The following is a 144,179-nucleotide window of genomic DNA, read 5'->3' as shown; positions in this document are numbered from 1 at the left end:
TCCAATATGTTATTCTATTTTACATTGTAAGTCGATGCCATTTATCTTTCAATATTTATTTAATATATGTATATATGTTTTAATGCTTGTAAGACTATTCTTTGACACATTTTCTCTTCCTTTGAAATGCTTATAGGACAGATCATGGACAATGCAATTGGGATCAAGAAGAAGGTACAGATATGTTGTAGGACAGCTGCATTTGAAGTGTACATTTAACCTACATAGCAGTCAATACAAACTGAAATCTGTTAGCATACAAATGTGTGCAAATTATCTTCTCAGAAAATTAATCAAGTCTATGGAATAGATATAGACAAAAAGAGAATAAGGACAAGCATAGGTAGAGAGGCGAGGGGTGAGGACATCATCCTGCTATTTTGGCAGTCCAGATCTCTGAGAGGAACTACAGATCTCTGTGAGGAACTATAGACCTCTAGGAGGAACTATAGACCTCTAGGAGGAACTATAGACCTCTAGGAGGAACTATAGACCTCTAGGAGGAACTATAGACCTCTAGGAGGAACTATAGATCTCTAGGAGGAACTATAGATCTCTAGGAGGAACTATAGATCTCTGTGAGGAACTATAGATCCCTAGGAGGAACTATAGATCCCTAGGAGGAACTATAGATCCCTAGGAGGAACTATAGATCCCTAGGAGGAACTATAGATCTCTAGGAGGAACTATAGATCTCTAGGAGGAACTATAGATCTCTGTGAGGAACTATAGATCTCTAGGAGGAACTATAGATCTCTAGGAGGAACTATAGATCTCTAGGAGGAACTATAGATCTCTGTGAGGAACTATAGATCTCTGTGAGGAACTATAGACCTCTAGGAGGAACTATAGACCTCTAGGAGGAACTATAGACCTCTAGGAGGAACTATTGATCTCTAGGAGGAACTATTGATCTCTAGGAGGAACTATTGATCTCTGTGAGGAACTATAGATCTCTAGGAGGAACTATAGATCTCTAGGAGGAACTATAGATCTCTAGGAGGAACTATAGATCTCTAGGAGGAACTATAGATCTCTAGGAGGAACTATAGATCTCTAGGAGGAACTATAGATCTCTGTGAGGAACTATAGATCTCTGTGAGGAACTATAGATCTTTGTGAGGAACTATAGATCTCTAGGAGGAACTATAGATCTCTGAGAGGAACTATAGATCTCTAGGAGGAACTATAGATCTCTAGGAGGAACTATAGATCTCTATGTTACTATCCAAACATCAGATTATGACTCAGTCACACAACTCTCATACCACAGTCACACAACTCTCATACCACAGCCACACAACTCTCATATCACAGTCACACAACTCTCATATCACAGTCACACAACTCTCATATCACAGTCACACAATGCTATTCCCAAACATACCTAATCAATTAGTTGTTTTTCAACAATATTTTAACCTGCAGGAATATTTTCACATTTCTATCTCATGGTTAGTTCCTAGGATAATGCAACTCATACATTTACATCTTTCAATACTTCTAAAATAGGGTCCAGGTTTAAAACAATTACAGGTTTAAAATTATTACAGGTGCACCTTACTATCTTGTACTATATCATAAATGGTCTTAACTAGTAAACACAGATTCTAGTTGTCATCTCGTTCACACAGATTCTAGATATTTAACGCTAAATGACCGATCCCAGGGCATACCTGGCAGCACATTTAAAATCATTGGAATTCACCACTTCTGAGGGTCACACAGACACTTTTCAAAATGAGGTTCTTCTTCCAATAGAGTTTAACCAGGTACCGTGTTTCACACAGAACCCACAGTCACCCTGGCCCCTCACCCCTACAGACCAGTCCCCACTGTGATCAATTCAGTGTCAGGATGGCTCTAGGTCGCCCGCAACCGACCAATGATAGGTGTCTTTCAGATCAGATGACTGGGCCCTGTTTACACCTCCAAGGTGTCCCCTCTACACAGGAAAACACACTCAGGGCCTACTGACTGGGCCCTGTTTACACCTCCACACAGCAATACACACTCAGAGCCTTCGAGGCTTTTCTAAAAACTCCACTTTGCGTGTTTCACTCACCTCTTTTTTTAAACTACGTTCGAAATGTGGTATCCACTCGGCTCGCTGCCTCTCAGATCAAAGGTGGGTCCATTTGTTCTGTTCCCGAAGTGTGGTCTCCCTGAGATCCTACGTTAGAGGGATCCCTGGTGCACCATTTACCCAGGTCGTCAGGAGCGGTCACCAAGTGAAGATTCACATCCCCATCGCCAAATGTGGTGAATTTCTTTAATATTAATTGAGACAAACTTATCACACAAGTCAGAGTTATTCTTAAACTAAATCTTTATTCACTTATCTGCTGTAAAAACAGTGCTCTTTGTGTAGAGACCAGGGGTCTGGCCCTGGGGTCATCTCTCCCTGGTACCAGTCTCTTTAGGTTTTATCACCCAAAACAGATTGTAAATCTCCTGTCAGTGTTTTCTCCCAGAGGCCCATCCTCAGTAGAACACAGACACAATAGTTCTAAGAACCCTCTATTCTGTTGCATAAAACAACCATTTGATGCAATAAAAGAATTATAACATAATCTTGCAGTTTTGCTCTCACAGTGTCCACTGAAAATCGACTAGTAACAACAACTGGGACATAAAAGACACCCACCATGAGATCCACTAAATCTGCCCAAGAAGAGGCAAACAAAAGAAAAACCCACACCAAACTTAAAGACAGGAAGCAAACCAAAAAGGTGGAGCAACTAAAGGTGTTGACTCACCACATCTATCAAGACAACTGGAACACTGGGCCAGACACTCTTAAATAGAACCTGGACCAGCTCAGGTGAAACACCTTCCCACTAACGAGATGGACAAGCCAGCACAGGTGTAACACATACTGACTAACGAGGTGACACCAATCAGTGCGTCCTACGTGCTAACGAGCTAGACGGGCTAACGAGCTAGACGGGCTAACGAGCTAGACGTGCTAACGAGCTAGACGTGCTAACGAGCTAGACGGGCTAACGAGCTAGACGTGCTAACGAGCTAGACGTGCTAACGAGCTAAAGTCCAACCTCAAAACATAAATGGAAAAACCAAAGCATGTAACACCTTAAGACAACAAATATATCCTATATTTTTGTTGGACAAGTTTGCTCACCACCAACAGAAAACAACTTCCATTTCACATTATAATCAACTACAATGATTCACCTTCACCAATATAAACATGATGTCTACTGGCTATCAACAATTAAAAACAATTAAAAAACACGTATTTCTAAATAATAATATACAATAGTATTATTTGTTTCTCCTTTTTCTTTCTATAGAATCCTAAAACTCACTAGCTTCTAGAACTCAAGTCTTCCTAAAACTCACTAGCTTCTAGAACTCTCCTCTTTCTAAATCCCACTAGCTTCTAGAACTCTCGTCTCCTTGGAATGAGCCCAAACAAAACTCATCTCCAATACAGAAAAACATGCAGTCAAAATAAATAAAGATCCATGGCAACGCACTGGCTAAACGCAAAACACAAATCTTATATCGATTTGGGGGGGAAACCAGGTTGAATCTGCTCTTCAAACTAACACAACAAAACAAAAAACACATGGAAATGGAGATATATTTTACCTCACTGGTTAGAGGACAACCTACGGAAGTCAGTCAGCTACATTTTGGAGTGATGCATTTAAATTTAGGGGTCGCTAAACAAATGAACACAACACTTATGTCATAACTCTTAGATATCATGCTAAAATCATTTGTGCAAGAGGAGGGAGATGATGTTGCACGTCCTGTTAAAACTAACAGCTCAAAAACCACACGGAATCTGGGAATAATGTGTACATCACTGGTTAGAGGACAATTTATAGAAAACAGCTAGCTACATTTTGATTCAAGTGCGTCACCAACGTGGTATGTGTAACACAACTCTTTTTTGTTAAATCTCATAAATAGTACTCTTTCAATTCAGAGCTTGTATTTTTCCATGAGGCTGATATCCATATCATGCTGAAATCAATAGAACAGGGTGCAAACGTTTAGGGTTCTACAATGTGACACTATTAAAATATTCCTACTACAATGTTAAAACATTCTACATTGTGACATATCATTGATATCATGTAACAACCCCTTCATGTATTTTCTGATGTTTGATCAGATGTCTTATCGGAGAATGTTCACAGCTATAAGGCTTCTCTCCTGTGTGTGTTCTCTGGTGTGATACCAGATGGACACAGCTATAAGGTTTCTCTCCTGTGTGTATTCTCTGGTGTAGTCAGAGAGCCAGATGCAGCAAAACTCTTCCCACATTGACCACAGCTATAAGATTTCTCTCCTGTGTGTGTTCTCTGGTGTAGAGCCAGAGAGCGAGATGTAGTAAAACTCTTCCCACATTGATCACAGCTATAAGATGTATCTCCTGTGAGTGTTCTTTGGTGTGATTTCAGGCTGCCTGACTGAGTAAAACTCCTCCCTCATTGACCACAGCTATAAGGTTTCTCTCCTGTGTGTGTTCTTTGGTGTGATTTCAGGCTGCCTGACTGAGTAAAACTGTTCCCACATTGATAACAGCTAAAAGGTTTCTCTCCTGTGTGTGTTCTCTGGTGTACAGTCAGATCTCTAGATGTATTAAAACTTTTCACACATTGATCACAGCAATAAGATTTCTCTCCTGTGTGTGTTCTCTGGTGTGATAACAGTTGGTCAGATCGACCAAAACTCATCCCACATTGAACACAGCTATAAGGTTTCTCTCCTGTGTGTATTCTCTGGTGTAGAGTCAGAGAGCTACATGTAGCAAAACTCTTCCCACATTGACCACAGCTATAAGGTTTCTCACCTGTGTGTATTCTCTGGTGTAGAGTCAGAGAGCCAGATGCAGCAAAACTCTTCCCACATTGACCACAGCTATAAGGTTTCTCTCCTGTGTGTATTCTCTGGTGTAGAGTCAGAGAGCCAGATGCAGCAAAACTCTTCCCACATTGACCACAGCTATAAGGTTTCTCTCCTGTGTGTATTCTCTGGTGTGATATCAGGCTGCCTGACTGAGTAAAACTCCTCCCACATTGACCACAGCTATAAGGTTTCGCTCCTGTGTGCGTTCTCTGGTGCATTGTTAGATGGCTAGATTGACTAAAACTCTTCCCACATTGACCACAGATATAAGATTTCTCTCCTGTGTGTGTTCTCTGATGAATTTTAATGCCTGCTGGGGAGGTGAATCTCTTCCCACAGTCAGAGCAGCAGTGAGTTCTCTTCACTGTGGATCTCTGCAGGTGTTTATTGAGGTGTTCTGATCTGGAGAGACTCTCCTCTGCCTCTTCAGCATCACAAGGTTGTTCAGGCTCCCCAGAGGATCCACGATAGTTAAGTACCTCTCCTGTGTGAACAACAAAGTCAGACAGATGATTAAAGGCCCACAACAGCGGTAATCCACTGTAAAAGGTGATGCCAACAGCGTAGCCATGATGTTGTACAACAATTGACGTCTGTAATGAATGTTAAAATTATTTGACAATTGTCTTAAAATGACTTCTTTTCACATTAGTAGTAACATCGATGATTGTAGGCTATAAATAAGATATTCATGTTGTTGAAATCCTAAGCAGTGTGCCAGACGACTTTTGGTCTCCAATATAGGCCCCTTTCTGTGTTTGCTAAAATTGCGGCACGAGGGCAATTTGATTGCAGAAACTTCTCCCTGCTAATGAGGAAACCGAAAGTTATGGATGTACTATATCTGCCTGGAGCAAAAATGGTGAGCAAAGATTTTAGTTTTTCACAATGTATTCTGAATGTGAATGGGGGAAAACTCAGGGGAGTAACCTCCATTTCCAGGTTGCTGATGAGTTCATTTCACACTACTTTGGATTATAATTGTAAGGCTCGTTTGAATGTCCTGCTTAATATAATGTTTGTGTCATCATCGCAAATCAACTGCTTTATACTTTTTAAAAAACACTTCAACCAGTAAAATGTTTTTTGGCTAGCTTTTCCATCAGCCTGACAATGAGGATTTGTACACTAAGTGTTGGCCAAATTGGCACAAAACTTCACCTAACAATAACATAGACCTACTGTAGGACCCCTAACTTCACCTCACAACAACATAGACCTACTGTAGGACCCATAACTTCACCTCACAACAACATAGACCTACTGTAGGACCCCTAACTTCACCTCACAATAACATAGACCTACTGTAGGACCCATAACTTCACCTCACAACAACATAGACCTACTGTAGGACCCATAACTTCACCTCACAACAACATAGACCTACTGTAGGACCCATAACTTCACCTCACAATAACATAGACCTACTGTAGGACCCATAACTTCACCTCACAATAACATAGACCTACTGTAGGACTCATAACTTCACCTCACAATAACACAGACCTACTGTAGGACCCATAACTTCACCTTACAACAGACCTACTGTAGGACCCATAACTTAACTGGTTACACATATAGAAGTAGGACTAGTCTACCTGGTTACACATATAGAAGTAGGACTAGTCTACCTGGTTACACATATAGAAGTAGGACTAGTCTACCTGGTTACACATATAGAAGTAGGACTAGTCTACCTGGTTACACATATAGAAGTAGGACTAGTCTACCTGGTTACACATATAGAAGTAGGACTAGTCTACCTGGCCTGCACACAAATGTTGGCCTATAAATGTGCCCATTTGGGGATGTCTGATAGTATTTCTGATTGTCTTAATGCACCACCACTAATGAGTTGGAGCTTCTCAAAGTAATTTTTCTTCACCTCAAACAGCAAGTAAACAAAGTCTAATCAAAATCAATTGCAAATGAGAATAGTTATTACAAGTATTTGAAAAATATTTCCAGCTCTCGTCCTTTCGATAACCACTTGGAACGAAAGGGAAAAATGTAATTCTCTGATCCTGTGGAAATGTCATAAAATACCTGATTACTTCTTATCCTTTGCACAAATAGCCTACAGCTGTGCCTGTCCAGAACTCACTGGCGCAGGAAACCGAGGGCCCAGAATATTTTATACGTTTCAAGTTCGTTGTAGACATGCCATGTGAATTATAGGATATTTATTTGCAATGTTGTTATTTGTTGGCTTTATGTAGGCAATTTTTTACATAGTTGGCAATGAAAGTTACTTTTAGATTTGTATAATTTTCATTTAGATTTAGATAGAATGTAGATTAATCACAGACAATGATTTTGAGATACTATTATGAATGAAATTAACCTGTTCCAGTAAAATGTGCATATTAAAATCATAACTGGCACCAGATCAGTAGAAATGGTCAGATAAATTTGCACTCCAAACGTAGGTTGCTGACTGCTTGTGTAGCCTATTACCAGCAACGTCAGAATGTATGAAGGCCAGCAGGAGGAGGTGGTTCAGGAAGAGTTTCTTCTCTTCTGGTTGGGCTATATTGATGTAATGGCATGCAAATAAATTGGCTGAATATTATACAATGACTTATCAACAGCTCTAATAATTTTCCTCCACAGGAAATCTACACTGGCAGTTATAGAATATACTATATATCCTAGAAACCTGGTTAAACTATCATTATGACATCATGGATGAATTCTAGAATATACTATATATCCTAGAAACCTGGTTAAACTACCATTATGACATCATGGATGAATTCTAGAATATACTATATAGCCTAGAAACCTGGTTAAACTATCATTATGACATCATGGATGAATTCTAGAATATATTATATAGCCTAGAAACCTGGTTAAACTATCATTATGACATCATGGATGAATTCTAGAATATACTATATAGCCTAGAAACCTGGTTAAACTATCATTATGACATCATGGATGAATTCTAGAATATACTATATAGCCTAGAAACCTGGTTAAACTATCATTATGACATCATGGATGAATTCTAGATTATAGGGGATAGCCTGAAGGTTGCTACAATAGCTTTCTCTATGAATTTGAGAGTGATTACATTTCTCCATCCCCCATCCCTCAGCTGTTTACCAAACCAAGTCTCTGAGCAGCCATTTTGTTGCTGTTTAAAAAACCCACACAGCAATCAATCAACCAAATCTGCAGTTCAAACACTGTTTTGGTAATAAGATGATGGGGTTGGAGAAATGTAACTACTTTCAAACTCATAGACAGACCTATGGATGCAAGGACTGACCATCCATGATATCAACATTATAGTTTTAACCATGTTGATACAGTGTTGATTTACATTGTTTCTAGACGTTGGAGTAAAAAAAGCTTATTTGTGGTTCTGATGGGGAACAACAGTTGAACTAAGCTCATGAGACATGTGTTATATTCTTCAAGAATCAATGGCTATAAATAACTAATATAAAAGTCACAATATGGATGTAGCTATTGCAGATTTCCCCTTTAACACCACACATCAGTTCAACAACTGCAGAGTTTGTGCCTCTGTATTTAAGACAGTACTTACTAGTGTTAATCAGGGAACGGTTTCTCAAAACCATCTTATGGCTAAGTTCACCGTTAGAACCATTGGACGCCTTAAGATGCGTTTGGGAAACTGGACCCAGATATCCAGTTTCCTCCTTTATCGATGTAACAGTCATCTCCCCCTCTTCCTCTTTCACTCCATAAACGGCATCCTCCTCTCCTTTTACTGTAACATCCTCCTCCTCTTTCACTCTGAACGCGTCTTTTTCTTCTTTCACAGTAACGGCCTCACCCTCTACTTCTTGTTTTACTGTGATGTTCTCTTCTTTAGCGGGAGAGTAGCTCAGTGGCCGCATGGTTGTGAACGTTAGCTAGCTAGGTTAATGCTAACTTAACCAGCCCGCTAGCTGAATAATAACAACAACACCGTAAATATGAAATTAAATCGGATAACTAACTAGACGACAGAAGTGGGTTTAAAACACAGTGGCTAATATACATTAACGCGTCTAAAGAGCTTTATCGGTTCGGCTATTTTGTCTAGCGAGCTACCGTGGTGTCTGATTAACTGTTGCTGCTGTTGAAAGAAGAGTTCCGTCCACTAGATTATACGTCACACCAACAGCATTGCGTTAAATTCCCAGACCGCCATCTGCTGACTGGAGTGGGTAACGCAGTTGAGTAAAATGTTTATTTTGTCAGACAAAAAGTTAAAGGGTAGGAATAAGGGACATCGCTGGTCCTAAAATATTCATTAGCCTAAATATTCATTAGCCCCCCCTAAATAAATCAATATCAGTCAATATATTTTTTCTGTGATTTATTTTTTTCGTCAACCGTTCCATCTCATCTTAAACTTCCTATCAGGCCGGCACTAGGACCAGGGGAGGCTGCTGCTGCACTAGTGACTGTTTGACTTTCTTCAGTAAAGATGGCAGACAGAAATACTAGGAGAGAGGGGTACCCCTACACAGAACTGAACTGGATCAAAGATGGCGGACAGAAATACTAGGAGAGAGGGGTACCCCTACACAGAACTGAACTGGATCAAAGATGGCGGACAGAAATACTAGGAGAGAGGGGTACCCCTGCACAGAACTGAACTGGATCAAAGATGGCGGACAGAAATACTAGGAGAGAGGGGTACCCCTACACAGAACTGATCTGGATCAAAGATGGCGGACAGAAATACTAGGAGAGAGGGGTACCCCTACACAGAACTGATCTGGATCAAAGATGGCGGGCAGAAATACTAGGAGAGAGGGGTGCCCCTACACAGGACTGAACTGGATCAAAGATGGCGGACCGAAATACTAGGAGAGAGGGGTACCCCTACACAGAACTGAACTGGATCAAAGATGGCGGACAGAAATACTAGGAGAGAGGGGTACCCCTACACAGAACTGATCTGGATAAAAGATGGCGGACAGAAATACTAGGAGAGAGGGGTACCCCTACACAGAACTGAACTGGATCAAAGATGGCAGACAGAAATACTAGGAGAGAGGTACCCCTACACAGAACTGAACTGGATCAAAGATGGCGGACAGAAATACTAGGAGAGAGGGGTACCCCTACACAGAACTGAACTGGATCAAAGATGGCGGACAGAAACACTAGGAGAGAGGGGTACCCCTACACAGAACTGAACTGGATCAAAGATGGCGGACAGAAATACTAGGATGGAAGCAAATGTAAGGGATTATAACGTCATAACGAATCATGCAAAAACATGTACAGTTGACAGGAATGTTAGTTAATGTAGAGACAAACGATTATGCATTTTTTTATCGTAAAGTTCATTTACGAAAATCGCGATTTAGCAAGCTAGCTGACTAGCTAACATTAGCCAGCTAGCTGACTAGCTAACATTAGCCAGCTAGCTGACTAGCTAACATTAGCCAGCTAGCTGACTAGCTAACATTAGCCAGCTAGCTGACTAGATAACATTAGCCAGCTAGCTGACTAGATAACATTAGCCAGCTAGCTGACTAGCTAACATTAGCCAGCTAGCTGACTAGCTAACATTAGCCAGCTAGCTGACTAGCTAACATTAGCCAGCTAGCTGACTAGATAACATTAGCCAGCTAGCTGTCTAGCTAACATTAGCCAGCTAGCTGACTAGCTAACATTAACCAGCTAGCTGGCTAGCTTTATGGGTGTTGTGACATGAGTATGAAATTGTCATTCTGGTTGTTTTAGGGACTCCTGAAACAACCAGCAAACCAGGCTGTCGTTTTGTGAAACAGTGGATGTATAGAATCTAGCTAGCTGAAGAATTTACTGCAAATTGAATGTACAATTGTGTAAGCTTGCCTTGCTGATATTTGCCATGCAGATAGATTAAATAACGTAGCTAGCTATGTTCTTGCATATTGTGCAGTGGATGATTATAATACCTGTATGCCTATGGACGTGTAGCTAGCTATCTAGCCGATCTGTGTATGGACCCAAACGTTTGCTATACATATTAGTTCAGAACCTATGAACCTCAGCTATCATAGCCAGTTGTATCAACTTCAAAACAGCCTGAATGACATTAATGAAGCCTATGGATTGAGTAGAATATTGTAGAATATCATGTTGTGCCAAGGATGCAAGTCGTATATACATGTAGTTATTACCATGCATGAGATCCCCACATTGTAGCCTGTACATTTAATATATTCACTGATCATGTACTCTACCTTGGCAAATAAAGGTGCAGTTTAGGTATGAATGTCTTCGAGATTATTTTTCAGTCATATCCAATACCAGGAGTATCAAATTCCAGTCTTTGAATGACGCTGTGTCTGCATGTATGTATTACAATTATACACTTCAACAGTGTTTACCAATCTTGGTCCTGGGACATCAATGGTTACAAATTGTAACTAATAGACTAGAAACAGGATTTAACTAGTTAATTCAAATATACATAAATATAATGTTAAAAAACAGAACACTACACTTCCTATGCATCATGTAAATACTCTAACACTGGTTCATCTCAACATCTAATGTCCTTCATCTGCATTGATCTGATAAACACAGGATAGGTGGAGTATTTCATCACATTAGACTTCATGTCAACCAGTAGAGAATGTGAAACGCTTTATTGAAAAGCTCATTATCCAAGAGTTATAAATACAAGTCTAATCTGTACTTCAATGCACATCTGTTGTGCATTATAAAAACAGAGGAAGAAAGAGGAGGTGGTGAGAGAGGTGTAAAAGACAGAAAGGGAAAGAGGTAAGCACATAGGAGCAGGGAAAGCAGCACATGATTAATGAAACACAGTGCTACATAAATATTCTCTCAGTTCATCACAATTACATAATAGTGTCTCTCGTCGGCCCAAAGGTTCTTAAAAGCAGGTGAGGTGGTGATGACGGGACTGGGGGTTGGCATCCTCTCACATCAAAACATATCTGCAGACGAGAGACAGATGGAGAGAGAGAGCATGTTTAAGCCTTGTGTTTTTAGTTTTTATTCTAACATTGTTAGTCATCAATCAGGAGGTGAAACGCAAAACTGACCTGGGATCATTAACTCTGGGACGACTGCATCTCTATCTGTATTTCAATGTAAAGCATCTCTTTAATAATACTTCCTGTTGAGCTGACCAAGTGACCTCTCACCTCTGATCATGCTGAGCCCTCTATGTAGCCAGTTCAGATGCAGGAGGGGTTCACCGACACAGCTGATATAACCTAGAGGATTTAGGGAGAAGGGGAGAGAGGGATGAAGTGAAGGAGAGAGACTGTTATTGAGAAAATAAGGTAGTTAAAGCGACAGTGTTCAACAGTAATCTGTGTGTGGCCTCACCTGGTGTCCACACCACACTAAGTGGCTGCAGAGGACTTTATGCTGAAAAACATGAACGGACACACGAGGACAAACAATACAGCGTAGTTATAGAAATAACAAAGTGTCTTACTATTCTCCATGGTTGGCCCTCTTGTCTATTCTTTGAAGGTGGAAGGAGCCACAGTTATACACCTGAGCCTGTTTACTGCACAACACAATCCATCAATCAGATTGATACATGAGTGTGTAGGTGTGGGTTATAGGGTGTCTAATTGTTCTACAATTTTTTCAATATGGGTTATTTAAAATAGCCTGTTTTGTTTTTGTACAGACATCATACCCTTACCTAAACAGCACCCTCACCTGAGAAGTAGAAATCAAAGGGAGAGAAACTGTGAATTTAATAAATGTAGTTGACATAGCTAAGTAAATGGAAGAATACTCTTATTGCAATGTGAACGGCTCTTAAAAGAGCATTTGGTTGTGCATAGTGTAGTCTATGGTGTTGCCAGGAAAACAGCACCCTCTTTGAAGAAGTAGGAGGTGAAGATCTCTTGCACACGGATTGCCTCTCTTGCTGAGTTGTTGAACCCCATCCTTGAAACATCCTGCAGAGCAGCAGACTCCTCCTCTGGCACACGGCGGTGAGCTGCTGATCCCCTTCTGGTCCTCGTGTCCATCCTCATGAAGTTACGCAGGACACAGGTAGCCTTCACACACCTGAATTCCTCCAGGAGGCAGTCCCAGATGGCCCTGGTCACCCAACCTTGCAGTGCCCTACACGGTAACTGTAGGCAATCGTTATGAAGGAATCTCCAGTTACAAGGTATCTGTAGGAATATGGAAGACAATGTAATTATTAGACTGTTACATCACCAGGTCATTGTGGATTACTAAAGTATAATATCCCTGATAACAAATCATGATAACATTGGATTGATAAATGCATGGGCACACATATGTACATGTGTAGCATGTGACAATAACAGGATCATATCAAGGATAGCATCACAAATGAATACATAAATACCACTTGAAGCTTGATGATGAGTTGATCATTTGAATCAGCTGTGCAGTGTGAAGGCAAAAACAACAATGTGCCCCTCTGAGTCCCCAGGACTGAGAACCACTGCTCTTCATTGGGACCTCTTCATATGTAGACTGGCTTTCATAGAGCTCTTTATCTGAGGACAGAAAACCTCACAAGAAACAGACTTCATTATAGTCAAATTACACCACACTGAATATTATGTTACTATTATCTCCGTCCTCACTTCTAGGGACAGGAACTACACAAAAGTACCTGCCCTATCCTTTCACCCTCCTCCATGGCTGTTCTACATTTGGAGTTTGTTTTTTACAGTGATAAATAGATAGCTGGTCTGATGTGAAGGAGGAGGTTGATCATCAGGAGTCAGATGTGAAGGAGGAGGTTGATCATCAGGAGTCAGATGTGAAGGAGGAGGTTGATCATCAGTGAACCTCTAGGATTGTGGCTGGGCTGGTGTTTACACTTCCAGCTTGGTCATATATTTTGATACATTGAATGTTGATATTGTGAACCTATGTTATATATTTGCACCTCCTGTTTCAGGAAGTGATGTCACTAAGTACTGCCCCAATATATACAGTGCTGTCGGAAAGTATTCAGACCCCTTCACTTTTTACACATTTTGTTACATTATTCAAACATTTATGAGGAAAACATTGATTTAATCCATCTACACACAATACCCCATAATGACTTCACAATACCCCATAATGACATCACAATACCCCATAATGACAAAGCAAAAACCGTTTTTTAGAAATGTTTGCAAATGTAACAAAAACAACAACTGAAATATCACATTTACATACAGTACCAGTCAAAAGTTTATACACATCTACTCATTCAATGGTTTTTCTTTATTTTGACTATTTTCTACATTGTAGAATAACATTGAAGACATCAAAACTATGAAATAACACATGGAATCATGTAGTAACCAAAAAAGTGTTAAACAAATCAAAATATATTTTATAATTGAGATTCTTCAAAGCAGTCACCCTTTGCCTTGATGACAGCTTTGCACACTCTTGGCATTATCTCAACCAGCTTCATGAGGTAGTCACCTGGAATTCGTTTCAATTAACAGGTGTGCCTTGTTAAATGTTCATTTGTGGAATTTCTTTCCTTCTTAATGCGTTTGAGCCAATCAGTTGTGTTGGGACAAGGTATGGGTGGCTCTCATGAGGATTGCCACAGGAAAGGAAGACCCAGAGTTACCTCTGCTGCAGAAGATACATTCATTAGAGTTAACTGCACCTCAGATTGCAGTCCAAATAAATGCTTCACAGAGTTCAAGTAACAGACACATCTCAACATCAACTGTTCAGAGACTGCATGAATCAGGCCTTCATGGTTGAATTGCTGCATTGCAAAAACACTGTTTACAAAAGCTTTGTTAAAGAACAAGAAAGCCAGCACACTGTCTACAAAAATGTGCTTTTCTTTCAAAAACAAGGACATTTCTAAGTGACCCCAAACTTTTTAACGGTGGTATACATCTACATGATGTATTGTTACACCATGTAGGAGCAGTATAGACCCAGTCTGTTCATTATATACATCTACATGATGTATTGTTACACCATGTAGGAGCAATATAGACCTAGTCTGTTCATTATATACATCTACATGATGTATTGTTACACCATGTAGGAGCAGTATAGACCTAGTCTGTTCATTATATACATCTACATGATATATTGTTACACCATGTAGGAGCAGTATAGACATAGTCTGTTCATTATATACATCTACATGATGTATTGTTACACCATGTAGGAGCAGTATAGACCTAGTCTGTTCATTATATACATCTACATGATGTATTGTTACACCATGTAGGAGCAGTATAGACCTAGTCTGTTCATTATATACATCTACATGATGTATTGTTACACCATGTAGGAGCAGTATAGACCTAGTCTGTTCATTATATACATCTACATGATGTATTGTTACACCATGTAGCAGCAGTATAGACCTAGTCTGTTCATTATATACATCTACATGATGTATTGTTACACCATGTAGGAGCAGTATAGACCTAGTCTGTTCATTATATACATCTACATGATGTATTGTTACACCATGTAGGAGCAGTATAGACCTAGACTGTTCATTATATACATCTACATGATGTATTGTTACTCCATGTAGGAGCAGTATAGACCTACAGTAGCTGGCTACTTATTTAGATGTTGTTTGACTGAATGAAACTGCCTTAAATGTGCTGTAGTAAACATGTTTTATTCGCACTAATCAATCAACACATTCAGGTCTTTGTATGTCTAAATATAATAGTATTATTTAATTATTAAACCCATGTAAAATACTCTTTGTCTGAAAATAAAATGTGATCCTCAACTGCGTTTCCCTCCAGTCAGCAGACGGCGATGTGCGTCTTTCAGGCGATGCTGCAGCGTGACGTATAATCTAGTGGACGGTTCTTCATAAACAGCTCGTCAACCACCTCGGTAGCTTGCTAGCCAACATAGCCGAAAGATTCAACCTATTTATACGCTTTCGGTCTATATTACCTACTGTGTTTTAGACACACTTCTGTCGTATCTACTTGTTAACCTATTTAATTTAATATTACGTTATTTTGTATTAGTCAGCTATAGTAGCTGGCTGGTTAAGTTAGCATTAGCCTAGCCGCTAATGATAGCTAGCTAGCTAACATCCCCGAACATGAGCTCCCTAAACTACTCCCCTCCTGTTAAAGAAGAGGAGGTCTGCTGGACGGAGAAAGAAGCTCTGGGGCTGAACATTGTCGTGAAAGAGGAGAATGAAGAGGAGGATGTCACAGTTAAACAAGAAGTAGAGGGTGAGGCTGTTATAGTGAAAGAAGAAGAGAAACACGTTTCAGTTAAACAAGAGGAAGACGAGGATGATGCTGTTTTTGGAGTGAAGAAGGAAGGAGAGATTACTGTCACATTGGAAGATGAAGAGGAGGAGACAGGAGATCTGATTAACACCAGTAAGTACCACCTTCAATTAGTTTTTAACTTTGGATATTCGGAGTTGGCTCGTCAATACCTCTTCAACGGAGGGCCCTGGGATGATGACTGATATGTCTAGAATCAGACGACGTAGAGAACAAGCTACCCCTTGTTTTCTCCGTTCCGTTTCCAAAAAGTGACTTAACATATATATTTGAGAAGGGTCTATCTGCTGACCGCAGACTGGGGGCCACGGCATGTAGTGATTTTAATGTAGTGATGTTTTACTACACACCGTGACCCCCAATAGAGCCATGTGAGAGTTGGGTTGGCTACACCAAAGATTATGGATATACTGACAAGATGTCTCTCCGTCCTAACAAGGGGAGTCGTTGTCCACAAAGCTGCACTGTGGGTTGTCTATCTCCCACCTATCCTGTCTTTGGATTGGTGGATACATCTTATTATTGTAATCTATTGTTTATATTCTATGAGGGTTGTTGACGTCAACCGCCTGTATTCAATGGAGAGAGATGCTAAGCTACTAGCATGAATATGCATAGCGATCTGGAGACAACTCCTATAGTGTTTTATCAAAGTTGGCGGTATGACACGTGTCCACGTAACAACTTAATCATTACGAAACTTCTGTTAGATCAAGTTAACCTCACGTAGCAAATATGCCATTCATTATGTTGTTGACCAAATTCAACACTTTCCTCATTGGGTTGATAATTGTTTCCACTTGGATACAACCTACTGTAACCTACTGGCATGACCTAGAGATATACAACCTACTGTAACCTACTGGCATGACCTAGAGAGTTACAACCTACTGTAACCTACTGGTATGACCTAGAGAGTTACAACCTACTGTAACCTACCTGCATGACCTAGAGAGATACAACCTACTGTAACCTACTGGCTTGACCTAGAGAGATACAACCTACTGTAACCTACTGGCATTACCTAGAGAGTTACAACCTACTGTAACCTACTGGCATGACCTAGAGAGTTACAACCTACTGTAACCTACTGGCATGACCTAGAGAGTTACAACCTACTGTAACCTACTGGCATGACCTAGAGAGTTACAACCTACTGTAACCTACTGGCATGACCTAGAGAGTTACAACCTACTGTAACCTACTGGCATGACCTAGAGAGTTACAACCTACTGTAACCTACTGGCATGACCTAGAGAGATACAACCTACTGTAACCTACTGGCATGTCCTAGAGAGTTACAACCTACTGTAGCCTACTGGCATGACCTAGAGAGGTACAACCTACTGTAACCTACTGGCATGACCTAGAGAGATACAACCTACTGTAACCTACTGGCATGACCTAGAGAGATACAACCTACTGTAACCTACTGGCATGACCTACAGAGATACAACCACTGGTATGCAAGCATTTCTATGCATGCAACAACAACCAAAGTGCTTCTTCATTCATTACTCTGGTAAAGACAGTTATGCCGTGCTCCACGTTGGATCCAACATCCCTACTTAGCTCATAATGTGTAGAGAACTGTTTCTTGGTGGATAGGCTATTGTACAACACACAGAGCTATTTTCCTTTATTCAGGACATTTAGAATGACAACACATTACAGAGTAGCCTAGTGGGATTATTCACAAAATTATCTGGTTATGAAATGTCATGACAAAGACATTTTAGTTTCCTTGTTTCACCTGAAATATTAAATATATAGTCCTAGGTCTATGTTCTTATTAGGTGAAGTTATGGGTCCAACAGTAGGTCTATGTTGTTGTTAGGTGAAGTTATGGGCCAATTTGTTAAACACTTAGTGTACAAACCCTCATTGTCAGGCTGATGGCAAAGCTAGCCAAATAACATTTTACTGGTAGAAGTGTTTTTTAAGTATAAAGCAGTTGATTTGCAACAATAAAACAAACATTTTATTAAGCAGGACATTCAAACGAGCCTTACAATTATAATCCAAAGTAGTGTGAAATGCACTCATAAGCAACTTGTAAATGTAGGCTATTTTTGCTATCAGCCTATGAGAACTCCCCTGAGTTTTCCCCCACGGTGGTGAATTAGTGAATAGACACAGAACTTAATGTGAGTTTCCTTGAGTAGCACTCCTGATCTTGTGCTGTAATATTCAGAATACATTGTGAAAAACTAAAATCGTCGCTCACCATTTTTTCTCCGGGCAGAGAGAAAAAACTACATCCATAACTAGTGGTTTCCTCATTACCAGATATACTACATCCATAACTAGTGGTTTCCTCATTACCAGATATACTACATCCATAACTAGTGGTTTCCTCATGACCAGATATACTACATCCATAACTATTGGTTTCCTCATTACCAGATATACTACATCCATAACTAGTGGTTTCCTCATTACCAGATATACTACATCCATAACTAGTGGTTTCCTCATTACCAGATATACTACATCCATAACTAGTGGTTTCCTCATTACCAGATACACTACATCCATAACTAGTGGTTTCCTCATTACCAGATGTACTACATCCATAACTAGTGGTTTCCTCATTAGCAGGGAGATTGCAACCAAATTGAGTGTACATCGCCCTCGTGCTGCAATTTTAGCAAACACAGAAAGGGGCCTATATTGGAGACCAAAAGCCGTCTGGCACGCTGCTTAGGAGAGAAATATTAATAACTTTCTTCTAGCCTACATTCATCGATGTTGCTACTAATGTGAAAACAAGATAATATGACTATTGTTGCTCACTTGACTGTCTTAAACCTGTTGAGGACAGACGTTCTGCTAGCGGAACACCTAGCCAACAGCCAATGGAATCGCATGGCGCGAAATACAAAAACAACAAAAATACCACCATTAAATTTTCTCAAACAATCAACTATTTTACACCATTTTAAAGATACACTTCTCCTTGATGTAACCACATTGTCTGATTTCAAAAGGCTTTACAGTGAAAGCAAAACATTAGATTATGTTAGGAGAGTACATAGACAATAATAATCACACAGCCATTTTCCAAGGAAGGACATGTGTCAATAAAACCCAAAACACAGCGAAATTAAGCACTAACCTTTGACTATCTTCATCAGATGACACTCCTAGGACTTTATGTTATACAATACATGTATGTTTTGTTCGATAAAGTTCATATTTATATCGAAAAACAGCATTTTATATTGGCGCGTGATGTTCAGAAAATGTATTTCCCACCAAAAACTTCTGGTGAATTTACAAAAATACTCATCATAAACGTTGACAAAATACATAACAATTATTTTAAGAATTACAGATAGACTACTCCTTTATGCAACCGCTGTGTCAGATTTTAAAATAGCTTTACAGAGAAAGCACATTTTTCAATATTCTGAGTGCATAGCTCGCCATCACAGCGAGCTATTCAGACACCCGCCAAGTTCAGGGCAACCTAAACTCAGAATTAGTATTAGAAATATTGTATTACCTTTGCTGATCTTCGTCAGAATGCACTCCCAGGACTGCTACTTCCACAAGAAATGTTGTTTTTGTTCGAAATAATCCATTTTTATGTCCAAATACCTCCGTTATGTTCGTGCGTTCAGGTCACTATCCAAAGGCTAACGCGCGAGTGCAATTCGAGACACAAAAAGTCAAAATGTTCCATTACTGTACTTAGAAGCATGTCAAACGCTGTTTAAAATCAATCTTTATGGTATTTTTAAGGTAGAAATGTGATAATATTCAAACCGGACAATAGCATATTCATTCAACGAGAAAAAGAAGGAACAGCGTGCTCGCGTGACGGCGCATATCCAATCCCTTTGTTGCCAGGCAGGCCACTCAGTAACTGAGCTCCTATAATCTGCCCAGTGACAGGAGAAGGCTCAAACCACTTTCTGACAGCCAATGGAAGCCTTAGAAAGTGCAACGTAACCCCACAGATACTGTAGTTTCTAAATGTACTAGAAAGAACTACATTTCTCAAATCCTCCACTTCCTGGTTGACTTTTTCTCAGGTTTTTGCCTGCCATATGAGTTCTGTTATACTCAGACACCATTCAAACTTCAGAGTGTTTTCTATCGAAATCTACTAATAATATGCATATTCTAGTTTCTGGGCAAGAGTAGTAACCAGTTTAAATCGGATACGTTTTTTTCATCCGGCCATGAAAACACTGCCCCCTATCCACAACAGGTTTTAAGACAATTGTCAAATAATTTTAACATTCATTAAAGACTTCAGTTGTTCTACAGCATCGTGGGTACGCTCTGGGTATCACCTTTTGCAGTGGATTTCTGTTGTTGTGGGCCTTTAATCATCTGTCTGACTTTGTTGTTCACACAGGAGAGAGACGTGACTATCGTGGATCCTCTGGGGAGCCTCAACAACATCATGATGCTGACGAGGCAGAGAAGAGTCTCTCCACATCAGAACACCTCAAGAAACACCAGCGGAGACCCACAGGGAAGAAATCTCACCGCTGCTCTGACTGTGGGAAGAGATTCACCTCCTCAGCAGGCATTAAAATTCATCAGAGAATCCACACAGGAGAGAAATCATATAGCTGTGATCTATGTGGGAAGAGTTTTACTACATCTAGTCATCTGGCTGTACACCAGAGAACACACACAGGAGAGAAACCTTTTAGCTGTAATCAGTGTGGGAAGAGATACTCTGATACTCTGATAAAAGAAATCTGATTACACATCAGAAAATACATTGTCAGAACAGAAATGACAAGATGATGCTATAATGCAGTTATTGCATCAGAATTGGGGGTTGTTAGATGGGTTCTTAGAACTCTCATCTGTGTGTTTAACAGGAGATTTAACACAGTGGATTTTTTTTACAAAAAGTGAAAAACAAAAGACTTGTTAAACTTATCGCGTTGGACTTGAATCAACAGGACGTGCAACCTCATCTCCCTCCTGTCACACAATTGATTTTAGCGATGAGTGATGACAAATAAGTGTTGCGTTCCTTTGTTTAGGGACCCCTACATTTAAAGAGTTGTGTAATATATAATAAATATATCTCCCATTTCCATGTGTTTTTTAGTTGTGTTAGTTTCAACATCACGTACAACCTGATTGGTGCTTGTTTTATAAGGTGCTTAAAAAAATACAAGTAATATGATTATTGTGGCAGATGTTTGTGTGTATATAGCACATTTTATGTTTTCAATATATCACAAACTGTTTTTGCATATTGGTTATTGATTTGGACACGTTAAAACTGTGTTTGACATTGGGGATATCCCATCCTAGCAACATGTCATTGAAAATAAGACAATCAAATATTTCATATTTACATGTAACATTTGGTAATGAAAATTATTCATGCAACCAACTGACAATTTTTGGGTAGAATAATATTGACATTGCTGCCCTGATTTTAGAATATCAGGAGTCATTCTCAGATGTGCCAACCCAAATGTACTAGAGCATGACATTGGGGACTGGGCCCCGATCCAACAACATGCCTATCTAGTGAACCCTGAAAAGAGAGAGAAGCTCTGCAGTGAGGTGGAAAGTTACTACGGATATTGCAGGAGTTTCCTCTTGAAATCAGACATGTCTGTGGTGAGGACAGCTTGGTTGCTGATTGTCTCAAGGGTGGGCAGTCAAAAAGTTTTGTGTTTTCCTTTTTTGGACGACTTGGTTCCTGATTGGGGTGATGAGAGTTCTAGAAGCTAGTGAGTTTAAAAAAAATAAGGTTGTAGAAAAATATATATTTAGAAATATGTTTTTTCCTGTTTTTAATTGTTGACAGTCAGTAGACACCATGTTTATATTGTAGGAGGTGAAGCATTGTAGTTGATTATAATGTCAAATCGAAGCTTTCTGTTGGTGGTGAGCAAACTTGTCCAACAAAAATTCTCTTAAGGTGTTACTGTCTTTGTTTTTCCCATTTATGTTTTGAGTTTGGACTTTAGCACGTCTAGCTCGTTAGCCCGTCTAGCTCGTTAGCCCGTCTAGCTCGTTAGCACATCTAGCTCGTTAGCACGTCTAGCCCGTTAGCACGTCTAGCTCGTTAGCCCGTCTAGCTCGTTAGCCCGTCTAGCTCGTTAGCACGTCTAACAATATTGACAGTATTGATTTAAATAATTCATTGTTTATTTACTGGCACCACAAATGTGAATTAATATTTACAAAACAATTTACCAAACAAAACACATTACAAAATTGCAACATTTCTGCAGACATGTCAGACCATAATAAATAATACATTTACTTTGTTTAGTGCTTTTCATGACAGTTACAAAATAAGGATGTACAATAAAAACATTAAAAATGAATCACAGGTCAACTAACAACATTGTAGACTTGATGCTAAATACAGATGTTTCAGCTTTAGTGTGTATATCGTATCCACTTAGTTATGTTAGGAAGTTTTCCATCTTTATGACCGGCCCTGGTAACTTCACCCCAACTTCTCTGATCCCCAGAACACAGTCACTTCACCCCAACTCCTCTGATCCCCAGAACACAGGAACTTCACCCCAACTTCTCTGATCCCCAGAACACAGTAACTTAACAACATAAGTGTTTATGACATTTTGGGGAAATTGAAGGGAAAATAAAAAATACAGTCGTAGCAGAGCCCCAAGTCCCATGGGGACGTCCTCGAGGGTCTGGATGTTCTCCCCATCAAAGTTAATTAGTTAGTTAGTTAACGAAGCTAAAGTTAGCTAGTTCATTATCACAAAAGTGAGAACTGCTCTAGATTGGAAACTTACATTAATGAGTGTAAAGCCATATTGGCTTTATGAAAACGATATACAATATATGGGAAAGAATATAGTTGAGGAAATAATCCAAACCTAGTTGTGCCTAGTTAGGACATAACGTTAACTAGCTAGCTAACGGTACTGTACTGTAGCTCATACAACGCCGACGGTCAAACCCGGCTTTCTAATATTTACCTTCATTAACTATAGTAACGTTATGGAAGATATTCACAGAAAACCATCATTGTCTTCGTTATTCATTATTAGTATGTTATATTATTATAATAAATGATTTCGAGACATATTCAGAGCCAAACATCAACCCAACTTAACCTTTTTAACTGTTGTCGCATCCAAACTTGTCACCATCGTTTTCAGTTGTAATTGCGAAGTTCCCGGAAGAAGTCCAGCAACAACGGAGGTTCCTCGATGAACCCACCTTCTAACAAGTTCTTTGAAGAACCTTTTGGGGCTGTTTTTCATTGACCAAGAACCCTACGGTTCTTAGGGGATCTGAGAACAACTCCAGTTGAACCCTTCATTTTTAGAGTGTAGTCGGCTCTATTTACTCTCAGATTCAAACATCAGCTGCTGCTGCTCCAATACAGTATGAGGTGAGACGGTGAACTGATGTTGAACCGGGCAGTCAGCTGCTTCTGCTCCAATACAGTATGAGGTGAGACGGTGAACTGATGTTGAACCGAGCAGTCAGCTGCTGCTGCTCCAATATAGTATGAGGTGAGACGGTGAACTGATGTTGAACTGGGCAGTCAGCTGCTGCTGCTCTAATACAGTATGAGGTGAGACGGTGAACTGATGTTGAACTGGGCAGTCAGCTGCTGCTGCTCCAATACAGTATGAGGTGAGACGGTGAACTGAAATATATTACGCTATTGTTATCATATAGAAACATCATGGAATATTATACATCATATTAAATATATTACTGTATTGTTATCATATAGAAACATCATGGAATATTGTACATTATATTAAATATATTACTGTATTGTTATCATATAGAAACATCATGGAATATTGTACATCATATTAAATATATTACTGTATTGTTATCATATAGAAACATCATGGAATATTGTACATCATATTAGCATCAACATACATTATTGTTTCATTCAATTTCACATAAATAAGGATATTTCATATTTTCAAGTTCAGAAGTCAGAACCCATCACCTGCTTTGTAAAAGAGACAGAAGAATGCACAATGGTCAATGCTATCTGGGATCCTTGGGACATCCCTACCCTAAACCCTAACCTTAACCCCTACCTTAACCCTTTTAAATGTCAACTTCACCAGGCTAGGGACATCCCAAGTATGTATCTCTACCTGAAAATACATGATCTAAGTGATTGATAGTTGGTATTCAGCAGTCATAAAGCCTTATTTACTTTAATGAACTACTAAAATAGTGATTTTGTCAGACAGCAACTCTACACTTTATTGACTGACTGATCCATTCATCCTTCCATCCCTCCTCAGCCTTCCTCTCTTCTGAAGACCCAGTGAGGGTGGAGCTCAGTCAGAGAGCTGTTGAGGGACTGGTTAGGAAGAACACTTCTACAGCCAGAGAGGTGAGAGGTCACACATGGTTTGGATGGTAAATATTTATGTCCCCTTAGTGGTTCATCGCGTCAGCAAAAGGGAATATGTTCCATCATCCATGTTTATTTACATTAGTGCAAATTGTCCACTGATATGGGTGTAATTTCTCATCCCTTTTGGCTGTGTGAATGTTAATCCTGGTCGATATGCAGCTTGGAGTGATCAGATGACAGAAGTCACATTTAGGTGCCAGGTGTAACTGAGGCCATAGATGCTCCATATCCATTACTTTGAGTGTTTTATATAATATGACTAAATGTGTTTCTTTCTATGTTGCAGGGGCAGTCAAGAAATGGAACAGCAAGGCCACAGAACATGACATAAGCAGAGCTGTGGGAGACCACCTCAAGCCCCTGGTAGAGCCGGGGGTGGTGTTTACCACTCCACCACGCCTTCAGCAGGCTGGAAAAGTGGGATTGATCTATTTGATCCATTTGTTTGTTTCAGTTCTCAGTAGTTGAATCCTCTGATGTATTGTTGAGTTCAACATTTTTCATTTTCAACAAATGAACTGGTTGGTTGAAAAGTGATAAACATGCACTATATTGACAGTAGAAGATATACTGAATTTATACTGTTTTTCATACTAAGAACGACCAATATGTGTTGCTTTTGCACATATTTGTTAATTGGTTTTGCAAGTCTGTTGATTGGTCGATCATTAGGTTAATTTGTTTTGCAATATGTTCAAATCAAGCTTTATTTATACAGCACATTTCAGACATGGATGCAACTAAATGGCTTCACAGGGGAGAAAAACAATGAAAATAAACAAATATTTAGTACACAACAAAACATAAGAGGATAAAAAAGTAAATTAACAACTTAAAGACTTATGGGCACCTTAAAGAAATTCCATTGATTAAAATATTAATTGGGTGCAATATCCAACCCAAAATATAAGCTTGTTTTTTTAGGAGGGGCTCTGAAAGACACTATGGGGGTGTCCACTGAAAGTTGACTAGTAACAACAACTGGGACCTAAAAGACACCCACCATGAGACCCACTAAATCTGCCCAAGAAGAGGCAAACAAAAGAAAAACCCACACCAAACTTAAAGACAGGAAACAAACCAAAAAGGTGGAGCAACTAAAGGTGTTGACTCTCCACATGTATCAAGACAACTGGAGCACTGGGCCAGACACTCTTAAATAGAACCTGGACCAGCTCAGGTGAAACACCTTCCCACTAACGAGATGGACAAGCCAGCACAGGTGTAACACATACTGACTAACGAGGTGACACCAATCAGTGCGTCCTACGTGCTAACAAGCTAGACGTGCTAACGAGCTAGACGGGCTAACGAGCTAGACGTGCTAACGAGCTAGACGAGCTAACGGAGCTAGACGTGCTAACGAGCTAGACGTGCTAACGAGCTAGACGAGCTAACGGAGCTAGACGTGCTAACGAGCTAGACGGGCTAACGAGCTAGACAAGCTAACGGAGCTAGACGTGCTAACGAGCTAGACGTGCTAACGAGCTAGACGGGCTAACGAGCTAGACGTGCTAACGGAGCTAGACGGGCTAACGAGCTAGACGTGCTAACGAGCTAGATGCTAGAGCTAAAGTCCAACCTCAAAACATAAATGGAAAAACCAAAGCATGTAACACCTTAAGACAACAAATATATCCTATATTTTTGTTGGACAAGTTTGCTCACCACCAACAGAAAACAACTTCCATTTCTCATTATAATCAACTACAATGATTCACCTTCACCAATATAAACATGGTGTCTACTGGCTGTCAACAATTAAAAACAAGAAAAAACACGTATTTCTAAATAATAATATACTATCTTATTAGTTCTCCTTTTTCTTTCTAGAATCAAAAAACTAATTTTGAAATTATAATCAACTACAATGCTTCACCTTACACAATATGAACATGGTGTCTACTGGCTGTCAACAATTAAAAACAAATAAAAAAATGTTTTCCCCACTAGCTTCTAAATAATAATATACAATCAAAATATTTTTGTATCCTTTTTCTTACTATAGAATCCTAAAACTCACTAGCTTCTAGAACTCTCATCTTCCTAAAACTCACTAGCTTCTAGAACTCTCGTCTTCCTAAAACTCACTAGCTTCTAGAACTCTCATCCCCTTGGAACGAGCCCAAACAAAACTCATCTCTAATACGGAAAAACGTGCAGTTATAATAAATTGTGATCCACTGGCTAAACGCAAAACACAAACATTTTGACTGCCCACCCTTGAGACAATCAGCAACCAAGTTGTCCTTACCACGGACATGTCTGATTTCAAGAGGAAACTCCTGCAATATCCGTAGTAACTTTCCACCTCACTGCAGAGCTTCTCTCTCTTTTCAGGGTTCACTAGATAGGCATGTTGTTGGATCGGGCCCAGTCCCCAATGTCATGCTCTAGTACATTTGGGTTGGCACATCTGAGAATGAACCCTGATATTCTAAAATCAGGGCAACAAAGTCAATATCATTTTACCCAAAAATGGTCAGCTGGTTGCATAAATAATTATGATTATTAAATGTTACATAAATTGTAAATATCAAAAGCAAATGTACACCCCTTTGTTAATATGTATTGGCAATAATTCACTTAATGGTGAGGTATTGATTAATAACAAATGTGCTATATACACAAACATCTGCCACAATAATCATATTACTTGTATTTTTTTTAAACAAGCACCTTATAAACTGCACAAGCACCAGAAACGCTGTTGTTTTGACAAGTAGCAATAAATCACTGATATCGATTAGGGGGGAAATCAGGTTGTACATGCTGTTGAAACTAACACAACTAAAAAAACACATGGAAATGGGAGATATATTTTACCTCACTGGTTAGAGGACAACCTGCAGAAGACAGTCAGCTACATTTTGGAGAGATGCATTTAAATTTAGGGGTCGCTAAACAAAGGAACGCAACACTAATTTGTCATAACTCATCAATATCATGTTGAAATCAATTGTATGAGAGGAGGGAGATGAGGTTACATGTCCTGTTAAAACTAACAGCTCAAAAACCACACGGAATCTGGGAGTAAGGTGTACATCCCTGGTCAGAGGACAATTTGTAGAAAACAGCTAGCTACATTTTGAAGTGTTGCATTTTGATTCCAGTGCGTCACCAACGTGGTAAGTGTAACACAACAATTTTTGTGTTAGTCACTTTTTGTTAAATCTCATAAATAGTACTCATCCATAGTACTCATTGCCAACACAACTCAACACAACTTTCAATTCAGAGCCTGGGTTTTTCCCCTGATGCTAACATCCATATCATTTTGAAATCAATTGATAAAGAGGCAAACATTTTGGCTTCTACATTGTGACATTATTAAAATACTCCTAGTACAATGTTAAAACATTCTACATTTTGACATTAATTCATTGATATCATGAAACTCCTTCATGTATTTTCTGATATTTGATCTGAGATCTTTTATATGATTCTCTCTGGTCACAGCTAAGAGGTTTCTCTCCTGTGTGTGTTCTCTGGTGTTGTACCAGGCTGTTTGACTGAGTAAAACTCTTCCTCACATGGATTAGAGCTATACAATTTCTATTCTGTGTGTGTTCTCTGGTGTACTGTCAGAAGGCTACATGTAACAAAATTCTTCCCACATTGATCACAGCTACAATACTTCTCTCCTGTGTGTGTTCTCTGGTGTACTGTCAGATCACCAGATTGAACAAAACTCTTCCCACATTGATTACAGCTATAGGATTTCTCTCCTGTGTGTGTTCTCTGGTGTGATATCAGGTTGCTTAGCTGAGTAAAACTCTTCCCACATTGATCACAGCTATATGGTTTCTCTCCTGTGTGTGTTCTCTGGTGTGATATCAGGCTGGTTGAATGACCAAAACTCTTCCCACATTGATCACAGCTAAAAGGTTTCTCTCCTGTGTGTGTTCTCTGGTGTATCTTCAGATGGCTATATTGAACAAAACTCTTCCCACATTGATCACAGCCATAAGGTTTCTCTCCTGTGTGTGTTCTCTGATGAATTTTAATGCCTGATGAGGTGAATCTCTTCCCACAGTCAGAGCAGGAGTGAGTTCTCTTCCCTGTGGGTTTCTGCAGGTGTTTCTTGAGGTGTTCTGATCTGGAGAGACTCTTCTCTGCCTTGTCAGCATCATGAGGTTGTTGAGGCTCCCCAGAGGTTCCACGATAGTCCCATCTCTCTCCTGTGTGAACAACAAAGTCAGACAGATGGTTAAAGGCCCACAACAGTGGAAATCCACTGTAAAAGGGGATGCCAACAGCGTAGCCATGATGTTGTAAAACAATTGACGTCTAATGAATGTTAAAATTATTTGACAATTGTCTTAAAATGAGCAACAATAGTCATATTTAGTCTTGTTTTCACATTAGTAGTGAAATCGATGATTGCAGGCTGTAAATAAGTTAAAGTTGTTGAAACTCTAAGCAGTGTGCCAGACGACGTTTGGTCTCCAATATAGGCCCCTTTCTGTATTTGCTAAAATTGCGGCATGAGGGCGATGCACATGCAATTTGGTTGTAGAAACACCTCCCCACTAATGAGGAAACCACTAGTTATGGATGTAGTATATCTGGTAATGAGTAAACCACTAGTTATGGATGTAGTATATCTGGTAATGAGGAAACCACTAGTTATGGATGTAGTATATCTACTAATGAGGAAACTACTAGTTATGGATGTAGTATATCTGGTAATGAGGTTACCACTAGTTATGGATGTAGTATATCTGGTAATGAGGAAACCACTAGTTATGGATGTAGTATATCTGGTAATGAGGAAACCACTAGTTATGGATGTAGTATATCTGCTAATGAGGAAACCACTAGTTATGGATGTAGTATATCTGCCTGGAGCAAAAATGGTGAGCAAAGATTTTAGTTTTTCACAATGTATTCTGAATGTAAACTCAGGGGAGTAACCTCCATTTCCAGGTTGCTTATGAGTGCATTTCAAACTACTTTGGATTATAATTGTAAGGCTCGTTTGAATGTCCTGCTTAATATAATGTTTGTGTCGTCATCGCAAATTCAACCACTTTGTACTTAAAAAACACTTCAACCAGTAAAATGCTCTTTGGCTTTTCCATCAGCCTGACAATGAGGGTTTGTACACTGTTTGCCAAATTGGCCCATAACTTCACCTAACAACAAACATACCTATGTAATGAACGAAGAAGCACTTTGGTTGTTGTTGCATGACATACATAGTGTCCTCTAGGACCCATAACAATAACATAGACCTACTGTAGGACCCATAAAATCACCTAACAATAACATACACCTACTGTAGGACCCATAACTTCACCTAACAATAACATAGACCTACTGTAGGACCCATAACATCACCTAACAATAACATACACCTACTGTAGGACCCAAAACTTCACCTAACAATAACATAGACCTACTGTAGGACCCATAACTTCACCTAACAACAACATACACCTACTGTAGAACCCATAACTTCACCTAACAATAACATAGACCTACTGTAGGACCCATAACTTCACCTAACAACAAATATAGGAAAATATCTCTGTGTGTTGTACAATAGCCTATCCATCAAGGAACAGTTCTCTACACATTATGAGCTAAGTATCTCTGTGTCCAAACAGACTAACAGGACCCTACAGTAAATCAAGCAGACAATAACACTTTATAAACATCAATTTGTTAGGAATTTTGGATCCAACGTGGAGCACGGCATAACTGTCTTTACCAGAGTAATGAATGAAGAAGCACTTTGGTTGTTGTTGCATGTCGTGATGTTTGTCATGTGACTGTCATTCAGAAAATGATTTCCTGGATCAGCTGATGATAGTTGAACATGTGACTAACTAAACAGCTACAGTATTAAGAATTATGTGTAATTATTGAAGAACCACATTAATGACAGTATCCATTTGGGTGTTGTCAATAAAGTTAAGGTGACTCTCGGTTAGAACCATTGGATTTAGCAAACTCTGAAATGATTTAGGATTTCTGTGCCCATGAAAACTATTTTCCCAGCGTAACATAAGGAGACACTAAATGTTACGTAGGTAGAGAGCATTTCAGAGATCTGAATACAAAAAACTGTCCTAACAGGACAATAACCTAAACCACAAGGCCAAATCTACACTGGAGGAACTTACCAAGATGACATTGAATGTTCCTGAGTGGCCTAGTTACAGTTTGGACTTAAATCGTCTTGAAAGTCTATGGCAAGACTTGAAAATGGCTTTCTAGCAATGATCAACAACCAACTTGACAGAACAGGAAGGATTTTAAAAAGAATAATGAATATTCACATGAAGATCAGTCGCCTATTGGATGACATCACGACTTCCCATCAAGCCAACTCCTTGAAGGCCTTACTATGACATCACTCACTCCTTCTAGTTTGCAGTTGTCTAAAAAAAACACTATTTTGCTCAAAATATTTATTTGTTTCCCTTTAGTGTGTTTATAATTTACTGTATTTATATCCCTTTTCAACAGGAAAGGACATCATGAACAATTCCGACAGTACAAAAACACATTTGAGTGTAGAAAACCCTTTTAAAAATCACACATTAGTTCAACAACTGCAGAGTTTGTGTCCCTGTTTTATAAGATAGTACTCACTGTATTTACTGGTGTTAATCAGATCAATGTCCCTGTTTTATTAGATAGTACTCACTGTATTTACTGGTGTTAATCAGATCAATGTCCCTGTTTTATTAGATAGTACTCACTGTATTTACTGGTGTTAATCAGATCAATGTCCCTATTTTATAAGATAGTACTCACTGTATTTACTGGTGTTAATCAGATCAATGTCCCTGTTTTATTAGATAGTACTCACTGTATTTACTGGTGTTAATCAGATCAATGTCCCTGTTTTATTAGATAGTACTCACTGTATTTACTGGTGTTAATCAGTTCTCCAGTCTTCTCTTCTTCGTCCACCTCTAATGTGACAGTAATCTCCCCTCTCTTCATCCTTCAATCCAAAAACGTCTTCATCTTCTTTCACTTCATCCTCGGCATCTTCCTCCTTTTCTTTCACAGTAACATCCTCCTTTTTCACTCTGAAGGCGTCTTTCTCTGCTTTCTCAGCTTCACCCTCTACTTGTATTGTAACAGCCTCCTCTTTAACAGGAGGAGAGTAGTTTAGTGAACTCATGGTCGGGGTTAATAGCTAGTTAGCATTAGCGACTAGACTAGTGCTAACTTAACCAGCCAGCTAGTTGACTTACAACGTAAATATGAAATTAAATGGGGTAGCTAGTTGTTTACACATAAGTATGTTTAAATCATAGTAGCAAATAAACCACGAAATTGTCTAAAGAACTTGAATGTTCCGACTTTGTCGGCTAGCGAGCTACCGAGGTGGCTGCAGTTGTTGAAGAAGCGTTCCGTCCACTAGATTATACGTCACACTAGAAACATCGCCTGAAAGACACATATCGCCATCTGCTGTCTGGAGGGAGGAAACGCAGTTGAGGAGGGAAAACTTTTTTTTTTCATTGAATTATAATATTATAAAGCAGTTTAGGGAAACGTTTTTTCTCTCCATTAAATATGAATATTATATCAACACGTCCAAATGTAACAGTGTAGGTTCCGTCCCTCTCTTCGCCCCAACCCGGGCTCGAACCAGGGAACCTTGCACACATCAACAACTGACACCCCACTAAGCATCGTTACCCATCGCGCCACAAAAGACGCGGTCCTTGCAGCGCAAGGGGAAACCCTACTTCAAGTCTCAGAGCGAGTGACGTCACCGATTGAAACGCTATTAGCGCCCACCACCGCTAACTAACTAGCCTTTTCACATCGGTTACACAAAGAGCAACAAGTGTTGTTTGATTAGTTCAGATTTTTTATGAGAATTTAAAACAAACTCTACATCTACTCCACATCTGTATTTCTGATTCAGTCAAATAACTAGATATCAAAATAAGCACCTAGTTATTGATACCCTTGATAAAGATGAGCAAAAATGACTGTATAAAATAAATAATTAAATTAAACTTTACCCACTACCAGGATATTTTAGCCCAAAACCTCTCTGCTAGGAGGCTGAAACTTGGCCAAAAGTGGATCTTCCAGCAAGACACATCAACATCCACGAAGAAATGGTCAATTGGGCACAAAAGCAACATTTTCAATGGCTTTCTCAGACTTCGGACTTGAACTCCATTGGAAACCTGTGGTTTGAATTGAACAGGGCAGTCCATAAGCGCTGAATAAATACATCAAGGACCTGTAGAGATTCTGTATGGAGGAATAAGATCCCACCCAATGTGTTCTCAAATCTCGTAAAACATTTGAGTGTCGTTATCCTCCCAAGGGGAGGGTGTTGGAGTATTGAAAACATGGGTATAATTCAGACCCCTACCTTTTGAGAATTACATGTTAAACTATATCTCTTTCTCTGAGCAATTGTATTAGTATAAAATAATAGAATTTCCTTTTATTTTTTACATACAATATAGCTCAATTCTTTATTTTATAGAGTCGTTTATCTCATCTTTATCAACAATTTGTCCCCCACTGACCTCTGGTGTAACAATACATCATGTAGATGTATATAATGAACAGACTAGGTCTATACTGCTGCTACATGGTGTAACAATACATCATGTAGATGTATATAATGAACAGACTAGGTCTATACTGCTCCTACATGGTGTAACAATACATCATGTAGATGTATATAATGAACAGACTACGTCTATACTGCTCCTACATGGTGTAACAATACATCATGTAGATGTATATAATGAACAGACTACGTCTATACTGCTCCTACATGGTGTAACAATACATCATGTAGATGTATATAATGAACAGACTAGGTCTATACTGCTCCTACATGGTGTAACAATACATCATGTAGATGTATACTACCGCTCAAACGTTTTGGGTCACTTAGAAATGTCCTTGTTTTTTAAAGAAAAGCAAAAAATTTTGTAAACAATGTGCTGGCCTTCTTGTTCTTTAACAAAGCTTTTGTAAACAGTGTTTTTGCATGCAGCAATTCAACCATGAAGGCCTGATTCACGCAGTCTCTGAACAGTTGATGTTGAGGTGTGTCTGTTACTTGAACTCTGTGAAGCATTTATTTGGGCTGCAATCTGAGGTGCAGTTAACTCTAATGAACATATCTTCTGCAGCAGAGGTAACTCTGGGTCTTCCTTTCCTGTGGCAATCCTCATGAGAGCCACACATACCTTGTCACAAGACAACTGATTGGCTCAAACGCATTAAGAAGGAAAGAAATTCCACAAATGTACATTTAACAAGGCACAGCTATTAATTGAAATGAATTCCAGGTGACTACCTCATGAAGCTGGTTGAGAGAATGCCAAGAGTGTGCAAAGCTGTCATCAAGGCAAAGGGTGACTGCTTTGAAATATCTCAAATATAAAATATATTGTAGTAACCATTTTTTGTAAATAGTAAAAATAAAAACCCTTGAATGAGTAGGTGTGTCCAAACTTTTGACTGGTACTGTATGTAAATGTGATATTTCAGTTGTTGTTGTTTTTTTACATCTGAAACATTTATAAAAACCTGTTTTTACTTTGTCATTATGGGGTATTGTGTTGTCATTATGGGGTATTGTGTGTAGATTGAGGGTAAAATATTGATTTAATTCATTTTAGAATAACGTAGCAAAATGTGGAAAAAGTGAAGGGGACTGAAAACTTTTCAAATGCACTGTATATATAGTGGCAGTACTCAGTGACATCACTTCCTGAAACAGGAGGTACATAAATATAACATAGGTTCACAATATCAACATTCAATGTATCAAAATATATGACCAAGCTGGAAGTGTAAACACCAGCCCAGCCACAATCCTAGAGGTTCACTGATGATCAACCTCCTCCTTCACATCTGACTCCTGATGATCAACCTCCTCCTTCACATCTGACTCCTGGTGATCAACCTCCTCCTTCACATCTGACTCCTGGAGATCAACCTCCTCCTTCACATCTGACTCCTGGTGATCAACCTCCCCCTTCACATCTGACTCCTGATGATCAACCTCCTCCTTCACATCTGACTCCTGATGATCAACCTCCTCCTTCACATCTGACTCCAGTGATCAATCCAGAGCGTCTTCTTTTTTGGGGGAATCCCGATGGACGACGTCATCCAATAGGCCGTCATCACCACCACCGCCCACAAGTTAACTGTCATTCAGGTTATCAATAGGAAGAGCATTAGCAATATGTCCTGTCTGGTAACTTGTCTCGTTCAATGGATTTACATTGGCAGGTGCACAAGGAGAAACCCCTTTTTTTAACTCAGTTGATCCTAAACTGCGGAAAAACTTTTGGAAGTCTTTATCAAAGTCTGTGGCCTGTGATGTTGGGACAGATGATAGTCCCTTATTATACAAGAGACAAAATCCCCTAATTCTACAGCACAACGGCAGAGTCATGTCTTCAGTGTAAAACTAACAATGACTCAATAATCCTTCTAGGAATGTTATGACGTTATAAAGTTATGGGAGGAGTTAGAAAGTTGGCTGTCAGAAGGAGTACAATGTAAACTTACTTTTAATCCGTCTGTCTGCATATTTCAAGACATGACATATGAGGGTGCAGTGAGATACTCGATGGTTTTCTCGTCAATCATCTTAAGTACTGTACTTAAAAACTGTCAACCAATCTTCTGTTGTTAACGCAATAGAAAGGTAAACCACTTTATTATCTAAAAATGTAAAGTTCTGGGCGACAGAGAGAAATGAAATGGTGCAGTTTGAGGCCATGTGGCGGAGAGTGATGCGCTGGAGATGGAGGTGTGTTCTAGTGGGTCTGGGCAGGTGTGATGTAGTTAATGGAGATGGAGGTGTGTTCTAGTGGGTCTGGACAGGTGTGATGTAGTTAATGGAGATGGAGGTGTGTTCTAGTGGGTCTGGGCAGGTGTGATGTAGTTAATGGAGATGGAGGTGTGTTCTAGAGGGTCTGGGTAGGTGTGATGTAGTTAATGGAGATGGAGGTGTGTTCTAGTGGGTCTGGGTAGGTGTGATGTAGTTAATGGAGATGGGGGTGTGTTCTAGTGGGTCTGGGTAGGTGTGATGTAGTTAATGGAGATGGAGGTGTGTTCTAGTGGGTCTGGGCAGGTGTGATGTAGTTAATGGAGATCGAGGTGTGTTCTAGTGGGTCTGGACAGGTGTGATGTAGTTAATAGAGATGGAGGTGTGTTCTAGTGGGTCTGGGCAGGTGTGATGTAGTTAATGGAGATGGAGGTGTGTTCTAGTGGGTCTGGGAAGGTGTGATGTAGTTAATGTTTGTATGATGTTGTCATTTGTATGTTTTGTATTGTTTATAAAATATAAAATAAAATATTTTTAAGTCCCAATGCAAAGTAACACCTCACTGCTCTATTTTTGGAGTTATTACATAAAACCAATCAGAATTCAGAAGAATGACAAAGTCAGGTGTGATGTAATATGGAGGACCAGCCAATTCCCTATGATGTAAACTACAACAGAAATACCTTCAAATGTAGAACTTCATACTAAACCAATCGTTTGCACTATAACACAACCGCACAGTATATGAAAGCATGAGGTGTGGCTAATGTTGACAAGCTGGAGCTAGCTACAGAGCTAGCATAAAAACTCTGTAGCACATAGTGGGTAGTTTAGAAGTTATCCGGAAATAAATTAAGAAATATGTAATAACGCAAAAACATAACTGTTTGTACTTATAGGAAACAAGATCATGAATACAACTCAGTTACTAAGTCTTTAACCACACTGTGTTGTTACACTGGTGAGTAAAAACTCATGCTTCCTACCCTTTAACTTGTTGTCTGAAGATAAAATGTACATTTTACTGAACTGCGTCCAGTCAGCAGATGGACTAGATGCCTCTTAGGCCGCCCATTGTGACTCCGTCAAGAATTCAGCAGAGCAAGTTTGTATGAAGGTCTGGTTATTAAATGGGTACATAGTTCAATAGTAATATCCTCTAAAACGCTCTGGTGACAAACTTTACTGCCCTGTTTCTAATTGTCCACATGGCTGGGAGAACCTATTCAAGTAAGTAAGTAAATAGATTTTGAAAATGTTAAAAAAAACGATGTATTATTAGCTAACTAGCTACAGTGCAGGCTAACTCAAATGAGCTGCTAATTGGCTAGCTAGTTATCTAACCAACTTCAAATACTGTATAGGTAGATAGCTAAGTTAATTAAATATCACCAGCTACCTATCTAACTTCATATTAGCTAGCTATCTTGATGTATTTATCACTGTAAAAAACAAACTCCAAATGCATTTGTAGGTAGCTAGCTAACAGCCATGGAGGAGGGTGAAAGGATAGCAGCCCCAACTGTCAGTGAGAGAGGAGGCTATTCTGGATAGGGCAGGTACTTTTGTGGTGTAGTTCCTGTCCCTAGAAGTGAGGACGGAGATAATAGTAACATAATATTCAGTGTGGTGTAATTTGACTATAATGAAGTCTGTTTCTTGTGAGGTTTTCTGTCCTCAGATAAAGAGCTCTATGAAAGCCAGTCTACATATGAAGAGGTCCCAATGAAGAGCAGTGGTTCTCAGTCCTGGGGACTCAGAGGGGCACATTGTGGTTTTTGCCTTCACACTGCACAGCTGATTCAAATGATCAACTCATCATCAAGCTTCAAGTGGTATTTATGTATTCATTTGTGATGCCCTCCTTGATATGATCCTGTTATTGTCACATGCTACACATGTACATATGTGTGCCCATGCATCTATCAATCCAATGTTATCATGATTTGTTATCAGGGATATTATACTTTAGTAATCCACAAAGACCTGGTGATGTAACAGTCTAATAATTACATTGTCTTCCATATTCCTACAGAGACCTTGTAACTGGAGATTTCTTCAAAACGATTGCCTACAGTTAGTTACCTTGTAGGGCACTGCAAGGTTGGGTGACCAGGGTCATCTGGGACTGCCTCCTGGAGGAATTCAGGTGTGTGAAGGCTACCTGTGTCCTGCGTAACTTCATGAGGATGGACACGAGGACCAGGAGGGGATCTGCAGCTCGCCGCCGTGTGCCAGAGGAGGAGACTGCTGCTCTGCAGGATGTTTCAAGGATGGGGTCCAACAATGCAGCAAGAGAGGCAATCCGTGTGCAGGAGATCTTCACCTCCTACTTCTTCAAAGAGGGTGCTGTTCCCTGGCAACACCATAGACGTCACTATGCACAACCAAAAGCTCTTTTAAGAGCCATTCACATTGCAATAAGAGTATTCTTCCATTTACTGAGCTATGTCAACTGCAGTTATTCAATTCCCAGTTTCTCTCCCTTTGATTTCTACTTCTCAGGTGAGGGTGCAGTTTAGGTAAGGGTGTGTGATGTCTGTACAAAAACAAAACAGGCTATTTTAAATCACCCATATTGAAAAAATGTAGAACAATTAGACACCCTATAACTCACACCTTCACACTCATTTATCTATCTGATTGATGGATTGTGTTGTGCAGTAAACAGGCTCAGGTGTATAACTGTGGCTCCTTCCACCTTCAAAGAACAGGCAAGAGGGCCAACCATGGAGAATAGTAAGACACTTCATTATTTCTATAACTACGCTATATTGTTTATCCTTGTGTGTCCGTTCATGTTTTTCAGCATAAAGTCCTTTGCAGCCACTTAGTGTGGTGTGGACACCAGGTGAGGCCACACACAGATTCCTGTTGAACACTGTCGCTTTAACTACCTTATTTTCTCAATAACAGTCTCTCTCCTTCACTTCATCCCTCTCTCCTCTTCTCCCTAAATCCTCTAGGTTATATCAGCTGTGTTGGTGAACCCCTCCTGCATCTGAACTGGCTACATAGAGGGCACAGCATGATCAGAGGTGAGAGGTCACTTGGTCAGGTCAACAGGAAGTATTATTAAAGAGATGCTTTACATTGAAATACAGACAGAGATGCAGTAGTCCCAGAGTTAATGATCCCAGGTCAGTTTATATTATACAGGAAGTATTATTAAAGAGATGCTTTACATTGAAATACAGATAGAGATGCAGTAGTCCCAGAGTTAATGATCCCAGGTCAGTTTATATTATACAGGAAGTATTATTAAAGAGATGTTTTACATTGAAATACAGATGGAGATGCAGTAGTCCCAGAGTTAATGATCCCGGGTCAGTTTATATTATACAGGAAGTATTATTAAAGAGATGCTTTACATTGAAATACAGATAGAGATGCAGTAGTCCCAGAGTTAATGATCCCAGGTCAGTTTATATTATACAGGAAGTATTATTAAAGAGATGCTTTACGTTGAAATACAGATAGAAATGCAGTCGTCCCAGAATTAATGATCCAAGGTCAGTTTTGCATTTCACCTCCTGATTGATGACTAACAATGTTAGAATAAAAAATAAAAACACAAGGTTTAAACATGCTCTCTCTCTCCATCTGTCTCTCGTCTGCAGGTATGTTTTGATGTGAGAGGAGGCCAACCCCCAGTCCCATCATCGCCACCTCACCTGCTTTTAAGAGCCTTTGGGCCGACGAGAGACACTATTATGTAATTGTGATGAACTGAGAGAATATTTATGTAGCACTGTGATTCATTAATCATGTGCTGCCTTCCATGCTCCTATGTGCTTACCTCTTTCCCTTTCTGTCTTTTACACCTCTCTCACCACCTCCTCTTTCTTCCTCTGTTTTTATAATGCACAACAGATGTGCATTGAAGGACAGATTGAACTTGTATTCATAACACTTGTATAATGAGCTTTTCAATAAAGCGTTTCACATTCTCTACTGGTTGAAATGAAGTGTAATGTGATGAAATACTCCACCTATCCTGTGTTTATCAGATCAATGCAGATGAAGGACATTAGATGTTGAGATGAACCAGTGTTAGAGTATTTACATGATGCATAGGAAGTGTAGTGTTCTGTTTTTAACATTATATTTCTGTATATATGAATTAACTAGTTAAATCCTGTTTCTAGTCTATTAGTTACAATGTGTAACCGTTGATGTCCCAGGACCAAGATTGGTTAACACTGTTGAAGTGTATAATTGGAATACATACGTGCAGACACAGCGTCATTCAAAGATGGGAATTTGATACTCCTGGTATTGGATATGACTGAAAAATAATCTTAAAGACATTCATACCTAAACTGCACCTTTATTTGCCAAGGTAGAGTACATGATCAGTGAATATATTAAAATGTACAGGCTACAATGTGGGGATCTCATGCATGGTAATAACTACATGTATATACGACTTGCATCCTTGGCACAACATGATATTATATTCTACTCAATCCATAGGCTTCATTAATGTCATTCAGGCTGTTTTGAAGTTGATACAACTGGCTATGATAGCTGAGGTTCATATGTTCTGAACTAATATGTATACCAAACGTTTGGGTCCATACACAGATCGGCTAGATAGCTAGCTACACATCCATAGACATACAGGTATTATAATCATCCACTGCACAATAAGCAAGAACATAGCTAGCTACGTTATTTCATCTATCTGCATGGCAAATATCAGCAAGGCAAGCTTACAAAATTGTACATTCAATTTGCAGTGAATTCTTCAGCTAGCTAGATTCTATACATCCACTGTTTCACAAAACGACAGCCTGGTTTGCTGGTTGTTTCAGGAGTCCCTAAAACAACCAGAATGACAATTTCATACTCATGTCACAACACCCATAAAGCTAGCCAGCTAGCTGGTTAATGTTAGCTAGTCAGCTAGCTGGCTAAAGTTAGCTAGTCAGCTAGTTGGTTAATGTTAGCTAGTCAGCTAGCTGGCTAATGTTAGCTAGTCGATTAGCTGGCTAATGTTATCTAGTCAGCTAGCTGGCTAATGTTAGCTAGTCAGCTAGCTGGTTAATGTTAGCTAGTCAGCTAGCTGGTTAATGTTAGCTAGTCAGCTAGCTGGTTAATGTTAGCTAGTCAGGTAGCTGGTTAATGTTAGCTAGTCAATAAAGCGTTTCGCAATTTTCGTAAATGAACTTTACGATAAAAAAAATGCATAATCGTTTGTCTCTACATTAACTAACATGTACATGTTTTTGCATGATTCGTTATGACGTTATAATCCCTTACATTTGCTTCCATCCTAGTATTTCTGTCCGCCATCTTTGATCCAGTTCAGTTCTGTGTAGGGGTACCCCTCTCTCCTAGTGTTTCTGTCCGCCATCTTTGATCCAGTTCAGTTCTGTGTAGGGGTACCCCTCTCTCCTAGTATTTCTGTCCACCATCTTTGATCCAGATCAGTTCTGTGTAGGGGTACCCCTCTCTCCTAGTATTTCTGTCCGCCATCTTTGCTCCAGTTCAGTTCTGTGTAGGGGTACCCCTCTCTCCTAGTATTTCTGTCCTCCATCTTTGATCCAGTTCAGTTCTTTGTAGGCGTACCCCTCTCTCCTAGTGTTTCTGTCCTCCATCTTTGCTGAAGAAAGTCTAACAGTCACTAGTGCAGCAGCAGCCTCCCCCGGTCCTAGTGCCGCCCAGTAAGAAGTTTAAGATGCGATGGAACGGTTGATGAAAAAAAATAAATCACAGAAAAAATATATTGACTGATATTGATTTATTTAGGGGGGGGCTAATGAATATTTTAGGACCAGCGTTGTCCCTTATTCCTACCCTTTAACTTTTTGTCTGACAATAAAATAAACATTTTACTCAACTGCGTTACCCACTCCAGTCAGCAGATGGCGGTCTGGGAATTTAAGGTAATGCTGTTGGTGTGACGTATAATCTAGTGGACGGAACTCTTCTTTCAACAGCAGTAACAGTTATTCAGCCACCTCGGTAGCTTGCTAGACAAAATAGCCGAACCGATAAAGCTCTTTAGACGCGTTAGTGTATATTAGACACTGTGTTTTAAACCCACTACTGTCGTCTAGTTAGTTATCCGATTTAATTTCATATTTACGGTGTTGTTGTTATTATTCAGCTAGTGGGCTGGTTAAGTTAGCATTAGCCTAGCTAGCTAACATCTCCGAACATGAGTTCACTAAGCTACTCTCCTCCTGCTAAAGAAGAGGTCTGCTGGACGGAGAAAGAAGCTCTCGTCAAAGACGAGGAGGAGGATGTTACAATACAAAAACAAGTAGAGGAGGTTACAGTGAAAGAAGAAGAGAAAGACGTTTCAGTTAAACAAGAGGAAGACGCGTTCAGAGTGAAGGAGGAGGAAGATGTTACAGTAAAAGAAGAGGAGGATGCTGTTTTTGGAGTGAAAGAGGAGGAGGGGGAGATGACTGTCACATCGAAAAAGGAAGAAGAGGAGGTAACTGGATATCTGGGCCCGGTTTTCCAAACGCATCTTAAGGCGTCCAATGGTTCTAACGGTGAACTTTGCCGTAAGATGGTTTTGAGAAACCGTTCCCTGATTAACACTAGTAAGTACTGTCTTAAAGACAGAGGCACAAACTCTGCAGTTGAACTGATGTGTGGTGTTAAAGGGGAAATCTGCAATTGCTACATTCATATTGTGACTTTTAAATTATTTATTTATAACCATTGATTGTTGAAGAATATAACACATGCCTCATGAGCTTAGTTCAACTGTTGTACCCCATCAGAACCCCAAATAAGCTTTTTTTTACTCCAATGTTTAGAAACAATGTAAATCAACACTGTATAGCCTCAACATGGTTATAACTATAATGTTGATATCATGGATGGTCGGTCCTTGCATCCAAAGGTCTGTCTATGAATTAGAGACCAGTTACATTTCTCCAGACCCATCCATCATCTTATTACCAAAACAGTGTTTTAACTGCAGATTGGTTGATTTATTGTTTTTTTTAAACAGCAACAAAATGGCTGCCCAGAGACTTGGCGTAACAGTTATAAGGTGTTGGCTTGACAGTTGCTGGACCCAGGTTTGAGTCCAGCTCAGGTTTGAGTCCAACCCCTTGAATTCACTACGCTATGAATACAAGGACTGGCCATCCATGATGTCATAATGATAGTTTAACCAGGTTTCTAGGCTATATAGTATATTCTAGAATTCATCTATGATGTCATAATGATAGTTTAACCAGGTTTCTAGGCTATATAGTATATTCTAGAATTCATCCATGATGTCATAATGATAGTTTAACCAGGTTTCTAGGCTATATAGTATATTCTAGAATTCATCTATGATGTCATAATGATAGTTTAACCAGGTTTCTAGGCTATATAGTATATTCTAGAATTCATCTATGATGTCATAATGATAGTTTAACCAGGTTTCTGGGCTATATAGTGTATTCTATAACTCATCTATGATGTCATAATGATAGTTTAACCAGGTTTCTAGGATATATAGTATATTCTAGAATTCATCCATAATGTCATAATGATTGTTTAACCAGGTTTCTAGGCGGGGGGATATATATATATATATATATATATATATATATATATATATATATATATGTATGTATGTATGTATATATATATGTGTATATATATATATATATATATATATATATATATATATATATATATATATATATATATATATATATATATATATATATATATATATATATATATTAGTATATTCTATAACTGCCAGTGAAGGTTTCCGGGCCATTAATCAGGAATTAACCATTAATCACGTTATTAGAGCTGTTGATAAAAATTGGCTGAATATTACACAATGACTTTTCATGCCATTACATTAAATTCATAGAGAAAGCTATTGTAGAAACCGTAACTCAACACCTAGCGACCTCGTCAAGAAGTTCAGACATCTTGGTGTAACAGTTATAAGGTGTTGGCTTGACAGTCACTGGACCCAGATTTGAGTTCAGCTCAGGGCAACCCCCTGAATTCACTGCACTATGAATACAAAGACTGGCCATCCATGATGTCATAATGATAGTTTAACCAGGTTTCTAGGCTATATAGTATATTCTAGAATTCATCCATGATGTCATAATGATAGTTTAACCAGGTTTCTAGCATATATAGTATATTCTAGAATTCATCCATGATGTCATAATGATAGTTTAACCATGTTTCTAGGCTAGATAGTGTATTCTAGAATTCATCCATGATGTCATAATGATTAGTTTAACCAGGTTTCTAGGCTATATAGTATATTCTAGAATTCATCCATGATGTCATAATGATAGTTTAACCAGATTTCTAGGATATATAGTATATTCTATAACTGCCAGTGTAGATTTCCTGTGGAGGCACATTGTTAGAGCTGTTGATAAGTCATTGTATAATATTCAGCCAATTTTTTTTTTCATGCCATTACATTAAAGGCAAGACATACCTAGATTCAATTACATTCATGAATTGGTTTGAAACCTTCGTTTTAAACCCTTCTCAAAGTTGGTGCCTTGACGGATTTGTAAAAAACGATTTGTCATAAAACACTTTTTTATTTATTTAAATGTAACCTTTATTTAACTAGGCAAGTCAGTTTTAAGAACAAATTCTTATTTACAATGATGGCCTACCCCGGACGACGCTGGGCCAATTGTGCGCCGCCCTATGGGACTCCCAATCACGGCCGGTTGTGATACAGCCTGGATTTGAACCAGGGCGCCTCAAGCATGCAGTGTCTTAGACCGCTGCGCCACTCGGGAGCCCCAAAATCATGTTCTAGTGCTGTCCCCAACTAAAATAAATCTTGGTCAACCAAGAGTCATCTGTTCTTTCTACCAATCGCCCCATGTGTTTTAATAAAATCAACTATATGTACGTAACTTTTTTGATTAAATAATTAAGACACACAAGTTACTTGAGGGAGCCAGTCATCAATATAACCTGACCAGAAGAAGAAAAAACTCTAACCGACTGCCGTTTTGCTCCTGACGTTTTCAGTAATAGACTACACCAGCGGTCATCAAACTTTTTCCAGTTGCAGTGCCAATGTATCTTAACCATTTCTAACAATCTGTGTGCCAGTTATGATTTTCATATGCACATTTTTGTGGAAGAGTTTCATTTAATTTATAATATAGTATCTCAAAATCATTGTCTGATTAACCTATATTCTATCTAAATGAAAGTTATACAAATCTACAAGTAACTATTATTGCCAACTATGTAAAAATAGCCTTCATAAAGCCAACAAATAAAAACATTGCAGCCTGCAGGTAGAAAATATCCTGATAAAAATAAATATCCTAGAAATCACCTATAAATCAGATCAGAGTTTCCCGCTCAAGTGAGTTCGGGACAGACACAGCTGTCGGCTATTTGTGCAAAGGATAAGAAGTAATCAGGTATTTTGACATTTCCACTGAATCAGAGCATTACATTTTTCCCTTTCATGCCGAGTGGAAATATTTTACGAAAATACTTTGAGGAACTATTGTCGTACGCAATTGATTTTGATTAGACTTTGTTTACTTGCTGTTTGAGGTGAAGAAAAAAATAAATTGAGAAGCTCCACAGCTCATTAGTGGTGGTGCATTAAGACAATCAGAAATACTATCAGACATCCCCAAATGGGCACATTTATAGACCTACATTTGCACACAGGCCAGGTAGACTAGTCCTACTTCTATATGTGTAACCAGGTAGACTAGTCCTACTTCTATATGTGTAACCAGGTAGACTAGTCCTACTTCTATATGTGTAACCAGGTAGACTAGTCCTACTTCTATATGTGTAACCAGGTAGACTAGTCCTACTTCTATATGTGTAACCAGGTAGACTAGTCCTACTTCTATATGTGTAACCAGGTAGACTAGTCCTACTTCTATATGTGTAACCAGGTAGACTAGTCCTACTTCTATATGTGTAACCAGGTAGACTAGTCCTACTTCTATATGTGTAACCAGGTAGACTAGTCCTACTTCTATATGTGTAACCAGGTAGACTAGTCCTACTTCTATATGTGTAATCAGGTAGACTAGTCCTACTTCTATATGGGTAACCAGGTAGACTAGTCCTACTTCTATATGGGTAACCAGGTAGACTAGTCCTACTTCTATTTGGGTAACCAGGTAGACTAGTCCTAGTTCTATATGGGTAACCAGGTAGAGTAGTCCTACTTCTATATGTGTAAGCAGGTAGACTAGTCCTACTTCTATATGTGTAACCAGGTAGACTAGTCCTACTTCTATATGGGTAACCAGGTAGACTAGTCCTACTTCTATATGTGTAACCAGGTAGACTAGTCCTACTTCTATATGTGTAACCAGGTAGACTAGTCCTACTTCTATATGGGTAACCAGGTAGACTAGTCCTACTTCTATATGGGTAATCAGGTAGACTAGTCCTACTTCTATATGTGTAACCAGGTAGACTAGTCCTACTTCTATATGCGTAACCAGGTAGACTAGTCCTACTTCTATATGTGTAACCAGGTAGACTAGTCCTACTTCTATATGGGTAACCAGGTAGACTAGTCCTACTTCTATATGGGTAACCAGGTAGACTAATCCTACTTCTATATGGGTAACCAGGTAGACTAGTCCTACTTCTATATGGGTAACCAGGTAGACTAGTCCTACTTCTATATGTGTAATCAGGTAGACTAGTCCTACTTCTATATGTGTAACCAGGTAGACTAGTCCTACTTCTATATGTGTAACCAGGTAGACTAGTCCTACTTCTATATGTGTAACCAGGTAGACTAGTCCTACTTCTATATGGGTAACCAGGTAGACTAGTCCTACTTCTATATGTGTAACCAGGTAGACTAGTCCTACTTCTATATGTGTAACCAGGTAGACTAGTCCTACTTATATATGTGTAACCAGGTAGACTAGTCCTACTTCTGTATGGGTAATAAGGTGTGCGTCCTTACTCAACATTGACAGGAGTGTTTCAAACAAAAGACAATTAATAAATTGACAACAATCTTGCGGGGTCAGGTCTGGGTGGTCTGCCAGGGGCCGTTTCATTTAGTATCCGTTTGGGTAAGTTGGGGAATGATTTTATTTCCCCATAGTATGTTGTACCGAAGTTGACCGACTGAAAGGGAGTGTAACTTTATGACTATAATTACTGTTCCCTGAAGGAGGGAAACGAGGTACAACACCTTCCTGGGTCGGTGAAGAGCGGTATTACATTTAAGGAATAAATCCAAGCCTCACTCTCATCACCTGTGGAAGGCGGGGCTTCCAGCGAGGCGTGGATTTGATAGTATGTTGTACCTAGTTTCCCTCCTGTTTCATATATTGCTGTTCACTGAACCCTATGATCACTTGGCTACATAGCTGATGCCTGCTGGACTGTTCATTAATCACGGTACTCCATTTTGTTTGTTTTGGTTATCTGTCGGCCCCAGCCTCGAATTCAGGCCCTGTGTGTATTTAACTGACCCTCTCTGCCCATACATCGCCATTTTACCAGTTGTTGTTGTCTTAGCTGATGAACTGTTGTTGTCTTACCTGTTATTGTCTTAGCTAGCTCTCCCAATCAACACCTGTGATTGCTTTATGCCTCCCTTTATGTCTCTCTAATGGCAATATGCCTTTTATACTGTTGTTTAGGGTAGTTATCATTGTTTTAGTTTACTGTGGAGCCCCTAGTCCCACTCAACATGCCTCAGAGAACTCTTTTGTCCCACCTCCCACACATGCGGTGATCTCACCTAGCATAACTAGTGCCTCCAGAGATGCAACCTCTCTTATCATCACTCAATGCCTAGGTTTACCTCCACTGTACCCGCACCCTACCATACCCTTGTCTGTACGTTATCCCTTGAATCTATCCTACCACCCCCAGAAATCTGCTCCTTTTATTCTCTGTTCACAACGCACTAGATGACCAGTTCTGATAGCCTTTAGCCGTACCCTCATCCTACTCCTCTGTTCCTCGGGTGATGTAGAGGTTAACCCAGGCCCTGTGTCCCCAGGCGCTCTCATTTGTTGACTTCTGTAACCGTAAAAGCCTTGGTTTCATGCATGTTAACATCAGAAGCCTCCTCCCTAAGTTTGTTTTACTCACTGCTTCAGCACACTCCGCCAACCTTGATGTCTTTGCCGTGTCTGAATCCTGGCTTTGGTAGGCCACCAAAAATTCTGAAATTTCCAACTACAACATTTTCAGTCAAGATAGAACTGCCAAAGGGGGAGGAGTTACAATCTACTGCAGAGATAGCCTGCATAGTTCTGTCATACTTTCCAGGTCTATGCCCAAACAGTTCGAGCTTCTAATTTAAAAAAATCATCTCTCCAGAAATGTCTCTCACTATTGCCGCCTGTTACAGCCCCCCCCCCCCCCCAGCTCCCAGCTGTGCCCTGGACACCATAGATGGGGGGCAATCAATTCATATATCTTCAGAGTTCATTCTGTTAGGTGACCTAAACTGGGATATGCTTAACACCCCGGCCGTTCTACAATCCAAGCTAGATGCCCTCAAATTATCAAGGAACCCACCAGGTACAACCCTAAATCCGTAAACATGGGCACCCTCATAGATATTATCCTGACCAACTTGCCCTCCAAATACACCTCTGCTGTTTTCAATCAGGATCTCAGCGATCACTGCCTCATTGCCTGCATCCGTTATGGGTCCGCGGTCAAACTACCACCCCTCATCACTGTCAAATGCTCCCTAAAACACTTCTGCAAGCAGGCCTTTCTAATCGACCTGGCCTGGGTCTCCTGGAAGGATATTGACCTCATCCCGTCAGTAGAGGATGCCTGGTTGTTCTGTAATTATAATTTCCTCACCACCTTAAATAAGCATGACCCTTTCAAAAAATGTAGAACTAAGAACAGATAAAGCCCTTGGTTCACTCCAGACCTGACTGCCCTCGACCAGCACAAAAATATCCTGTGGCGTACTGCACTAACAGCTCCCCACCCCCCAAGCAGCTTCTCCTTCACCCAAATCCAGATAGCTGATGTTCTGAAAGAGTTGCAAAACTTGGACCCGTACAAATCAGCTGGGCTTGACAATCTGGACCCTCTCTTTCTAAAATTATCCGCCGCCATTGTGGCATCCCCTATTACTAGTCTGTTCAACCTCTCTTTCGTATCTTCCGAGATTCCTAAAGATTGGAACGCTTCCGCGGTCATCCCCCTTTTCAAAGGGGGTGACACTCTAGACCCAAACTGTAACAGACCTATATCCATCCTGCCCTGCCTTTCTAAAGTATTCGAAAGTCAAGTTAACAAACAGGTCACTGACCATTTTTTGAATCCCACTGTACCTTCTCCGCTGTGCAATCTGGTTTCCGAGCTGGTCACGGGTGCACCTCAGCCACGCTCAAGGTACTAAACGTATCATAACCGCCATCAATAAATGACAGTACTGTGCAGCCGTCTTAATCAACCTGGCCAAGGCTTTCGACTCTGTCAATCACCATATTCTTATTGGAAGACTCAATAGCCTTGGTTTCTCAAATGACTGACTCGCCTGGTTCACCAACTACTTCTTAGATAGAGTTCAATGTGTCAAATCGGAGGGCCTGTTGTCCGGACCTCTGGCAGTCTCTGTGGAGCTACCACAGGGTTAAATTCTCGGACTGACTCTGACCTCTGAAAATACTAAAGATGTTGCTCTTGCTGCGGGTGATTCCTTGATCCACTTCTATGCAGACGACACAATCCTGTATACATCTGGCCCTTCTTTGGACACTGTGTTAACAAACCTCCAAACGAGCTTCAATGCCATACAACACTCCATCCGTGGCCTCCAACTGCTCTTAAACGCTAGTATAAGTAAATGTATGCTCTTCAACCGATCGCTGCCCGCACCCGCCCGTCCAGCATCACTACTCTGGACGGTACTGACTTAGAATATGTGGACAACTATAAATACCTAGGTATCTGGTTAGACTGAACTCTCCTTCCAGACTCACATTAAACATCTCCAATCCAAAATTACATCTAGAATCGGCTTCCTATTTCACAAACAAAGCCTCCTTCACTCACGCTGCCAAACACCCTCGTAAAACTGACTATCCTACCGATCCTTGACTTCGGCGATGTCATTTTCAAAATAGCCTGCAACACTCTACTCATCAAACTGGATGCAGTCTATCACAGTGCCATCCGTTTTGTCACCAAAGCCCCATATACCACCCACCACTGCGACCTGTATGCTCTCGTCGGCTGGCCCTCGCTACATATTCGTCGCCAAACCCACTGGCTCCAGGTCATCTAAGTCTTTGCTAGGCCGCCTTCACTCAGCTCACTAGTCACCATAGCAACACCCACACACAGCACGCGCTCCAGGAGGTATATCTCACTGGTCATCCCCAAAGCCAACACCTACATTGGCCGCCTTTCCTTCCAGTTCTCTGCTGCCAATCACTGGAACGAATTGCAAAATCGCTGAAGTTGGAGACTTATATCTCCCTCACTAACTTTAAGCATCAGCTATCTGAGCAGCTTACCAATTGCTGCAGCTGTACACAGCCCATCTGTAAATAGCCCATCCAACTGCCTACCTCATCCACATGTTTTTATTTACTTTTCTTGCTCACACCAGTATTTCTAACTATGTGTTTCTAACTATGTGTCGCACTGCTTTGCTTTATCTTGGCCAGGTCGCAGTTGTAAATGAGAACTTGTTCTCAACTGGCCGCCTGGTTAGATAAAGGTGAATAATAGTCACATGTTCAACTATCATTTGCTGATCCAGGAAATCATTTTCTGAATGCCAGTCAAATGACAAACATCACGACATTTGTGAGGTTTGGGTACTACAGTAGGTCTATGTTATTGTTAGGTGAAGTTATGGGCCAATTTGGCAAACACTTAGTGTACAATCCCCTCATTGTCAGGCTGATGGAAAAGCTAGCCAAAGAACATTTTACTGTTTGAAGTGTTTTTTAAGTATAAAGCGGTTGATTTGCGATGATGACACAACCATTATATTAAGCAGGACATTCAAACGAGCCTTACAATTATAATCCAAAGTAGTGTGAAATGAACTCATAAGCAACCTGGAAATGGAGGTTACTCCCCTGAGTTTTCCCCCATTCACATTCAGAATACATTGTGAAAAACTAAAATCTTTGCTCACCATTTTTGCTCCAGCCAGATATAGTACATCCATAACTAGTGGTTTCCTCATTAGCAGATATACTACATCCATAACTAGTGGTTTCCTCATTACCAGATATACTACATCCATAACTAGCGGTTTCCTCATTACCAGATATACTACATCCATAACTAGTGGTTTCCTCATTACCAGATATACTACATCCATAACTAGTGGTTTCCTCATTACCAGATATACTACATCCATAACTAGTGGTTTCCTCATTACCAGATATACTACATCCATAACTAGTGGTTTCCTCATTACTAGATATACTACATCCATAACTAGTGGTTTCCTCATTAGCAGATATACTACATCCATAACTAGTGGTTTCCTCATTACCAGAAATACTACATCCATAACTAGTGGTTTCCTCATTACCAGATATACTACATCCATAACTAGTGGTTTCCTCATTAGCAGATATACTACATCCATAACTAGTGGTTTCCTCATTAGCAGATATACTACATCCATAACTAGTGGTTTCCTCATTACCAGATATACTACATCCATAACTAGTGGTTTCCTCATTAGCAGATATACTACATCCATAACTAGTGGTTTCCTCATTACCAGATATACTACATCCATAACTAGTGGTTTCCTCATTACCAGATATACTACATCCATAACTAGTGGTTTCCTCATTACCAGATATACTACATCCATAACTAGTGGTTTCCTCATTACCAGATATACTACATCCATAACTCGTGGTTTCCTCATTACCAGATATACTACATCCATAACTAGTGGTTTCCTCATTACCAGATATACTACATCCATAACTAGCGGTTTCCTCATTACCAGATATACTACATCCATAACTAGTGGTTTCCTCATTACCAGATATACTACATCCATAACTAGCGGTTTCCTCATTACCAGATATACTACATCCATAACTAGTGGTTTCCTCATTACCAGATATACTACATCCATAACTAGCGGTTTCCTCATTACCAGATATACTACATCCATAACTAGTGGTTTCCTCATTACCAGATATACTACATCCATAACTAGTGGTTTCCTCATTACCAGATATACTACATCCATAACTAGTGGTTTCCTCATTACCAGATATACTACATCCATAACTAGTGGTTTCCTCATTACCAGATATACTACATCCATAACTAGTGGTTTCCTCATTACCAGATATAGTACATCCATAACTATCGGTTTCCTCATTAGCAGATATACTACATCCATAACTAGTGGTTTCCTCATTACCAGATAAACTACATCCATAACTAGTGGTTTCCTCATTACCAGATATACTACATCCATAACTAGTGGTTTCCTCATTAGCAGATATACTACATCCATAACTAGTGGTTTCCTCATTACCAGATATACTACATCCATAACTAGTGGTTTCCTCATTACCAGATATACTACATCCATAACTAGTGGTTTCCTCATTACCAGATATACTACATCCATAACTAGTGGTTTCCTCATTAGCAGATATACTACATCCATAACTAGTGGTTTCCTCATTACCAGATATACTACATCCATAACTAGCGGTTTCCTCATTACCAGATATACTACATCCATAACTATCGGTTTCCTCATTAGCAGATATACTACATCCATAACTAGTGGTTTCCTCATTACCAGATATACTACATCCATAACTAGTGGTTTCCTCATTACCAGATATACTACATCCATAACTAGTGGTTTCCTCATTACCAGATATACTACATCCATAACTAGTGGTTTCCTCATTAGCAGATATACTACATCCATAACTATCGGTTTCCTCATTACCAGATATACTACATCCATAACTAGTGGTTTCCTCATTACCAGATATAGTACATCCATAACTAGCGGTTTCCTCATTACCAGATATACTACATCCATAACTAGTGGTTTCCTCATTAGCAGATATACTACATCCATAACTAGTGGTTTCCTCATTAGCAGATATACTACATCCATAACTAGTGGTTTCCTCATTACCAGATATACTACATCCATAACTAGTGGTTTCCTCATTACCAGATATACTACATCCATAACTAGGGGTTTCCTCATTACCAGATATACTACATCCATAACTAGTGGTTTCCTCAATACCAGATATACTACATCCATAACTAGTGGTTTCCTCATTACCAGATATACTACATCCATAACTAGCGGTTTCCTCATTACCAGATATACTACATCCATAACTAGTGGTTTCCTCATTAGCAGATATACTACATCCATAACTAGTGGTTTCCTCATTACCAGATATACTACATCCATAACTAGTGGTTTCCTCATTACCAGATATAGTACATCCATAACTAGTGGTTTCCTCATTACCAGATATACTACATCCATAACTAGTGGTTTCCTCATTACCAGATATACTACATCCATAACTAGTGGTTTCCTCATTACCAGATATACTACATCCATAACTAGTGGTTTCCTCATTACCAGATATACTACATCCATAACTAGTGGTTTCCTCATTACCAGATATACTACATCCATAACTAGTGGTTTCCTCATTACCAGATATACTACATCCATAACTAGTGGTTTCCTCATTACCAGATATACTACATCCATAACTATCGGTTTTCTCATTACCAGATATACTACATCCATAACTAGTGGTTTCCTCATTACCAGATATACTACATCCATAACTAGTGGTTTCCTCATTAGCAGATATACTACATCCATAACTAGAGATTTCCTCATTACCAGATATACTACATCCATAACTATCGGTTTTCTCGTTACCAGATATACTACATCCATAACTAGTGGTTTCCTCATTACCTGATATACTACATCCATAACTAGTGGTTTCCTCATTACCAGATATACTACATCCATAACTAGTGGTTTCCTCATTACCAGATATACTACATCCGTAACTAGTGGTTTCCTCATTACCAGATATACTACATCCGTAACTAGTGGTTTCCTCATTACCAGATATACTACATCCATAACTAGTGGTTTCCTCATTACCAGATATACTACATCCATAACTAGTGGTTTCCTCATTACCAGATATACTACATCCATAACTAGTGGTTTCCTCATTACCAGATATACTACATCCATAACTAGCGGTTTCCTCATTACCAGATATACTACATCCATAACTAGTGGTTTCCTCATTACCAGATATACTACATCCATAACTATCGGTTTCCTCATTAGCAGGGAGGAGTTTCTGCAACCATATTGTGTGTGCTTTGCCCTCGTGCTGCAATTTTAGCAAACACAGAAAAAGGCCTTTATTGGAGACCAAAAGTCGTCTGGCACACTTTTTAGGATTTTAACAACTTGAATAACTTATTTCTAGCCTACATTCATCGATGTTACTTCTGTGAAAACAAGACTAAATCTGACTATTGTTGCTATCTTGACTGTCTTAATTTTCAAATTTAACAGACGTCAATAGTTGTACAGCTTCATGGGTATGCTCTGGTCATCACCCTTTACCTCAAATAAACAGTGGATTTCCACTGTTGTGGGCCTTTAACCATCTGTCTGACTTTGTTGTTCACACAGGAGAAAGACGGGACTATCGTGGATCCTCTGGGGAGCCTCAACAACCTCATGATGCTGAAGAGGCAGAGAAGAGTCTCTCCAGATCAGAACTACTCAAGAAACACCAGCAGAGACCCACAGGGAAGAAATCTCACTGCTGCTCTGACTGTGGGAAAAGATTCAACTCTTCATCAAACCTTAAAATACATCAAAGAATTCACACAGGAGAGAAACCTTACGGCTGTGATCAATGTGGGAAGAGTTTTACTACATCTAGCAATCTAACTATACACCAGAGAACACACACAGGAGAGAAACTATATAGCTGTGATCAATGTGGGAAGAGTTTTACTACATCTAGCTATCTAACAATACACCAGAGAACACACACAGGAGAGAAACCTTACGGCTGTGATCAATGTGGGAAGAGATTTATTGTGCTACAAACCCTGAAATCACACCAGAGAACACACACTGGAGAGAAACCTTATAGCTGTGATCAATGTGGGAAGAGTTTTACTTCATCTAGCTGTCTAACTATACACCAGAGAACACACACAGGAGAGAAACCTTATGGCTGTGATCAATGTGGGAAGAGTTTTATTGGCCTACAAACCCTGAAATCACACCAGAGAATACACACTGGAGAGAAACCTTTTAGCTGTGATCAATGTGGGAAGAGTTTTACTACATCTAGCTGTCTAACTAAACACCAGAGAACACACACTGGAGAGAAACCTTATAGCTGTGATCAATGTGGGAAGAGTTTATCTCACCCAAGCAGCCTGATAGTACACCAGCGGACACACACAAGAGAGAAATCTTATAGCTGTGATCAATGTGGTAAGAGTTTTTCTACATCTTGCTATCTAACTATTCACCAGAGAACACACACAGGAGAGAAACCTCATGGCTGTGATCAATGTGGGAAGAGATACTCTGATAAAAGATCTCTGATTAAACATCAGAAAATACATGAAGGAGTTGTTTCATGATATCGATGAAATAATGTCAGAATGTAGAATGTTTTAACATTGTAGTAGCAGTATTTTAATGATGTCACAATGTAGAATGTTTTAACATTGTAGTAGGAGTATTTTAGTGATGTCACAATGTAGAACCCTAAACGTTTGTCCCCTGTTCTATTGATTTCAACATGATATGGATATTAGCCTCAGGGGGGAAAATCCAGGCTCTGAAATGGAAGAGTACTATTTATGAGAGTACTATTTATGAGATTTAATAAAACTTGAATCAAAATGCAACACTTCAAAATGTTTAGGTTTTCAATATATCGCCAACTGTTTCTGCTTATTGGTTATTGATTTGGACACGTTAAAACTGTTTTGACATTGCACTATTCTCATTTAGCAAAATGTCATTGAAAAGACGTTGAAAATAAGACTATGCCCGATGTCCAATATATGTTCGGTTGTTGAAAGTGAAAGTTGAAAAGATGTCTTTTCTGGTCGTTTTTTCAATGACTTTAAAACAACTTCATTTCAACGTACTTGCAGCCTATACACATGGACACAGTATAATAAATTGGTCTATAATCAATTTTATTAACAATCCTACATCACTCCAGTATTTCTTTACAACATTAAAATGCTAATTGTCTTTATTCCACTACTGAAGAAGCATGACTCAAATCACCTCATATTTAAAAATAAGTAAAACATTTTTTTTAAATGAAATGTATGTATTCACTACTGTAAGTCGCTCTGGATAAGAGCGTCTGCTAAATGACTAAAATGTAAAATGTAAAAAATTTAAAACATTCAGCCTGACAAAATCAGATTTTTTTTATTATTTCATGCCGCACCATTAGGTTCATTATTGTCAATATGTATTAACAAAGGGGTGTTCATTTGGTTTTGATATTTCATATTTACAATTCATGTAATACTTATTCATGCAACCAACTGACAATTTTTGGGTACAATTATATTGACATTGTTATCCTGCTTTTAGAATATCAGGGTTCATTCTCAGATGTGCCAACCCAAATGTACTAGAGCATGACATTGGGGACTGGGCCCCGATCCAACAACATGCCTATCTAGTGAACTCTGAAAAGAGAGAGAAGCTCTGACATGTCCGTGGTAAGGACAACTTGGATTCTTGGTTTGTCTCAAAGGTGGGCAGTCAAAAAGATTTGTGTTTTGCGTTTAGCCAGTGCGTTGCCATGGATCACAATTTATTTTGACACGTTTTTCCGTGTTGGAGACGAGTTTTATCTCTTATTATCACGTGACTAATACAATTTGATTTGAGTTTATTTTTGGGTTCCTTCCAAGGGGACGAGAGTTCTAGAAGCTAGTGAGTTTTAGGATTCTATAGAAAGAAAAAGGAGAAAAAAATAATACGATTGTATATTATTATTTAAATGCGTGTTTTTAATTGTTGACAGACAGTAGACACCATGTTTATATTGGTGAAGGTGAAGCATTGTAGTTGATTATAATGTGAAATGGAAGTTGTTTTCTGTTGGTGGTGAGCAAACTTGTCCAACAAAATATAGGATATATTTGTTTCTTAAGGGGGAAGGTGTTACAGGCTTTGGTTTTTCCATTTATGTTTTGAGGTTGGACTTTAGCACGTCTAGCTCGTTAGCCCGTCTAGCTCGTTAGCCCGTCTAGCTCGTTAGCACGTCTAGCCCGTCAGCACGTCTAGCCCGTTAGCACGTCTAGCTCGTTAGCACGTCTAGCTCGTTAGCCCGTCTAGCTCGTTAGCACGTAGGACGCACTGATTGGTGTCACCTCGTTAGTCAGTATGTGTTACACCTGTGCTGGCTTGTCCATCTCGTTAGTGGGAATGTGTTTCACCTGAGCTGGTCCAGGTTCTATTTAAGAGTGTCTGGTCCAGTGCTCCAGTTGTCTTGATACATGTGGAGAGTCAACACCTTTAGTTGCTCCACCTTTTTGGTTTGCTTCCTGTCTTTAAGTTTGGTGTGGGTTTTTCTTTTGTTTGCCTCTTCTTGGGCAGATTTAGTGGGTCTCATGGTGGGTGTCTTTTAGGTCCCAGTTGTTGTTACTAGTCAACTTTCAGTGGACACCCCCATAGTGTCTTTCAGAGCCCCTCCTAAAAAACAAGCTTATATTTTGGGTTGGATTCTGCATCCAATTAACAGGTTGTAAATGAGAACTCTCAACTTGCCTCATTAGTTTTTTTATCCTTTTATGTTTGTACTAAGTTGTTTATTTTAATTGTTTTTTCCTGTGAAGCATCATGTCTGAAATGTGCTGGATAAATAAAGCTTAATTTGATTTGAACATATTGCAAACAAATGAACCCAATGACTGACCAATCAACAGAGTCTTGCTAAACCAATGAACAAATATGTGTAAAAGCAAAACATTTCTTGGTCCATCTTAATATGAAAAACTTTTTGTATCTGCTATTTGTATTTTCAGCTAAGTCCCCTCCTGTTTCCTGATTTAATTAAGAGGTGATGACCACTCCACTAGCAAAAATATATTTTCCAGCCTGCTGAAGGTGTGGTGGAGTGGTAAACACCACCCCCGGCTCTCCCAGGGGCTTGAGGTGGTCTCCCACAGCTCTGATTATGTCATGTTCTGTGGCCTTGATGTTCCATTTATTGACTGTCCCTGCAACACAGAAACACATTTAGTCATATTATATAAAACACTCAAAGTAATGAATATGGAGCATCTATGGCCTCAGTTACAACTGGCACCTAAATGTGACTTCTGTCATCTGATCACTCCAAGCTGCATTAGGTCTGGATGAACAAAAGTCACAATGTGCTGCATTAGGTTTAGATCTGCCAGGATGGGCATTGTGCTCAGTTGGTAGTGCATGGTGTTTGCAACGCCAGGGTTGTGGGTTCGATTCCCACGGGGGACAAGTATGGGGAAGAAAAAAATAATGTATGAAATGTATGCATTTATTACTGTAAGTCACTCTGGATAAGAGCGTCTGCTTAAATGTAAAAAAAAATGTGTTCGGAATTTGAGTCAGACTACCGAATATGCATAAGCTATGTAAAGTGATGGAGTAAATAAGTGGGGAAAAGTACATTATACACAAATTACCTTCATAATATCAAAGAACAAATATGTGTGTCTGAGGGAAAATTATCTTTCATACAGCCAAAAGGGGTGAGAAATTACACCAATATCAGTGGACAATTTGCACTAATGTAAATAAACATAGATGATGGAACATATTCCCTTTTGCTGACGTGATGAACCGCTAAGGGGACATAAATATTTACCATCTAAACCATGTGTGACCTCTCACCTCTCTGGCTGTAGAAGTGTTCTTCCTAACCAGTCCCTCAACAGCTCTCTGACTGAGCGCCACCCTCACTGGGTCTTCAGAGGAGAGGAAGGCTGAGGAGGGATGGAAGGATGAATGGATCAGTCAGTCAATAAAGTGTAGAGCTGCTGTCTATGCTGTCTGACAAAAACACTATTTTAGTAGTTCATTAAAGTAATTAAGGCTTTATGACTGCTGAATACCAATGATCAATCATTTAGATCATGTATTTTCAGGTAGAGATACATCCTTGGGACATCCCTAGCCCATTGAAGTTGACATTTAAAATGGTTAAGGTAGGGGTTAAGGTTAGGGTTTAGGGTAGAGATGTCCCAAGGATCCCAGATAGCATTGACCATTGTGCATTCTTCTGTCTCTTTTACATAGCAGGTGATGGGTTCTGAACTTGAAAATATTAAATATCCTTATTATGTGAAATTGAATGAAACAATAATGTATGTTGATGCTAATATGATGTACAATATTCCATGATGTTTCTATATGATAACAATACAGTAATATATTTAATATGATGTACAATATTCCATGATGTTTCTATATGATAACAATACAGTAATATATTTAATATGATGTACAATATTCCATGATGTTTCTATATGATAACAATACAGTAATATATTTAATATGATGTACAATATTCCATGATGTTTCTATATGATAACAATACAGTAATATATTTAATATTTCATATACTATTTAACAGTTTCACTAATTCATTGTAATTAACTTAATCATTATGACACACCCCTCACTATTGCCATTGGTTGCACTAATTGCACTGTTTGTCTACATAACCTGGTACAAGTATTGATGACATCACCCTGAAGAAGAAACAGTGATGCTGAAACGTTGGTAAATACCCAATAAATTACTGGGAGTTTATATATGGAGTGTATATTCTTTATGTTTATAGTTTATTCGCCGTTAGTCAGCACATCCACACAAACTATTCTTCTGGGTGTGAGCCAGCTCGTGTTTTTAAAGGTAAGTAACAACACAACTGATCACCAACAACGAGGAGACAGCCTATAGGGAGGAGGCCAGAGACCTGGCCGTGTGGTGCCAGGATAACAACCTCTCCCTCAACGTGATCAAGACAAAGGAGATGATTGTGGACTACAGGAAAAGAAGACAGAACACGCAACCATTCTCATCGACGGGGCTGTAGTGGAGCAGGTTGAGAGCTTCAAGTTCCTTGGTGTCCACATCACTAACAAACTAAGATGGTCTAAGCACACCAAGACAGTCGTGAAGAGGGCACCACAAAACCTATTCCCCCTCAGGAGACAGAAAAGATTTAGCATGGGTCCTCAGATCCTCAAAAGGTTCTACAGCTGCACCATCGAGAGCATCCTGACTGGTTACATCCCTGCCTGGTATGGCAACTGCTCTGCCGCCGACCACAAGGCACTACAGAGGGTAGTGCGTACAGCCTAGTACATCACTGGGGCCAAGATTCCTGCCATCCAGGACCTCTATACCAGGCCGTGTCAGAGGAAGCCCCCCCCCCCCCCACACTCTCTGTTATCATCTATGCATAGTCACTTTAATAACTCTACCTACATGTACATATTACCTCAATTACCTCGACTAACCGGTGCCCCCACACATTGACTCTGTACTGGTACCCCCTGTATATAGTCTCCACATTGACTCTGTACCGGTACCCCCTGTATATAGCCTCCACATTGACTCTGTACCGGTACCCCCTGTATATAGCCTCCACATTGACTCTGTACCGGTACCCCCTGTATATAGCCTCCACATTGACTCTGTACCGGTACCCCCTGTATATAGCCTCCACATTGACTCTGTACCGGTACCCCCTGTATATAGCCTCCACATTGACTCTGTACCGGTACCCCCTGTATATAGCCTCCACATTGACTCTGTACCGGTACCCCCTGTATATAGTCTCCAAATTGACTCTGTACTGGTACCCCTGTATATAGTCTCCACATTGACTCTGTACCGGTACCCCCTGTATATAGCCTCCACATTGACTCTGTACCGGTACCCCCTGTATATAGTCTCCACATTGACTCTGTACCGGTACCCCCTGTATATAGTCTCCACATTGACTCTGTACCGGTACCCCCTGTATATAGTCTCCACATTGACTCTGTACCGGTACCCCCTGTATATAGTCTAGCTATTGTTATTTAACTTCTGCTCTTTCATTCTTGTTCCTTTTATTTAGCATTCTTATTTGTACTTTTTTAAACTGCATTGTTGGTTAGGGGCTTGTAAGTAAGCATTTCACTGTAAGGTCAAATTCAATTTGATTTGATTTGATAGACTCATAGTACAGAATGAATGGCTGACTGCCCAGTTCAACATCAGTTCACCGTCTCACCTCATACTGTATTGGAGCAGCAGCAGCTGACTGCCCGGTTCAACGTCAGTTCACCGTCTCACCACATACTGTATTGGAGCAGCGGCAGCTGACTGCCCAGTTCAACATCAGTTCACCGTCTCACCTCATACTGTATTGGAGCAGCAGCAGCTGACTGCCCAGTTCAACATCAGTTCACCGTCTCACCTCATACGGTATTGGAGCAGCAGCAGCTGACTGCCCAGTTCAACATCAGTTCACCGTCTCACCTCCTACTGTATTGGAGCAGCAGCAGCTGACTTGATCGTTGATGCTAATCATCATGTTTGAATCTGAGAGTAAATAGAGCCGACTACACTCTAAAAATGAAGGGTTCAACTGGAGTTGTTCTCAGATCCCCTAAGAACCGTAGGGTTCTTGGTCAATGAAAAACAGCCCCAAAAGGTTCTTCAAAGAACTTGTTGGGAAGGTGGGTTCATCGAGGAACCTCCGTTGTTGCTGGACTTCTTCCGGGAACTTCGCAATTACAACTGAAAACGATGGTGACAAGTTTGGATGCGACAACAGTTAAAAAGGTTAAGTTGGGTTGATGTTTGGCTCAGAATATGTCTCGAAATAATTTATTATAATAATATAACATACTAATAATGAATAACGAAGACAATGATGGTTTTCTGTGAATATCTTCCATAACGTTACTATAGTTAATGAACGTAAATATTAGAAAGCCGGGTTTGACCGTCGGCGTTGTATGAGCTACAGTACAGTACCGTTAGCTAGCTAGTTAACGTTATGTCCTAACTAGGCACAACTAGGTTTGGATTATTTCTTCAACTTTATTATTTCCCATATATTGTATATCGTTTCCATAAAGCCAACATAGCTTTACACTCATTAACGTACGTTTCCAATCTAGAGCAGTTCTCACTTTTGTGATAATGAACTAGCTAACGTTAGCTTCGTTAACTAACTAACTACCTAACTAACTACCTAACTAACTAACCAGCTAACTAACTAACTAACTAAGGACGGTGACCTGTCCAGACGATATGTTACAACGAACTGAATCGTCAATGGAGGTCTTCCTCTTTATATAGCCTGCTACAGCATGCAATACTATTAACTCCCAAGGGGGCATAACGTTACATGGACAATACTATCCCATTTTGGAAACGTTACATGTACAATACTATCCCATTTTGGAAACGTTACATGTACAATACTATCCCATTTTGGAAACGTTACATGTACAATACTATCCCATTTTGGTAACATTACATGTACAATACTATCCCATTTTGGAAACGTTAGGGCTGTATGGCATTACTGTTACTGTATGGCAGTACTGTATTGGCTAGTGCTTTCTCCAATATGTTCTTCCATTTTACATTATATTATTTGTCGATGCCATTTATCTTTCAATATTTATTTAATATATATATATTAATGCTTGTAAGACTATTCTTTGACACATTTTCTCTTCCTTTGAAATTGTTATAGGACAGAACATGGACAATGCAATTGGGATCAAGAAGAAGGTAAAGATATGTTGTAGGACAGCTGCATTTGAAGTGTACATTTAACCTACATAGCAGTCAATACAAACATAGAACATCACACAAAACAAACACTCCCTGCCACGCCCTGACCAAACTACAATAACAAATAACCCCTTTTACTGGTCAGGACGTGACAGCACCCTCCCCCCCAAAGGTGCAGACCCCGAAATGCACCTCAAACAAAAAAAAACCACAGAAACAACCCCAAACTTAACCTGTTATGGCTAGGGGGCAGTATTTTCACGGCTGGATAAAAAACGTACCCGATTTAATCTGATTATTAGTCCTGCCCAGAAACTGGAATATGCATATAATTATTAGCTTTGGAGAGAAAACACTCCAAAGTTTCTGAAACTGTTTGAATGGTGTCTGTGAGTATAACAGAACTCCTATGGCAGGCAAAAACCTGAGATGCTTCTGTTCAGGAAGTACCCTGTCTGAACATTTCTTGCCCTTCTTTATTATCTCTATCGTTTACAAAGGATCTCTGCTCTTACGTGACAATTCACACGTCTCCAATGAGGTCTCATAGCCCGGGAAAAACAGGAATGACGTAATTCAAAGCCCTGGCTGAAGCACAGGAAGGCAAAAGCTAAGTGGTCACTCAATGGTCTAAGCCTTAGGCGCGTGACACGCCCCGCCCCCGGCTTTCGGTTTTTTCCTCAGTTTACAGACAGGCAGATTCCCGGTCGGAATATTATCGCTTCTCTACGAGATAAATTGCATAAATATTGGTTTTAAACAGCGGTTGACATGCTTCGAAGTACGGTAATGGAATATTTAGAAATTTTTTGTCATATTTTGCGTCATGCTCGTGGCCGAGATTTAGCGTTGGGATAGTGTCTAGAACGCACGAACAAAACGTCGCTGTTTGGATATAACGATGGATTATTTGGGACCAAACCTACATTTGTTATTGAAGTAGAAGTCCTGGCAGTGTATTCTGATGAAGAACAAGCAAGGTAAGAACATTTTTCTTATAGGAAATGTGATTTTGGTGAAGGCTAAACTTGCAGGGTGTCTAAATAGCTAGCCCTGTAACGCCGGGCTATGTACTTACATTATTGCAAAATGTGCTTCATCCGAAAAGCTATTTTAAAATCGGACATATCGAGTGCATAGAGGAGTTCTGTATCTATAATTCTTAAAATAATTGTTATGCTTTTTGTGAACGTTTATCGTGAGTAATTTAGTAAAATCACCGGAAGTGTTCGGTGGGAATGCTAGTTCTGAACGTCACATGCTAATGTAAAAAGCTGTTTTTTGATATAAATATGAACTTGATTGAACAGACATGCATGTATTGTATAACACAATGTCCTAGGTGTGTCATCTGATGAAGATCATCAAAGGTTAGTGCTGCATTTAGATATGGTTTGGGTTTATGTGACATGATATGCTAGCTTGAAAAATGGCTGTGTGATTATTTCTGGCTGGGTACTCTGCTGACATAATCTAAGGTTTTGCTTTCGCTGTAAAGCCTTTTTGAAATCGGACAGTTTGGTTAGATAAAGGAGAGTCTTGTCTTTAAATAGCTGTAAAATAGTCATATGTTTGAAAAGTGTAAGTTTTCGGATTTAGAGGAGAGGTGGCTCTGGGCATAGCTCCCGTTCCGTAGACTCTAGGCTGGGGAGCGTCGCTGGAGACTCCTGGCTGGGGAGCGTCGCTGCAGACACCTGGCTGGGGAGCATCTCTGCCGGCTCCGGACTGTAGGCCGTCTCTGCCGGCTCCGGACTGTAGGCCGTCTCTGCCGGCTCCGGACTGTAGGCCGTCTCTGCCGGCTCCGGACTGTAGGCCGTCTCTGCCGGCTCCGGACTGTAGGCCGTCTCTGCCGGCTCCGGACTGTAGGCCGTCTCTGCCGGCTCCGGACTGTAGGCCGTCTCTGCAGGCTCCGGACTGTAGGCCGTCTCTGCAGGCTCCGGACTGTAAACTGTCGCCGGAAGCTCCGGGCGGGGAACTGTCACCGGAAGCTCCGAACGGGGAACTATCACCGGAAGCTCCGGACGGGGAACTGTCGCCGGAAGCTCTGGACGGGGAACTGTCGCCGGAAGCTCTGGACGGGGAATGCGCACTGGAGGCCTGATGCGTGGGGCTGGCTTTGGAGGCGCCAGACTAGTGCAAGGAGCAGGAACAGAACATACTGGACTGGGCAGGTGCACTGGAGGCCTGATGCGTGGGACTGGCTTTGGAGGCGCCAGACTAGTGACACGCACCTCAGGGCTAGTGCGAGGAGCAGGAACAGGACGTACTGGGCTATGGAGGCGTACCAGAGATCTGGAGCTCAGGGCTGGCACACACCGTCCTGGCTGGATGGTCACTTTTGCCCGGCACGGGCGGAGCGCTGGCACAGGGCGAACTGGGCTGTGCTGGGGAATGATGGCTGCCGTGCGTAGAGCAGGCGCAGGGTAGGCAGAACCTAGGAGACGCATTGGTGGCCAGATGTGCTGCGCCAGCGCACTTCTCCCTGGCTGAGTGCCAACTCTAGCACGGCAATGCTGAGGAGCCCGTATCGACCGCACCGGGCAATAGCTGCGCACTGGCGACACAGTGCGTAACTCAGCATAACAGGGTGCCTGCTTGATCCGTCGCGCCCCATAATAAGCACGAGGAGTTGGCTCAGGTCTTCAACCTGACTTACCCCAACTCCCCGTGTGCCCCCCCCCCCCCATTTTTTTGGGGGGCTGCCTCTCAGGCTCCTGTAGCTCCCTTAATTTGTCCTCCCAGAATCATCGTTCCTCCTTCCATGTCTATCCTTCTCCCCGGTGCTTCAGTCCACGCTGCTTGGTCTTCTTGTGGTGGGTGGTTCTGTAACGGCCGTCGAAGGGAGTAGACCAAGGCGCAGCTGGTTGAGTGCTCATATTTAAATATTTATTCGAACATTTTAAACAAAACAAGAAAAACGACAGCCAAACAGTACTGTCAGGTACACTAAACACTAAACAGAAAATAATCACAGGTTTAAAATAATTACAGGTTTATTAAAACAGTACGGTGCACCTGTAATTATCTTATACTATATCATAAATGGTCTTAACTAGTAAACACAGATTCTAGTTTTCATCCAGTTCACAAAGATAGCTGACTCAGCCTCAGAGCCTCCTGACTGGGCCCTGTTTACACCTCCACACAGGAATAGACACCCAGATTCTACTGACTGGGCCCTGTTTACACCTCCACACAGGAATAGACACCCAGATTCTGACTGGGCCCTGTTTACACCTCCACACAGGAATAGACACCCAGATTCTACTGACTGGGCCCTGTTTACACCTCCACACAGGAATACACACTCAGAGCCTACGAGGCTTTTCTAAAAACTCCACTTTGCGTGTTTCGCTCACCTCTTTCTTTTTTTTAAACTAGGTTTGAGATGTGGTATCCACTCAGCTCGCTGCCTCTCAGATCAAAGGTGGGTCCATTTGCTCCGTTTCCGACGTGCTGTCTCCCTGAGATCCCAAGTTTGAGGGATCCCTCGTGCACCATTTACCCAGGTCATCAGGAGCCAGGTAATTTACCCAGGTCGTCAGTCACCAAGTGAAGATTCACATCCCCATCACCAAATGTGGTGGTTCATTTCTTTAACCTGTCTGGGAACGTGGGACGCTTGCGTCCCACCCTAGTCAACAGCCAGTGGAATCGCATTGCGCGAAATACAAATATATGCTATAACTTCAATTTCTCAAACATATGACTATTTTACACCATTTTATAGATACACCTCTCCTGAATCGAACCACATTGTCCGATTTCAGAAAGGCTTTACAGCAAAAGCAAAACATTAGATTATGTTAAGAGAGTACCCTGGCAAAAAAAATCACACTGCCATTTTCAAAGCAACTAGCATGCATCACAAATACCCAAAACACAGCTAAATGCAGCACTAACCTTTGACAATCTTCATCAGATGACACTCCTAGAACATCATGTTACACAATAGATGCATTTTTTGTTCGAAAAAGTTCATTTATATATAAAAACAGCATTTTACATCGGCGTGTGACGTTCAGAAAATATTTTCCCTCAGATGCTTCCGGTGAATGAGAGCTTCAATTTACAAAATTACTATTCGAAAACATTGTTAAAATGTAATATTGTCATTCAAAGAATTATAGATTAACATCTCGTGAATGCAACCGCATTGCCAGATTTAAAAATAATTTTACTGGGAAATCACACTTTGCAATAAATGACGTGGTATGCTCAGAAAAATAGGCTAGGCAATACATGTTAGCGCCATCTTGGAGCCATCTAAAATCAAATATACTATTGTAAATATTCCCTTACCTTTGATTATCTTCATCAGAAGGCACTTCCAGGCATCCCAGGTCCACAACAAATGTAGTTTTGTTCGAAAAAGTTAATAATTTATATCCCAATAGTTCCTTCTTCTTAGCGCGTTCCGAAGGCTACTCATAATGTACTGAAGCGCGCGGGACTTGTCGTCATGAATGTGCAAAAAATATATATTTACATTCGTTCAAACATGTCAAACGTTGTATAACATAAATCTTTAGGGCCTTTTTCAACCAGAGCTTCAATAATATTCAAGGCGGACGATTGCATTGTCTTACTAAACGTTTCGGAACAAAAGGGTTCCCATGGGCGCCCGCGTCATAGTAGTAATGGACCAACTTCCCAAGCCTCTCTTTGGGTCAGTTTCTTCCATAGAAGACTCAAACCACTTTGTAAAGACTGTTGACATCTAGTGGAAGCCTTAGGAAGTGCAAAATGATTAATAAGTCCCTGTGTGTTTCAATGGCAAAGGCTTGAAAGTGATTCCACACATCAGATTTCCACTTCCTGTTCCACACCATTCAAACAGTTTTAGAAACTTTTGAGTGTTTTCTATCCAAATCTACTAATTATATGCATATTCTAGTTACTGTGCAGGAGTATTAACCAGATTAAATCGGGTACGTTTTTTATCCGGCCGTGCAAATACTGCCCCCTATCCCCAACAGGTTTTAATATCAATTGAGGAGACAAACTTATCACACAAGTCAGAGTTATTCTTAAACTAAATCTTTATTCACTTATATAGGAGCAGGTCAATACAACGTACACATATAAAGTGAATCAATTGAGTGCCCTACGATAATGATGGCTGGTGGACCCACGGGACAAAAGTACAAAGGTATTTTACAGCCAAGATGCACCCCTTTCAACCTACATGACCAACAACAGATGTATAGAACGGGTCACAAGGTTAAGATTTGTATGAAATATACTTATTATTCTCAGCAGACAGCATCTGCTGTAAAAACAGTACTCTTTGTGTAGAGACCAGGGTCTGGCCCTGGGGTCATCTCTCCCTGGTACCATATAGAACAGAAACATTAACTCATGCTCTGGAATGCAGTCTCTTTAGGTTTTATCACCCAAAACACATTGTAAATCTCCTGTCAGTGTTGTTTTATACCAGAGGCCCATCCTCAGTAGAACACAGACACTATAGTTATAAGAACCCTCTATTCTGTTGCATAAAACAACCGTTTGATGCAATAAAAGTATTATAACATAATCTTGCAGTTTTGCTCTCAGTGTCCACTGGAAGTTGACTAGTAACAACAACTGGGACATAAAAGACACCCACCATGAGACCCACTAATTCTGCCCAAGAAAAGGCAAACAAAAGAAAAACCCACACCAAACTTAACGATAGGTAGCAAACCAAAAAGGTGGAGCAACTAAAGGTGTTGACTCTCCACATCTATCAAGACAACTGGAGCACTGGGCCAGACACTCTTAAATAGAACCTGGACCAGCTCAGGTGAAACACCTTCCCACTAACGAGATGGACAAGCCAGCACAGGTGTAACACATACTGACTAACGAGGTGACACCAATCAGTGCGTCCTACATGCTAACGAGCTAGACGTGCTAACGAGCTATACATGTTAACGAGCTATACATGCTAAAATCCAAACCTCAAAACATAAATGGAAAAACCAAAGACTGTAACACCTTAAGAGAATGCTTACCACCAACAGAAAACAACTTATATTTCATATTATAATCAACTACAATGCTTCACCTTCACCAATATAAACATGTTGTCTACTGGCTGTCAACAATTAAAAAATAATGTTTTTCCCCACTAGCTTCTAGAACTCTCGTCCCCTTGGAACAAAATTAATCTTCAGGAAGGAACGCAACACTTATTTGTCATCACTCATCGATATCATGTTGAAATCAATTGCGTGAGAGGAGGGAGATGAGGTTGAACGTCCTGTTAAAACTAACAGCTAAAAACCACACAGAATCTGGGAATAATGTGTACATCACTGGTTAGAGGACAACTTGTAGAAAACAGCTAGCTACATTTTGAAGTGTTGCATTTTGATTCAAGTGGGTCACCAACATGGTAAGTGTAACTCAGCTCTTTTTGTGTTAGTTACTGTTTGTTAATTCACATAAATAGTACTCTTTCATTTCAGAGCCTGGATTTTCCCCCTGAGGCTAATATCCATATCATGTTGAAATCAATAGAACAGGGGACAAACGTTTAGGGTTCTACATTGTGACATCATTAAAATACTCCTACTACAATGTTAAAACATTCTACATTGTGACATTAATTCATTGATATCATGAAACAACTCCATGTATTTTCTGATGTTTAGTCAGAGATCTTTTATCAGAGTATCTCTTCCCACATTGAGTACAGCTATAAGGATTCTGTCCTGTGTGTATTCTCTGATGTGATTTCAGGGTTTGTAGCCGAATAAAACTCTTCCCACATTGATCACAGCCATAAGGTTTCTCTCCTGTGTGTGTTCTCTGGTGTATAGTTAGATAGCTAGATGTAGTAAAACTCTTCCCACATTGATCACAGCCATAAGGTTTCTCTCCAGCGTGTATTCTCTGATGTGATTTCAGGGTTTGTAGCCGAATAAAACTCTTCCCACATTGATCACAGCTATAAGGATTCTGTCCTGTGTGTATTCTCTGATGTGATTTCAGGGTTTGTAGCCGAATAAAACTCTTCCCACATTGATCACAGCCATAAGGTTTCTCTCCTGTGTGTGTTCTCTGGTGTATAGTTAGATAGCTAGATGTAGTAAAACTCTTCCCACATTGATCACAGCCATAAGATTTCTCTCCAGTGTGTGTTCTCTGGTGCATAGTTAGATAGCTAGATGTAGTAAAACTCTTCCCACATTGATCACATCCATAAGCTTTCTCTCCAGTGTGTATTCTCTGATGTAATTTCAGGGTTTGTAGCCGAATAAAACTCTTCCCACATTGATCACAGCCATAAGGTTTCTCTCCTGTGTGTGTTCTCTGGTGTATAGTTAGATAGCTAGATGTAGTAAAACTCTTCCCACATTGATCACAGCCATAAGGTTTCTCTCCAGTGTGTGTTCTCTGGTGCATAGTTAGATAGCTAGATGTAGTAAAACTCTTCCCACATTGATCACAGCCATAAGGTTTCTCTCCAGTGTGTATTCTCTGATGTGATTTCAGGGTTGGTTGCCAAATAAAACTCTTCCCACATTGACTACAGCCAAAAGGTTTCTCTTCAGTGTGAATTCTTTGATGTATTTTAAGTTTTACTGAAGAGGTGAATCTTTTCCCACTGTCAGAGCAGGAGTTAGATTTCTTCCCTGTGGGTCTCTGCAGGTGTTTCTTGAGGAGTTCTGATCTGGAGTGACTCTTCTCTGCCTCTTCAGCATCATGAGGTTGTTGAGGCTCCCCAGAGGATCCACGATAGTTAAGTATCTCTCCTGTGTGAATGACAAAGTCAGACAGATGGTTAAAGGCCCACAACAGCAGAAATCCATTGTTTATTTCAGGTAAAATGTGATGCCCAGAGCATACCCATGAAGTTGTACAACAATTGACGTCTGTTAAATTATTTGACAATTAACCTGTTGCATCTAGACGTTCCGCTAGCGGAACGCCTCGCCAATATCCAATGGAAGGGCGTGGCGCGAAATACAAAAACCTCAAAAATGCAATAATTTCAATTTTTCAAACATACGACTATTTTACACCATTTTAAAGATAAGACTCTCGTTAATCTAACCACATTGTCCGATTTCAAAAAGGCTTTACAGCGAAAGCAAAACATTAGATTATGTTAGGAGAGTATATAGCCAAAAATAATCACACAGCCATTTTCCAAGCAAGCATATATGTCACAAAAACCCAAAACACAGCTAAATGAAGCACTAACCTTTGATGATCTTCATCAGATGACACTCCTAGGACATTATGTTATACAATACATGCATGTTTTGTTCAATCAAGTTCATATTTATATAAAAAACAGCTTTTTACATTGGTGTGTGATGTTCTGAAAATGTATTCCCACCGAAAACTTCCGGTGAATGTGCACATCAATTTACTAAATTACTCATCATAAACGTTGACAAAATACATAACAATTATTTTAAGAATTATAGATACAGAACTCCTTTATGCAATCGCTATGTCAGATTTTAAAATAGCTTTTCGGCGAAAGCACATTTTGCAATATTTTGAGTACATAGCCCAGCTATCACGGCTAGCTAATTTGACACCAGCCAAGTTCGGGGCACACTAAACTCAGAATTAGTATTCGAAAAATTGTATTACCTTTGCTGAGCTTCGTCAGAATGCACACCCAGGACTACTACTTCCACAAGAAATGTTGTTTTTGTTCCAAATAATCCATAGTTATGTCCAAATACCTCCGTTTTTTTTGTGCGTTCAGGTCACTATCCAAAGGGTAACGCGCGAGCGCATATCGAGAAGAGAAAATTCAAAATGTTCCATTACCGTACTTAGAAGCATGTCAAACGCTGTTAAAAATCAATTTTTATGGTATTTTTCTCGTAAAATAGCGATAATATTCCAACCGAACAATAGTGTATTCATTCAAAGAGGAAAAGAAAAAACAGCGTAGTCTCGTGAATGCGCATATCCAATCTCTTCGTCACCGGGCAGACCACTGACAAACTGAGCTACTATACTCTGCCCAGAGACAGGAGATGCCTCAATCCGCTTTCTGAAGGCTTTAGAGAGCTAATGGAAGCCTTAGAAAGTGCTACGTAACCGCATAGATACTGTAGTTTCGATAGAGAACCAAAAGAAGAACTACAAATTCTCAGACAGGCCACTTCCTGCTTGGATACCTCTCAGGTTTTTGCCTGCCATATGAGTTCTGTTATACTCACAGACACCATTCAAACAGTTTTAGAAACTTCAGAGTGTTTTCTATCCAAGTCTACTAATAATATGCATATTCTCGTTTCTGGGCAAGAGTAGTAACCAATTTAAATCGGAATAGTTTTTTCATCCGGCCGTGAAAATACTGCCCCCTATCCCAAAGAAGTTTTAAGACAGTCAACTTAGCAACAATCATATTTTGTCTTGTTTTTGCATTAGTAGTAACTAGAAATAAGTTATTAAAGTTGTTGAAATCCTAAGCAGTGTGCCAGACAACTATTGGTCTCCAATATAGGCCCTTTTCTGTGTTTGCTAAATTTGCAGCACGAGGGCAACGCACACACAATCTGGTTGCAGAAAATCCTCCCTGCTAATGAGGAAACCACTAGTTATGGATGTAGTATATCTGGTAATGAGGAAACCGCTAGTTATGGATGTAGTATATCTGGTGATGAGGAAACCACTAGTTATGGATGTAGTATATCTGGTAATGAGGAAACCACTAGTTATGGATGTAGTATATCTGGTAATGAGGAAACCACTAGTTATGGATGTAGTATATCTGGTAATGAGGAAACCACCAGTTATGGATGTAGTATATCTGGTAATGAGGAAACCACTAGTTATGGATGTACTATATCTGCCTGGAGCAAAAATGTTGAGCAAAGATTTTAGTTTTTCACAATGTATTCTGAATATTACAGCTCACTATCACGAGTGCTACTGAAGGAAACTCACATTAAGCTCTGTGTTTATTCACTAATTCACCACCGTGGGGGAAAACTCAGGGGAGTTCTCATAGGCTGACAGTAAAAACAGCCTACATTCCGAGGTTGCTTATGAGTACATTTCACATTACTTTTGGATTATAATCGTAAGGCTCGTTTGAATGTCCTGGTTAATATGTTTGTGTTGTCATGACGTTGCCCTCTTTGGGTTTTCTATGCACCATCCCCCTACCCAGGCTCTGTGGGAGCGGTCGTAAATTCCTAAAAGAATGTCCTACCTCATGGCCACAGTTTTGAGACAGAGTGTGTTTCATAGAAAGAACCCAGGAATTCTTCCACCTCACAGGACTGGAGAACCAAACGACATTTATGTTCTGGATAAGGTATAAAAGATCGGTGAAGAATCCAGCTACGAACTGGTCCGTTTGGTACAATTTTGTGAAACTCATGAGAGACAATACGGCCACATTACCATGGCGCTGTTTATATAATAGCCTCAGTTGTGAGACTTACATCTAATGGTTGTATAAAAATGAATGAATAAGGATAAAGCTATTTGGAATATGTTGGGATGATTATAAGATGTTAATGTGAGAGAATTGTATTTCTGTGTAAAGTTTCACCAAGTCATCGGCACACCCCCATGAACAGACGGGACCTGGCGTCATGAGACAGCCTTTTTCTGAATTCCGAAAATAACCCCCACCCAGGGTTTCTATCACCAGACCGAGCTTACCTCCATTACGAGTGGCTAAAGGTTGGAGACCATGCATTCCTCTGTCTGAACTTTAACCATACCACGTGGTTAAACTCTTAGACTATTGATACCGACAGAATAATAACAAGTCTTTGATATTAATTACTAGTCTGCAGCTAGGAATTCGGTATCATTGAATGCGAAGACCGACGAAACATCTGTCCTATAACGACATTAATGAATGTCACTTTGAAATATCCATTCTAACACACACACAGAGACACACAGAGACACACAGAGACAGAGAGAGACAGAGAGAGACAGAGAGAGACAGAGAGAGACAGAGAGAGACAGAGAGAGACAGAGAGAGACAGAGAGAGACAGAGAGAGAGACAGAGAGAGAGAGAGAGAGAGAGAGAGAGAGAGAGAGAGAGAGAGAGAGAGAGAAAATGCGAGGACAACCTCTCCAACAGAACGAACTTTTCAACAAAGATCCCAAAGACACACTGAGCGTAAATATATATATTGATTGCAATTGTTCCCGAATGAGTGAGCGTTCATGTGCAAAGGATTAGCATTTCAATTGTTATAATTATCAACTCTTATCAACCTTTTGTCTAACCACCATGCTGGTTTAGCCCACAAGGGCACATTCCTTTATCATTTCTTTGTAACGATATCCATTTGTTATGCATTTCTGTGAATTACTTAGTAAATAAATGATTTTAAGACAATTGATGTATGTATGACTCATAGTGAAGACTGGGTTCGTGCAGATAACCAACAATTTACGACGTTTGGAATGAGACTGACGAGGTAAACAAATACATCATTAATCAGAAGACTAATAGATAAGATTATAATATCTGAAAGTTATATTAGGAAAATTATAACTTTTTAATCTGAATATTTTCCTTGGTGCCCCGACCTCCTAGTTAATTACAGTTACACGATTAATCAGTTTAATCGCGTAATAATAATTACAGAGAGTTATTTGATAAACATGTCTTCAGTTTAATGATGTCAAAGACATGACAGTGTTATTGTCGCAAATCAACTGCTTTATACTTAAAAAACAGTAAAATGGTCTTTGGCTAGCTTTGCCATCAGCCTGACAATGAGGGTTTGTACACTAAGTGTTAAACAAATTGGCCCATAACTTCACCAAACAATAATACAGAGCTCCTGTAGGACACATAACATCAACCAACAACAACATTGACCTCCTGTAGGACACATAATATCACCTAACAACAACATACAGTGGGGGAAAAAGTATTTGATCCCCTGCTGATTTTGTACGTTTGCCCACTGACAAAGAAATGATCAGTCTATAATTTTAATGGTGGTTTATTGAACAGTGAGAGACAGAATAACAACAAAAAAATCCAGAAAAACGCATGTCAAATATGTTATAAATTGATTAGCATTTTGTATCCTTTCAGTTGAGCGTACTAGCACTACGCCTGTCTACCAATCCATCTCTACTATTAGTTCATGTTAGTAAACTGTAAACAAACTGTATCCTTTCAGTTGAGCGTACTAGCACTACGCCTGTCTACCAATCCATCTATACTATTAGTTCATGTTAGTAAACTGTAAACAAACTGTATCCTTTCAGTTGAGCGTACTAGCACTACGCCCGTCTACCAATCCATCTATACTATTAGTTCATGTTAGTAAACTGTAAACAAACTGGATCCTTTCAGTTGAGCGTACTAGCGCTACGCCTGTCTACCAATCCATCTATACTATTAGTTCATGTTAGTAAACTGTAAACAAACTGTATCCTTTCAGTTGAGCGTACTAGCACTACGCCTGTCTACCAGAAGTTGATGCTGTTGCTATGCAACCTCGCTACCAATCTATTCCTAGTATTTACTGAATATCTGTCTACCAAGTTGTTAAGTTGTTTGTTCTCCCTTTGTACCACCTCCACCTTGCTATGAATAGAGTCTACAGCACCTTTCATCCCTTTGTACCACCTCCACCTTGCCATGAATAGAGTCTACAGCACCTTTCATCCCTTTGTACCACCTCCACCTTGCCATGAATAGAGTCTACAGCACCTTTCATCCCTTTGTACCACCTCCACCTTGCCATGAATAGAGTCTACAGCACCTTTCATCCCTTTGTACCACCTCCACCTTGCCATGAATAGAGTCTACAGCACCTTTCATCCCTTTGTACCACCTCCACCTTTCCATGAATAGAGTCTACAGCACCTTTCATCCCTTTGTACCACCTCCACCTTGCTATGAATAGAGTCTACAGCACCTTTCATCCCTTTGTACCACCTCCACCTTGCTATGAATAGAGTCTACAGTACCTTCCAGCTCCGTGTTCAACATCCATATCAGTAAACCTCTCCCCACTCGCCCTCTTACTAGGGGATGGTTTGGTTCCATCGCTGATACCTATTGGCCAACTTGGTTTTGTTTTGTTGATTGGGTTGGTTGGTTGTCTTTAACAACGATGATGCTGGAATCCTCTGAAACCAGCGACATGTTTCTTTGAGTTCGTAAGTATCTCTCGTCAATGAATCGTTCAAGCTCTTCAATGGATACTGAATCCTCCAGCGTGTTTACAGGGATAGTTAAACACTGCGCTCAGGTACACTCAGACGAGAGTGCTCTGAATTTGGAGTAGATAGCCAGAGTGAATTTATGAAAGCACCCGAATGTCCATTGAGAAAGCACAACGACTATACCATTTAGCTAAGAATGACGGGAATAGTCAAGTCAATAAACGTTGGGTAGTTAGTTAGATAGAATATAGTTCATATACTGGCAAGTGTGACGTATAAGTAGCCAACTAACGTTAGGGAGCTAGTTAACATACCGGAACCTACTGCTGTAATAACATGCTAACAAATTGTCAGCCAAAATATCGTGTAAAGTAACTTATTTGAAAAGTCATTACTTTATTACATTGCTGAACATTTTCTTAACATTTGTCATAATTAGTTAAAACAATGAATTTGTATCGGCTCTAGTTGGACTTCGGCTGAATATTTTCCTCCATTTTCTTCAAATCTGAAAAGCCACGCCCAGGTCGCAGTTGTAAATGAGAACTTGTTCTCAACTGGCCTACCTGGTTTATGAAGAATTGCATTATGGGCCCTAAAAGCACGGAAATAGTGGCAACTGCTCGTATACTTCGTGTTTTGGCGAATTTAGTACGACATCCAGGAACTTTTGGCATACTAACTACATCATACTATGACCAATAAGCACACTATATACTCAGTTAACATCACAAATAGTACGGTTAGTATGAGTATTCTAACACAGCTTAGGTCTCTGGGCTGCCATTTTGTTTCTGTTTAAATCCTTGATTTAAAAAAAGCCACACAACAATCTGTCAATCTGCAGTTGAAACAACAACAATGCTGTAATTCCACCACTGTTTGGTAATAAGATGATGATGATGATGGAGAAATGTAACTACTCTCAAATTCATAGACAGACCTGTGGATGCAAGGACTGACCATCCATGATATCAACATTATAGTTTTAACCATGTTGAGGCTATACAGTGTTGATTTACATTGTTTCTAAACATTGGAGTAAAAAAAGCTTATTTGGGGTTCTGATGGGGTACAACAGTTGAACTAAGCTCATGAGGCATGTGTTATATTCTTCAAGACTCAATGGCTATAAATAAATTATTTAAAACTCACAATATGGATGTAGCTATTGCATATTTCCCCTTTAACACCACACATCAGTTCAACAACTGCAGAGTTTGTGCCTCTGTTTTTAAGACAGTACTTACTAGTGTTAATCAGGGAACGGTTTCTCAAAACCATCTTATGGCTAAGTTCACCGTTAGAACCATTGGACGCCTTAAGATGCGTTTGGGAAACCGGGACCAGATGTCCAGTTTCCTCTTCTTCCTCCTCCTTTTTCGATGTAACAGTCATCCCCCCTCTTCCTCTTTCACTCCATAAACTGCATCCTCTTCTTCTTTTACTGTAACATCCTCCTCCTCTTTCACTCTGAACGCGTATTTTTCTTCTTTCACAGTAACGGCCTCACCCTCTACTTCTTGTTTTACTGTGATGTCCTCCTATTCTTTAGCAGGAGGAGAGTAGCTCAGTAACCGCATGGTTGTGAATGTTAGCTAGCTAGGCTAATGCTAACTTAACCAGCCCGCTAGCTGAATAATAACAACAACACCGTAAATATGAAATTAAATCTGATAACTAACTAGACGACAGTAGTGGGTTTAAAACACAGTGGCTAATATACACTAAAGCGTCTAAAGAACTTTATCGGTTCGGCTATTTTGTCTACAAGCTAACAAGGTGGCTGACTAACTGTTGCTGCTGTTGAAAGAAGAGTTCCGTCCACTAGATTATACGTCACACCAACAGCATCGCCTTAAATTCCCAGACCGCCATCTGCTGACTGGAGTGGGTAACGCAGTTGAGTAAAATGTTTATTTTATTGTCAGACAAAAAGTTAAAGGGTAGGAATAAGGGACATCGCTGGTACTAAAATATTCATTAGCCCCCCCCTAAATAAATCAATATCAGTCAATATATTTTTTCTGTGATTTCTTTTTTTTCGTCAACCGTTCCATCACATCTTAAACTTCTTACCGGGCGGCACTAGGACCAGGGGAGGCTGCTGCTACACTAGTGACTGTTAGACTTTCTTCAGAAATACTAGGAGAGAGGGGTACCCCTACACAGAACTGAACTGGATCAAAGATGGCGGACAGAAATACTAGGAGGGAGGGGTACCCCTACACAGAACTGAACAGGATCAAAGATGGAGGACAGAAATACTAGGAAAGGGGGGTACCCCTACACAGAACTGAACTGGATCAAAGATGGCGGACAGAAATACTAGGAGAGAGGGGTACCCCAACACAGAACTGAAATGGATCAAAGATGGCGGACAGAAATACTAGGAGAGAGGGGTACCCCTACACAGAACTGAACTGGATCAAAGATGGCGGACAGAAATACTAGGAAAGAGGGGTACCCCTACACAGAACTGATCTGGATCAAAGATGGAGGACAGAAATACTAGGAGAGAGGGGTACCCCTACACAGAACTGATCTGGATCAAAGATGGAGGACAGAAATACTAGGAGAGAGGGGTACCCCTACACAGAACTGAACTGGATCAAAGATGGCGGACAGAAAAACTAGGATGGAAGCAAATGTAAGGGATTATAACGTCATAACGAATCATGCAAAAACATGTACAGTTGACAGGAATGTTAGTTAATGTATAGACAAACGATTATGCTTTTTTTTATCATAAAGTTCATTTACAAAAATCGCGATTTAGCAAGCTAGCTGACTAGCTAACATTAGCCAGCTAGCTGAATAGCTAACATTAGCAGTCAAAAAGATTTGAGTTTTGACCGCACGTTTTTCCTGTATTGGAGATTAGTTTTGTTTGGGGTCGTTCCAAGGGGACGAGAGTTCTAGAAGCTAGTGAGTTTTAGGAAGACGAGAGTTCTAGAAGCTAGTGAGTTTTAGGAAGACGAGAGTTCTAGAAGCTAGTGAGTATTATGAGTTTTTTTCTTGTTTTAATTGTTGACAGCCAGTAGACACCATGTTTATATTGGTGAAGGTGAAGCATTGTAGTTGATTATAATGTGAAATGGAAGTTGTTTTCTGTTGGTGGTGAGCAAACTTGTCCAACTAAAATATAGGATATATTTGTTGTCTTAAAGGGGGAAGGTGTTACAGGCTTTGGTTTTTCCATTTATGTTTTGAGGTTGGACGTTAGCACGTCTAGCTCGTTAGCACGTCTAGCTCGTTAGCACGTCTAGCTCGTTAGCACGTCTTGCTCGTTAGCACGTCTAGCTCGTTAGCACGGCTCGTTAGCACGTCTAGCTCGTTAGCACGTTGGACGCACTGATTGGTGTCACCTCGTTAGTCAATGTGTTACACCTGTGCTGGCTTGTCCATCTCGTTATGGTTGATTATTGCATCCAATTGTTAATATTCTAATCAATGGATTTTCCTCGGAATGTTCCGTAGTCTTTCAGTTGTTAATCTTCTGTTTGTTGTGTAGTTAATATTTCTGTTTATTTTAATTGTTTATTCCTGTGAAGCCATTGTGTTGCATCCATGTCTGAAAAGTGCTGTATAAATAAAGCTTGATTTGAACATATTGCAAAACAAAGGAACCCAATGACTGACAGTCAACAGACTTAATTTTAATTTTATTTAACTAGGAAGTCAGTTAAGAACAAATTTTTATTCACAATGACGGCCTACCAGGGAACAGTTGGTTAACTTCCTTGTTCAGGGGCAGAACAACAGATTTTTACCATGTCAGCTCTAACCACTAGGCTACATGCCGCCCTGATTAGGTTCAGTATGAAAACCTGGGTTAATCCTGATTAGGCTCAGTATGAACACCTGGGTTTATCCTGATTAGGTTCAGTATGAACACATGCTGTTGGTCTAGTGGTGCTCATTAAAACCCGGAATAGAAAACACCAATACTGGTGTGAATCTGGAGACGAAACAATGGCAGAGGCAAAAATAATTTGTTCCAAAAAACTTTAGTGTGAATGAAAAAACGCTCCAAAACAAATGTTGTTAAACCATCCAGTTATTGAAGGTAAAACCACACTGCTGCTACTGAGCAGTAGAACAAGAGGGTTGGGCTGCAATTTGCTGTGAATTCAATGGAAATGTAACCACAAGAAGAGTACAACAACTAGAGGTGAGATATCTGCATTATTATCAGGATTACAAGAAGAAACAACAACTACAGGTGAGATATCTGCATTATTATCAGTATTTCACATATTCATATTTTTGTGGCATCACTTCTATTATTAAATGATGTTTGCCTTTTATAGACTCTGTGGAAGAACCTTAAACTGGCTTCAAAAAGAGAGAAAGCAGAGATCAGAAGAGAGAGATTTACTACTGGTGGACCACCAAAACAACACAACACTGATGTGTCAGGAATAATAGAGCAGCAGCAACCTCTGGATGGTATACCAGACGATGACCAACCTCTGGATGGTATACCAGACGATGACCAACCTCTGGATGGTATACCAGACGATGACCAACCTCTGGATGGTATACCAGACGATGATCAACCTCTGGATGGTATACCACACGATGACAAACCTCTGGATGGTATACCAGACGATGACCAACCTCTGGATGGTATACCAGACGATGACCAACCTCTGGATGGTATACCAGACGATGACCAACCTCTGGATGGTATACCAGACGATGATCAACCTCTGGATGGTATACCAGACGATGACAAACCTCTGGATGGTATACCAGACGATGACAAACCTCTGGATGGTATACCGGACGATGACCAACCTCTGGATGGTATACCGGACGATGACCGACCTCTGGATGGTATACCGGACGATGACCGACCTCTGGATGGTATACCGGACGATGACCGACCTCTGGATGGTATACCGGACGATGACCATCCTCTGGATGGTATACTGGACGATGACCATTTGGACAGTTCAGATGAAGAACTGAGCACTAATGGTACATAAACCAAAGACAGTAAATTGGTTACTTCCTTTGGTAAAAATATTCCACTGTCTGAGTCAATATTTATTCTTCTTCATTATAAGGACCATATGAGTTTATTTGTGCTTCTAACCGTGTTCTTTTTCCAGAGGAAAGGAATGTGAACAGGTTGGAAGAGCCAGTACATAGTGAGGGTGTAATGTGAACAGGTTGGAAGAGCCAGTACACAGTGAGGGTGTAATGTGAACAGGTTGGAAGAGCCAGTACACAGTGAGGGTGGAATGTGAACAGGTTGGAAGAGCCAGTACACAGTGAGGGTGTAATGTGAACAGGTTGGAAGAGCCAGTACACAGTGAGGGTGTGATGTGAACAGGTTGGAAGAGCCAGTACACAGTGAGGGTGTAATGTGAACAGGTTGGAAGAGCCAGTACACAGTGAGGGTGTAATGTGAACAGGTTGGAAGAGCCAGTACACAGTGATTGTGTTCCCTCCACATCTGCTATAACATCCCTGAGAGAAGATGCTGCCACCATCTTTCAGCAGAGAACAAAGAAGTTAACCTCAGCCATCAGCACATCTCTTTCTCATCCTAATATCCTCTGACCATGTTACTATGTAGTAACTATTAGTAGACCATATTACTATGTAGTAACTATTAGACCATATTACTATGTAGTAACTATTAGTAGACCATATTACTATGTAGTAACTATTAGACCATATTACTATGTAGTAACTATTAGTAGACCATGTTACTATGTAGTAACTATTAGTAGACCATATTACTATGTAGTAACTATTAGTAGACCATGTTACTATGTAGTAACTATTAGTAGACCATGTTACTATGTAGTAACTATTAGTAGACCATGTTACTATGTAGTAACTATTAGTAGACCATGATACTATGTAGTAACTATTAGTAGACCATGATACTATGTAGTAACTATTAGTAGACCATGTTACTATGTAGTAACTATTAGTAGACCATATTACTATGTAGTAACTATTAGTAGACCATGTTACTATGTAGTAACTATTAGTAGACCATGTTACTATGTAGTAATGTAGACCATATTACTATGTAGTAACTATTAGTAGACCATGTTACTATGTAGTAACTATTAGTAGACCATGTTACTATGTAGTAACTATTAGTAGACCATATTACTATGTAGTAACTATTAGTAGACCATATTACTATGTAGTAACTATTAGTAGACCATGTTACTATGTAGTAACTATTAGTAGACCATGTTACTATGTAGTAACTATTAGTAGACCATATTACTATGTATTAAATATTAGTAGACCATATTACTATGTAGTAACTATTAGTAGACCATGTTACTATGTAGTAATGTAGACCATATTACTATGTAGTAACTATTAGTAGACCATGTTACTATGTAGTAACTATTAGTAGACCATATTACTATGTAGTAACTATTAGTAGACCATATTACTATGTAGTAACTATTAGTAGACCATGTTACTATGTAGTAACTATTAGTAGACCATGTTACTATGTAGTAACTATTAGTAGACCATGTTACTATGTAGTAACTATTAGTAGACCATGTTACTATGTAGTAACTATTAGTAGACCATGTTACTATGTAGTAACTATTAGTAGACCATGTTACTATGTAGTAACTATTAGTAGACCATGTTACTATGTAGTAACTATTAGTAGACCATGTTTCTCACCCTAATATCCACTGTCACCAGGTAGTTGGATCAGGACAGCCATGGGTACATCTGCTTGATGCTGATCATGGGAGGATCAGGACAGCCATGATGCTTCAGGTAGTTGTGCAGCACAGCTGTAGCAATGATCACCTTGCAGCAACTTCTTGGCTTGAAACCAAGTGTATTGCGAAAACACTGGAATCTATTTTTCCTTACGCCAAACACACGCTGGACCATCCCTCTCGTGTGGATATGAGCTCTGTTGTATCTTTGCTGCTCAGCTGTTGTGGGATTTATGTCTGGAGTGAATAAGAAGTTACTCTAGTAGTCCACTATGTTGTCCTCTCTGAAACTGAGACCAATGAAGAGTTGAGGGAAATCCTTCCATCCTGAGTTGCACCTTTCCAGCAGGCAACAATGTTTGAGAACTCTAAATTACGATTAGCATCCACCCTGAACATTGATGGAGAACCAGTTGTTATGGTTATGGTACTCCTCAGCATCAGGAGTTGATGGGAAACCAGTTGTTATGGTTACGGTACTCCTCAGCATCAGGAGTTGATGATAAACCAGTTGTTTTGGTTACGGTACTCCTCAGCATCAGGAGTTGATGGTAAACCAGTTGTTATGGTTACGGTACTCCTCAGCATCAGGAGTTGATGGTAAACCAGTTGTTGTGGTTACGGTACTCCTCAGCATCAGGAGTTGATGGTAAACCAGTTGTTATGGTTACAGTACTCCTCAGCATCAGGAGTTGATGGTAAACCAGTTGTTATGGTTACGGTACTCTGCAGCATCAGGAGTTGATGTAAAACCAGTTGTTATGGTTACGGTACTCCTCAGTATCAGGAGTTGATGGTAAACCAGTTGTTATGGTTACGGTACTCCTCAGCATCAGGAGTTGATGTAAAACCAGTTGTTATGGTGACGGTACTCCTCAGTATCAGGAGTTGATGGTAAACCAGTTGTTAAGGTTACGGTACTCCTCAGCATCAGGAGTTGATGGACACTTGATGGGAACATGACATCCATCTAACCAGCCAATCACTCCTGGGAACTGCCCATATTCAGAGAATTGCACTTTATAGTTGGCTTGACCAGCAGCATCAGGAAACTAGATGTAAAGACTGCTCCTGCAGACTTTATAGTTGGCTTGACCAGCAGCATCAGGAAACTAGATGTAAAGACTCCTCCTGCAGACTTTATAGTTGGCTTGGCCAGCAGCATCAGGAAACTAGATGTAAAGACTCCTCCTGCAGACTTTATAGTTGGCTTGACCAGCAGCATCAGGAAACTAGATGTAAAGACTCCTCCTGCAGACTTTATAGTTGGCTTGACCAGCAGCATCAGGAAACTAGATGTAAAGACTCCTCCTGCAGACTTTATAGTTGGCTTGACCAGCAGCATCAAGAAACTAGATGTAAAGACTCCTCCTGCAGACTTTATAGTTGGCTTGACCAGCAGCATCAGGAAACTAGATGTAAAGACTCCTCCCGCAGACTTTTTAGCTGGCTTGACCAGCAGCGTCAGGAAACTAGATGTAAAGACTCCTCCTGCAGACTTTATAGTTGGCCTGACCAGCAGCATCAGGAAACTAGATGTAAAGACTCCTCCTGCAGATTTTATAGTTGGCTTGACCAGCAGCATCAGGAAACTAGATGTAAAGACTCCTCCTGCAGACTTTATAGTTGGCTTGGCCAGCAGCATCAGGAAACTAGATGTTAAGAATCCTCCTGCAGACTTTATAGTTGGCTTGACCAGCAGCATCAAGAAACTAGATGTAAAGACTCCTCCTGCAGACTTTATAGTTGGCTTGACCAGCAGCATCAGGAAACTAGATGTAAAGACTCCTCCTGCAGACTTTATAGTTGGCTTGACCAGCAGCATCAGGAAACTAGATGTAAAGAATCCTCCTGCAGATTTTATAGTTGGCTTGACCAGCAGCATCAAGAAACTAGATGTAAAGACTCCTCCTGCAGACTTTATAGTTTGCTTGACCAGCAGCATCAGGAAACTAGATGTAAAGACTCCTCAGTTCACAAATGACCCTGCAGACTTTATAGTTGGCTTGGCCAGCAGCATCAAGAAACTAGATGTAAAGACTCCTCAGTTCACAAATGACCCTGCAGACTTTATAGTTGGCTTGGCCAGCAGCATCAGGAAACTAGATGTAAAGACTCCTCCTGCAGACTTTATAGTTGGCTTGGCCAGCAGCATCAGGAAACTAGATGTAAAGACTCCTCCTGCAGACTTTATAGTTGGCTTGACCAGCAGCATCAGGAAACTAGATGTAAAGACTCCTCCTGCAGACTTTATAGTTGGCTTGGCCAGCAGCATCAGGAAACTAGATGTAAAGGTTCCTCCTGCAGACTTTATAGTTGGCTTGACCAGCAGCATCAGGAAACTAGATGTAAAGACTCCTCCTGCAGACTTTATAGTTGGCTTGGCCAGCAGCATCAGGAAACTAGATGTAAAGACTCCTCCTGCAGACTTTATAGTTGGCTTGACCAGCAGCATCAGGAAACTAGATGAAAAGACTCCTCCCGCAGACTTTATAGTTGGCTTGACCAGCAGCATCAGGAAACTAGATGTAAAGACTCCTCCTGCAGACTTTATAGTTGGCTTGACCAGCAGCATCAGGAAACTAGATGAAAAGATTCCTCCTGCAGACTTTATAGTTGGCTTGGCCAGCAGCATCAGGAAACTAGATGTAAAGACTCCTCCTGCAGACTTTATAGTTGGCTTGACCAGCAGCATCAGGAAACTAGATGTAAAGACTCCTCCTGCAGACTTTATAGTTGGCTTGACCAGCAGCATCAGGAAACTAGATGTAAAGACTCCTCCTGCAGACTTTATAGTTGGCTTGGCCAGCAGCATCAGGAAACTAGATGTAAAGACTCCTCCTGCAGACTTTAAATTTGGCTTGACCAGCAGCATCAGGAAACTAGATGTAAAGACTCCTCCTGCAGACTATAGTTGGCTTGACCAGCAGCATCAGGAAACTAGATGTAAAGACTCCTCCTGCAGACTTTATAGTTGGCTTGACCAGCAGCATCAGGAAACTAGATGTAAAGACTCCTCCTGCAGACTTTATAGTTGGCTTGACCAGCAGCATCAGGAAACTAGATGTAAAGACTCCTCCTGCGGACTTTATAGTTTGCTTGACCAGCAGCATCAAGAAACTAGATGTAAAGACTCCTCCTGCAGACTTTATAGTTGGCTTGGCCAGCAGCATCAGGAAACTAGATGTAAAGACTCCTCCTGCAGACTTTATAGTTGGCTTGACCAGCAGCGTCAGGAAACTAGATGTAAAGACTCCTCCTGCAGACTTTATAGTTGGCTTGGACAGCAGCATCAGGAAACTAGATGTTAAGAATCCTCCTGCAGACTTTATAGTTGGCTTGACCAGCAGCATCAAGAAACTAGATGTAAAGACTCCTCCTGCAGACTTTATAGTTGGCTTGGCCAGCAGCATCAGGAAACTAGATGTAAAGACTCCTCCTGCAGACTTTATAGTTGGCTTGGCCAGCAGCATCAGGAAACTAGATGAAAAGATTCCTCCTGCAGACTTTATAGTTGGCTTGGCCAGCAGCATCAGGAAACTAGATGTAAAGACTCCTCCTGCAGACTTTATAGTTGGCTTGACCAGCAGCATCAGGAAACTAGATGTAAAGACTCCTCCTGCAGACTTTATAGTTGGCTTGACCAGCAGCATCAGGAAACTAGATGTAAAGACTCCTCCTGCAGACTTTATAGTTGGCTTGACCAGCAGCATCAGGAAACTAGATGTAAAGACTCCTCCTGCAGACTTTATAGTTGGCTTGGCCAGCAGCATCAGGAAACTAGATGTAAAGACTCCTCAGTTCACAAATGGCCCTGCAGACTTTATAGTTGGCTTGGCCAGCAGCATCAGGAAACTAGATGTAAAGACTCCTCCTGCAGACTTTATAGTTGGCTTGGCCAGCAGCATCAGGAAACTAGATTTAAAGTCTCCTCCTGCAGACTTTATAGTTGGCTTGACCAGCAGCATCAGGAAACTAGATGTAAAGACTCCTCCTGCAGACTTTATAGTTGGCTTGACCAGCAGCATCAGGAAACTAGATGTAAAGACTCCTCCTGCAGACTTTATAGCTGGCTTGGACAGCAGCATCAGGAAACTAGATGTAAAGACTCCTCAGTTCACAAATGGCCCTGCAGACTTTATAGTTGGCTTGGCCAGCAGCATCAGGAAACTAGATGTAAAGACTCCTCCTGCAGACTTTATAGTTGGCTTGACCAGCAGCATCAGGAAACTAGATGTAAAGATTCCTCCTGCAGACTTTATAGTTGGCTTGGCCAGCAGCATCAGGAAACTAGATGTAAAGACTCCTCCTGCAGACTTTATAGTTGGCTTGACCAGCAGCGTCAGGAAACTAGATGTAAAGACTCCTCCTGCAGACTTTATAGTTGGCTTGACCAGTAGCATCAGGAAACTAGATGTAAAGACTCCTCCTGCAGATTTTATAGTTGGCTTGACCAGCAGCATCAGGAAACTAGATGTAAAGACTCCTCCTGCAGACTTTATAGTTGGCTTGGACAGCAGCATCAGGAAACTAGATGTAAAGACTCCTCCTGCAGACTTTATAGTTGGCTTGGCCAGCAGCATCAGGAAACTAGATGTAAAGACTCCTCAGTTCACAAATGGCCCTGCAGACTTTATAGTTGGCTTGGCCAGCAGCATCAGGAAACTAGATGTAAAGACTCCTCCTGCAGACTTTATAGTTGGCTTGGCCAGCAGCATCAGGAAACTAGATTTAAAGTCTCCTCCTGCAGACTTTATAGTTGGCTTGACCAGCAGCATCAGGAAACTAGATGTAAAGACTCCTCCTGCAGACTTTATAGTTGGCTTGACCAGCAGCATCAGGAAACTAGATGTAAAGACTCCTCCTGCAGACTTTATAGCTGGCTTGGCCAGCAGCATCAGGAAACTAGATGTAAAGACTCCTCAGTTCACAAATGGCCCTGCAGACTTTATAGTTGGCTTGGCCAGCAGCATCAGGAAACTAGATGTAAAGACTCCTCCTGCAGACTTTATAGTTGGCTTGACCAGCAGCATCAGGAAACTAGATGTAAAGATTCCTCCTGCAGACTTTATAGTTGGCTTGGCCAGCAGCATCAGGAAACTAGATGTAAAGATTCCTCCTGCAGACTTCATAGTTGGCTTGACCAGCAGCATCAGGAAACTAGATGTAAAGACTCCTCCTGCAGACTTTATAGTTGGCTTGACCAGCAGCATCAGGAAACTAGATGTAAAGACTCCTCCTGCAGACTATAGTTGGCTTGACCAGCAGCATCAGGAAACTAGATGTAAAGACTCCTCCTGCGGACTTTATAGTTGGCTTGACCAGCAGCATCAAGAAACTAGATGTAAAGACTCCTCCTGCAGACTTTATAGTTGGCTTGGCCAGCAGCATCAGGAAACTAGATGTAAAGACTCCTCCTGCAGACTTTATAGTTGGCTTGACCAGCAGCGTCAGGAAACTAGATGTAAAGACTCCTCCTGCAGACTTTATAGTTGGCTTGACCAGCAGCATCAGGAAACTAGATGTAAAGACTCCTCCTGCAGATTTTATAGTTGGCTTGACCAGCAGCATCAGGAAACTAGATGTAAAGACTCCTCCTGCAGACTTTATAGTTGGCTTGGCCAGCAGCATCAGGAAACTAGATGTTAAGAATCCTCCTGCAGACTTTATAGTTGGCTTGACCAGCAGCATCAAGAAACTAGATGTAAAGACTCCTCCTGCAGACTTTATAGTTGGCTTGGCCAGCAGCATCAGGAAACTAGATGTAAAGACTCCTCCTGCAGACTTTATAGTTGGCTTGACCAGCAGCATCAGGAAACTAGATGTAAAGAATCCTCCTGCAGACTTTATAGTTGGCTTGACCAGCAGCATCAAGAAACTAGATGTAAAGACTCCTCCTGCAGACTTTATAGTTTGCTTGACCAGCAGCATCAGGAAACTAGATGTAAAGACTCCTCAGTTCACAAATGACCCTGCAGACTTTATAGTTGGCTTGGCCAGCAGCATCAAGAAACTAGATGTAAAGACTCCTCAGTTCACAAATGACCCTGCAGACTTTATAGTTGGCTTGGCCAGCAGCATCAGGAAACTAGATGTAAAGACTCCTCCTGCAGACTTTATAGTTGGCTTGGCCAGCAGCATCAGGAAACTAGATGTAAAGACTCCTCCTGCAGACTTTATAGTTGGCTTGGCCAGCAGCATCAGGAAACTAGATGTAAAGGTTCCTCCTGCAGACTTTATAGTTGGCTTGACCAGCAGCATCAGGAAACTAGATGTAAAGACTCCTCCTGCAGACTTTATAGTTGGCTTGGCCAGCAGCATCAGGAAACTAGATGAAAAGACTCCTCCTGCAGACTTTATAGTTGGCTTGACCAGCAGCATCAGGAAACTAGATGTAAAGACTCCTCCTGCAGACTTTATAGTTGGCTTGGCCAGCAGCATCAGGAAACTAGATGTAAAGACTCCTCCTGCAGACTTTATAGTTGGCTTGGCCAGCAGCATCAGGAAACTAGATGAAAAGACTCCTCCTGCAGACTTTATAGTTGGCTTGGCCAGCAGCATCAGGAAACTAGATGTAAAGACTCCTCCTGCAGACTTTATAGTTGGCTTGGCCAGCAGCATCAAGAAACTAGATGTAAAGACTCCTCCTGCAGACTTTATAGTTGGCTTGACCAGCAGCATCAGGAAACTAGATGTAAAGACTCCTCCTGCAGACTTTATAGTTGGCTTGGCCAGCAGCATCAGGAAACTAGATGTAAAGACTCCTCCTGCAGACTTTATAGTTGGCTTGACCAGCAGCATCAGGAAACTAGATGTAAAGACTCCTCCTGCAGACTTTATAGTTGGCTTGGCCAGCAGCATCAGGAAACTAGATGAAAAGATTCCTCCTGCAGACTTTATAGTTGGCTTGACCAGCAGCATCAGGAAACTAGATGTAAAGACTCCTCCTGCAGACTTTATAGTTGGCTTGGCCAGCAGCATCAGGAAACTAGATGAAAAGACTCCTCCTGCAGACTTTATAGTTGGCTTGACCAGCAGCATCAGGAAACTAGATGTAAAGACTCCTCCTGCAGACTTTATAGTTGGCTTGGCCAGCAGCATCAGGAAACTAGATGTAAAGACTCCTCCTGCAGACTTTATAGTTGGCTTGGCCAGCAGCATCAGGAAACTAGATGAAAAGACTCCTCCTGCAGACTTTATAGTTGGCTTGGCCAGCAGCATCAGGAAACTAGATGTAAAGACTCCTCCTGCAGACTTTATAGTTGGCTTGACCAGCAGCATCAGGAAACTAGATGTAAAGACTCCTCCTGCAGACTTTATAGTTGGCTTGACCAGCAGCATCAGGAAACTAGATGTAAAGACTCCTCCTGCAGACTTTATAGTTGGCTTGACCAGCAGCATCAGGAAACTAGATGTAAAGACTCCTCCTGCAGACTTTATAGTTGGCTTGGCCAGCAGCATCAGGAAACTAGATGTAAAGACTCCTCCTGCAGACTTTATAGTTGGCTTGACCAGCAGCATCAGGAAACTAGATGTAAAGACTCCTCCTGCAGACTATAGTTGGCTTGACCAGCAGCATCAGGAAACTAGATGTAAAGACTCCTCCTGCAGACTTTATAGTTGGCTTGGCCAGCAGCATCAGGAAACTAGATGAAAAGACTCCTCCTGCAGACTTTATAGTTGGCTTGGCCAGCAGCATCAGGAAACTAGATGTAAAGACTCCTCCTGCAGACTTTATAGCTGGCTTGGCCAGCAGCATCAGGAAACTAGATGTAAAGACTCCTCAGTTCACAAATGGCCCTGCAGACTTTATAGTTGGCTTGGCCAGCAGCATCAGGAAACTAGATGTAAAGACTCCTCCTGCAGACTTTATAGTTGGCTTGGCCAGCAGCATCAGGAAACTAGATTTAAGTCTCCTCCTGCAGACTTTATAGTTGGCTTGACCAGCAGCATCAGGAAACTAGATGTAAAGACTCCTCCTGCAGACTTTATAGTTGGCTTGACCAGCAGCATCAGGAAACTAGATGTAAAGACTCCTCCTGCAGACTTTATAGCTGGCTTGGCCAGCAGCATCAGGAAACTAGATGTAAAGACTCCTCAGTTCACAAATGGCCCTGCAGACTTTATAGTTGGCTTGGCCAGCAGCATCAGGAAACTAGATGTAAAGACTCCTCCTACAGACTTTATAGTTGGCTTGACCAGCAGCATCAGGAAACTAGATGTAAAGACTCCTCCTGCAGACTTTATAGTTGGCTTGGCCAGCAGCATCAGGAAACTAGATGTAAAGACTCCTCCTGCAGACTTTATAGTTGGCTTGACCAGCAGCATCAGGAAACTCGATGTAAAGACTCCTCCTGCTGACATTGTGAACTATTAAACACACAGTTGCTTCACTTGCACCGACACAAATCACCAGTTTCACAATGAAAGATTCCAGATGCCAAAAACCTCAGTGATCAGAACTTGGAGAGAATTGGGTGAAGGCCTTCCTCTTTGAGACAGAGAGGAAAGTCTAGGCTCAAGGAGAGATATTATCTCCAATGCATTTTCTTTGTACATACGAAAGCGGTCTCAAAGTAATGTAATGGATTCCTCCTATCCACAAGTACTGGTCTGGCTGGCCTCTGTAGTGCATGTTGGTCTTCATTTAGACATTCCACATAGTCCAGGCTCCCTCACAAACAGCACTAAGCAGAAGTTAAACCTGCCTCTTTGAAAGATTAATTTAATCTTCAATTTAGCTCTAATCCTCCCTCTTGCAATCGGCTTTGATTAGTCCAGAACAGGCTAAATCAACGACTATTTTAAGATAACTCAAAGCGACTTGCACAGACTTAAGACAGCTCAAACAAGCATTTTAGTCTGGGACTAAGCTTAAGCCTTGTCTGTGAAACCGGCCCTGAGTGTTTTATATAATATTACTAAATGTGTTTCTTTCTGTGTTGCAGGGGCAGTCAAGAAACGGAACAGCAAGTCCACAGAACATGACATAATCAGAGCTGTGGGAGACCACCTCAAGCCCCTGGTAGAGCCGGGGGTGGTGTTTACCACTCCACCACGCCTTCAGGGGGCTGGGCAAGTGATCATTTTAAGATGGACCAAGAAATGTGTTGCTTTTACACATATTTGTTCATTGGTTTGGAAATAGTCTTGATTGGTCAGTCATTGGGTTCATTTGTTTGCAATATGTTCAAATCAAATTAAGCTTTATTTATCCAGCACATTTCAGACATGATGCAATGCTTCACAGGAAAAAACAATTAAAATAAACAAATACTTAGTACACAAACATAAAAGGATAAAAAAAACTAATGAGCATTCTAAGGAAATGCCATTGATTAAAAGATTAATTGGATGCAACATCCAACCCAAAATATCAGCTTGTTTTACCACATTGTTGTTACGTTTCCCAGCAGGGAAACCAGAAATGTCCCTTAAACAGAAGAGGGAACTAACAAAGAGTCACTGACAACAACCACAACTAAACAGGTGGGGTTTTAGAAGGGGTTCTGATAGACACTATGGGGGTGTTTACTGAAAGTTGACTAGTAACAACAACTGGGACCTAAAAGACACCCACCATGAGACCCACTAAATCTGCCCAAGAAGAGGAAAAACAAAAGAAAAACCCACACCAAACTTAAAGACAGGAAGAAAACCAAAAAGGTGGAGCAACTAAAGGTGTTGACTCTCCACATGTATCAAGACAACTGGAGCACTGGGCCAGACACTCTTAAATAGAACCTGGACCAGCTCAGGTGAAACACCTTCCCACTAACGAGATGGACAAGCCAGCACAGGTGTAACACATACTGACTAACGAGGTGACACCAATCAGTGCGTCCTACGTGCTAACGAGCTAGACGTGCTAACGAGCTAGACGTGCTAACGAGCTAGACGTGCTAACGAGCTAGACGTGCTAACGAGCTAGACGTGCTAACGAGCTAGACGTGCTAACGAGCTAGACGTGCTAACGAGCTAGACGTGCTAACGAGCTATACCTGCTAAAGTCCAACCTCAAAACATAAATCGAAATACCAAAGCCTGTAACACCTTCCCCTTTAAGACAACAAATATATCCTATGTTTTTGATGGACAAGTTTGCTCACCACCAACAGAAAACAACTTCCATTTCACATTATGATCATCTACAATGCTTCACCTTCACCAATATAAACATGGTGTCTACTGGCTGTCAACAATGAAAAACAAGAAAAACACATATTTCTAAACAATAATATACAATCGTTTTATTTTCTCTCCTTTTTCTTTCGATAGAATCCTAAATCCCACTAGCTTCTAGAACTCTCGTCTTCCTAAAACTCACTAGCTTCTAGAACTCTCGTCCTCCTAAAACTCACTACATTCTAGAACTCTCCTCTTTCTAAATCCCAATAGCTTCTAGAACTCTCGTCCCCTTGGAACGAGCCCAAACAAAACTCATCTCCAATACAGAAAAACATGTAGTCAAAATAAATTGTGATCCATGGCAACTCACTGGCTAAACGCAAAACACAAATCTTTTTGACTGCCCATCCTTGAGACAATTAGCAACCAAGTTGTCCTTACCACGGACATGTCTGATTTCAAGAGGAAACTCCTGCAATATCCGTAGTAACTTTCCACCTCACTGCAGAGCTTCTCTCTCTTTTCAGGGTTCACTAGATAGGCATGTTGTTGGATCGGGGGACCAGTCTCCAATGTCATGCTCTAGAACATTTGGGTTGGCACATCGGAGAATTAACCCTGATATTCATAAAAACGCGGCAACAATGTGAATATAATTGTACCAAAAAAATTGTCAGTTGGTTGCATAAATATATATCATTACTAAATGTTACATGAATTGTAAATATGAAATATTTGATTGCACAGTCTTATTTTCGACGTCTTTTCAATGACATTTTGCTAGGTGGGACAGCCCCAATGTCAAAACAAAGTTTTAACGTGTCCAAATCAATAACCAATATGCAGAAACAGTTTGTGATAAATTGAAAACCTAAACATAACATGTGCTATGTACACAAACATCTGCCACAATAATAATATTACTTGTATTTTTTAAAACAAGCTCCTTATAAACTGCAGAAGCACCAAAAACGCTGTTGTTTTGACAAGTAGCAATAAATCACTGACATCGATTAGGGGGGAAATCAGGTTGTACGTGATGTTGAAACTAACAACTAAACAAAAACACATGGAAATGGGAGATATATTTCACCTCACTGGTTAGAGGACAACCTGCAGAAGACAGTCAGCTACATTTTGGAGTGATGCATTTAAATGTAGGGGTCGCTAAACAAAGGAACACAACACTTATTCATGTATATCATGCTAAAATCATTTGTGTGACAGGAGGGAGAGGAAGTTGCACGTCCTGTTAAAACGAACAGCTCAAAAACCACATGGAATCTGGGAATAATGTGTACATCACTGGTTAGAGGACAATTTGTAGAAAGCAGCTAGATACATTTTGAAGTGTTGCATTTTGATTCAAGTGTGTCACCAACGTGGTAAGTGTAACACAGCTCTTTTTTTGTTAATCACTTTTTGTTAAATCTCATATATAGTAACTCTCTCAATTCAGAGCCTGGATTTTCTCCCTGAGGATAATATCCATATCATGTTGAAATCAATAGAACAGGGGACAAACGTTTAGGGTTCTACATTGTGACATCATTAAAATACTCCTTCTACAATGTTTAAACATTCTACATTGTGACATTATTTCATTGATATCATGAAACAACTCCTTCATGTATTTTCTGATGTTTAATCAGAGATCTTTTATCAGAGTATCTCTTCCCACATTGATCACAGCTAGGAGGTTTCTCTCCTGTGTGTGTTCTCTGATGTGATACTAGGCTGGTTAGCCAAGCAAATCTTATCCCACATTGACTACAGCTATATTGTTTCTCTCCTGTGTGTGTTCTCTGGTGTAATTTTAGGCTGTCTGGCCGAGTAAAACTCTTCCCACATTGATTACAGCTATAAGGTTTCTCTCCTGTGTGTGTTTTCTCGTGCTTCTTCATATTCTGTGAAGATGAGAATCTTTTTCCACAATCTGAACAGTGGAATGGCTTCTCTCCTGTGTGTACTCGCTGGTGTCTAGTCAGATGGCAAGATGAAATACAAGTCTTCCCACATTGATCACAGCAATAAGGTTTCTCTCCTGTGTGTGTTCTCTGGTGTACAGTCAGTTCACTAGATGTATTAAAACTTTTCACACATTGATTACAACTAAAATATTTCTCTCCTGTGTGTGTCCTCTGGTGTGATAACAGGTTGCTTGACTGAGTAAAACTCTTCCCACATTCAGTACAGCTGTACGGTTTCTCTCCTGTATGTGTTCTCTGGTGTATAATCAGATAGCTAGATGTAGTAAAACTCTTCCCACATTGATCACAGCTGTAAGGTTTCTCTCCAGTGTGAATTCTCAGGTGTACTTTTAGTGATTTTAATCTTAAGTAACTCTTCCCACAATCAAAACAGTGGTGAGATTTCTCTCCTGTGTGTACTCGCTGGTGTATTTTAAATTCTGATGAAGATTTGCAACGTATTCCACAGTCAGAGCAGCAGATATATTTCTTCCCTGTGGGTCTCTGCTGGTGTTTCTTGAGGTGATAGAATCTGGACAGACTTGTCTCTGCCTCGTTAGCATCATGATGTTGAGGCTCCCCAGAGGATCCATGATAGTCACGTCTCTCTCCTGTGTGAACAAGTCAGATAGATAGTTATAGGCTCACAACAGCAGAAATCCACTGAAAAAGGTGATGCAAACAGCGTAGCCATGATACTGTACAACAATTGACGTCTGTAATGAATGTTAAAATTACTTGACAATTGTCTTAAGACAGTCAAGTGAGCAACAATAGTCATATTTAGTCTTGTTTTCACATTAGTAGTAACTAGAAATAAGTCAAATGTGTTGAACTCCTAAGCAGTGTGCTAGGCGACTTTTGTTCTCAAATATAGGCACCTTTCTGTGTTTGCTAAAATTGCGACAAGGGCGATGCACACACAATTTGATTGCAGAAACACCTCCCTGCTAATGCAGAAACTGCTAGTTATGGATGTAGTATATCTGCCTGGAGCAAAAATGGTGAGCAAGTGGCCTAAGCTGTGCCATTAGAGATTCTGGGTTCGAGTCCAAGCTCTGTTGCAGCCGGCCGCGACCGGGAGGCCCATGGGGCGACGCACAATTGGCCCACCGTCGTCCGGGTTAGGGGAGGGTTTGGCCGGCAGGGATATCCTTGTCTCATCGCGCATTAGCGACTCATGTGGCGGGCCGGGCGCAGTGCACGCTGACCAGGTTGCCAGGTGTACAGTGTTTCCTCCGACACATTGGTGCTGCTGGCTTCCGGGTTGGATAGGCATTGTGTCAAGAAGCATCGCGGCTAGGTTGGGTTGTGTTTTGGAGGACGCATGGCTCTCGACCTTCGCCTCTCCAGAGTCCGTATGGGAGTTGCAGCGATGAGACAAGACTGTAAGTACCAATTGGGGAGAAAAAAGGGGTGAAAAAAATATATATATTTAACAAATGGTGAGCAAAGATTAGTTTTCACAATGTATTCTGAATATTACAGCACTAGATCAGGAGTGCTACTCAAGGAAACTCACATTAAGCTCTGTGTCTATTCACTAATTCACCACCGTGGGGGAAAACTCAGGAGAGTTCTCATAGGCTGACAGCAAATATAGCCTCCATTTACTGGTTGATTATGATTATTATTATCATTTGACACTACTTTGGATTATAATTGTAAGGCTCGTTTGAATGTCCTGATTTAATATAATGTTTGTGTTATTGTCAAATGTACTACTTTATATTTAAAAACGACTTCAACCAGTAAAATGCTCATTGGCTAGTTTTCCATCAGCCTGACAATGAGGTTTTGTCCATTAAGTGTATGCCAAAATGGTCTATAATCTCACCTAACAATAACATAGACCTACTGTAGGACCCATAACTTCACCTAACAACAACATAGACCTAGGACTATAAATCATTTAATATTTCAGGTGAAACATGGAAACTAAAATGTCTTTGTCATGACATTTCATAACCGGATCACCAGATCATTTTGTGAATAATCCCACTAGGCTACTCTGTAATGTGTTGTCATTCTAAATGTCCCGAATGAAGGAAAATAGCTCTGTGTGTTGTACAATAGCCTATCCATCAAGGAACAGTTCTCTACACATTATGAGCTAAGTATCTCCGTTTCCAAACGGACTAACGAGACCCTACTGTAAATCAAGTAAACAATAACACATTATAAATATCGATTTGTTTGGGATGTTGGATCCAACGTGGAGCACGGCATAACTGTCTTTACCGGTGTAATGAATGAAGAACTACATTTGACTGGCATGCAGAAAATGATTTCCTGGATCAGCTGATGATAGTTGAACATGTGACTGTAACTAAACAGCTACAGTATTAAGTATTATGTGTAATTATTGAAGAACCGCATTAATGACATTATCCATTTGGGAGTTGTCAATAAAGTTAAGGTGACTCTCGGTTAGAACCATTGGATTTAGTAAACTGAAATGATTTAGGATTTCTGTGCCCATGAAAACTGTTTTCCCAGCGTAATATAAGGAAACACTAAAATTTACGTAGTTAGAGAGCATTTCAGAGATCTGAATACGAAAAACTGTCCGACAGCAAGATCCAGTATTTAAGTTAAAGTTCATCATATGACAAGCTTAACGTTATGACTATAACTACTGTTCCCTGAAGGAGGGAAACTAGGTACCCAGGTCTGCCCACGTATTCTCGCATACCCCTAGAGCATCGAGCCAGCGGGGTGGTGGCACTGGAATCCTCATCTCTCCCAAGTGGACATTCTCTCTTTCTCCCCTGACCCATCTGTCTATCTCCTCCTTTGAATTCCATGCTGTCACAGTTACCAGCCCTTTCAAGCTTAACATCCTTATCATTTATCGCCCTCCAGGATCCCTTGGAGAGTTCATCAATGAGCTTGACGCCTTGATAAGTTCCTTTCCTAAGGATGGCTCACCTCTCACAGTTCTGGGTGACTTTAACCTCCCCACGTCTACCTTTGACTCATTCCTCTCTGCCTCCTTCTTTCCACTCCTCTCCTCTTTTGACCTCACCCTCACCTTCCCCCCCTACTCACAAGGCAGGCAATACGCTTGACCTCATCTTTACTAGATGCTGTTCTTCCACTAATCTCATTGCAACTCCCCTCCAAATCTCCGACCACTACCTTGTATCCTTTTCCCTCTCGCTCTCATCCAACACTTCTCACTCTGCCCCTACTCGGATGGTATTGCGCCGTCCCAACCTTCGCTCTCTCTCTCCCGCTACTCTCTCCTCTTCCATCCTATCATCTCTTCCCTCTGCTGAAACCTTCTCCAACCTATCTCCTGATTCTGCCTCCTCAACCCTCCTCTCCTCCCTTTCTGCATCCTTTGATTTTCTCTGTCCTCTATCCTCCAGGCCGGCTCGGTCCTCCCCTCCTGCTCCGTGGCTCGACGACTCACTGCGAGCTCACAGAACAGGGCTCCGGGCAGCCGAGCGGAAATGGAGGAAAACTCGCCTCCCTGCGGACCTGGCATCCTTTCACTCCCTCCTCTCTACATTCTCCTCTTCTGTCTCTGCTGCTAAAGCCACTTTCTACCACTCTAAATTCCAAGCATCTGCCTCTAACCCTAGGAAGCTTTTTGCTACCTTCTCCTCCCTCCTGAATCCTCCTCCCCCTCCCCCCCCCCCTCTCTGCGGATGACTTCGTCAACCATTTTGAAAAGAAGGTTGACGATATCCGATCCTCGTTTGCTAAGTCAAACGACACCGCTGGTCCTGCTCACACTGCCCTACCCTGTGCTTTGACCTCTTTCTCCCCTCTCTCTCCAGATGAAATCTCGTGTCTTGTGACGGCCGGCCGCCCAACAACCTGCCCACTTGACCCTACCCCCTCCTCTCTTCTCCAGACCATTTCCGGAGACCTACTCCCCTACCTCACCTCGCTCATCAACTCATCCTTGACCGCTGGCTACGTCCCTTCCGTCTTCAAGAGAGCGAGAGTTGCACCCCTTCTGAAAAAACCTACACTCGATCCCTCCGATGTCAACAACTACAGACCAGTATACCTTCTTTCTTTTCTCTCCAAAACTCTTGAACGTGCCGTCCTTGGCCAGCTCTCCTGCTATCTCTCTCAGAATTACCTTCTTGATCCTAATCAGTCAGGTTTCAAGACTGGGCATTCCACTGAGACTGCTCTTCTCTGTGTCACGAAGGCTCTCCGCACTGCTAAAGCTAACTCTCTCTCCTCTGCGCTCATCCTTCTAGACCTATCTGCTGCCTTTGATACCGTGAACCATCAGATCCTCCTCTCCACACTCTCCGAGTTGGGCATCTCCGGCGCGGCCCACGCTTGGATTGCGTCCTACCTGACAGGTCGCTCCTACCAGGTGGCGTGGCGAGAATCTGTCTCCGCACCACGCGCTCTCACCACTGGTGTCCCCCAGGGCTCTGTTCTAGGCCCTCTCCTATTCTCGCTATACACCAAGTCACTTGGCTCTGTCATATCCTCACATGGTCTCTCCTATCATTGCTATGCAGACGACACACAATTAATCTTCTCCTTTCCCCCTTCTGATAACCAGGCGGCGAATCGCATCTCTGCATGTCTGGCAGACATATCAGTGTGGATGACGGATCACCACCTCAAGCTGAACCTCGGCAAGACGGAGCTGCTCTTCCTCCCGGGGAAGGACTGCCCGTTCCATGATCTCGCCATCACGGTTGACAACTCCCTTGTGTCCTCCTCCCAGAGTGCTAAGAACCTTGGCGTGATCCTGGACAACACCCTGTCGTTCTCCACTAACATCAAGGCGGTGACCCGATCCTGTAGGTTCATGCTCTACAACATTCGCAGAGTACGACCCTGCCTCACACAGGAAGCGACGCAGGTCCTAATCCAGGCACTTGTCATCTCCCGTCTGGATTACTGCAACTCGCTGTTGGCTGGGCTCCCTGCCTGTGCCATTAAACCCCTACAACTCATCCAGAACGCCGCAGCCCGTCTGGTGTTCAACCTTCCCAAGTTCTCTCACGTCACCCCGCTCCTCCGCTCTCTCCACTGGCTTCCAGTTGAAGCTCGCATCCGCTACAAGACCATGGTGCTTGCCTACGGAGCTGTGAGGGGAACGGCACCTCCATACCTTCAGGCTCTGATTAGGCCCTACACCCAAACAAGGGCACTGCGTTCATCCACCTCTGGCCTGCTGGCCCCCCTACCTCTGAGGAAGCACGGTTCCCGCTCAGCCCAGTCCAAACTGTTCGCTGCTCTGGCACCCCAATGGTGGAACAAGCTCCCTCACGACGCCAGGACAGCGGAGTCAATCACCACCTTCCGGAGACACCTGAAACCCCACCTCTTTAAGGAATACCTGGGATAGGATAAAGTAATCCTTCTAACCCCCCCCCCCTTAAAAGATTTAGATGCACTATTGTAAAGTGGTTGTTCCACTGGATATCATAAGGTGAATGCACCAATTTGTAAGTCGCTCTGGATAAGAGCGTCTGCTAAATGACTTAAATGTAATGTAATGTAAATGTACAACATACTATTAAATCCACTGGCTTACTGGTGTTCTTCCATGCCATCCATGGGAGGGGTGCGTCACTTGAGTGGGTTGAGTCACTGACGTTGTCTTCCTGTCTTGGGTTGTGCCGTGGTCGGAGATCTTTGTGGGCTATACTCGGCCTTGTCCCGGGATGGTATGTTGGTGGTTGGAGATATCCCTCCAGTGGTGTGGAGGCTGAGCTTTGGCAAAGTGGGTGGGGTAATATCCTACCTGTTTGGCCCTGTCCGGGGGTTTCATCGGATGGGGCCACAGTGTCTCCTGACCCCTCCTGTCTCAGCCTCCAGTATTTATGCTGCAGTAGTTTATGTGTCGGGGGGCTAGGGTCAGTCTGTCACATCTGGAGTATTTCTCTTGTCTTTTCCGGTGTCCTGTGTGAATTTAAATATGCTCTCTCTAATTCTCTCTTTCGGAGGACCTGAGCCCTAGGACCATGCCTCAGGACTACCTGGCTTGATGACTCCTTGCTGTCCCCAGTTCACCTGGCCATGCTGCTGCTCCAGTTCAAACTATTCTGCCTGCAGCTATGGAACCCTGACCTGTTCACCGGACGTGCTACCTGTCCCAGACCTGCTGTTTTCAACTCTCTAGAGAGCAGGAGCGGTAGAGATACTCTCAAAGATCGGCTATGAAAAAGCCAACTGACACTTACTCTTGTGTTACTGACTTGTTGCACCCTCGACAACTACTATGATTATTATTATTTGACAATGCTGGTCATTTATGAACATTTGAACATCTAGGCCATGTGCTGTTATAATCTCCACCCGGCACAGCCAGAAGAGGACTGGCCACCCCTCATAGCCTGGTTCCTCTCTAGGTTTCTTCCTAGGTTTTGGCCTTTCTCTGGAGTTTTTGCTAGCCACCGTGCTTCTACACCTGCATTGCTTGCTGTTTGGGGTTTTAGGCTGGGTTTCTGTACAGCACTTTGTGATATCAGCTGATGTAAGAAGGGCTATATAAATACATTTGATTTGATTTGTGACTATAATTACTGTTCCCTGAAGGAGGGAAACTAGGTACAACATACTATTAAATCCAGACCTCGCTGGAAGCCCCGCATTCCACAGGTGATGAGACTCGGATATATTCCTTAAATGATTTAATCCTTAAATTTAATACCTCACTTCACCAACCCAGGAAGTGGCGGAGCCAAACAGGTGTTGTAACTCGTTCATAACTGGCACGCAGATCGGTAGAAATGGTAAGATAAATTGGCACTTCAAACAGAAATGGAAAAAGTTTGCCTATTTTACCGGAAACTCCAGGAGCATAACGTCAGAATTAACGAAGACCAGCAGCAGGTCGGGAATTGGTTATTTTCTTCTGGTTATATTGACCTCTGGCTTCCTCAAGTCATTTGTGTGTGTTAATTATTTAATCAAACGCTTGAAGCATCAGTTCAGTTCAAGTTCTGCACATACAGTTGATTTTATTAAACACATGGGGTGAGTCTATATGAATAAATACACGTCATCAAATTTCGACCAATCAATTGGTAGAAAGAAAATACTATTTTTTTAAAATCTGCCCTAGAACATACAACATACATGCATTCAGACCCCTTCCCTTTTTACACATTTGGTTATTATAAATTAGATTTTTTTTTTTCAATTATCAATTTTCAGACAATACCTCATAAAGACATCACAATACCCCATAAAAGTGAGAATAAAAGTTTAGAAATGCTTGTATATATATATATATATATATATATCTAGGTCATGCCAGTAGGCTACAGTAGGTTGTATCTCTCTAGGTCATGCCAGTAGGTTGTATCTCTCTAGGTCATGCCAGTAGGTTACAGTAGGTTGTATCACTCTAGGTCATGCCAGTAGGTTGTATCTCTCTAGGTCATGCCAGTAGGCTACAGTAGGTTGTATCTCTCTAGGTCATGCCAGTGGGTTACAGTAGGTTGTATCTCTCTAGGTCATGCCAGTAGGTACAGTAGGTTGTATATCTCTAGGTCATGCCAGTGGGTTACAGTAGGTTGTATCTCTCTAGGTCATGCCAGTGGGTTACAGTAGGTTGTATCTCTCTAGGTCATGCCAGTAGGTTGTATCTCTCTAGGTCATGCCAGTAGGTTACAGTAGGTTGTATCACTCTAGGTCATGCCAGTAGGTTACAGTAGGTTGTATCTCTCTAGGTCATGCCACTAGGTTACAGTAGGTTGTAACTCTCTAGGTCATGCCAGTAGGCTACAGTAGGTTGCATCTCTCTAGGTCATGCCAGTAGGCTACAGAAGGTTGTAAATCTCTAGGTCATGCCAGTAGGTTACAGTAGGTTGTATCTCTCTAGGTCATGCCAGTAGGTTACAGTAGGTTGTATCTCTCTAGGTCATGCCAGTAGATTACAGTAGGTTGTAACTCTCTAGGTCATGCCAGTAGATTACAGTAGATTGTAACTCTCTAGGTCATGCCAGTAGGCTACAGTAGGTTGTATCTCTCTAGGTCATGCCAGTAGGTTACAGTAGGTTGTATCTCTCTAGGTCATGCCAGTAGGTTACAGTAGGTTGTATCTCTCTAGGTCATGCCAGTAGGTTACAGTAGGTTGTAACTCTCTAGGTCATGCCAGTAGGTTACAGTAGGTTGTACCTCTCTAGGTCATGCCAGTAGGCTACAGTAGGTAATATCTCTCTGGGTCATGCCAGTAGGCTACAGTAGGTTGTATCTCTCTAGGTCATGCCAGTAGGTTACAGTAGGTTGTAACTCTCTAGGTCATGCCAGTAGGTTACAGTAGATTGTATCTCTCTAGGTCATGCCAGTAGGTTACAGTAGGTTGTAACTCTCTAGGTCATGCCAGTAGGTTACAGTAGGTTGTATCTCTCTAGGTCATGCCAGTAGGCTGTATCCAAGTTGAAACAATTGTCATCCCAATGTGGAAAGTGTTGAATTTGGTCAACAACAAAATGAATGGCTTATTTGCTACGTGAGCTTTACTTGATCTAACAGAAGTTTGGTAATGATTAAGTTGTTACGTGGACACGTGACATACCGACAACTTTGATAAAAACACTATTGGAGTTGTCTCCAGATCGCTATGCATATTCATGCTAGTAGCTTAGCATCTCTCTCCATTGAATACAGGCGGTTGACGTCAACAACCCTCATAGAATATAAACAATAGATTACAATAATAAGATGTATCCACCAATCCAAAGACAGGATAGGTGGGAGATAGACAACCCACAGTGAAGCTTTGTGGACAACGACTCCCCTTGTTAGGACGGAGAGACATCTTGTCAGTTTATCCATAATATTTGGTGTAGCCAACCCAACTCTCACATGGCTCTATTGGGGGTCACGGTGTGTAGTAAAACATCACTACATTAAAATCACTACATGCCGTGAACCCCCAGTCTGCGGTCAGCAGATAGACCCTCCTCAAATAGATATGTTAAGTCACTTTTTGGAAACGGAACGGAGAAAACAAGGGGTAGCTTGTTCTCTACGTCGTCTGATTCTAGACATATCAGTCATCATCCCAGGACCCTCCGTTGAAGAGGTATTGACGAGCCAACTCCGAATATCCAAAGTTAAAAACTAATTGAAGGTGGTACTTACTGGTGTTACTCAGATCTCCTGTCTCCTCCTCTTCATCTTCCAATGTGACAGTAATCTCTCCTTCCTTCTTCACTCCAAAAACAGCATCATCCTCTTCTTCCTCTTGTTTAACTGAAATGTCTTTCTCTTCATCTTTCACTGTAACAGCCTCACCCTCTACTTCTTGTTTTACTGTAACATCCTCCTCTTCCTTCTCCTCTTTCACGACAATGTTCAGCCCCAGAGCTTCTTTCTCCGTCCAGCAGACCTCCTCTTCTTTAACAGGAGGGGAGTAGTTTAGGGAGCTCATGTTCGGGGATGTTAGCTAGCTAGCTATCATTAGCGACCAGGCTAATGCTAACTTAACCAGCCAGCTACTATAGCTGACTAATAAAAAAATAACGCAATATTAAATTAAATAGGTTAACAAGTAGATACGACAGAAGTGTGTCTGAAACACAGTAGCTAATATAGACCGAAAGCGTATAAATAGGTTGAATCTTTCGGCTATGTTGGCTAGCAAGCTACCGAGGTGGTTGACGAGCTGTTTATGAAGAACCGTCCACTAGATTATACGTCACGCTGCAGCATCGCCTGAAAGACGCACATCGCCGTCTGCTGACTGGAGGGAAACGCAGTTGAGGATCACATTTTATTTACAGACAAAGATTATTTTACATGGATTTAATTAAATAATACTATTATATTGAGACATACAAAGACAGTGATGTGTTGGTTGATTAGTGTGAATAAAACATGTTTACTACAGCACATTTAAGGAAGTTTCATTAAGTCAAACATCATCTAAATAAGTAGCCAGCTACTGTAGGTCTATACTGCTCCTACATGGTGTAACAATACATCATGTAGATGTACATAATGAACAGACTAGGTCTATACTGCTCCTACATGGTGTAACAATACATCATGTAGATGTATATAATGAACAGACTAGGTCTATACTGCTCCTACATGGTGTAACATTACATCATGTAGATGTATATAATGAACATACTAGGTCTATACTGCTCCTACATGGTGTAACAATACATCATGTAGATGTATATAATGAACAGACTAGGTCTATACTGCTCCTACATGGTGTAACAATACATCATGTAGATGTATACTACCGTTCAAAAGTTTGGGGTCACTTAGAAATGTTCTTGTTTTTTAAAGAAAGCACATTTTTCATCCATTAAAATAATAATACAATTGATCAGAAATACAGTGTAGACATTGTTAATGTTGTAAAAAAAAAATATTTTTTAAATAAATAAATGCACCTTTATCTAACCAGGTGGCCAGTTGAGAACAAGTTCTCATTTACAACTGCGACCTGGCCAAGATAAAGCAAAGCAGTGCGACACAAACAACAACTTGTTCTTTAACAAAGCTTTTGTAAACAGTGTTGTTGCATAACAATCAGGCAGTAGAACAACAATAATCATCACCCTCTTGACCAATCTTCCCTCCCCTTAACATTGGGTTGATTCAGACCCTGTCAGTGTACCAGGTGGACATTGGGTTTGATTCAGACCCTGCCAGTGTGCCAGGTGGACATTGGGTTTAATTCAGACCCTGTCAGTGTACCAGGTGGACATTGGGTTTGATTCAGACCCTGCCAGTGTGCCAGGTGGACATTGGGTTGATTCAAACCCTGTCAGTGTACCAGGTGGACATTGGGTTTGATTCAGACCCTGCCAGTGTACCAGGTGGTCATTGGGTTTGATTCAGACCCTGTCAGTGTGGCCAGAATTGCATTCCAAGGTCATTAACTTATAACCACTGAACCAACACAGACCTTTCATGCATGACTAAAAACACCTAAGTATTAGATTTACTGCCATGGTCTAGTATGTCACTGCATTAGACACCATTCACAATGCTGGCTGAGGTACGAGTAAAACATGACATATTATTTCCTAATTGTAAAAAATTCCCCAATCTTTTAAAAAAGATCTGAAATGGCAAGGCTTTAGTTCAGTGGGCTTTTCCATTGTTGAGGAAAGCAGGGGAAGTGTTGTGAGTAACAGAACTGCCTACGGTGTGGGGGAAGGGACGCTGCTCACTGATTGGCTGTAGTGACAAGGGTCCCTCCAAAAATCTATCACTATTCCAACTCAAACTCTCCCCCAAATCTACCACTAATAGGCCAAGCCTCCACAGACCCTGTCTTGTATTGACAAACAGAACAAATCATTTCACATTCAAATATGTCATTTTAAATAGCTCAATTCAATCCAGCTGGGCCTTTTAAACACAGACAGTTGTTCCTGCTGTAGATGTTATGCCTTTGTACAGATCTAGGATCAGTTCTCCTCCACAATGCATATACAGTACCGGTCAATTGTTTGGACATACCTACAAATTCTATGTTTTTTCTTTATTTTAACTATTGTCTACATTGTAGAATAATAGTGAAGACAACACAACTATGAAATAACTCATATGGAATCATGTAGTAACCAAAAAAGTGTTAAACAAATCAAAATATATTTTATATTTGAAATCCTTCAAAGTAGCCACCCTTTGCCTTGATGACAGCTTTTCACACTCTTTGCATTCCCTCAACCAGCTTCACCTGGAATGCTTTTCCAACAGTCTTGAAAGAGTTCCCACATATGCTGAGCACTTGTTGGCTGCATTTCCTTCACTCTGTGGTCCGATTCATCCCAAACCATCTTATAGGCATAGTTGTGTTGTCTTCACAGTTAACTCTAATGAACTTATCTTCTGCAGCAGAGGTAACTCTGGGTCTTCCTTTCCTGTGGCAATCCTCATGAGAGCCAGTTTCATCATAGCGATGGATGGTTTTTGTGACTGCACTTGAAGATTCATTCAAAGTTTTTGAAAGTTTCCGTATTGACTGACCTTCATGTGTTAAAGTAATGACGGACTGTCATTTCTTTTTGCTTATTTGAGCTGTTCTTGCCATAATATAGACAAATAGGGCTATCTTCTGTATACCACCCCTACATTGTCACAACACAACTGATTGGCTCAAATGCATTAAGAAAGAAAGAAATTCCGCAAATGAACATTTATTAACAAGGCACACCTGTAAATTGAAATGCATTCCAGGTGACTACCTCATGGTAGATGATAGGAGATGGTCAAAAGATAAAAGTTTTTATTTTTTTAAGTCAAAATCAAACATAATAAAAAGTACATTTGAATGACACTAAGTGGCAGTGTTTTTACAACTAATGCCGGTTTGCCTGAGGCTGATGCCGTGCAGGAACACATGCATATTCACACACTCTCATTCAAACAAACACATACAAGAACACACACATACATGTAATAGTGCCAGACATGCACAAAAACATATACAGTTGGCATTGCTGTTATGATTTTAGTTGTCCTTGATGTCCTTTGTTTTAAATGTATTATTTTGTTTTATAATTTTTTTGCATTGTTGTTTGCTGTTTTCTTCTGTCTTTTCCTTTTTTCTCTTTAGTTCATTCTCTTGGTTGTTGGTGCATTGGGGGGTTCTTGGAGGTGGGGAATGGAATTAACTGTCTTTTTTATTAGGGGGGACTGTGGGAGGAGTCTCGAATGGTTGAGGGACAGCTATTGGGGAACTGTGTGAGGGGTCTCGAATGGTTGAGGGACAGCTATTGGGGAACTGTGGGGGGATCTTGGAGGGTTGAGGGACAGCTATTGGGGAACTGTGGGGGGATCTTGGAGGGTTGAGGGACAGCTATTGGGGAACTGTGGGGGGATCTTGGAGGGTTGAGGGACAGCTATTGGGGAACTGTGGGGGTATCTTGGAGGGTTGAGGAACAGCTATTGGGGAACTGTGGGGGGATCTTGGAGGGTTGAGGGACAGCTATTGGGGAACTGTGGGGGGATCTTGGAGGGTTCGGGTTTCACTAGATTGTGATCATGAAAAAGGAAACTATGACATATATTTTATATCACTATCATGCACACGCACCCTCACACATAAGGATGGCTCTGTTGTGGACAGACTGATACATGTTTGATAGTGTCTTGATGCTGTATTGTTTGTCCTTCATGTTATAATACTTTAATGTTACCCCTTCCTTGTGTTGTTTGTAATAAATAATATATATATATATATATATATATATTTAAATCAGTCGGGGTCTAAACTTACTGTTGAGAGTTAGAATAGAAGAATAGACCAGGTGTCATTTAGAAATGTGGTTGTTCATCAGCAGTTTTTCTCTTGGAATAATAAAGAGGAGGGGAAAAGTACATTCAACACAAATGACCTTCATTATATCAAAGAACACATGTGTGTCTGAGGGGAAATTAACTTTCATACAGCCACAAGGGGTGAGAAGTTATACCAATATCAGTGGACAATTTGCACTGCTGCTGAAACACATCCCCACAGCATGATGCTGCCACCACCATGCTTCACCGTAGGGATGGTGCAAATTTTCCTCCAGACGTGACACTTGGCATTCAGGCCAAAGAGTTCAATCTTAGTTTAATCAGACCAGAGAATCTTGTTACTCATGGTCAGAGCCCTTTAGGTGTATTTTGGCAAACTCCAAGTGGGCTGTAAATATGCCTTTTACTGAGGAGTGGCTTCCGTCTGGCCTCTCTACCATAAAGGCCTGATTGGTGGAGTGCTGCAGAGATGATGGTCCTTCTGGAAGGTTCTCCCATCTCCACAGAGGAACTTTGGAGCTCTGTCAGAGTGACCATCGGATTCTTGGTCACCTCCCTGACCAAGGCACTTCTCCCCCGATTGCTCAGTTTGGCCAGGCAGCCAGCTCTGGGAAGAGTCTTGGTGGTTCCAAACTTCTTCCATTTCAGAATGATGGAGGCCACTGTGTTCTTGCAGACATTTTTTGGTACCTTTCCCCAGGTCTGTGCCTTGACACAATAATGTCTCAGAGCTCTATGGACAATTCCTTTGACCTCATGGCTTGGTTTTTGCTCTGACATGCACTGTGAACCTTACATAGAGAGGTGTGTGCCTTTCTAAATCATGTCCAACCAATTGAATTTACCCCAGGTGGACTCCAATCAAGTTGTAGAAACATCTCAAGGATGATTAATGGAATCAGGATGCATCTGAACTCAATTTCGAGTCTCATAGCAAAGGGTCTGAATACTTAAGTACATTTGTAAAAATGTCTAAAAACCTGCTTTGGGATTGTGTAGAGTTTTCAACAACAAAAAATGTTTATCTTTATTTAACTAGAAAAGTCAGTTAAGAACAAATTCTTATTTTCAATGACGGCCTATGAACAGTGGGTTAACTGCCTTGTTCAGGGGCAGAACAACAGATTTATACCTCGTCAGCTCGGGGATTTGAAGTTGCAACCTTTTGGTTACTAGTCCAACGCTCTAACCACTAGGCTACCCTGACGCCACATTAGCAGTTTTGTACACAGTCATGTGATACGTGGCATAGAAAAGTCCAATCTTAGGAGAATATATGGGAGGCACTATACTGTGTGTCTGCAGGTGTATATCTGGTCAAAACCACTGATACAGGTGTCCCTCCACCCTCTGGTGGGATGGATCATGTCTACAGAGAAACCTAGATTCAAATACTTAGATTTGTGTGTATTGGGTATATGTTGTGAAATTGTTAGATTTTACTTGTTAGATATTACTGCACTGTCGGAGCTAGAAACACAAGCATTTTGCTACACCCACAATAATATCTGCTCAACACGTGATGTAACCAATAAAATGTGATTTTGATTTGAAATAAACATCCTATTTATCAAAGGTGCTTTTGTCTGGGGTCAAAATGACTCCAAAGGATTTGAATTTGTTAAAAGTCCATATTGATACAGAAACACTAAACCAAGATTTAGATGTATTAACAACCAGTTGATTGACAAAGGCATGAAAAATTGGAAGAATTGAATGAAATACATTTTGGCTATGATAAAAGATATGCCTCTGGGGTCAAAATGATCCATGTCAGAAGTATGGTTCAATGCAAATATGTAGTGGGTGTAAAGTTTGTTTTAATTTCTAACTCATTAAAAACTAATCAATCAACACATGCTTCTCTTTGAACGACTTAATATAATATTAAACTTTTCTGAAATAAATGAAAAATAAACGTTTGGTTCCTCAACTGCGTTGCCCTCCAGTCAGCAGATGGCGATGTGCGTCTTTTAGGTTCAGGCGATGCTGCCAGTGTGACGTATAATCTAGTGGACGGACGCTCCTTCAACAACAACAGCTAGTCAGACAGCTCGGTAGCTTTCTAGCAAACATAGCTACAACATTCACGCTCTTTACACTGGTTTGGTGTATATTAGTCGCTGTGTTTTAAACACACTTCTGTTAAATGTACTTGTTGGCCCATTTAATTATATATTTACGTTGTTTATCAGCTAACTGGTTTGCTAAGTTAGCTTAGAACTAGGCTAGTCGCTAATGCTAGCTAGCTAACATCTCCGACCATGAGTTCACTAAGCTACTCTCCTCCAGCTAAAGAAGAGGAGGTCTGCTGGACGGAGAAAGAAGCTCTTGTGAAAGAGGAGGAAGAAGAGAAGGATGTTACAATACAAAAACAAGTAGAGGGTGAGGCTGTTACAGTGAAAGAAGAAGAGAAAGACGTTTCAGTGAAAGAAGAGGAAGACGCGTTCAGAGTGAAAGAGGAGGAGGATGTTACAGTTAAAGAAGAGGAGGAAGAGAAAGAGGAGGAAGCAGTTTTTGGATTGAAAGAGGAGGAAGGGGAGATGACTGTCACATTGGAGGAAGAAGAGGAGGTTGGAGATCTGTTTAACACCAGTAAGTACCGTCTCTGCAGTCGTTGAACCAATATGCAGTAAAGGGGTTCTACACTTTAATGTTGTTCTGTAGGAATGGCTGAAGCTACACTGTAACGTGTAGAACATCAAGAGTGGACCATCAACAAAACGTTAACAATTGATCAAATGCATCCAATGACAATGCCTGAAATACTGTAGTCCTCAATATCTCCTATTAGATTAGCCCAAGATGTTCTCTTAAAGGGACAATCAGCAGTTGTTACATCCATTTTGGGACTTATACATTAATGATATGTACCCATTGTTTCTTGAAGAAATCACTTATAAATGCCTCATGAGCTTAGTTCAACTGTTGTACCCCATCAGAACCCAAAATATAAGCTTTTATTTACTCCAATGTTTGTCAGTAAATATAAACAAACGCTGTATATCCTCAAAACATGGTTAAAACTATAATGTTGATATCATGGATGGTTACATTTCTCCAGCCCCATCCCTCAGCTTTTTACTGAAACGGGCAGGGAGTACGCTTTGTTATTGTTTCTACTGCTGATTGCAGCCCCTGTTACTCCTCAAGGTCCAAGGACTGTATGTTATTTTCAGAGGTAGACTGGCTCTGGCAGCTAAAATAGTCAATTATTCCATCCAAATATGAATAGATTCTCAATCTCGATACGTTTCTAGAAACATAAATTGCTGTACTTTCATATCACATCAAAATAATTTCACACAATATTTAAATATCACATCAAAATAATTTCACATAATACTTTCCAGACTAGTCTCCCAGTCCCTGCTGCTGAAAAACATCCCCACAGCATGATGCTGCCACCACCATGCTTCATCGTAGGGATGGTGCCAGGTTTCCTCTAGACATGACTCTTGGCATTCAGGCCAATGAGTTCAATCTTGGTTTCATCAAGCCAAAGAATCTTGTTTCTCATGGTCTTAGAGTCCTTAAGGTGCCTTTTGTCAAACTCCAAGTGGGCTGTCATGTGCCTTTTTCTGAGGAGTAGCTTCCGTCTGGCCTCTACCATAAAGGCCTAATTGGTGGAGTGCTGCAGAGATTGTTGTCATTCTGGAAGGTTCTCCCATCTCCACAGAGGAACTTTGGAGCTCTGTCGGAGTGACCATTAGATTTTGGCCACCTCCCTGACCAAGGCCCTTCTCCCCCAATTGCTCAGTTTGGCCATGTGACCAGCTCTAGGAAGAGTCTTGCATTTAAGAATGATGGGGGCCGCTGTGTTCTTGGGGACATTCAATGCTGCAGAATGTTTTTGGTACCCTTCCCCAGATCTGTGCCTCGACACAATCCTGTCTCAGAGCTCTACGGACAATTCCTTCGACCTCATGGCTTGGTTTTTCCTCTGACATGCACTGTCAACTGTGGGAACTTATAGACACAGGTGTGTGCCTTCCAAATCATATCCAATCAATTGAATTTACCACAGGTGGACTCCAAACAAGTTGTAGATACATCTCAAGGATGGATGATTAATGGAAACAAGATGCACCTGAAAGCAATTTCGAGTTTCATAGCAAATGGTCTGAATACTTAAGTCAGTGGTTCTTAACCTTGTTGGAGGTACTGACCCCCACCAGTTTCATATGCGCATTCACCGAACCCTTCTTAATTGGAAAAATAAAATTCAAAACATAGGTATATATTTTACTGGTGCACAAAATGAACCGTGCGTCAACATCAGTGTTCAAAGAACAAAACCATTAAAACATGATTTTCACACAAAAACAAAAACATAATAATGAATATTTACTGCAAATCAGTGTGACTTCTGCTGTTGCCTTTCAGAGACCAGTTCAGAAATGCGCGGCTTCACCTTGGCAAGTGCCACTCATGTCATTTTCGCAACAAAGTCTGTTCCTTTTCTTCGTTTTTATGTCCAGCATCCTCGAAAAGGATTGCTCGCAAAGATATGTTGTAACAAACGGTATGAAAATCTCCAGAGCTTTCTTAGCAATAACAGGGTACGTTACCATTTGTTGACACCAAAACGTTGAGAGCGTTGTTGTTCTGAAGAGTTGCTGTTGAACCTGGCTCTGCTGAATTTCAATGATTTCATCGAGGTATTCATCATTGACATCTGTTGTCTCAACACTAAACGTGAACGGCTGTCTCACCCATGCTGGATATGACTCTCTTGTAGGGAAGTATCCGTCGAGAGACTTTGCAAGCTCATCTAAGTGCGTGGCAATTGCTTGCTTCAGTTCCGCGGGTACAGAAATGTCTCCGATTCCAGATACATCTTCGATCTTACTTACACAGTCGTCCAGCAGGGGAAAGTTTGCGAAGTTATCGTTCTCTGTTCGTTGTTTCCATAACGGTAGCTTTTTTTGAAAAGCCTTCAGGTTTTCTTCCGCTTCGATGATGTTGACTCCACCGCCCTGCATCTGTTGATTGAGATGATTGAGAGCTGCGAAGATATCAGCCATGTACGCTAAAATGAGAATGAACTCAGAATTTTTTAATCAATCTGCATGACGATGTTGGTGCTCTTGCAAAAACAGGGCTAATTCCACACGCACGGCAAAAACACGACTCAGCACCTGTCCCCGGGATAACCACCGAACGTTAGAATGGTACAGAAGTACCTCGAATTCAGAGCCCATTTCTTTACACAGCTCACTGAAGATGCGGAGCCTCAGAGCACTATTTCGCACATAGTTCACGCATTCCACTACAATTTTTAATACTTCTGCCAGTTTTGGAGGCAAGGTTTTTGTTGCCAACGCATGCCTGTGCAGAATACAATGCGTAACAATGATGTGTGGTGCATCGGCTTTCACTAGCGCACCAAAACCAGACTTTCTTCCCAGCATGACTGGAGCTCCGTCCGAACAAACTGCAGAAACCATATCCCACGAAAGATTGTTGTCTTTGAAGAAGTCATCCACAAGTTTCTTCACATCGGCTGCCTTAGTTGTTGTCGTAAGAGGCTTACAAAATAAAAAATCTTCCTTTATCACGTCGTCTTTCACAGCGCACAAATACAGCAAGCTGGCTTAGATTGGAAACGTCTGTGGTCTCGTCGAGTTGAAGGCTGAATTTTGCCGGGCTTGAAATCAGATCTGCAACTACTTGAGCCAAGATGTCTTTGCTCATGTCCTCTATTCTGTCGCTAATGGTGTCATTTGAAAGAGGAATTTGGGATAACTTAACTTCAGCCGCTTTTCCCAGCATGATATTCGCCATCTTCAACACAGCTGGTTTTATGAGTGTTTCACCAATGGTGTGTGGTTTGCCCTGCTTTGCGATCAGGTAAGCAACTTCGTACGATGCTGTGAGGATCGGTTTGTTGATGGGTACAAAGCCGAGAACAGGCAGAGTAGCCTTTTCATCGAATCTGACTCTCTTCACCTTGAATTCAGCGAGCGTTCTTGTATTGTCCATCTCCATGCAGCTTAAGGAAGTGTTCTCTTAGTTTTGCCGGTGCTAGACTAGAATTGCTCAACTTGGCATTGCAAATCATGCAGTTAGGACGCTGACTCTCATCACGTTCCGTTATACATGTGAATCCATATTGTACATATTCGTCCGACCACTTTCTTTTTTTGCTCGACATATGAAGGGATTAAAATATTAAGAAAGAAATCACACGACGTACCATCACGACAGTCACAATTCGACTACTGAGCGCACCAAATTCCCTGCAGCACAGATAGGCCAAGCGATGTTGCGTGATCACCTACAGCCAATGATGGCCAAGCGGGGCGTGTCATCACGAATCATATGAGTCGGGTGTGTGTCTTGACCTCCGCCGAACCCCTGAGACTGACTCACCGAACCCCTGGGGTTCGATCGAACCCAGGTTAAGAACCACTGATCTAGAGAGATACAACCTACTGTAACCTACTGGCATGACCTAGAGAGATACAACCTACTGGCATGACCTAGAGAGTTACAACCTACTGGCATGACCTAGAGAGATACAACCTACTGTAACCTACTGGCATGACCTAGAGAGATACAACCTACTGTAACCTACTGGCATGACCTAGAGAGATACAACCTACTGTAACCTACTGGCATGACCTAGAGAGTTACAACCTACTGTAACCTACTGGCATGACCTAGAGAGTTACAACCGACTGTAACCTACTGGCATGATCTAGAGAGATACAACCTACTGTAACCTACTGGCATGACCTAGAGAGATACAACCTACTGTAACCTACTGGCATGACCTAGAGAGTTACAACCTACTGTAGTCTACTGGCATGACCTAGAGAGTTACAACCTACTGTAACCTACTGGCATGACCTAGAGAGATACATCCTACTGGCATGACCTAGAGAGTTACAACCTACTGGCATGACCTAGAGGTATAACCTACTGTAGCCTACTGGCATGACCTACAGAGGTACAACCTACTGTAACCTACTGGCATGTCCTACAGAGATACAACCTACTGTAACCTACTGGCATGACCTAGAGAGATACAACCTACTGTAACCTACTGGCATGACCTAGAGAGATACAACCTACTGGTAATTCTAAACTTTCTCTCACTTTTATGGGGTATTGTGATGTCATTATGAGGTATTGTCTGAAGATTGATAATTAAAAAAAAAATGTTTCCATTTTAGAATAAGGATGTAACGTAATGTAACAAAATGCTTAAAAGGGGTCTGAATGAGAGCATGTTGTATGTTCTAGGGCAGATTAAAAAAAATGTATTTTCTTTCTACCGATTGATTGGTTGAAATGTTATGACATGTATCTGTTCATATAGACACACCCCATGTGTTTAATAAAATCAACTGTATGTGCAGAACTTGAATTGTACTGATATTTCAAGTGTTAGTCCTTGTTAGTCTGTTTGGACACAGAGATACTTAGCTCATAATGTGTAGAGAACTGTTCCTTGGTGGATAGGCTATTGTACAACACACAGAGCTATTTTCCTTTATTCAGGACATTTAGAATGACAACTCATTACAGAGTAGCCTAGTGGGATTATTCACAAAATTATCAGGTTATGAAATGTCATGACAAAGACATTTTAGTTTCCATGTTTCACCTGAAATATGAAATGATTTATAGTCCTAGGTCTATGTTGTTGTTAGACCTACTGTAGGACCCATAACTTCACCTAACAACAACATAGACCTACTGTAGGACCCATAACTTCACCTATGTTGTTATTAGGTGAAGTTATGGGTCCTACAGTAGGTCTATGTTGTTGTTAGGTGAAATTAGGGGTCCTACAGTAGGTCTATGTTATTGTTAGGTGAAGTTATGGGTCCTACAGTAGGTCTATGTTATTGTTAGGTGAAGTTATGGGTCCTACAGTAGGTCTATGTTATTGTTAGGTGAAGTTATGGGCCAATTTGTTAAACACTTAGTGTACAAACCCTTATTGTCAGGCTGATGTTAAAGCTAGCCAAAGAGCATTTTACTGGTTGAAGATATACTACATCCATAACTAGCGGTTTCCTCATTACCAGATATACTACATCCATAACCAGTGGTTTCCTCATTACCAGATATACTACATCCATAACTAGTGGTTTCCTCATTACCAGATATACTACATCCATAACTAGTGGTTTCCTCATTACCAGATATACTACATCCATAACTAGTGGTTTCCTCATTACCAGATATACTACATCCATAACTAGTGGTTTCCTCATTACCAGATATACTACATCCATAACTAGTGGTTTCCTCATTAGCAGATTTACTACATCCATAACTAGCGGTTTCCTCATTACCAGATATACTACATCCATAACTAGTGGTTTCCTCATTAGCAGATATACTACATCCATAACTAGTGGTTTCCTCATTACCAGATATACTACATCCATAACTAGTGGTTTCCTCATTACCAGATATACTACATCCATAACTAGTGGTTTCCTCATTACCAGATATACTACATCCATAACTAGTGGTTTCCTCATTACCAGATATACTACATCCATATCTAGTGGTTTCCTCATTACCAGATATACTACATCCATAACTAGTGGTTTCCTCATTACCAGATATACTACATCCATAACTATCGGTTTCCTCATCAGCAGGGAGGTGTTTCTGCAAGTGTTTTTGCATGTGCATCTCCCTCGTGCCGCAATTTTAGCAAACACAGAAAGGGGCCAAAATTTGAGACCAAAAGTTGTCTGGCACACTGCTTAGGATTTCAACAACTTTAATAACTTATTTCTAGCCTACAAACATCGATGTTACTACTAATGTGAAAACAAGACAAAATATGACTATCCTTGCTCATTTTAGGACAATTGTCAAATAATTGTAACATTCATTACTGACTTAAATTGTTTACAGCATCATGGCTGCGCTGTTGGCAACACTTTTACAGTGGATTTTCGCTGTTGTGGGCCTTTAACCATCTGTCTGACTTTGTTGTTCACATAGGAGAGAGACGTGACTATCGTGGATCCTCTGGGGAGCTTCAACAACATCATGATGCTGACGAGGCAGAGAAGAGTCTCTCAGAACACCTCAGGAAACACCTGCAGAGATCCACAGGGAAGAGAACTCACTGCTGCTCTGACTGTGGGAAGAGATTCAGCTCATCAGGCATTAAAATTCATCAGAGAACACACACAGGAGAGAAACCTTACGGCTGTGTTCAATGTGGGAAGAGTTTTGGTCAATCTGGCCATCTGGTATCACACCAGAGAACACACACAGGAGAGAAATCTTATAGCTGTGGTCAATGTGGGAAGAGTTTTGCTGCATCTAGAACTCTGACTCAACACCAGAGAATACACACAGGAGAGAAACCTTATAGCTGTGGTCAATGTGGGAAGAGTTTTACTCAGTCAGGCGGCCTGATATCACACCAAAGAACACACACAGGAGAGAAACCTTATTGCTGTGATCAATGTGGGAAGAGTTTTCATGGATCTGGCCATCTGGTATCACACCAGAGAACACACACAGGAGAGAAACCTTATAGCTGTGTTCAATGTGGGAAGAGTTTTACTACATCTGGCTCGCTGACTCTACACCAGAGAACACACACAGGAGAGAAACCTTATGGCTGTGATCAATGTGGGAAGAGTTTTGGTCAAACTGGCCATCTAGTATCACACCAGAGAACGCATACAGGAGAGAAATCTTATAGCTGTGGTCAATGTGGGAAGAGTTTTGCTGCATCTAGAAATCTGACTCTACACCAGAGAACACACACAGGAGAGAAACCTTATAGCTGTGATCAATGTGGGAAGAGTTTTACTACATCTGGCTCGCTGACTCTACACCAGAGAACACACACAGGAGAGAAACCTCATAGCTGTGATCAATGTGGGAAGAGTTTTGGTCAATCTGGCCATCTAGTATCACACCAGAGAACACACACAGGAGAGAAATCTTATAGCTGTGGTCAATGTGGGAAGAGTTTTCGTGGATCTGGCCATCTGGTATCACACCAGAGATTACACACAGGAGAGAAACCTTATAGCTGTGATCAATGTGGGAAGAGTTTTACTACATCTGGCTCTCTGACTCTACACCAGAGAATACACACAGGAGAGAAACCTTATAGCTGTGATCAATGTGGGAAGACTTTTATAACATCTGGCTCTCTGACTGTACACCAGAGAACACACACAGGAGAGAAACCTTATAGCTGTGGTCAATGTGGGAAGAGTTTTGGTCAATCTGGCTCTCTGACTCTACACCAGAGAACACACACAGGAGAGAAACCTTATAGCTGTGATCAGTGTGACAAGCGATTCACCGATAAAAGACATCTGATCAAACATCAGAAAATACATGAAGGAGTTGTTTCATGATATCAATGATATGTCACAATGTAGAATGTTTTAACATTGTAGAAGGAGTATTTTAATGATGTCACAATGTAGAACCCTAAAGGTTTGTCCCCTGTTCTATTGATTTCAACATGATATGGATATTAGCCTCAGGGGGAAAATCCAGGCTCTGAATTGAAAGAGTTACTATTTATGTGATTTAACAAAAAGTGACTAACAAAAAATGAGCTGTATTACACTTACCATGTTGGTGACGCACTGGAATCAAAATGCATCACTTCAAAATGTATCTAGCTGTTTTCTACAAATTGTCCTCTTACCAGGGATGTACACATTATTCCCAGATTCCTGTGGTTTTTGAGCTGTTAGTTTTAACAGGACGTGCAACCTCATCTCCCTTCTGTCACACAAATGATTTTAGCATGATATCGATGAGTTATGACAAATAAGTGTTGTGTTCCTTTGTTCAGCGACCCCTAAATTTAAATGTATCACTCCAAAATGTAGCTGACTGTCTTCTGCAGGTTGTCCTCTAATCAGTGAGGTAACAGATATCTCCCATTTCCATGTGTTTTTTTAGTTGTGTTAGTTTCAACAGCATGTACAACCTGATTTCCCCCCTAATTGATATCAGTGATTTATTGCTACTTGTCAAAACAATAGCGTTTTTTGTGCTTGTGCAGTTTATAAGGTGCTTGTTTAAATAAATACAAGTAATATGATTATTGTGCCAGATGGTTGTGTATATAGTACATTTTATGTTTAGGTTTTCAATTCATCCCAAACTGTTTCTGCATATTGGTTAATGATTTGGACACGTTAAAACTGTGTTTTGACTTTGGGGCTATTTCATATTTACATTTCATGTAACATTTAGTAATGATATTTATTTATGCAACCAACTGACAATTTTTTGGTACAATTATATTGACATTGTTGCCCTGCTTTTAGAATATCAGGGTTAATTCTCATTCTCAAATGTCCGTGTTAAGGACAACTTGGTTGCTGATTGTCTCAAGGGTGGGCAGTCAAAAAGTTTTGCGTTTAGGCAGTGAGTTGCCATGGATCAGAATTTATTTTGACTGCACGTTCTTCAGTATTGGAGATGAGTTTTATTTGGGCTCGTTCCAAGGGGACGAGAGTTCTAGAAGCTAGTGAGTTTTAGGAAGATATAAAAAAATATTGTTTATAATTGTTGACAGCCAGTAGACACCATGTTTATATTTGTGACGGTGAAACACTGTAGTTGATTATAATGTGAAATGGAAGTTGTTTTCTGTTGGTGGTGAGCAAACTTTTAAGGTGTTACAGTCTTTGGTTTTTCCATTTATGTTTTGAGGTTTGGATTTTAGCTCGTTAGCACGTATAGCTCATTAGCACGTCTAGCTCGTTAGCACGTAGGACGCACTGATTGGTGTCACCTCGTTAGTCAGTATGTGTTACACCTGTGCTGGCTTGTCCATCTCGTTAGTGGGAAGGTGTTTTACCTGAGCTGGTCCAGGTTCTATTTAAGAGTGTCTGGCCCAGTGCTCCAGTTGTCTTGATACATGTGGAGAGTCAACACCTTTAGTTGCTCCACCTTTTTGGTTTGCTTCCTGTCTTTAAGTTTGGTGTGGGTTTTTCTTTTGTTTCTCATGGTGGGTGTCTTTTAGGTCCCAGTTGTTGTTACTAGCCAACTTCCAGTGGACACTGAGCAAAACTGCAAGATTATGTTATAATACTTTTATTGCATCAAATGGTTGTTTTATGCAACAGAATAGAGGGTTCTTAGAACTATTGTGTCTGTGTTCTACTGAGGATGGGCCTCTGGGAGAAAACACTGACAGGAGATTTACAATGTCTTTTGGGTGATAAAACCTAAAGAGACTGCATTCCAGAGCATGAGTTAATGTTTCTGTTCTATATGGTACCAGGGAGAGATGACCTCAGGGCCAGACCCTGGTCTCTACACAGAGTACTGTTTTTACAGCTGATACTGTAGGCTGAGAATAATAAGTATCTTTCATACAAATCTTAACCTTGTGACCCGTTCTATACATCTGTTGTTGGTCATGTAGGTTGAAAGGGGTGTATCTTGACTGTAAAAAACCTTTTGTACTTTTGTCTCGTGGCTCTCAACGAATCATCTGGTGGTGATTCATCTCTCAACGAATCATCTGGGGGTGATTCATCTCTCAACGAATCATCTGGGGGTGATTCGTCGACCAGCCATCATTATCGTAGAGCACTCAATTGATTCACCCTATATTTTTGCGTTGTATTGACGTGCTCCTTTATTAATATGTGAATAAAGATTTAGTTTAAGATTAACTCTGACTTGTGATAAGTTTGTCTCATTTGAGATTAAAGAAATTAACAACCACATTTGGGGGATGTGAATCTTGACTTGGTGACCGCTCCTGACAACCTGGGGAAATGGTGCATGAGGGATCCCTCTAACTTGGGATCTCAGGGAGACCACACTTCAGGAACGGAGCAGATGGACCCACCTTTGATCTGAGAGGCAGCGAGCCGAGTGGATACCATCAGTATAGTATATACATCAGTACATCTCCAGAGGCAGCGAGCCGAGTGGATACCATCAGTATAGTGTATATATAGTGGATACCATCAGTATAGTATATATAGTGGATACCATCAGTATAGTGTATATATAGTGGATACCATCAGTATAGTATATATAGTGGATACCATCAGTATAGTATATATAGTGGATACCATCAGTATAGTATATATAGTGGATACCATCAGTATAGTATATATAGTGGATACCATCAGTATAGTATATATATATACCACATCTTGAACGTAGTTTTAAAAAAAGAGGTGAGCGAAACACGCAAAGTGGAGTTTTTAGAAAAGCCCCGTAGGCTCTGAGTGTGTTTTTCTGTGTGGTGTAAACAGGGCCCAGTCAGTAGGCTCTGAGTGTGTTTTTCTGTGTGGTGTAAACAGGGCCCAGTCAGTAGAATCTGGGTGTCTATTCCTGTCTGGAGGTGTAAACAGGGCCCAGTCAGTAGGTTCTGAGTGTGTATTCCTATGTGGAGGTGTAAACAGGGCCCAGTCAGTAGGCTCTGAGTGTGTATTCCTGTGTGGAGGTGTAAACAGGGCCCAGTCAGTAGGCTCTGAGTGTGTATTCCTATGTGGAGGTGTAAACAGGGCCCAGTCAGTAGAATCTGGGTGTCTATTCCTGTGTGGAGGTGTAAACAGGGTCCGCTATCTGTGTGAACTGGATAAAAACTAGAATCTGTGTTTACTAGTTAAGACCATTTATGATATAGTATAAGATAGTAAGGTGCACCTGTAATTTTTTAAACTTGTAATTATTTTAAACCTGGACCCCATTTTAGAAGTATTGAAAGATGTAAATGTATGAGTTGCATTATCCTAGGAACTAACCATCACATAGAAATGTGAAAATATTCCTGCAGGCTAAAATATTGTTGAAAAACAACTAATTGATTAGGTATGTTTGGGAATAGCATTGTGTGACTGTGTTATGAGAGTTGTGTGACTGTGATATGAGAGTTGTGTGACTGTGATAGAGTTGTGTGACTGTGATATGAGAGTTGTGTGACTGTGATATGAGAGTTGTGTGACTGTGATATGAGAGTTGTGTGACTGTGATATGAGAGTTGTGACTGTGATATGAGAGTTGTGTGACTGTGATATGAGAGTTGTGTGACTGTGATATGAGAGTTGTGTGACTGTGGAATGAGAGTTGTGTGACTGTGATATGAGAGTTGTGTGACTGTGATATGACAGTTGTGTGACTGTGGAATGAGAGTTGTGTGACTGTGATATGAGAGTTGTGTGACTGTGATATGAGAGTTGTGTGACTGTGATATGAGAGTTGTGTGACTGATATGAGAGTTGTGTGACTGTGATATGAGAGTTGTGACTGTGATATGAGAGTTGTGTGACTGTGATATGAGAGTTGTGACTGTGATATGAGAGTTGTGTGACTGTGATATGAGAGTTGTGTGACTGTGATATGAGAGTTGTGTGACTGTGATATGAGAGTTGTGACTGTGATATGAGAGTTGTGTGACTGTGATATGGGAGTTGTGTGACTGTGGAAATGAGTCTTTATCTGTTGTCTGGATAGTAACATACAGAAATATGCTTAATCAGATGATTGAAATTTGGATAATATTTTAGGAAGCAGCGGAAGGTCTATAGTTCCTGGAAGGCTTGATTTTGCCATGGACTCTGGGAGGTTAGAGAACCGTTGAGGATCCCATGGTCATTGTCTGGGAAACAAAAGTTTATTTTTTGTTCTGCTGGGAGTATGTTTGGAGAGCTGCTTTGTAGCTATGGAGAGTCCTTGAAAAAGCAAATGGAATGGTTGTCGTGACTACCTGAGAATTTCTTACATTTTATATGGATTCTGTGAATATATGAAAATATGATGAATTGTATGTGTGTATAATCGATTACTAGAGATTTGATGAAGTAATACTGGTAATATAATTAGATACAATTTAAACAACCCATATGTAGACAAACGTAGGTTTTGAGTTGGTATCTTTAATGGATCATTTGATAAAGATGAGGTTTAAGCGTTATTAAACAGTCTACAAAGTCTGGGCAGTTGTCTCAGAAACTGATGGGAGTGTGTCCACTTTAAGTTAACTTACCCTAACGATGTAACTATAAAACGCTTATTGGATTGGGGGGGGGGTTCTTCCCAATATGAGAGGAGTTGCTATATTTCTTGAATAAACCTTTTTCCATAAAGTTAGAGTGAAACCCACCTTCTAACAAGTTCTTTGAAGAACCTTTTGGGGCTGTTTTTCATTGACCAAGAACCCTACGGTTCTTAGGGGATCTGAGAACAACTCCAGTTGAACCCTTCATTTTTAGAGTGTAGTCGGCTCTATTTACTCTCAGATTCAAACATGATGATTAGCATCAACGATCAAGTCAGCTGCTGCTGCTCTAATACAGTATGAGGTGAGAAGGTGAACTGATGTTGAACTGGGCAGTCAGCTGCTGCTGCTCCAATACAGTATGAGGTGAGACGGTGAACTGATGTTGAACTGGGCAGTCAGCTGCTGCTGCTCCAATACAGTATGAGGTGAGACGGTGAACTGATGTTGAACTGGGCAGTCAGCTGCTGCTGCTCCAATACAGTATGAGGTGAGACGATGAACTGATGTTGAACTGGGCAGTCAGCTGCTGCTGCTCCAATACAGTATGAGGTGAGACGGTGAACTGATGTTGAACTGGGCAGTCAGCTGCTGCTGCTCCAATACAGTATGAGGTGAGACGGTGAACTGACGTTGAACTGGGCAGTCAGTCATTCATTCTGTACTATGAGTCTGGTCTATCATTGTTACTGCACATTCTGGTAAAAATTGTAACCAATAAGGAGAGACTTTTCTTCAAACAATCAACCATTATTTGATAAGAATTGCAATAATGTAGCTGGTCAGCCCTACACTCTGAGATGGAAGGCCGAGAGCTCGATGACACAAGGAGTTCAGAAGCTTTATATAGTCAAACTATCTTGTGCATATAGAAAACATGTGATCTTGGTATGTGAACGTGTGTGGAGAACGAAACACAGACTAACTGTGAATTGGTCGTCTCGTTCTGTAGCAACAGCTAGTTATTCTAGTTTTCTAGTGAGGTGTCAAAACAACAGGAAACCACTCTAGACACAGTTCCTCTGAAGTAGATCAACGGTTCCCTGGATTGGGCCAAGCGCCTTTGGCCTGTCAGTCGAGAGGGTGTGTGGTTGCAGACCCACACAAACATACACATAAACTTCTCAACCTTAAAGAGATCCTTCAACACATTAGAAGTCATAAACATAAAGAGGTTGACATAGATTTTTCCCTCACAAGAGATAAATCAGATCCAGACTGAACTGTGTGATGTAGTAGGGAGTTGTAGTTTCTCTAGAGATAAATCAGATACAGCCTGAACTGTGGGATGTAGTAGGGAGTTGTAGTTTCTCTAGAGATAAATCGGACCCAGACTGAACTGTGTGACGTAGTAGGTAGTTGTAGTTTCTCTAGAGATAAATCAGATCCAGATTGAACTGTGTGATGTAATAGAGTTGTCGTTTCCAACAGGCCAATATTCTACATAGTTTAGTGCATAAAACATAATTAACTACAGTGACCATAATCCATTGCGTGCCTACTTGTCTTGTCTATGTTTCTTTTACACCTGCTATTTCAAAGAGAGAAGAATGCACGATGGTCAATGCAATCAGGGATCCTTGGGACATCCCTACCCTAAACCTTAACCCCTGACCTTAACCCTTTTAAATGTCAACTAAAATGGCCTAGGGACGTCCCAAGGATGTATCTCAACCTGAAAATACATGATCTAAGTGATTGATAGTTGGTATTCAGCAGTCATAAAGCCTTATATACTTTAATGAACCACTAAAATAGTGATTTTGTCCGACAGCATAGACAGCAGCTCTACACTTTATTGACTGACTGATCCATTCATCCTTCCATCCCTCCTCAGCCTTCCTCTCCTCTGAAGACCCAGTGAGGGTGGAGCTCAGTCAGAGAGTTGTTGAGGGACTGGTTAGGAAGAACACTTCTACAGCCAGAGAGGTGAGAGGTCACACATGGTTTAGATGGTAAATATTTATGTCCCCTTAGCGGTTCATCACGTCAGCAAAAGGGAATATGTTCCATCATCCATGTTTATTTACATTAGTGCAAATTGTCCACTGATATTGGTGTAATTTCTCACCCCTTTTGGCTGTATGAAAGTTAATTTCCCCTCAGACACACACATTTGTTCTTTGATATTATGAAGGTAATTTGTGAAGAATGTACTTTTCCTCACATCTCTTTACATTGCTTATGCATATTCCGTGCCCAGACTATGTCAAAGGCCCATCCTGGTAGATCTGAACCTAATGCAGCTTGGAGTGATCAGATGACAGAAGTCACATTTAGGTGCCAGGTGTAAGTGAGGCCATAGATGCTCCATATCCATTACTTTGAGTGTTTTATATATGACTAAACGTGTTTCTGTGTTGCAGGGGCAGTCAAGAAATGGAACAGCAAGGCCACAGAACATGACATAAGCAGAGCTGTGGGAGACCACCTCAAGCCCCTGGTAGAGCCGGGGGTGGTGTTTACCACTCCACCACGCCTTCAGCAGGCTGGAAAAGTGGGATTGATACTGTTTTTCATACTAAGATGGACCAAGAGTCTGTTGATTGGTGAGTCATTGGGTTAATTTGTTTTGTAATATGTTCAAATCAAATCAAGCTTTATTTATACAGCACATGTCAGATATACAATTTTAGGATGCAACACAATGGCTTCACAGGAAAAAACTAAGAAAATAAACCGAAATATTTTGTACACAAGCATAAGAGGATAAAAAACAATAATAACAACTGAAAGACTAATGACCATTGTAAGGAAATGCCATTGATTAAAATATTAATTGGATGCAACATCAAACCCAAAATATAAGCTTGTTTTTAGGAGGGGCTCTGAAAGACACTATGGGGGTGTCCACTGAAAGTTGACTAGTAACAACAACTGGGACCTAAAAGACACCCACCATGAGACCCACTAAATCTGCCCAAGAAGAGAAAAACAAAAGAAAAACCCACACCAAACTTAAAGACAGGAAGCAAACCAAAAAGGTGGCGCAACTAAAGGTGTTGACTCTCCACATGTATCAAGACAACTGGAGCACTGGGCCAGACACTCTTAAATAGAACCTGGACCAGCTCAGGTGAAACACCTTCCCACTAACGAGATGGACAAGCCAGCACAGGTGTAACACATACTGACTAACGAGGTGACACCAATCAGTGCGTCCTACGTGCTAACGAGCTAGACGGGCTAACGAGCTAGACGTGCTAAAGTCCAACCTCAAAACATTAATGGAAAAACCAAAGCCTGTAACACCTTCCCCCTTTAAGACAACAAATATATCCTATATTTTTGTTGGACAAGTTTGCTCACCACCAACAGAAAACAACTTCCATTTCACATTATAATCAACTACAATGCTTCACCTTCACCAATATCAACATGGCGTCTACTGGCTGTCAACAATAAAAATGTTTAAAAAACACGTATTTCTAAATAATAATATACACAATCATATAATTTCTATAGAACCCCCCCCCCCCCAGAAAAGAAGCAATTTTTCCCACAAAACACAAAACTTTTTGACTGTCAACCCTTGAGACAATCAGCAACCAAGTTGTCCTTACCACAGACATGTCTGATTTCAAGAGGAAACTCTTGCAATATCCGTAGTAACTTTCCACCTCACTGTGGAGCTTCTCTCTCTTTTCAGGGTTCACTAGATAGGTATGTTGTTGGATCGGGGCCCAGTCCCCAATGTCATGCTCTAGTACATTTGGGTTGGCACATCTGAGAATGAACCCTGATATTCTAATAGCAGGGCAACAATGTCAATATAATTGTACCAAAAATTGTCATTTGGTTGCATAAATAATTATGATTACTAAATGTTACATGAAATGCAAATATGAAATATTTGGTTGCATAGTCCTTTTTTCAAAGTATTTTCAATTACATTTTTCTAGGTGGGATATCCCCAATGTCAAAACACAGTTTTAACATGTACAAATAAATAACCAATATGCAGAAACAGTTTGTGATATATTGAAAACCTCAACATAAAATGGGCCACACTGCATACACAAACATCTGCCACAATAATCATATTACTTTTTAACCTGTTGGGGATAGGGGGCAGTATTTACACGGCCGGATAAAAAACGTACCCGATTTAATCTGGTTACTACTCCTGCCCAGTAACTAGAATATGCATATAATTATTGGCTTTGGATAGAAAACACCCTAAAGTTTCTAAAACTGTTTGAATGGTGTCTGTGAGTATAACTCATATGGCAGGAAAAAACCTGAGAAGATTCCTTACAGTCTGACAAGTTCTTGTTCATCTTGGCTCTTTTTATTGAAGACTGAGGATCTTTGCTGTAACGTGACACTTCCTACGGCTCCCATAGGCTCTCAGAACCCGGGAAAAAGCTGAATGATATCAAGGCTGCCCCTGGCTGAAACACATTAGCGCGTTTGGATAGTGGCCTGTCAGAGGACCATCAGACTGGGGCTCGTGCACGAGATGTTTTTATTTTCTCTCTCTTTGAACGAAAACCACCACTCCCGGTCGCAATATTATCGCTTTTTTACGAGAAAAATGGCATAAAAATTGATTTTAAACAGCGGTTGACATGCTTCGAAGTACGGTAATGGAATATTTAGAAATCTTTTGTCACGAAATGCGTCGGATAGTGTCTTGAACGCACGAACAAAACGCCGCTATTTGGATATAACTATGGATTATTTGGGACCAAACCAATATTTGTTATTGAAGTAGAAGTCCTGGGAGTGCATTCTGACGAAGAACAGCAAAGGTAATAACATTTTTTTTATAGCAAATCTGACTTTGGTGAGTGCTAAACTTGCTGGGTGTCTAAATAGCTAGCCCTGTGATGCCGGGCTATCTACTGAGAATATTGCAAAATGTGCTTTCACCGAAAAGCTATTTTAAAATCGGACATAGCGAGTGCATAGAGGAGTTCTGTATCTATAATTCTTAAAATGATTGTTATGTTTTTTTGTGAACGTTTATCGTGAGTAATTTAGTAAATTCACCGGAAGTTTTCGGTGGGAATGCTAGTCACATGCTAATGTAAAAAGCTGGTTTTTGATATAAATATGAACTTGATTGAACAAAACATGCATGTATTGTATAACATAATGTCCTAGGGGTGTCATCTGATGAAGATCATCAAAGGTTAGTGCTGCATTTAGCTGTGGTTTGGGTTTATGTGACATTATATGCTAGCTTGAAAAATGGGTGTCTGATTATTTCTGGCTGGGTACTCTGCTGACATAATCTAATGTTTTGCTTTCGTTGTAAAGCCTTTTTGAAATCGGACAGTGTGGTTAGATTAATGAGAGTCTTGTCTTTAAAATGGTGTAAAATAGTCATATGTTTGAGAAATTGAAGTAATAGCATTTCTAAGGTATTTGAATATCGCGCCACGGGATTCCACTGGCTGTTGAGTAGGTGGGACGTAGCCCATAGAGGTTAAAAACAAGCACCTTATAAACTGCACAAGCACCAGAAACGCTGTTGTTTTGACAAATAGCAATAAATCACTGATATCGATTAGGGGGGAAATCAGGTTGTCCGTGATGTTGAAACTAACAAATACATGGAAATGGGAGATATATTTTACCTCACTGGTTAGAGGACAACCTGCAGAAGACAGTCAGCTACATTTTGGAGTGATGCATTTAAATTTAGGGGTCACTAAACAAAGGAACACGACACTTATTTGTCATAACTCATCGCTAAAATCATTTGTGTGAGAGGAGGGAGATGAGGTTGCACGTCCTGTTAAACTAACAGCTCAAAAACCACATGGAATCTGGGAATAATGTGTACATCCCTGGTTAGAAGACAATTTGTAGAAAACAGCTAGCTACATTTTGAAGTGTTGCATTGTGATTCAAGTGGGTCACCAACATGGTAAGTGTAACACAACTCTTTTTTTGTTAGTCACTTTTTGTTAAATCTCATAAATAGTACTCTTCCAATTCAGAGCCTGGATTTTCCCCCTGAGGCTAATATCCATATCATGCTGAAATCAATAGAACAGGGGACAAACGTTTAAGGTTCTACATTGTGACATCATTAAAATACTCCTTCTACAATGTTAAAACATTCTACATTGTGACATTAATTAATTGATATCATGAAACAACTCCTTCATGTATGTATTTTCTGATATTTGATCAGTGAGTTTTTATCAGATTATCTCTGGTCAGAGGTTTAAGGTTTCTCTCCTGTGTGTGTTCTCAGGTGTTTAGTCAGACCACCAGACTCAGTAAAACTCTTCCCACACTTATCACAGCTATAAGGTTTCTCTCCTGTGTGTGCTCTCTGGTGTACTGTCAGCTGGCTAGATTGAACAAAACTCTTCCCACATTGACCACAGCTATAAGATTTCTCTCTTGTGTGCGTTCTCTGGTGTAAAGTCAGATGGTCAGATCTAGTAAAACTCTTCCCACATTGATCACAGCTATAAAGGTTCTCTCCTGTGTGCTTTCTCTGGTGTAAAGTCAGCTGGGCAGATGTAGTAAAACTCTTCCCACATTGATTACAGCTATAAGATTTCTCTCCTGTGTGTATTCTCTGGTGCACTGTCAGATGGTCAGATTTATGAAAACTTTTCCCACACTGACCACAGCTATAAGATTTCTCTCCTGTGTGTATTCTCTGGTGCACTGTCAGATAGCTAGATTGACCAAAACTCTTCCCACATTGACCACAGCTATAAGGTTTCTCTCCTCTGTGTATTCTCTGGTGTAGAGTAAGATTGGTAGATGAGCAAAACCCTTCCCACATTTACCACAGCTACAAGATTTCTCTCCTGTGTGTATTCTCTGGTGTAGAGTAAGATTGCTAGATGCAGCAAAACCCTTCCCACATTGACCACAGATATAAGATTTATCTCCTGTGTGTATTCTCTGGTGTAAAGTCAGATGGTCAGATCTGGTAAAACCCTTCCCACATTGACCACAGCTATAAGATTTCTCTCCTGTGTGTATTCTCTGGTGCACTGTCAGAGATGTAGATTGAACAAAACTCTTCCCACATTGAGTACAGCTATAAGTTCTCTCTCCTGTGTGGATTCTCTGATGAATTTTAATGCCTGAGGAGGTGAATCCCTTCCTACAGTCAGAGCAGCAGTGAGATTTCTTCCCTGTGGATCTCTGCAGGTGTTTATTGAGGTGTTCTGATCTGGAGAGACTCTTTTCTGCCTCTTCAGCATCATGATGTTGTTGAGACTCCCCAGAGGATCCACGACTGTCTCGCCTCTCTCCTGTGTGAACAACAAAGTCAGACAGATGGTTAAAGGCCCACAACAGCAGTAATCCACTGTAAAAGTGTTGCCAACAGCGTAGCCATGAAGTTGTACAACAATTGACGTCTGTAATGAATGTTAAAATTATTTGACAATTGTCTTAAAATGAGCTAGAATAGTCATATTTTGTCTTGTTTTCACATTAGTAGTAAAATCGATGATGGTAGGCTAGAAATAAGTTATTAAAGTTATTGAAACTCGAAGCAGTGTGCCAGACGACTTTTTGTCTCCAATATAGGCCCCTTTTTGTGTTTGCTAAAATTGCGGCACGAGGGCGATGCACATGCAATTTGATTGCAGAAACTCCTCCCTGCTAATGAGGAAACCACTAGTTATGGATGTAGTATATCTGGTAATGAGGAAACCACTAGTTATGGATGTAGTATATCTGGTAATGAGGAAACCACTAGTTATGGATGTAGTATATCTGGTAATGAGGAAACCGATAGTTATGGATGTAGTATATCTGCCTGGAGCAAAAATGGTGAGCGAAGATTTTAGTTTTTCACAATGTATTCTGAATGTGAATGGGGGAAACTCAGGGGAGTAACCTCCATGTCCAGGTTGCTTATGAGTGCATTTCACACTACTTTGGATTATAATTGTAAGGCTCCTTTGAATGTCCTGCTTTATATAATGTTTGTGTTGCATCGCAAATAAACCACTTTGTACTTAAAAAACACTTCAACCAGTAAAAGGCTCTTTGGCTTTTCCATCAGCTTGAGAATGAGGGTTTGTACAGTTTGCCAAATTGGCCCATAACTTCACCTAACAATAACATAGACCTACTGTAGGACCCATAACTTCACCTAACAACAACATAGACCTACTGTAGGACCTATAATTTCACCTAACAACAAATATAGGAAAATAGCTCTGTGTGTTGTACAATAGCCTATCCATCAAGGAACAGTTCTCTACACATTATGAGCTAAGTATCTCTGTGTCCAAACAGACTAACGAGACCCTACAGTAAATCAAGCAGACAATAACACTTTATAAACATCAATTTGTTAGGGATGTTGGATTCAAAGTGGAGCACGGCATAACTGTCTTTACCAGAGTAATGAATGAAGAAGCACTTTGGTTGTTGTTGCATGTCGTGATGTTTGTCATGTGACTGTCATTCAGAAAATGATTTCCTGGATCAGCTGATGATCAGCTGATGATGTGACTGTAACTAAACAGCTACAGTATTAAGTATTATGTGTAATTATTGAAGAACAGCATTAATGACAGTATCCATTTGGGTGTTGTCAATAAAGTTAATGTGACTCTCGGTTAGAACCATTGGATTTAGTAAACTCTGAAATGATTTAGGATTTCTGTGCCCATGAAAACTGTTTTCCCAAATTAACATAAGGAGACACTAAATGTTACGTAGGTAGAGAGCATTTCAGAGATCTGAATACAAAAAACTGTCCTAACAGGACAATAACCTAAACCACAAGGTCAAATCTACACTGGAGGAGCTTACCAAGATGACATTGAATGTTCCTGAGTGACCTAGTTACAGTTTGGACTTAAATCGTCTTGGAAGTCTATGGCAAGACCAGAAAATGACTTTCTAGCAATGATCAACAAGCAACTACACAGAACATGAAGGATTTTAAATAAAATAATGAATATTCACATGAAGATCAGTCTCCTATTGGATGACATCACGACTTCCCATCAAGCCAACTCCTTGAAGGCCTTACTATGACATCACTCACTCCTTCTAGTTTGCAGTTGTTAAAAAAACACTATTTTGCTCAAAACATTTATTTGTTTCCCATTAGTGTGTTTATACTTTACTGTATTTATATCACTTTTCAACAGGAAAAGTTTAAAAATCCCTGGAGGATGTCATGAACAATTCATACAGTACAAAAACATATTTGAGTGTAGAATGCCCTTTTAAAAATCACACATTAGTTAAACAACTGCAGAGTTTGTGTCCCTGTTTTATTAGATAGTACTCACTGTATTTACTGGTGTTATTCAGATCAATGTCCCTGTTTTATTAGATAGTACTCACTGTATTTACTGGTGTTAATCAGATCAATGTCCCTGTTTTATTAGATAGTACTCAATGTATTTACAGGTGTTAATCAGATCAATGTCCCTGTTTTATTAGATAGTACTCATTGTATTTACTGGTGTTAATCAGATCAATGTCCCTGTTTTATTAGATAGTACTCACTGTATTTACTGGTGTTAATCAGATCAATGTCCCTGTTTTATTAGATAGTACTCACTGTAGTTACAGGTGTTAATCAGATCAATGTCCCTGTTTAATTAGATAGTACTCACTGTAGTTACAAGTGTTAATCAGATCAATGTCCCTGTTTTATTAGATAGTACTCACTGTATTTACTAATGTTAATCAGTTCTCCAGTCTTCTCTTCTTCGTCCTCCTCTAATGTGACAGTAATCTCCCCCTCTTCATCCTTCATTCCAAAAACGTCTTCATCTTCTTTCACTTCATCCTCCACTTCAAAAACTGCATCTTCCTCCTCCTCTTTCACTCTGAATGCGTCTTCCTCGTCTTTCACTGTAACGTCTTTTTCTTCTTCTTTCACGTTAACAGCCTCACCTTCTACTTGTCTTTGTAATGTGACATCCTCCTCTTCCTCTTTCACGACAACGTTCAGCCACAGTCCCAGAGCTTCTTTCTCCGTCCAACAGACCTCTTCTTTAGCAGGAGGAGAGTAGCTTAGTGAGCGCATGGTCGGGGATGTTAGCTAGCTAGGCTAGTGCTAACTTAACCAGCCAGATAGTTGACTTACAACCTAAATATGAAATTAAATGGGGTAGCTAGTTGTTTACACATAAGTATGTTTAAATCATAGTGGCAATTAAACCAGGAAAGTGTCTAAAGAACTTGAATGTTCCGACTTTGTCGGCTAGCGAGCTACCGAGGTGGCTGCAGTTGTTGAAGAAGCGTTCCGTCCACTAGATTATACGTCACACTAGAAACATCGCCTGAAAGACACATATCGCCATCTGCTGTCTGGAGGGAGGAAACGCAGTTGAGGAGGGAAAACTTTTTTTGTTCTTCATTGAATTATAATATTATAAAGCAGTTTAGGGAAACGTTTTTCCTTCATTAAATATTAATATTATATCAACACGTGCAAAGAGCAACAAGTGTTGTTTGATTAGTTCAGATTTTTTATGAGAATTTAAAACAAACTCTACATCTACTCCACATCTGTATTCCTTACTCAGTCAAAAAACAAGATATCAAAATAAGCACCTAGTTATTAATACCCTTGATAAAGACGAGCAAAAATGTATAAAATAAATCAACTTTAACCACTACCAGGATATTTTACATTTACATTACATTTACATTTAAGTCATTTAGCAGACGCTCTTATCCAGAGCGACTTACAAATCGGTGCATTCACCTTATGATATCCAGTGGAACAACCACTTTACAATAGTGCATCTAAATCTTTTTTTGGGGGGGGTTAGAAGGATTACTTTATCCTATCCCAGGTATTCCTTAAAGAGGTGGGGTTTCAGGTGTCTCCGGAAGGTGGTGATTGACTCCGCTGTCCTGGCGTCGTGAGGGAGCTTGTTCCACCATTGGGGTGCCAGAGCAGCGAACAGTTTTGACTGGGCTGAGCGGGAACTGTGCTTCCTCAGAGGTAGGGAGGCGAGCAGGCCAGAGGTGGATGAACGCAGTGCCCTTGTTTGGGTGTAGGGCCTGATCAGAGCCTGAAGGTACGGAGGTGCCGTTCCCCTCACAGCTCCGTAGGCAAGCACCATGGACTTGTAGCGGATGCGAGCTTCAACTGGAAGCCAGTGGAGAGAGCGGAGGAGCGGGGTGACGTGAGAGAACTTGGGAAGGTTGAACACCAGACGGGCTGCGGCGTTCTGGATGAGTTGTAGGGGTTTAATGGCACAGGCCGGGAGCCCAGCCAACAGCGAGTTGCAGTAATCCAGACGGGAGATGACAAGTGCCTGGACTAGGACCTGCGCCGCTTCCTGTGTGAGGCAGGGTCGTACTCTGCGAATGTTGTAGAGCATGAACCTACAGGATCGGGTCACCGCCTGTAGGTTCAGGCGGTGACCCGATCCTGTAGCCCAAAACCTGGTTACCTCTCTGCTAGGAGGCTGAAACTTGGCCATAAGGAGGCTGAAACTTGGCCATAAGTGGGTCTTCTTGGCCATAAGTGGGTCTTCCAGCAAAACAAAGAAACTGTAAATTGGGCACAAAATCAAAAAAATTCTATGGCCAACTCAGTCTTCGGACTTGAACTCCATTGAAAACCTGTGGTTTGAATTGAACAGGGCAGTCCATAAGACAGACTAAATAAATCAAGGACCTGGAGAGATTCTGTTTGGAGGAATGGTCTAAGATCCCTTCCAATGTGTTCTCTAATCTCATAAAACATTTCAGTGTCATTATCCTCCCAAGGGGAGAGTACTGGAGTATTGAAAACATGGGTGGCAATAATTCAGACCCCTACATTTTGAGAATTACATGTTACACTAAATCTCTATCTCTGAGCAATTGTATTAGTATAAAATAATATAATTTCCCTTTATTATTTTCTTACATACAATATAGCTCAGTTTTTTAATTCTTTATTTTATAGAGTTGTTTTTGCTCATCTTTATCAAGGGTGTCAACAATTTTGTCCCCCACTGTACCTCCATACCGCTCCTACATGGTGTAACAATACATCATGTAGATGTATATAATGAACAGACTAGGTCTATACTGCTCCTACATGGTGTAACAATACATCATGTAGATAATAAACAGACTAGGTCTATACTGCTCCTACATGGTGTAACAATACATCATGTAGATGTATATAATGAACAGACTAGGTCTATACTGATCCTACATGGTGTAACAATACACCACTACCGTTCAAGTTTGGGGTCACTTAGAAATGTCCTTTTTTTTAAAAAAAAGCACATTATTTGTAAACAGTGTTTTTGCATGCAGCAATTCAACCATGAAGGCCTGATTCACGCAGTCTCTGACTAAATCACAGACCGTGTCACCAGCAAAGCACCCCCACACCATCACATCTCCATGTTTCACGGTGGGAACCGCACACGCGGAGATCATCCGTTCACATACTCTGCATCTCACAAAGACACGGCGGTTAGAATCAAAGATCTCAAATTTGGACTCATCAGACCAAAGGACAAATTTCCCTGGTCTAATGTCTATTTCTTGTGTTTCTTGGCCCAAGCAAGTCTCTTCTTCTCATTGATGTCCTTTAGTAGTGGTTTCTTTGCAGCAATTCGACCATGAAGGTCTGATTCACACAGTCTCCTCTGAACAGTTGATGTTGACATGTGTCTTACTTGAACTCTGAAGCATTTATTTGCTGCAATCTGAGGTGCAGTTAACTCTAAGGAACATATCTTCTGCAGCAGAGGTAACTCTGGGTCTTCATTTCCTGTGGCAATCCTCATGAGAGCCACCCATACCTTGTCACAACACAACTGATTGGCTCAAACGCATTAAGAAGGAAAGAAATTCCTCAAATTAACATTTCACTAGGCACACCTGTTAACTGAAATTAATTCCAGGTGACTACCTCATGAAACTGGTTGAGAGAATGCCAAGAGTGTGCAAAGCTGTCATCAAGGCAAGGAGTGACTGCTTTGAAATATCTGAAATATAAAATGTATTTTGATTTGTTTAACCCTTTTGTCACAAATAATGTCGTGCTGTTGCAGGGAAGACCAAAATGCAGCAGAGTTGTGGATACTCATTCTTTTAATTCACAAAAACAAGAGTAAAGCATCCACAGAAGAAGAAAAAACCGATACTCACGACACCAACAGTTTTGCAGGCTATACTAACGCAGTGCAAAAACAATTCCCCACAAACACACAGACAAACACACCCAACTAATATAGGACTTCTAATCAAAGGCAACACCACACAGCTGCCTTCAATTGGAAGTCCACCCCAATTAACTCTACATAGAAACACCCAACCTAGACAGAACATAGAAAACACAACTTCTTCTGCCACGCCCTGACCAAAACTATACACCTACTCCACCTGCTGGTCAGGACGTGACACCTTTTTTGGTTACTACATGATTCCATGTATTTTTTCATAGTTTTGATGTCTTCAATGTTATTCTACAATGTAGAAAATAGTCAAAATAAAGAAAAACCATTGAATGAGTAGATGTGTATAAACTTTTGACTGGTACTGTATGTAAATGTGATATTTCAGTTGTTGTTTTTGTTACATTTGCAAACATTTCTAAAAAACGGTTTTTGCTTTGTCATTATGGGGTATTGTGATGTTATTATGGGCTATTGTGATGTCGTTATGGGGTATTGTGAAGTCATTATGGGGTATTGTGTGTAGATGGATTAAATCAATGTTTTCCTCATAAATGTTTGAATAATGTAACAAAATGTGTAAAAAGTGAAGGGGTCTGAATACTTTCCGACAGCACTGTATATATAGGGGCAGTACCTAGTGACATCACTTCCTGAAACAGGAGGTGCAAATATATAACATAGGTTCACAATATCAACATTCAATGTATCAAAATATATGACCATATATGAGTTTTGCATTTCACCTCCTGATTGATGACTAACAATGTTAGAATAAAAAATAAAAACACAAGGTTTAAACATGTTCTCTCTCTCTCCATCTGTCTCTCGTCTGCAGGTATGTTTTGATGTGAGAGGATGCCAACCCCCAGTCCCATCATCGCCACCTCACCTGCTTTTAAGAACCTTTGGGCCGACGAGAGACACTATTATGTAATTGGGATGAACTGAGAGAATATTTAGGTAGCACTGTGATTCATTAATCATGTGCTGCCTTTCCTGCTCCTATGTGCTTACCTCTTTCCCTTTCTGTCTTTTACACCTCTCTCACCACCTCCTCTTTCTTCCTCTGTTTTTATAATGCACAACAGATGTGCATTGAAGGACAGATTGAACTTGTATTTATAACACTTGGATAATGAGCTTTTCAATAAAGCGTTTCACATTCTCTACTGGTTGAAATGAAGTGTAATGTGATGAAATACTCCACCTATCCTGTGTTTATCAGATCAACGCAGATGAAGGGCATTAGATGTTGAGATGAACCAGTGTTAGAGTATTTACATGATGCATAGGAAGTGTAGTGTTCTGTTTTTAACGTTATATTTCTGTATATATGAATTAACTAGTTAAATCCTGTTTCTAGTCTATTAGTTACAATGTGTAACCATTGATGTCCCAGGACCAAGATTGGTAAACACTGTTGAAGTGTATAATTGTAATACATACATGCAGACACAGCATCATTCAAAGACTGGAATTTGGGCCTCCTGGTATTGGATATGACTGAAAAATAATTTCGAAGACATTCATACCTAAACTGCACCTTTATTTGCCAAGGTAGAGTACATGATCAGCAAGGCAAGCTTACACAATTGTACATTCAATTTGCAGTGAATTCTTCAGCTAGCTAGATTCTCTACATCCACTGTTACACAAAACGACAGCCTGGTTTGCTGGTTGTTTCAGGAGTCCCTAAAACAACCAGAATGACATTTTCATACTCATGTCACAACACCCATAAAGCTAGCCAGCTAGCTGGCTAATGTAAGCTAGTCAGCTAGCTGGCTAATGTTAGCTAGTCAGCTAGTTGGTTAATGTTAGCTAGTCAGCTAGCTGGCTAATGTTAGCTAGCTGGCTATTGTTAGCTAGTCAGCTAGCTGGCTAAAGTTAGCTAGTCAGCTAGCTGGCTAATGTTAGCTAGCTGGCTATTGTTAGCTAGTCAGCTAGCTGGATAATGTTAGCTAGTCAGCTAGTTGGTTAATGTTAGCTAACTGGCTATTGTTAGCTAGTCAGCTAGCTGGATAATGTTAGCTAGTCAATTAGCTGGCTAATGTTTGCTAGTCAGATAGTTGGTTAATGTTAGCTAATCAGCTAGCTGGCTAATGTTAGCTAGTCAGCTAGCTGGCTAATGTTAGCTAGTCAGCTAGCTGGTTAATGTTAGCTAGTCAGCAAGCTGGCTAATTTTAGCTAGTCAGCTAGTTGGCTAATGTTAGCTAGTCATCTAGCTGGTTAATGTTAGCTAGTCAGCTAGCTTGCTAAATCGCGATTTTCGTAAATGAACTTTACGATAAAAAAAAAGCATAATCGTTTGTCTCTACATTAACTAACATTCCTGTCAACTGTACATGTTTTTGCATGATTCGTTATGAAGTTATAATCCCTTACATTTGCTTCCATCCTAGTATTTCTGTCCGCCATCTTTGATCCAGATCAGTTCTGTGTAGGGGTACCCCTCTCTCCTAGTATTTCTGTCCTCCATCTTTGATCCAGTTCAGTTCTGTGTAGGGGTACCCCTCTCTCCTAGTATTTCTGTCCGCCATCTTTGATCCAGTTCAGTTCTATGTAGGGGTACCCCTCTCTCCTAGTATTTCTGTCCGCCATCTTTGATCCAGTTCAGTTCTGTGTAGGGGTACCCCTCTCTCCTAGTATTTCTGTCCTCCATCTTTGATCCAGTTCAGTTCTGTGTAGAGGTACCCCTCTCTCCTAGTATTTCTGTCCTCCATCTTTGATCCAGTTCAGTTCTGTGTAGGGGTACCCCTCTCTCCTAGTATTTCTGTCCACCATCTTTGATCCAGTTCAGTTCTGTGTAGGGGTACCCCTCTCTCCTAGTATTTCTGTCCTCCATCTTTGATCCAGTTCAGTTCTGTGTAGGCGTACCCCTCTCTCCTAGTGTTTCTGTCCGCCATCTTTGCTGAAGAAAGTCTAACAGTCACTAGTGCAGCAGCAGCCTCCCCCGGTCCTAGTGCCGCCCGTTAGGAAGTTTAAGATGCGATGGAACGGTTGACGAAAAAAATAAATCACAGAAAAAATATATTGACTGATATTGATTTATTTAGGGGGGGGGGGCTAACGAATATTTTAGTACCAGCGATGTCCCTTATTCCTACCCTTTAACTTTTTGTCTGACAATAAAATAAACATTTTACTCAACTACGTTACCCACTCCAGTCAGCAGATGGCGGTCTGGGAATTTAAGGTAATGCTGTTAGTGTGACGTATAATCTAGTGGACGGAACGCTTCTTTCAACAGTAGCAACAGTTATTCAGCCACCTCGGTAGCTTGCTAGACAAAATAGCCGAAACAATAAAGCTCTTTAGACGTTTTCGAGTATATTAGCAACTGTGTTTTAAAACCACTTCTGTCGTCCAGTTAGTTATCAGATTTAATTTCATATTTACGGTGTTGTTGTTACTAGTCAGCTAGCATTAGCATAGCTAACATCCCTGACCATGAGTTCACTAAGCTACTCTCCTGCTGAAGAAAATGATATCACAGTAAAACAAGAAGTAGAGGGTGAGGCCGTTACTGTGAAAGAAGAGGAAGACGCGTTCAGAGTGAAAAAGGAGGAGGGGGAGATGACTGTTACATCGAGAAAGGAGGAGGAGGAAACTGGATATCTGGGCCCGATTTCCCAAAGACATCTTAAGGCATCCAATGGTTCTAACGGTGAACTTAGACATAAGACCTGTTCCCTGATTAACACCAGTAAGTACTGTCTTAAATACAGAGGCAAAAACTCTGCAGTTGTTGAACTGATGTTTGGTGTTAAATCGGAAATCTGCAATTGCTACATCCATATTGTGACTTTTAAATTATTTATTTATAACCATTGATTCTTGAAGAATATAACACATGCCTCATGAGCTTAGTTCAACTGTTGTACCCCATCAGAACCCCAAATAAGCTTTTTTTTTTACTCCAATGTTTAGAAATGTAAACCAACACTGTATAGCCTCAACATGGTTAAAACTATAATGTTGATATCATGGATGGTCAGTCCTTGCATCCATAGGTCTGTCTATGAATTTTGAAAGTAGTTACATTTCTCCAACCCCATCAACATCTTATAACCAAAACAGTGGTGGAATGACAGCTTTGTTATTGTTTGAACTGCAGATTGGTTTGTTGTGTGGGTTTTTTAAACAGCAGCAAAATGGCTGCCCAGAGGCTTGGTTTGGTAAACAGCTGAGGGATGGGGGAAGGAGAAGTGTAACCACTCAAATGTATAGAGAATGCTAATAATAATAATAATAGAGAATGCTATTGTAGCAACCGTAACCCAACACCTAGCGACCTCGTCAAGAAGTTCAGACATCTTGGCGTAACAGTTATAAGGTGTTGACTTGACAGTCGCTGGACCCAGGTTTGAGTTCAGCTCAGGGCTACCCCATGAATTCACTACACTATGAATACAAGGACTGGCCATCCATGAGGTCATAATGATAGTTTAACCAGGTTTCTAGGCTATATAGTATATTCTAGAATTCATCCATGATGTCATAATGATAGTTTAACCAGGTTTCTAGGCTATATAGTATATTCTAGAATTCATCCATGATGTCATAATGATAGTTTAACCAGGTTTCTAGGCTATATAGTATATTCTAGAATTCATCCATGATGTCATAATGATAGTTTAACCAGGTTTCTAGGCTATATAGTATATTCTAGAATTCATCCATGATGTCATGATAGTTTAACCAGGTTTCTAGGCTATATAGTATATTCTAGAATTCATCCATGATGTCATAATGATAGTTTAACCAGGTTTCTAGGATATATAGTATATACTAGAATTCATCCATGATGTCATAATGATAGTTTAACCAGGTTTCTAGGCTATATAGTATATTCTAGAATTCATCCCTGATGTCATTATGATAGTTTAACCAGGTTTCTAGGCTATATAGTATATTCTAGAATTCATCCATGATGTCATAATGATAGTTTAACCAGGTTTCAAGGCTATATAGTATATTCTAGAATTCATCCATGATGTCATAATGATAGTTTAACCAGGTTTCTAGGCTATATAGTATATTCTAGAATTCATCCATGATGTCATAATGATAGTTTAACCAGATTTCTAGGCTATATAGTATATTCTAGAATTGCCAGTGTAGATTTCCAGTGGGGGTCAAATTGTTAGAGCTGTTGATAAGTCATTGTATAATATTCAGCCAATTTTTTCCCATGCCATTACATTAAAGGCAATACATACCTAGATTCAATTACATTCATGAATTGGTTTGAAACCTTTGTTTTAAACCCTTCTCAAATTTGGAGCCTTGACGGGTTTGTAAAAAACGGTTTGTCAAAAAACACTTATTTATTTAAATGTAACCTTTATTTAACTAGGCAAGTCAGTTAAGAACAAATTCTTATTTCCAATGATGGCCTACCCCGGACGACGCTGGGCCAATTGTGCACCACCCTATGGGACTCCCAATCACGGCCGGTTGTGATACAGCCTGGATTTAAACCCACGGGAGCCGTAGGAAGTGTCACGTTATGCCAGAGATCCCCTGTATTTGTTAGAGATGATCAAGGAGGGCAAGAAATGGTCAGAGAGGGCACTTCCTGTATGCAATCTTCTCAGGTTGTTGCCTGCCATATGAGTTCTGTTATACTCACAGACACCATTCAAACAGTTTTAGAAACTTTAGGGTGTTTTCTATCCAAATCAAACAATTATATGCATATTGTAGTTTCTGGGCAGGAGTAATAACCAGATTAAATCGGGTACGTTTTTATCCGGCCGTGTAAATACTGCCCCCTATCCCTAACAGGGCGCAGCGTGTAGAGTGCTCATATTTACTTTATTAAGGAAACACTTAACAAAACGACCACCAACAGTTCCGTCAGGTAACCCATACAAAACGGAAAACAACTACCCACAAACACACTAGAAAAAGCCCCAACTTAAATATGATCTCCAATTAGAGGTAACGAGGACCAGCTGCCTCCAATTGGAGATCAACCCCAAAAACAACAACATAGAAATAGAAAAACTAGAACTTAAACATAGAAAACCACCCAAAAACACCCCCTGTCACGCTCTGCCCACACTACTATAGAAAATGACATCTTACAAGGGTCAGGACGTGACAACTACATCCATAACTAGTGGTTTCCTCATTACCAGATATACTACATCCATAACTAGTGGTTTCCTCATTACCAGATATACTACATCCATAACTAGTGGTTTCCTCATTACCAGATATACTACATCCATAACTAGTGGTTTCCTCATTACCAGATATACTACATCCATAACTAGTGGTTTCCTCATTAGAATGGAGGAGTTTCTACAACCAAATTGCGTGTGCATCGCTGTAATTTTAGCAAACACAGAAAGGGGCCTATATTGGAGGCCAAAAGTCATCTGGCACACTGCTTAGGTCTTGACTGTCTTAAGATAGTCTTGTCAAATGTTGTACAACTTCATGGGTACTCTCTGGTCATCCCTTTTTACCTCAAATAAACAGTGGATTTCTGCTGTTGTGGGCATTTAACCATCTGTATGACTTTGTTGTTCACACAGGAGAGATACGGGACTATCGTGGATCCTCTGGGGAGCCTCAACAACCTCATGATGCTGAAGAGGCAGAGAAGAGTCGCTCCAGATCAAAACACCTCAAGAAACACCTGCAGAGACCCACAGGGAAGAGAACTCACTGCTGCTCTGACTGTGGGAAAAGATTCACTTCATCAGAAAAACTTAAAATACATCAAAGAATTCACACTGAAGAGAAACCTTTTGGCTGTTCTCAATGTGGGAAGAGTTTTACCAAGTCAAGAAGCCTGATATCACATCAGAGAACACACACAGGAGAGAAACCTTTTAGCTGTAATCAATGTGGAAGGAGTTATGCCCTGTTAGGTAGCCTGACAGCACATCAGAGAACACACACAGGAGAGAAACCTTTTAGCTGTACTCAATGTGGGAAGAGTTTTTTTCGTTCTAGCTGTCTGAAGAAACACCAGAAAACACACACAGGAGAGAAACCTTTTAGCTGTAATCAATGTGGGAAGAGTTTTACTGAGTCAAGAAGCCTGATATCACATCAGAGAACACACACAGGAGAGAAACCTTTTAGCTGTAATCAATGTGGGAAGAGTTTTACCCAGTCAAGAAGCCTGATATCACATCAGAGAACACACACAGGAGAGAAACGAGAGAAACCATATAGCTGTACTCAATGTGGGAAGAGTTTTTTTCGTTCTAGCCATCTGAAGGTACACCATAAAACACACACAGGAGATAAATCATATAGCTGTACTCAATGTGGGAAGAGTTTTTTTGTTCTAGCAGTCTGAAGGTACACCATAGAACACACACAGGAGAGATACGAGAGAAATCATATAGCTGTACTCAATGTGGGAAGAGTTTTTTTTGTTCTAGCCATCTGAAGATACACCATAGAACACACACAGGAGAGAAACATTTTAGCTGTGATCAATGTGGGAAGAGTTTTACTACATCTGGCCAGCTGACTATACACCAGAGAACACACACAGGAGAGAAATCTTATAGCTGTGATCAATGTGGGAAGAGATACTCTAGTAAAAGACCTCTGATTAAACATCAGAAAATACATGAAGGAGTTGTTTCATGATATCAATGAATTAATGTCACAATGTAGAATGTTTTAACATTGTAGAAGGACAATTTTAATGATGTCACAATGTAGAACCCTAAACGTTTGCCCCCTGTTCTATTGATTTCAGCATGATATGGATATTAGCCTCAGGGGGAAAATCCAGGCTCTGAATTGGAAGAGTTACTATTTATGAGATTTAACAAAAAGTGACAAAAAAAATGTGTTACACTTACCACATTGGTGACCCACTGGAATCAAAATGCAACACTTCAAAATGTTTAGGTTTTCAATTTATCACAAACTGTTTCTACATATTGGTTAGTGATTTGGACACGTTAAAACTGTGTTTTGACATTGCACTATTCTCATTTAGCAAAATGTAATTGAAAAGACGTTGAAAATAAGACTAAAAGTCCAATATATGTTCGGTTGTAGTTGAAAGTGAAAGTTGAAAAGATGTCTTTTCGGGTCGTTTTTTTTCAATGACTTGAAAACAGCTTCATTTCAACGTACTTGCAGCCTATACACATGGATGCAGTATAATAAATTGGTCTATAATCAATTTTATTAACAATCCTACATCACTCCAGTATTTCTTTACAACATCCAAGTGCTAATTGTCTTTATTCCACTACTGAAGAAGCATGACTCAAATCACCTCATATTTATAAAAAATAAAATAAAAAAAGTACAATTTTTTTTTTTAATGAAATGTATGCATTCACTACTGTAAGTCGCTCTGGATAAGAGCGTCTGCTAAATGGCTAAAATGTAAAATGTAAAAAATTTCAAACATTCAGCCTGACAAAATCAGATTTTTTTTATTATTTCATGCCTCACCATTAGGTTCATTATTGTCAATATGTATTAACAAAGGGGTGTACATTTGGTTTTGATATTTCACATTTACAATTCATGTAATACTTATTCATGCAACCAACTGACAATTTTTGGGTACAATTATATTGACATTGTTATCCTGCTTTTAGAATATCAGGAGTCATTCTCAGATGTGCCAAACCAAATGTACTAGAGCATGACATTGGGGACTGGGCCCCGATCCAACAACATGCCTATCTAGTGAACCCTGAAAAGAGAGAGAAGCTCTGACATGTCCGTGGTAAGGACAACTTGGTTTCTTGGTTTGTCTCAAGGGTGGGCAGTCAAAAAGATTTGTGTTTTGCGTTTAGCC

General features: G+C 40.6%; 2 protein-coding genes and 1 long non-coding RNA gene across 3 annotated transcripts; 1 reads left to right on the top strand and 2 right to left on the bottom strand.

The window, feature by feature from the left end:
- Positions 1–7,164: 7,164 nt before the first annotated feature.
- Positions 7,165–8,477, bottom strand: LOC115186388 (uncharacterized). The gene is made up of 2 exons (XR_003875750.1): positions 8,441–8,477; positions 7,165–7,413 (listed from the first exon to the last, which is right to left on the bottom strand). It is a non-coding gene; the product is annotated as an uncharacterized LOC115186388 (long non-coding RNA).
- Positions 8,478–28,140: 19,663 nt separating this feature from the next.
- LOC115186511 (zinc finger protein OZF-like) lies at positions 28,141–112,314 on the bottom strand (the record flags this gene model as incomplete). Its single annotated transcript, XM_029746131.1, has 3 exons — positions 112,003–112,314; positions 68,753–69,764; positions 28,141–28,487 (listed from the first exon to the last, which is right to left on the bottom strand). Coding segments are annotated over exons 1-3 (1,671 nt in total), but the record flags the coding sequence as incomplete, so codon positions are not given.
- A 746-nt stretch (positions 112,315–113,060) lies between these two features.
- Positions 113,061–142,756, top strand: LOC115186510 (zinc finger protein 2 homolog; the record flags this gene model as incomplete). Its single annotated transcript, XM_029746130.1, has 3 exons — positions 113,061–113,140; positions 142,121–142,622; positions 142,706–142,756. Coding segments are annotated over exons 1-3 (633 nt in total), but the record flags the coding sequence as incomplete, so codon positions are not given.
- Positions 142,757–144,179: the final 1,423 nt, after the last annotated feature.

This window comes from Salmo trutta, unplaced genomic scaffold (assembly GCF_901001165.1).
Source record: "Salmo trutta unplaced genomic scaffold, fSalTru1.1, whole genome shotgun sequence".
In the NCBI taxonomy this organism is placed as follows: domain Eukaryota; kingdom Metazoa; phylum Chordata; class Actinopteri; order Salmoniformes; family Salmonidae; genus Salmo; species Salmo trutta.
The sequence above is the reverse complement of the archived record's forward strand: the minus strand, read 5'-3'. Positions and strand labels throughout refer to the sequence as shown.